This window comes from Macaca fascicularis, chromosome 11, assembly GCF_037993035.2.
Source record: "Macaca fascicularis isolate 582-1 chromosome 11, T2T-MFA8v1.1".
Classification (NCBI taxonomy): Eukaryota; Metazoa; Chordata; class Mammalia; order Primates; family Cercopithecidae; genus Macaca; species Macaca fascicularis.
Window position 1 is genome coordinate 130,594,852 of NC_088385.1, and position 127,269 is coordinate 130,722,120.

The following is a 127,269-nucleotide window of genomic DNA, read 5'->3' on the forward strand; positions in this document are numbered from 1 at the left end:
CCACCACGCCGGGGTTTCACCGTTTTAGCCAGGATGGTCTCGGTCTCCTGACCTCATGATCCGCCCGACTTGGCCTCCCAAAGTGCTGGAATTATAGGCGTGAGCCACCGCGCCTGGCCTTTTTTTTTTTTTTTTGAGACGGAGTCTCACTCAGTCGCCCAGGCTGGAATGCCGTGGCCGGATCTCAGCTCACTGCAAGCTCCGCCTCCCGGGTTTACACCATTCTCCTGCCTCAGCCTCCCGAGTAGCTGGGACTACAGGCGCCCGCCACGTCGCCCGGCTCGTTTTTTGTATTTTTTAGTAGAGACGGGGTTTCACTGTGTTAGCCAGGATGGTCTCGATCTCCTGACCTCGTGATCCGCCCGTCTCGGCCTCCCAAAGTGCTGAGATTACAGGCTTGAGCCACGGCGCCCGGCCTTTTTTTTTTTTTTTTTTTTTTTTTTTTTTTTTTTTAAGAAATTGGGGCCGGGCGCGATGGCTCACACCTGTAATTCCAGCACTTTGGGAGGCTGAGGCAGGCGGATCACTTGAGGTCAGGAGTTCGAGACCAGTTTGGCCAACATGGCGAAACCCCGTCTCTACTAAAAATACAAAAAATAGCCGGGCGTGGTGGCGGGCGCCTGTAATCCCAGCTACTCGGGAGGCTGAGGCAGGAAAATCGCTTGAACCCGGGAGGCGGAAGTTGCAGGGAGTCTAGTTCGCACCACTGCACTCTAGCCTGGGCGACAGAGGGAGTCTCCGTCTCAAGAAAAAATAATAAATAAAAATAAATAAATAATAAAGTAAAATGTCCCAGGTAACTGCATATTCGATAGTCTTTCTTTCAACTTAGTTGTTGAATTAGCAATTTTTCTCTTAAAAATTTTTTTTAAAAAATAAAGCTTATTGTCTTTGGAGATAACACCCTCGACGCACGTGAATAAAACTTTAAAGGTAAAACAAACAGGAAACGGGCGTTGGCGGCGAATCTGCTGCTACCAATGTAAAGGTCGGGCCGAGGCCGGCGCGGGGAATCTGCCGTCACCTGCAGCCACTCGTCTGTCTCCGCAGGAAGGGAGCCCGAGCTTTGCTGAGGTGAGTGGAAGCGGCTAGGAGGGAGCGGGCCCCAAGCTGGAGAGAAGGAAGAGAGAGTGCAGCCCAGACGCTGTGCTCGCGCTTGTGTGGGGCGCCATGTTGGAACCTGGCAAAGGGGACGACATTCTGGGTTGCGTTGCGGGGAGTGGGCACGAGAGCTGGGTCGGAAGGATGGCCCCTTACTCCCTGCGACCCCCACAGAAGGAGAGGGGCGGGGGAGCGGCCTCAGGGCCGGCGGCCAAGCTGGAGGCTGCATGGGAAGGATAGGCTTTTCCACAGAAACACGTGTTTGCCTCCGAGGCCCACTGCGCATGTCCTGGAGGGCTCTGTGGGTCCCGCCTTCAGTTTTGCTTTCCACAGGACAGGAGGGGCAAAGTTTTTTTGAGACAGTCGTGCTCTGCCGCCCAGGCTGGAGTGCAGTGCCGCTATCTGTGCTCACTGCAACCTCCGCTTCCTGGGTTCAAGCGATTCCACTGCCTCAGCCTTCCGAGTAGCTGGGACTACAGGCGTGCACCACCACGCCCGGCTAATTTTTTGTATTTTAGTGGAGACGGGGTTTTACCACGTTGGGCAGGATGGTCTCGATCTCCTGACCTCGTGATCCGCCCGCCTCGGCCTCCCTAAGTGCTGGGATTATAGGCGTGAACCACTGCACCTGGCCAGGAGGGGCAGGGTCTTACCCCGAAGACCCAGGAAGAGGCTTAATTTGTTTTTTGTTTTTCCCCAGAGACAGGGAGTCGTCCAGGCTGGAGCGTGGTGGCGCGATCTTGGCTCACTGCAGCGTCAACATCTCGGGTCAAGCGGTCCTCCCGCCTCAGCCTCCCAAGTATCTGGGACCACAGGCGCGACCCCACGCCCGGAGAATTGATTGATTGATTGACTGATTGAAACGGAGTCTCACTTTGTTGCCCAGACTGGTCTCGAATTTCTGGGCTCAAGCGATCCTCCAGCCTCGGCCTCTCAAAGTGCTGGTATTACAGGCGTGAGCCACCGCGTGCCTGGCCAAAATTTTTCTAAATTTGTATAATAATTTATAATTGTAAAGCATTTTTGTGGACACCATATGACCTAATCTTCACAAAAACCTAGTGAAATGACATTTAGCTACATTTCACAATAAGAAACCTGAAGCTTAAAATTTACTGACCTCAAATGATCCACCCGCCTCAGCCTTCCAAAGTGCTGGGATTACAGGCATGAGCCACCGCGCCTGGCCCCCACCATTCATTTCTGATCTCCTCCCGTGTATGAATAAAATGAGAGAATGAGGCCGGGCTTCGTGCTTCACACCTGTAATCCCAGCACTTTGGGAGGCTGAGGCAGGCTGGTCATCTGAGGTCAGGAGTTTGAGATCAGCGTGGCCAACATGGTGAAATCCTATCTCTACTAAAAATACAAAAATTAGCTGGGTGTGGTGGCGGGCACCTGTAATGCCAGCTACTGGGAAGGCTGAGGCAGGAGAATCACTTGAACCCAGGAGGCAGAAGTTGCAGTGAGCCGAGATTGGCCATTGCACTCCAGCCTGGGTGACAGAGCGAGACTTTGTCTCTAAATAAATAAATAAATAAAGTAAAAAAGAGAATGTAAAAATCGAAAGAGACTGTTGTAGGAAATCTCAACCTAATGCTGCCCGGGAGGAAGTGCACCTAGAAAGATTAATGAGAAACAGTGAAACCAGCTATTAATATCTATAGAAGCATGCAGATGAGAGAGAGAACAAAATCCATGCTTATCCCTTTGTAATTCTCTTCCATTTTAATTTGAAGAAGTCTTAAAGCTTTGAATAGGAGCTTTGTGTACAGTAATATCAGTTTTATTTGGTAGATCTTTGTGACTCCTGACTTCAAATGATCCGCCCATCTTGGCCTCCGAAAGTGCTAGGATTACTGGCATGAGCCACCACACCAGGCCCCTTGTGACTTTTTTTTTTTTTTTTTTGAGACGGAGTCTGGCTCTGTCACCCAGGCTGGAGTGCAGTGGTCGGATCTCGGCTCACTGCAAACTCCGCCTCCCGGGTTTATGCCATTCTCCTGCCTCAGCCTCCCGAGTAGCTGGGACTACAGGCAACCGCCACCACGCCCCGCTAGTTTTTTTGTATTTTTAGTAGAGACGGGGTTTCACCGTGTTTGCCAGGATGGTCTGGATCTCCTGACCTCGTGATTCACCCGCCTCGGCCTCCCAAAGTGCTGGGATTACAGGCGTGAACCACCGCGCCCGGCCCCCTTGTGACTTTTTAAGGTTGAATGGGGAGGGGTTCTTTTCCTTCAGGAGAGGAGGGGTGGGTCTCAGCCTCAGACACCCAGAATACTGGTTTGTGTGTTTTCTTTTTCCCATCTTTATCTCCAAAACCTTATATTTTATGAAAAGCATCAGAGGAAATTGATTAAGAGCTTTAGCTCTGGAGTCCACACTGCCCATGGTTCTAACTCCTCCACTGGGCTACTTCTTAGCTTTAGGATTTCGGGCAAAGGCTGCCTTTTTGTGTCTGACCTTTCACATCTGAAAAGGCAATAATAATATAGTACCTAAGTCCTGTTATTGTTGAGAAGTGAGAGGAGGTAAGAGGTTAGTACAGGCTGGGTTCGGCGGCTCACACCTGTAATCCCAGCACTTTGGGAGGCTGAGGCGGGAGGATAGCTTGAGCCCAGGAGTTCAAGACCAGCTTATGCAATATAGTGAGACCCCATCTCTTAAAAAAAAAAAAAAAAAGTTAGCTGGGTATGGTGGCGCATAGTGAGTAATTCCAGGTACTCACGAGGCTGGGGTGGGAAGATTGCTTGAGCTCAGGAGGTTGAGGCTGCAGTGAGCCATGACTGTGCCACTGTACTCCAGTTTGGGCAACAGCAAGACCCTGTCTCAAAAAAAAATTCAAGCGATTCTCCTGCCTCAGCCTCCCGAGTAGCTGGGATTACAGGCATGCACCACCACGCCTGGCTAATTTTGTATTTTTAGTAGAGACGGGGTTACTCCATATTGGTCAGGCGGGTCTCGAACTCCCGACCTCGGACAGTCTGACCACCTCTGCTTCCCAAAGTGCTGGGATTACAGGTGTGAGCTGCTGCACCCGGCCTTTTTTGTTTGTTTGTTTTTTAAATAGAGACAGGGTCTCACCATGTTTCCCGTGTTGCCCAGGTTAGTCTTGAACTCCTGGGCTCAAGGGATCCTCCTGTTTTGGCCTCCCAAAGTGATGGGATTACAGGCATGAGCCACCACGCCCAGCCTCTTCTTTTTTTCACATGGAGAAATTCCAGCCATGAGAGAAGACACAAATTGAGTTAGAGCCAGAGCCGAGACCAGGACTGAAATTGTCTCCCTCTCATCCTGTGCTCCTTCTGTCACTCCATCTGTTTTTCATTCTTTTACTGACAGCAGAGAGGCAGCCTCTGCACAGTTGCTTCTTGATGATGACAGACATATTGCCCTCCTTTTACCACGTGGTGGTAAACAGTGTCATGTCCTGCTTCTCATTTCTCAACGATCAGGTTTGCCTGATTTCAACTGAAAAAAGTTCTTTTTTTTTTTTTTTTTTTTTTTGAGACGGAGTATTGCTGTGTTGCCCAGGCTGGAGTGTAGTGGCATAATCTCAGCTCTCTGCAACCTCTGACTCCCAGTTTCAGGTGATTCTCCTGCCTCAGCCTCCCAAGTAGCTGGGATTACAGGCACCCGCCACTACACCCAGCTAATTTTTGTAGTTTTAGTAGAGATGGGGTTTTGCTATGTTGCCGAGGCTGGTCTTGAGCTCCTGACCTCGTGATCCCGCCCGCCTTGGCCTCCCAAGGTGCTGGGATTATAGGCAAGAGCCACCGCGCTGGGTCAGTTCTATGAATTTTTTTTTTTTTTTTTTTTAGAGAGAGTCTTGCTTTGTTGCCAGGCTGGAGCGCGGTGGCGCCATCCCTGTTCACCACAACCTCCGTCTCCTGGGTTCAAGCAATCCTCATGCCTCAGCCTCCAGAGTAGCTGGGATAACAGGTGCATGCCACTACCGCCTGGCTAATTTTTTTTTTTTTTTTTTTTTTTTTTTTTTTTTTTTTGAGACGGAGTCTCGCTCTGTCGCCCAGGCTGGAGTGCAGTGGCCAGATCTCAGCTCACTGCAAGCTCCGCCTCCCGGGTTCCCGCCATTCTCTTGCCTCAGCCTCCCGAGTAGCTGGGACCACAGGCGCCGCCACCTCGCCCGGCTAATTTTTTGTGTTTTTAGTAGAGACGGGGTTTCGCCGTGTTAGCCAGGATGATCTCGATCTCCTGACCTTGTGATCCGCCCGTCTCGGCCTCCCAAAGTGCTGAGATTACAGGCTTGAGCCACCGCGCCCGGCCCGCCCGGCTAATTTTTGTATTTTTTGTAGAGATAGGGTTTCACCATGTTGACCAGGCTGGTCTCGAACTCCTGATGTCTGGTGATCCACCCACCTTGGCCTCCCAAAGTGCTGGGATTACAGGCGTGAGCCACCGCGCTGGGCCAGTTCTATGATTTTTGATTGGAGTTGGTTCAGTTCCCCAGCATTTATCAGAAAGCATCCTAGGATCTGGAGCCACCAGCCTGAAGAGTGTTTACTGTGTGTTGGGCAAAGCATGATCAGGACTTTAAAAGGTTCAGTGAGCTGTGGGAGAGAGACAATTGCTTCATGATGGAGGGAGCTAAAGCTGGACTTGACAGGCCCAGGAGAATTCCTGCAAGTGCGTATGGGGGAGATAGGCAGGGAGAGGATATTCCCAGGAGAGGAAATCATCCTGAGATGTTTGCACTAACGGTTTAGGCCAAAAAAAAAGAAAAAATGTACTGGGAAGGTCATGGGGCTGGGGAATTAGGGCACATTCAAGGAAGGAGGAGCAAGCCTGGGTAGTTTACAAACAGGCTTTGTTCCTGTTGAAGGGATCAGGAAAAAAGTAGAATACGTTTTATGATGGGACATGGTGAGAGGCTAAGTGAGGGTCAGAGATCTTTTTTTTTGTTTCTTCTGAGACGGGAGTCTCACTCTGTTGCCCAGGCTGGAGTGCAGTGGCATGATCTCGGCTCACTGCAACCTTCGCCTCCTGGGTTCAAGTGATTCTCCTACCTCAGCCTCTCAAGTAGCTGGGACTACAGGTGTGCACCACCATGCCAGCTAATTTTTTGTATTTTTAGTAGATAGGGGTTTCACCATGTTGGCCAGGCTAGTCTTGAACTCCTGACCTCAAGTGATCCTCCCATCTTGGCCTCCTAAAGTGCTGGGATTACAGGCGTGAGCCACCCTGCCTGGTCTAGGGTCAGAGGTCTTGAGTGCAGTGCCATTGATTTTGGATTTTATTCTGTAGATGTTTGGCTTTTTTACTGAGGAAAAAAACCTCACAGTGCACCTGTAAGTAATCACTCCCCTATATAACCCATCAACTGAGGAAGAAATAAAGCAGAAAGATCCTTGAGGAAAATTTGAGTAAGAGGAAAAATGTTATAGATATTTTAATAAATATTACAGAAAAATGCTGTTAGGGATGAGAACTACTGCACATATTTCACAGAAACCTGGTTTTTTGTTTTTGTTTTTTTTTGAGACAGGGTCTCACTCTGTTACCCACACTGGAGTACAGTGGCATGATCAAGGCTCACTGCCGCCTCAAGTTCCAAGGCTCAAGCCATCCTCCTGTCTCAGCCCCACTAGTAGCTGGGACTACAGGCGTGCATCACCATGCCTGGCTGATATTTTTGAATTTTAGTAGAGATGAGGTCTTGATATGTTGCCTAGTCTGGTGTCCAACTCCTGACCTCAAGTGATCCTCCCACCTTGGCCTCCTAAAGTATTGGGATTACAGTTGCGAGCCACTGCGCCAGGCCTTCTTCTTCTTCTTTTTTTTTTTTGAGACAGACTCTCACTCTGTCGTCCAGTCTCAAGTGCGATTATGTGACCTTGGCTCACTGCAACCTCCACCTCCTGGGTTTACGCCATTCTCCTGCCTCAACCTCCTAAGTAGCTGGGACTGCAGGCGCATGTCACCGTGCCTGGCTAATTTTTGTATTTTTAGTAGAGACAGGGTTTCACCATGTTGTCCAGACTGGTCTCAAACTCCTTGACCAGAATGGTCTCAAACTCCTGACCTCGTGATCTGCCCTCCTTGGCCTCCCAAATTGCTGGGATTACAGGTGTGAGCTACTGTGCCCGCCATTTTTTTTTCTCTCTCTTTTTTTTTTTTTTGATACGGAGTCTCGCTCTGTCGCCCAGGCTGGAGTGCAGTGGCACGATCTCAGCTCACTGCAACCTCCGCCTCCCGGGTTTACACCATTCTCCTGCCTCAGCCTCCTGAGTAGCTGGGACTACAGGCGCCCGCCACCTCGCGCGGCTAGTTTTTTTGTATTTTTTAGTAGAGATGGGGTTTCACCGTGTTAGCTAGGATGGTCTCGATCTTCTGACCTCGTGATCCGCCCGTCTCGGCCTCCCAAAGTGCTGGGATTACAGGCTTGAGCCACCGCGCCCGGCCTTTTTTTTCTCTTAACTTTTGGAACTTCTTCCAGGAAGGAGCTGGTTTGTTTTTTTTTTTTTTGAGACGGAGTCTCACTCTGTCGCCCAGGCTGGAGTGCAGTGGTGCGATCTCGGCTCACTGCAAGCCCCGCCTCCCACGTTCACGCCATTCTCCTGCCTCAGCCTCCCAAATACCTGGGACTACAGGTGCCCACCACCACGCCCGGCTAATTTTTTTGTATTTTTAGTAGAGACGGGGTTTTTCCGTGTTAGCCAGGATGGTCTCGGTCTCCTGACCTCGTGATCCTCCCGCCTCGGCCTCTCAAAGTGCTGGAATTACAGGCGTGAGCCACTGTGCCTGGCCGGAAAGACCTGGTTTTTAGTGGTTGTTTTTTGATTTTGTTTTTGTTTTGTTTTTGTTTTTTGAGACAGAGCCTTGCTTTGTTGCCCAGGCTGGAGTGCAGTGGTGCAATCTCGGCTCACTGCAACCTCCGTCTCCGTCTTTTGGGTTCAAGCCATTCTCCTGCCTCAACCTCCTGAGTAGTTGGGACTACAGGCGCCCACCACCTCGCCTGGCTGTTTTTGTTTTTATTTTTATTTTATTTTATTTTATTTTATTTTATTATTATTATTTTTTTTTGAGACGGAGTCTTGCTCTGTCGCCCAGGCTGGAGTGCAGTGGCCGGATCTCAGCTCACTGCAAGCCCCGCCTCCCGGGTTCACGCCATTCTCCTGCCTCAGCCTCCCGAGTAGCTGGGACTACAGGCGCCCGCCACCTCGTCCGGCTAGTTTTTTGTATTTTTTAGTAGAGACGGGGTTTCACCGTGTTAGCCAGGATGGTCTCGATCTTCTGACCTCGTGATCCACCCGTCTCGGCCTCCCAAAGTGCTGGGATTACAGGCTTGAGCCACCGCGCCCGGCCTATTTTTATTTTTTGAGATGGAATTTTGCTCTTGTTGCCCAGGCTGGAGTGCAATGGTGCAATCTTGGCTCACCACAACCTCCACCAACCCGGTTCAAGCAATTCTGCCTCAGCCTCCCGAGTAGCTGGGATTACAGGCGCCTGCAACCATGCCCAGCTAATTTTGTAGTTTTAGTTGAGATGGGGTTTCTCCATGTTGGTCAGGCTGGTCTTGAACTCCTGACCTCAGGTGATCCACCCGCCTCAGCCTCCCCAAGTGCTGGGATTATAGGCCTGAGCCACTGTGCCCCGCCAGCCAAGGTTTTTAAGTAATATATTTCAGCATTGGCTCTACAGCTTTGCAGGTTGGTCACATAAGCATTAGCTGGGTCTGAAATGTTAGTAAGCATTTTATTATTCCAGCAAAGATTCACATGAATTAATTATGTATCAGAAGGCATGACAACTGCAGTGCGCTTCCTGGGCAAAAAATTACCATTGCAGTAAATTCTCATGCTCCCAGGCGAAACGGATTATCAGCCAGGGAGCTGAGAAGAAATCCTGTGTTCCTTTTGAACCAAATAACTCGCTGCTGGTCACTGTAGCCTTAGTTTTGTTGTCTGTTTACTGCAAAATGGTGCATCCAAATCCCCATTTTCTCTTGTAGTTTTTAAAAGGTCTGTATCTTTTAATGATGCGTAGTAAAAAATTTCCACATGAATGATGCGATATCTAGAATTTGTTTCAGAATTATCTGGGGGCAGCTTATTCTGGCCACATGTGCATGGTGGTTCTAGTTGAGCCAGGTGAGTTTGTGGAGGGTTATTATATGATTCTCTATGTTGGCATTTGTTTGAAATTCTTGGTAGTAGAGTTTTTAAAATGCCATTTTCCACCAGCAGTTCCTGGGCTAGTTTTCCTATGATCATTTTTAAGGTTCTGAAAGGGAAGTCTGGTTTTGATCCACGCGGCCACATTGTAATGTATTCATAGTTGGTAAGTGCCCTCCCGTGGCTGAGCCAGATGATGCATATGTGGATGAAACCCAAGCACGCCTCCCTCTGCTTCCCAAGAGGGCATTTGCAGGAGTGGGTAAGGGCTTCTCTGGAGCACAACTGCCTGGCTTTGATGCTGTCTCCCCCACTTACTAGCGGGGAGGACTTAGCCTCTGTGGGTGTTCCCTTCCTTTCCTGTCTTCAAGAAGGGTTGAATGATAGTATCCATTTCATGGGGTTGTAAGGGTTGAATGAGTGGCTTGGAGTAGATGCTCCATCCATGCTTGCTCTTATTCTTAGAACATGAATGATTGGATGCCCATCGCCAAGGAGTATGATCCACTCAAAGCGGGTAGCATCGATGGCACTGATGAAGACCCACATGACCGCGCGGTCTGGAGGGCAATGCTGGCACGATATGTCCCCAACAAAGGTGTCATAGGAGATCCCCTCCTCACCCTGTTTGTGGCCAGACTAAACTTGCAGACCAAGGAGGACAAATTAAAGGAAGTCTTTTCCCGCTATGGTGACATCCGGCGGCTTCGGCTGGTCAGGGACTTGGTCACAGGCTTTTCAAAGGGCTACGCCTTCATCGAATACAAGGAGGAGCGTGCTGTGATCAAAGCTTACCGAGATGCCGATGGCCTGGTTATTGACCAGCATGAGATATTTGTGGACTACGAGCTGGAAAGGACTCTCAAAGGGTGGATCCCTCGGCGACTTGGAGGCGGTCTGGGGGGAAAAAAGGAGTCTGGACAACTGAGATTTGGGGGACGGGACCGGCCTTTTCGAAAACCTATTAACTTGCCAGTTGTTAAAAACGACCTCTATAGAGAGGCAAAACGGGAAAGGCGGGAGCGATCTCGATCCCGAGAAAGACACTGGGACTCAAGGACAAGGGATCGAGACCATGACAGGGGCCGGGAGAAGAGATGGCAAGAAAGAGAGCCCACAAGGTTGTGGCCCGACAATGACTGGGAGAGAGAGAGGGACTTCAGAGATGACAGGGTCAAAGGGAGGGAGAAGAAGGAAAGAGGCAAGTAGAGGCCCAACAGCAGACCCCAAAGTGAAGATACACTGGAAATGAGTGGAGGGGGATTGTCTTTCAATGCAGCTTGAGTCTAATGGTTGAATAAAACTTCTTGATGATCATGGGGTTTGGAATAGTTTTCTTTCCAGTCTGGAACTTTGGTTCAAGCTGATATGAATTTGTCATCTTCCTCACATAGTTCTAAGGACATGTTATTTAACAGGATCAAGAAGCAATTTTGTTGTTACTGGCATCTGTACAATTTCTTCTCTTTTTTTTTCTTTTTTTTTTTTTGAGACGGAGTCTCGCTCTGTCCCCCAGGTTGGAGTGCAGTGGGGTGATCTCGGCTCACTCCAAGCTCCGCCTCCCGGGTTCATGCCATTCTCCTGCCTCAGCCTCCTGAGTAGCTGGGACTACAGGCGCCCGCCACCGCGCCCGGCTAATTTTTTGTATTTTTAGTAGAGACGGGGTTTCATTGTGGTCTTGATCTCCTGACCTTGTGATCCGCCCGCCTCGGCCTCCCAAAGTGCTGGGATTACAGGCGTGAGCCACCGCGCCCAGCCTTCTTTTTTTTTTCTTTTCTTTTTTTTTTTTTTGAGACAGAGTCGCACTCTGTTGCCAGAGCTGGAGTGCAGTGGCGTGATCTTGGCTCACTGCAACCTCCACTTCCTGGGTTCAAGTGATCCTCCTGCCTCAGCCTCCCCAGTAGTTGGGATTACAGGCATGTGCTGCCATGCCCGGCTGATTTTTGTATTTTTAGTAGAGACAGGGTTTCACCATGTTGGTCAGGCTGATCTCCAACTCTTTTTTTTTTTTTTTTTTGAGACAGTTTCACTCTAGTTCCCCAGGCTGGAGTGCAATGGCGTGATCTTGGCTCACTGCAACTTCTGCCTCCCAGTTCAAGTGATTCTTCTGCCTCAGCCTCCCAAGTAGCTGGGATTACAGGCGCATGCCACCATGCCTAGCTAATTTTTGTATTTTTAGTAGAGATGACGTTTCACCATGTTAGTCAGACTGTTCTCGAACTCCTGACCTCAGGTGATCCACCTGCTTCGGCCTCCCAAAGTGCTGGGATTACAGGTGTGAGCCACCGCGCCTGGCCTGGTCTCCAACTCTTGACCTCAAATGATCTACCTGCCTCAGCCTCTCAAAGTGCTAGGACTACAGGCATAAGCCACTGCACCCGGCCAGAAGGGCATTTGTAAGGCGCTAGTATTCACATTTAATTTGGCAGTAGAGAATTTGATTTTCTCCCATCTATTTGAAATGATCATCTTGAGTACGTGGCAAAAAGAGGTTATGACGTAATCACACTCCTCTGAGACTCCTGAGAGGAGGAACACTAAACTGGTCAGAATAAATTGGATCCTTTTTATCTTTATATCCATAGCCCAAGGGTTTGCTGAATTGAAATAAAAATGGGATAGAAAAGTGAATCCAAGGAGAATGTCCAGAGCCCTAATACCAGAAGGCAGTCTGCACAGCCAGGTCAGTATTCTTGAACAAATGTACCTCCACTCTCACTTAAAATGCCGACTGCCTTTCTTCTTTTTCTGGCTGACATTTAAAATTAAAAACCAAAGTTGCTGGGCTGTGATCTATGGCAGCCTTCCAGCCCTTGGAAAAGATAAAGTTCGACAGAAGTGGTGGTGAAATGAAAATGAAGAATAAGGAGTGGTCGGGATCAATGAAAGAATTACAACCAGTTCTGATGGATTGATTTTTCCTTTCTCTCTTGATTATGTAGTCTCTGGTATGCTTGAGAGCTGCATCTGCTGACCTTAACTTCTGAGGACTTTGAGCAAGTACCATACTGTTCAGATGATTTTCAAAAAAGTAACATTTAGCATTTTGATACATGGCTGTCTTTGAAAGTTCATATTGTGAAAATTCAAGATACTTAATGCAAAATAAATGATTTAGTACCATTGCTAGGTCTTCGCATAGGAGTATGAATCTCTCATGATATTACGCAGGCACTGGACCAACCTGCTGTGGCTTAAAATTGTTGTCAGCTGTTAGAACAGTTTTAGAAAAATAGGCCCTTCGTGAATTTCCGGTACAGACTTTTATTATTTCCCAAGTCTCAGAAAACAACCTTGCAGGAAACCTTTCTGATTTCACTCACATTTCATTTACAAAGTGTTCCCTTATTATGGCCCCAGAAGTGTGTTGTGGACGAGGGTTGGTAGGTTGTCTAGAAAGTAAGACTGCCTGCATCAGGGAACCCTTGTGAGATACTATCAGGACAAAAAGCAAAGCCAGTTGCAGTGTTTGTGTAGTTGTCAACTCTGAGCATCAGAACAGGGAGAGATTGAAAACATGCACACTCGGCTGGGCATGATGGCTCACAGCTGTAATCCCAGCACTTTGGGAGGCTGAGGCAGGTGGATCACCTGAGGCCATGAGTTAGAGACCATCCTGGCCAACATGGTAAAATCCCATCTACTAAAAATACAAAACTTAGCCGGGTGTGGTGGCGGGAGCCTGTAATCCCAGCTACTCAGGAGGCTGAGGCAGGAGAATGGCTTGAACCCGGGAGGCGGAGGTTGCAGTGAGCCAAGGCCATGCCACTGCACTCCAGCCTGGTGACAGAGCAAAACTCTGTCTCAAAAAAAAAAAAAAAAAGAAAAAACAAAACATGCACACTCAGGCTGGGCGTGATGGCTCATGGCTGTAATCCCAGCACTTTGGGAGGCCATGGCAGGTGTATCGCTTGGAGCTCAGCACTTCAAGACCAGTCTGGGCAATGTAGTGAAAACCTGTCTTTATGAAAAACAAAAATTGGGCCGGGCACGGTGGCTCAAGCCTGTAATCCCAGCACTTTGGGAGGCCGAGACGGGTGGATCACGAGGTTAGGAGATCGAGACCATCCTGGCTAACACGGTGAAACCCCGTCTCTACTAAAAAATAGAAAAAACTAGCCGGGCGCGGTGGCGGGCGCCTGTAGTCCCAGCTACTTGGGAGGCTGAGGCAGCAGAATGGCGTGAACCCAGGAGGCGGAGCTTGCAGTGAGCTGAGATCCAGCCACTGCACTCCAGCCTGGGCCACTGAGGGAGACTCCGTCTCAAAAAAAAAAAAAAAAAAAAAGAAAAACAAAAATTGGCCAGGTGCGGTGGCTCAAGCCTGTAATCCCAGCACTTTGGGAGGCCGAGACGGGCAGATCACGAGGTCAGGAGATCGAGACCATCCTGGCTAACACGGTGAAACCCCATCTCTACTAAAAATACAAAAAACTAGCCAGGCGAGGTGGCAGGTGCCTGTAGTCCCAGCTACTCGGGAGGCTGACACAGGAGAATGGCATAAACCCGGGAGGCGGAGCTTGCAGTGAGCTGAGATCCGGCCACTGCACTCCAGCCTGGGCAACAGAGCCAGACTCCATCTCAAAAAAAAAAAAAAGAAAAACAAAAATTAGCCGGGTGTTGGTGGTGCGTGCCCATAGTCCCACCTACTCAGGAGGCTGAGGCTGGAGAATTGCTTGAGCCCAGGAAGTGGAGGTTGCAGTGAGCTGAGATTGTGCCACTGCACTCCAACCCGGGTGACAGAGTGAGACCCTGTCTCAAAACAAAAAACATGCACACTCAGACTCCAACACTGTACATTTGGGCTTAGTGTTCTATGGGCTGTGGTGACTTTGAAAGAAAAACAATGGTACAGCTTCCATGGTAGGGGCTTTGGCAGTCTCCATGAACATGACAGAAGCAAGTACTCTTTGACCTAGCAATTCTGCTTCTAGTTTATTCTGTAGACCTTTGTGTGTGTGACAGTGTGCGACACTTTTTGAGAGTAAAGATTGGAAGGAAGCTACCTGTCCATCAGTGGGGCCTAGATAAACATTAATAAATATCACCTCCATATGGTAGACCAGGGCATTGCAGGATGTTCATTAGCACCTTCCTTGGTGTTCACCCACAGATGACAGTATCCTCTCCCCCTCCAGTTGTGACAACCAAAAATGTCTCCAGACTGCCAAATGTCCCCTGGGGGGCTCAGTCATCCGTGGTTGAGAGCCACTGTCTTTTTTATTTTTTTTTTGAGATGGAGTCTCGCTCTGTCGCCCAGGCTGGAGTGCAGTGGCGCAATCTCGGCTCACTGCAAGCTCCGCCTCCCGGGTTCAAGCAATTCTGCCTCAGCCTCCCTAGTAGCTGGGACTACAGGTGCCCGCTACCTCGCCTGGCTAATTTTTTTGTGTGTATGTGTGTAATTTTGGTAGAGACGGGGTTTCACTGTGTTAGCCAGGATGGTCTCGATCTCCTGACCTTGTGATCCGCCAGCCTCAGCCTCCCAAAGTGCTGGGATTACAGGCGTGAGCCACCGCGCCTGGCCTTTTTTTTTTTTTTTTTTTTGTGAGATGAAGTCTCACTCTGTTGCCCAGGCTGGAGTGCAATGGCGCGATCTCAGCTCACTGCACCCTCCGCCTCCTGGGTTCAAGCGATTCTCCTGCCTCAGCTTCCTGAGTAGCTGGGACAACAGGCACATGCCCCCATGCCCAGCTAATTTTTGTATTTTTAGTAGAGATGGGATTTCTCTATGTTGGCCAGGCTGGTCTCAAACTCCTGACCTCATGATCCACCCGCCTCAGCCTCCCAAAGTGCTAGGATTATAGTATGAACCACCACTCCTGGCCATGAGAGCCACTGTCTTATGTACTTATATGGAGTTATTGCTAGAAATTTTTTCTTTTTTGAGGCAGGGTCTCACTCTGTCTCCCAGGCTGGAGTGCAGTGGTGTCATTACAGCTCACTGCAGCCTTGAACTCCTGGGCTGAAGGGATCCTCCTGTCTTAGCCTCCCAAGTAGCTGAGATCACAGGTGTGTACCACCACACCCACCTATTTTTTTAATTAATGTTTTGTAGAGATGGGTTATTGCTATGTCACCTAGGTTAGTCTTAAACTCCTGGGCTCAATTGATCCTCCCTACTTGACCTCCCAAAATGCGGGGATTATAGGTGTGACCCACTCACCTGGCCCTCTCTAGGATATTTCAAGTGGAAAAAAGAAAAGCACAGAACAGCATGTATATATTATGCTACCATTTAAATAAAAAGAAGGTCCAGGTATGGTGGCTCATGTCTGTGGTCCCATCTACTCGGGAGGCTGAGGCAGGAGGATTGCTTGAGGCCAGGAGTTTGGGACCAGCCTTGGTGACATAATAAGACCCTGTCCCTTAAGAGAAAAGGAAAGAAGGTATACACACATATACATATATATGTGCTTTTTGTTCTTATTTTTTACATAATTGCATGTATAAACTTTCTGATGGATTGATTTTTCCTTTGTCTCGATTATCTAACCTCTGATTTGCTCAAGAGCTGGATCTGCTGACTTACCAAAAAAGTGACATTTGGCTGGGCGCGGTGGCTCACACCTGAATTCCCAGCACTTTGGGAGTCTGGGGTGTGAGGATCACTTGAGCCCAGGAGTTTGAGACCAGCTTGGGCAACAAAGTTAAGACTTTGTCTCTAAAAAAATAATTAGCTGGGCATGGTGGTGCACATCAGTAGTACCAGCTACTTGGGAGGCCGAGGTGGGAGGATTGCTTAGCTGCAATGAGCTATGATAGTGCCACTGTACTCCAGCCTGGGTGATAGAGCAAGACCCTGTGTCCAAAAAAAAAAAGGCCAGCCACAGTGGCTCACACCTGTAATCCCAGCACTTCGAGAGGCCAAGGCAGGTGGATCACTTGAGGTCAGGAGTTTGAGACCGCGAGACCAGCCTAGCCAACATGGTGAAACCCCGTCTCTACTAAAAATAGAAAAATTAGTCGGGTATGGTGGCACACACATGTAGTCCCAGCTACTTGGGAGGCTGAGGCATGAGAATTGCTTGAACTCAAGAGGCGCAGATTGCAGCGAGCGGAGATGGTGCCACTGTACTCTGTCTTGGGTGACAGAGCAAGACTCTATATCAAAAAAAAAAAAAAAAGGGGGACATTTAGTGTTTAGGAAAGATAACCAAGAAACTGGCAATTTTGGTTACCTGTGGAAAGGCAACAAAGGTGGCCAGGGGTGGGAGAAAAATTTATCAGTATACCTACTTCTATATTCTTTGAGAATAAATTCTAATAATTCTAATGGGCACTCAGATTTGAAAACTACTGCTCTAACGCAGCAATAATTACCCTGTCTGATCTGTTTTTTTGTTTTTTTCAGCAATCTGGAAGCAGAGTCCATTCTAGATTCTGCAGATTCACCTGATGGTTTCTTTTTTTTTTTTTTTTAGATGAAGTCTCGCTGTCGCCCAGGCTGGAGTGCAATGGCACGATCTAAGCTCACTGCAACCTCTGACTCCTAGGTTCAAGGGATTCTCCTGTCTCAGCCTCCTGAGTAAGCTGGGATTATAGGCGTGCGCCACCACACCTGGCTAAGTTTTTTGTATTTTTGTAGAGATGGGGTTTCACCATGTTGGCCAGGCTGGTCTTGAACTCCAGACCTCAAGTGACCCACCCACCTTGGCCTCCCAAAGTGTTGGGATTACAGGCGTGAGCCACTGTGCCCGGCCTCACTGATGGTTTCTTAGCAAACTTCAGTAGAATATTTAGAATGTGGCCCTGATCAACTTGAGTGCTGGTAGGAGATGCTACCTCGCTCAATCTATGAGCACCCAGCCCTGTGCCCTGGATGCTTGGCAGGTGGAGAGAAAGACAGTGTTATGTGGGCAAGCCTCCAACTCACCAGTTGCAGCAGAGCATCTGGCTCTCCGTCTGCTGCTGTAGCCCTGTGAGTCAGTCAGACGTGTGGTCCCCAAGTCAGCTTCCCACCTAGCACCCTTGTTCTGCTACAGCTCCCCCACCTGCCCTCCTGCATTGCCTAGGATCCCACGCTCCACTTTCAATCTGCTCTGGGACGTTTGTCTTCTTTGCAGGGGACTAAGTATATGACTTAATGAATCCTAAAAGGAAAAAAAAGATGTCAGGAAAAAAAAGGCACACAAGAAATGTTGCAACATCTCATCCTTAGCAACTTTGTTTGGTTAGTACTGCATAACTCACAGCAGATTCCAAGGCACCTGCCTTGAACATTGCTACATGCTCTAGGCATTATCAGGAATGCAGCCAGGGCGCCTGCAAAGTTGTCTCCAGTTTCTGCGTAGGAGGACCATCATCCATATTGTCTGTGGCTTTGTGTCTGAGTTGGGCGACTGAGCCTGTGACTTCAGACCCCTTGTCTGCCTGATGGATACATTCTGTTTAAGACGTTGCCATCACAATTTCATGAATGTAACTAATGAAGATCTAGCCCTTCCATGCCTCCTGCTGAACTATGTCACCTGTGATAATAACACCTCTACACATAGCATTTTATACAAAGCAAGTCAAACAGCAGTGATAGTGGCAAGTGATGTATTTGGCTTAAAGAAGCTTGTGTTACTGAAATTAACGCAGAAGTCTGGCCTCTGTCTGTGGGATTATTAAATATATATCCTATGGAATCAGAGTCATCTATTAGAAACAGTGATAGCCCTGGGTATAAATAAACATTTCTTTAGAGTTTGGCGTCAGTTTTTCAATGTCCATCCTCAAATCAGACAGTCTGTTTGAGGGGTCAGTTTTCCGGGTGCATCTGCACCGAGAGGCTTGAGGCAGCAGCGACCCTGGGCTGCAGTTCGGTTGCAGGCGCTGGTGGCGGGCAGTCCAGGTTGGAGGGTGGAGATGGGCCAAGGTCACAGGTGCTGCAGGGCTTCCTGTCCTTGCTCTGTGTAACCGTCATCACGGTGGGTGTTTGCCCACTGTCCAAAGGACTCCTGGATGTGCACGTTTCTCTGCGTGTTGGCCAGGCGCTTCTTATCTCGGGAGAAGAAGCTAAACCTTTGGAAGGGAAAGCAAACACAGAAATGAGAACTGACCCTTTGCTGTGCACGTCACAGTTTTTGCAGTGCCGGAGACAAACAGCAGCAAACTCAGAAGAGAGCAAATCAATTCAAGGTGTGAAAGACACAGTCGGGGGTGCAGGTCAAAGTTATTCTAAGAAAGCAGCGGGGTATTCTGCGTGTCATTTGGACACGGTACCTTGGAGGTCACGCAGTATGGTCAAGGCATGCATGTTGATGTGATGTGTGAGGTGTCTTCCACCTTAGCCGCTACGGAGGATTTATCCCGTTACCAGTGGAAATCAAAAGCTACTGAAACAAATCATGGGTTTCTTTAATTACCGTAATGACGCAGAGAAAAGAAAACTTGAAAGCCATGTGGAATATAAGATGATTCTGTTGTAAACAGATGAGTATTTCTTTTTTTTTTTTTTTGAGACGGAGTCTGGCTCTGTCACCCAGGCTGGAGTGCAGTGGCGCAATCTCGGCTCACTGCAAGCTCCGCCTCCTGGGTTTACGCCATTCTCCTGCCTCAGCCTCCCGAGTAGCTGGGACTACAGGCGCCCGCCACCTCACCCGGCTAGTTTTTTTGTATTTTTTAGTAGAGACGGGGTTTCACCGTGTTAGCCAGGATGGTCTCGATCTCCTGACCTCGTGATCCGCCCGTCTCGGCCTCCCAAAGTGCTGGGATTACAGGCTTGAGCCACCGCGCCCGGCCACAGATGAGTATTTCTAATTTAAATAGTTCTGTATTTGTTTAATGTCAGGAAACTGTGGCCCAGATTTCATGGACATTACCGCTCAGGATGAGGCTAAAGGAGGTATTTAAGAAAAATGAGACAATAAAAAATATATTATGGGCTGGGCGCAGTGGCTCACGCCTGTAATCCCAGCACTTTGGGAGGTTGAGGCAGGCAGATCACTTGAGGTCAGGAGTTCGAGACCAGCCTGGCCAACATGGTAAAACCCTGTCTCTACTAAAAATACAAAAATTATTCAGGCGTGGTGGCTCATGCCTGTAATTCTAGCTACCTGGGAGGCTGAGGCAGGAGAATCACTTGAATCTGGGAGGCGGAGGTTCCAGTGAGACAAGATCACGCCACTGCACTCCAGCCTGGGCAACAGAACGAGACTCTGTCTAAAAAAAAAAAAAAAAATATATATATATATATATATATGTATGTGTGTGTGTGTGTGTATATATATATGTAAAACATGGTATGCATGGTTCTCTGATACAAAATTTGGGAAACATCAATTTGCACTTTCAAAAATGGATTTAATGGTAAAAGCCTTTAGACTGTATCACTGTAACCAGCTACAGAGCCACAGTGAGTCTGGCCTCAGACTTTAACTGAGGTAGACCAATAGGTCTTTTTAAAAGAGCTGTGACTGTTGCATTTTGATCAGAGAGAGCCATCAGGAACTTTCAGATGCCTGAAAGATAAAGGCAGAAGTCACAAGCGCACTTGAGTTTGTTAATGTAGAAGAAATAAAGAAAGAAAAACAAAAGACAAAAAAGTCACAAGCAAAAACCTTGCAAGGTAGTCCATTTATTTTATTTTATTTTTTTTGAGATGGGGTTTCGCTCTCTTTGCCCAGGCTGGAGTGCAATGGTGCGATCTCGGCTCACTGCCACCTCCGCCTCCCCGGTTCAAGCGATTCTCCTGCCTCAGCATCCTGAGTAGCTGGGATTACAAGCACCCGCCACCACACCTGGCTAAGTTTTTATATTTTTAGTAGAGATGGGGTTTCGCCATGCTGGCCAGGGTCGTCTCAAACTCCTGACCTCAGGTGATCCACCTGCCTTGGCCTCCCAAAGTGCTGGGATTACAGGCGTGAGCCACTGTGCGTGGCCAAAGTAGTCCATTTAAAACAAGGTCTGGTTTGAGGTCATGTAAACGAACTAGGACCCTGGTCAGTGAACCTGAAACTGGCCTACCTTGAGGAATTCCCAAAAGCTCTTCCTAAAAGTGTCCTTTGTACTACCAGGCTCTACTAAGATTCCTTCTGTTGTCACCAAGTTCTACTCTTTTTTTTTTTTTTTTGAGATAGAGTCTCGCTTTGTCGTCCAGGCTGCGGTGCAGTGGCTTGATCTCAGTTCACTGTAACCATTGCCTCCCGAGTTCAAGCGATTCTCCTGCCACAGCCTCCCAAGCAGCTGGGATTACAGGTGCACACCACCGCCCCAGCTAATTTTTTTGTATTTTTAGTAGAGATGAGTTTCACCATGTTGGTCAGGCTGGTGTCAAACTCTGACCTCAAATGATCCACCTGCCTCGGCCTCCCAAACTGCTCTGATTACAGGCATGAGCTGTTGAGCCCGGCCGTCACCAACGCCTGGGATTACAGGCATTTGCCACTATGTGAATGATGGCTCTGAACTTGGTAAGAGATAATAGCTATGTTATGTTTCCTGGGAGGCAAGAATAGGAACAAAGCCACTGTGAAATCAAAGCTTCGGATAAACTATTTTTGATTCCCTCTGTTTGCTGGTTGCTAATGTTGCAGCCTGTAGAGTTTAGTTTTAATCACATCTGGGTGAAAATGATTTCACTCTTCTGTGGTTACTGGATCCTACAATCACTTTCTACCAGAAATAAACAGATCTTTCATTGCAAAGCTACGGCAAGCCAAGTGTATCTGATGAAACTCTCCCTAGCAACTAAGATGCCTTTTCTCTATGACAGGTGAGTGTGCTGGTGAATGAAGGCACGATTCTCACACCGGGTTATTTGTGAGCTCTTTCCATAGGGTCATCCAGGCAATTAGCTGGCCAAAAATACAGCAGCAACACATCACGATTATGCTTCACCTCTCCCTGACTCAGGTAAGCAGGAAGGCCACTTAGCACTTCCGACAGACAGAATCAAAACACTGGTCCCCTCCTCTGCATTTCTTTTTAAAACAAGATCAAATGGCTGACTTCAAGATGGCTTGGAAAACAAAGCAGTTTAGAAAGCTACAGGGTGAACATCAAAAACACAGGGTTAGTGTCACTCGGGGACCGCAGTGGGCGTTGATTACTGACCCGTCACTTAAAGGACCTTCTTTACTGGATCATGGGCAAGGTGGTTTTAGAACAGAAACAGAAGAGACAAAAAGAATTATCGGTGACAGAGCCGAGAATTCTGAGGCTTCGCTCGAGTAGACCGAGCACAGCCATGGCACAGCTGAAATCACACTCAACATCCACTTCAAATGGGGCACACAGGTGGTGGCCATGCAGCTTAAGTGGCCAGGGGAGACAGGTCAGCCCCAGCAGTAGCCGAAGCAGACATTCCAAGGGCATAGCTCAAACAAAACCCAAACACACACACAGTGCCTACAAGGGAAACAAGTCGTCGGACAGGCTGCAGTGTGGGGTCATCTATTATCAGTCCAGCTGCTACCATGGGCATTATGGCTGTAAAGATCCTGGTTAGAGAAGTACAGATAGACACAGAGAAGATAAAAATAGGGGAGGCATGAAAAAGAAACACTCCACAGACACCAGTGGAAGGGTTTGATTAGGGTCTAAGATACGGGTTGAATTGTGTCCCCTGTCTCTAAATTCACTTAAATTTTCTTTTTTTTTTTTATTTTTTTTTTTATGAGATGGAATCTCACTGCCTCATCCAGGCTGGAGTGTGGTGGCGCAATCTCAGCTCACTGCAACCTCCTCCTCCCGGGTTCAAGCGATTCTCCTGCCTTAGCCTCCCAAGTGGCTGGGATTACAGGCGTTTGCCACCAGGCCCAGCTAATTTTTGTATTTTTAGTAGAGACAGGGTGTTACCATGTTGGCCAGGCTGGTCTTGAACTCCTGACCTCAGGTGATCTGCCTGTCTCAGCCTCCCAAAGTCTGGGATTACAGGTGTGAGCCATCGTACCTGGCTATTTCTAAAAAAAATTTTTTCGAGGCTGGGCGTGGTGGCTCACGCCTGTAATCCCAGCACTTTGGGAGGCTGAGGGGGGTGGATCACCTGAGGTTGGGAGTGCAAGACCAACCAGATCAACATGGAGAAACCCCGTCTCTACTAAAAATACAAAATTAGCCGGGTATGGTGGCACACGCCTGTAATCCCTGCTACTCAGGAGGCTGAGGCAGAAGAACTGCTTGAGCCTGGGAGGTGGAAGTTGTGGTGAGCTGAGATCACACCATTGCACTCCAGCCTGGGCAACAAGAGCAAAACTCCATCTAAAAAAAAAAAAAAAATTAGAAATAGAGCCCTTACAAATGTAACTAGTTAAGATGAGGTTATCCTGGAGTAGGGTGGGTTCTAATCCAATATGACTGGTATTCTTATAAAAGGGGGACATCTGGACAGAGATAGCACGTGAGGAAGGTGGAAGTGGATATTGAAGTGAGGCTTCTGCAGGCCGAGGACCGCCAATGACGGCCAGCAGCCACCAGAAATGGAGAGAGGTGTGGGGCAGATTCTCCCTTACAGTCTGCAGAAGGAGCTAGCCCTGCTGACGCCTTCATCATGGCCTTCTGGCCTCCGGAAGTGGGAGGCAATACCTGACTGTCGTTGAGCCCCCGAGTCTGCAGTACTTTGTTACAGCAGCTCTAGAAACTGATGCAGTATATGACAGCCAGCAAGGGACGACAGAGTGGCTCCCCATGGCTAAAATGCAGGACTGTGTGTGGGGAACGAAGAAGGCAAAACACGCTTTGGGAGGTGGTGGTGATGCTCTGGCAAGGGGGCCTTTCAGTGTCCTCCTGAACTGCGATGAGCTGCAGGCACCATGACCCTAAGTGCCAGGCGAGAACCAGGAGAGACCGTGAGGCAGAGAGGGGCCAGGCAGGACAAGGGCTCAGGCAGAGCCTGCAGAATCATCAGATATTCTGGTCCAAGCCCACAGTAAATAAATGCTCATCTGTTCCTCAGCTGGGCAGAGGAAATGAAGACGAAACTCCAACCATGCCACTAAAGCTTGTTTTGAAAAGCTATACTTTTTTTTTTTTTTTTTTTTTTTAGACGGAGTCTCGCTCTGTCGCCCAGGCTGGAGTGCAGTGGCCGGATCTCAGCTCACTGCAAGCTCTGCCCCCCGGGTTTACGCCATTCTCCTGCCTCAGCCTCCCGAGTAGCTGGGACTACAGGCGCCCGCCACCTCGCCCGGCTAGTTTTTTGTATTTTTAGTAGAGACGGGGTTTCACCGTGTTAGCCAGGATGTTCTCGATCTCCTGACCTCGTGATCCGCTCGACTCGGCCTCCCAAAGTGCTGGGATTACAGGCTTGAGCCACCGCGCCCGGCCGAAAAGCTATACTTTTTAAAAAAAAGTTGGTTGGGGCCGGGCACGGTGGCTCAAGCCTGTAATCCCAGCACTTTGGGAGGCCGAGACGGGCGGATCACGAGGTCAGGAGATCGAGACCATCCTGGCTAACACAGTGAAACCCCGTCTCTACTAAAAAATACAAAAAAACCAGCCGGGCGAGGTGGTGGGCGCCTGTAGTCCCAGCTACTCGGGAGGCTGAGGCAGGAGAATGGTGTGAACCCGGGAGGCGGAGCTTGCAGTGAGCCGAGATCATGCCACAGCACTCCAGCCTGGGCGACGAAGCGAGACTCCATCTCAAAAAAAAAAAAAAAAAAAAAAAAGGTTGGTTGGATAAAGATAAAATAATTATCTCAAATGAGGTTTGGAGATGCTCTAGGTGTTTGGATCACCTTTGATGTGCTTCACAGGGTAGCTGGGAATTGGTGTCTTTTCTTTTCTTTCTTTTTTTTTTTTTTTTTGAGACAGAGTCTCGCTTTGTCACCCAGGCTGGAGTGCAGTGGCACAATCTCTGCTCACTGCAACCTCCACCTCCTGGGTTCAAGTGATTCTCCTGCCTCAGCCTCCCGAGTGGCTGGGACTACAGGCATGTGCCACCCTGCTGGGCTAATTTTTGTATTTTTAGTAGAGACGGGGTTTCCCCCTGTTGGCCAGGCTGGTCTTGAACTCCTGGCATCAAGTCATCCACCCGCCTTGGCCTCCCAAAGCGCTGGGGTGAGCCACCGCGCCTGGCCAGGAGTTGGTGTCTTTGCAGAACCTCCTGGATGGTTTCTCAGGATGACATGGAGAAGATGAGATGCCTTCTGCTAAGTGAATGGGCCCCAGAGGCCAGGCTACTGGGCACAGTTAGCTTTCCAGGGGCTCCAAACCACACCATTTTGTAACCACCTTTGCCACGACACCCAAAGAGAGTGCCCACAAAGATACAGTCATTGTGTGGGAAGTGGCCTCAAATACGGGGGACATTTTGCCTTGACAGATGTTTACCACCAGGAATGATGGACTTCGTTTAGGGCCCTGTCAGGGGGTGACCGATGCTTGGGGGCCTGGGACACCTGGAGTGTTCGGACGGAGTTACTCCATCTGTGTGTCTTTTTTTTTTTTTTTTATTTTAGAGACAGGTCTCGCTTTGTTGCTCAGCTGGAGTGCAGTGGCGCAATCTGGGCTCACTGCAGCCTCGACCTCCTGGGCTCAAGTGATCTTCCTGCTTCAGCTTCCTTAGTAGCTGGGACTACAAGTGTGTGTCACTGCACCCAGCCAATTAAAAAATTTTTTTTTGTAGAGATAGGGTCTTGCTATGTTGCCCAGGCTCATCTCAAACTCCTGGCCTCAAGCAATCCCCCCACCTCGGCCTCCCAAAGTGTTGGGATTACAGGCATGAGCCACCACGCCCAGCCCTGTCTGTGTCTTGCTGGACTCACTGAGTGGGCAGCCCCTTCCCTTACTATTCCAGGGGCTGCCCTGCAGAAGCCACCTCCTCTAGAGGTACAGCAATTTCCATAAAAAGATTGACTTGTTTTGGCCCGAAGTTTGTCTTGAATACCCTGTAGCTGGTTTTAACTCCCCACTCCCCGCCAAATATTTTTGGAAGACTCAAACCAAATGAAGTTCTACCAGTGGCATTTCAGGCAGTGTAATGGGCGGCTGTGAAGAAGCTATTCCTGGGCTGGAGCGAGGGGGGTGGTGGGTGGGAGGACAGGGATAGAATGCACTGTCATTGCTACCCTTGGACACCTGGGTGGCCACCCACTCCAAAGCCAACCTTTCCGGTCCTCGAGGCCAGTTCTCATCCCTTGCTTCTCCGGCCCCCTCTACCCCCACCTGTCGTCTTATCTCCCAATCAGCCCCTGGCCCCTGCCCTGCAAAAGGCAGCTGTGTGTGCGTCGATGGGACCATGACTGAGAGACAGGGACCACACAAAGGGGGGCACTGGTGCCTGGTGTTCACTGGGGACGAGGCTGAAGTCACTCCAGCACTCCCTCGTGACCTTCCTGGGCAGTGCCAGCCTGGCCTCTCTGGCCAGCAGCTGCTCAATCACAAACTATTCTTAGAACATCTTCGGGGCACACTGTTTTGACTGGCAACAGGAGTTTCTGGTTCCCTTGTCCGGTTCAGTCTAGAAATGTGAAGTCTGACGCCTGTGACTCATGGTGCACTGTGCAGACAAGGGGCCACCACCCGGGACTCGGGGAGGAGAGCGGGAAAACGGTGGGGGGTGGTGTGGGAGCAGAAAACGCATGAGTTCAAATCTGAAGACAGCCTTCCCAACAGTTTGATCTAAATGAGGTCAGTGGGCTTCTCTGGGCCTCAGTTCCCTCATCTGAGAAATAGGGGTAATTATCTCAGCTCTGGGTCCCCAACAGGATGGAAGATACCTTAGTTCAAGTGCTGTAAGCTGCCGAGGCCCCTGAACCCTCCTTGGCTGCTATGAATTGCTGCAGGAGGAGGGGTGGGATAAGTAAGTTACCAGTGTGGAGCAGAGCTGAAGAGCCGCCCTGAGCGACCGCGTGGCTCATACTCCCTGGAGGAAGGGCAGAAGAGACCCGGCAGACCAGGTGGGTGCAGGAGGAATGAAGGATGGGAGGATGCTCAGAACCGCCTCGGAAACTGTCATTCCCCGCCCCAGCCCAGGGAAGATCTGTCCCTGCCCAGGCTCCTCCCAGCCTCTGGGCTCACAGGCCACACTGGTATAGCTTCCAGCCAGCAGTAGAGGTGGACAAAGGCGACCAGTGTCCGGCCTGCACTGGTCAAAAGCCCTTTGTGCCAGATTGCTCTCCCAGTTATCCCCCAGCAAGTGGGGCTGCCACGGGACTGGTCACCCGCACCCTGTGGCTGGGAGGTTCTGGTCTCATTCTCTTGTCTTTCTCTCGGGCTCCCTGATTCCAGCTGCTGTCCATGCCAGGCTCAGAGCCCCACATTTTCCTGAGCAACCAGAAGCCAACCTAAGTGGGGAAGAGTTCTGAAAACAGGGCCCCAGGGTCCTTTCTGGAACAATCTGGAAAAGAAGGACAGACACCACAGCCTATTCAGTTGTGGGCAGAAGAACTAGTGGAAAGATTCGCTGGCTAATTCTGATGACTTTCCTCTGGATTTCACCCAATACAAAATTTGCAAAGCCAACTGAATTGTCTGTTTAGAGAAAGAGGCCCAGAGTAGAAAATTACAGTTAGAAAAACTCAGCTCTGGAAGGAATTTTTAGAATTACATCTGACCGTGGGTGCTGGAGGCTCTGAATCCTGCACATTGGAAGTGAAAGTGAAGGTGCTAGAAAGGCTGAGTCTTTTTTTTTTTTTGAGATGGGGTCTCGCTCTGTTGTCCAGGCTCGAATGCAGTGGTGTGATCTCGGCTCACTGCAACCTCCTCCTCTGGAGTTCAAGCAATTTTCCTGCCTCAGTCTCCTGAGTAGCTGGGATTACAGGCACCCGCCACCACACCTGGCTAATTTTTTTGTACTTTTAGTAGAGATGGGGGTTTCACCATGTTGGCCACACTGGTCTCAAACTCCTGACCTTGTGATCCACCTGCCTCAGCCTCCCACAGTGCTGGGATTACAGGTGTGAGCCACCAGGCCCGACCTGAAAGGCTAATTCTTAACGACCTGGGAACAAATGGCTGAACCATGCAGAACAGAAGCCTCTTGGTCTCCCCCTCCCTCAGCCCATGCAGAGACTATCTGGGCTCATGAAGCTTCTTGCAGTTTCTCCAGGCCTGAAACTCAAAGTTGTAGCTATCAAAGCCTACAAGATAGAGTCTGCTCCTTCTCACATAGGAGTGGGGCTGGCGAGTGAGTCAGAGTTTAAGCAAAGCCAGTCCCATTTCCTAACAAGCACTAGATGAGAAACTTTTCCTGGCACTAAGTACTGCACAGAATCAAGACTGAAGGGGCTTCCTCCTCCCAAGGTGAGGCTACCTCCGCCCAAGGAGTGTCTATCTAGCACTCTGATCTTACTTGGGGACCTGTCCCTTCCCCTACTTTCAGGCCACATGAACTGGATGGAGGAAAAGTGCTCTGAGCCTCAGGGGTGAGAAGGAGTCACAGACCTGGACAATCAACGTGCTGTCCTGTGATTGGGTTAGGGACAGTCATGTGACCCAGCTGGAGCCAATGGGACTCATTTCTGTGACCGATAGAACTCTTGGAAACAGAGAATCTGCACTGGAGTTTCAGACGGAAGAAAATGAAACCTGGCTGGGCATGGTGGCTCGTTCCTGTAATCCCAGCACTCAGGGAGGCCGAGGCGGGTGGATCACCTGAGGTCAGGAGTTCGAGAGACCAGCCTGGCCAACATGCAGAAACCCCGTCTCTACTAAAATTACAAAAATTAGCCGGACGTAGAGGGAGATGCCTGTAGTCCCAGCTACTTGGGAGGCTGAGGCAGAAGAGAACTGCTTGAACCCGGGAGGCAGAGGCTGCAGTGAGCTGAGATTGTGCCACTGCACTCCAGCCTCAGCAATGGAGTGAGACTCCGTCTCAAAAAAAAGAAAAAAAAAAAAATTGAAACTTGAGCCAAGGGCTGCCATGCTGCCATCCTCAGGCTGGAAAGGACACCCAAGAATGGTGCCCACAGAGGAAAACCAAGTCAGGGGTAGAGGAAACAAGGCCTGGATCCAGCTGAGCCCCACGCTGTGGCAAGTTGGAACTTTTAGTTCCTTAGTCAAATTTTTTTTTTTTTTCTTTTTTCTTTTTTCTTTTGAGACGGAGTTTCACTCTTGTTGCCCAAGCTGGAGTGCAGTGGCACGATCTTGGCTCACTGCAACCTCCGTCTCCCAGGTTCAAGTGATTCTCCTGCCTCAGCCTCCCAAGTAGCTGGGATTACAGGCGCATGCCACCATGCCTGGGTAATTTTTGTATTTTTAGTGGAGATGGGGTTTCTCCATATTGGTCAGGCTGGTCTCGAACTCCCGACCTCAGTTGATCCACTCGCCTCAGCCTCCCAAATTGCTGGGATTACAGGCGTGAGCCACCGAGCCTGGCCCCCAATTTGTTTTGTTTTCTGTTTTTGAGACGGAGTCTCGCTCTGTCGCTCAGGCTGGAGTGCAATGGCACAATCTCAGCTTACTGCAACCTCCGCCTCCCGGGTTCAAGCAATTTTCCTGCCTCAGCCTCCTGAGTAGCTGGGACTACAGGCGTGCGACCACCACGCCCAACCACGCCCAGCTAATTTTTGTAGTTTTAGTAGAAATGGGGTTTCACCATGTTGGTCAGGTTGGTCTTGAACTCCTGACTTCGTGATCCACTTACCTAGGCCTCCCAAAGTGCTGGGATTACAGGCGTGAGCCACCGCGCCTGGCCTCCAAATTCGTTTTCTTAGGTTACTTTGAGTTGAGTTTCAATTGCAAATGGAAGGTTACTACTGAATCCATGAGCTAAATGGTGTTGGGATCTAGAGGAAGCTTTTCTGGCGCCATGCTTCTTCCCTAGGAAATGTTTATCTCTAACCAGAACTGCGGCCACATTCCCTCCCCAACGCATCAGGGACCTGGGGCCAAACTCCTAAGCAGCCTGAATGAAGCTGGAAGGGAGTCATGCACCAGCCTGTACTCTCTAGGAATATTGGGCCAATTTAAAATTTTTTTGTAGAGACAGGGTCTCACTATGTGGCCCAGGTTGGTCTCAAACTCCTGGCCTCAAGTGATCCTCCTGCCTTGGCCTCTCAGAGTGCTGGGATTACAGATGTGAGCTGCCATGCCCAAGGGCAAGGCATCATTTTCTTTCTTTCTTTTTTATCACTCTCTCTTTTCTTATCCTTTTTTTTTTTTTTTTTTTGTGACTCTGTCACCCTAGTTGGAGTGTAGTAGTACAATCTTGGCTCACTGAAGCCTCGACCTCCTGGGATCAAGCAATCCTCCCACTTCAGTCTCCTGAGTAGCTGCGACCACAAGTGCATGCCACCATACCCAGCTAATTTTTGTACTTCTTGTAGAGAGGTAGTTTCACTGTGTTGCCCAGGTTGGTCTTGAACTCCTGAACTCAAGTGATCCTCCCACCTCTGCCTCCCAAAGTGCTGAGATTACAGGTGTGAGCCACTGCACCCAGCCCCAAGGGCACCAATTTCTGAGAGGAGAGGGCCCAGCAGTGACAAACCTGCACGGTTCTGCATTGTCAACTCACAGGGCAAGAACTAACCAAAAATTTCCAAACATAACTGGATTTGGGGCATATGGGTAACACTCCGCTGCCTCTCCCTACACAATCCATCTGGCTTTCCAACCCACACGCCCTGTTTTCACAAAGTTTCTTCTGGGTTTTGGAGGAAAGAACTGAAGCCTCTTCTGTACTAAGCCTTGGATAGAAGAACTGGAAGGCAGGCCCAGAGCCTGGAAGACCCTCTCAGGGGAGAGAAGGCAGCTCCAACACCGCGGGCACAAGGCTGTCTTGCAAAGAGCTCACAGCGTGGGCTCTGGAGCCAGGCTACCTGGGTTTGAGCCCTGGCTCTGCCTCTTCTTAGCTGAATGACCCTAGGCCGGCGCCTCCATTTCCTTAACTATAAAATGGGAATGATGATGGCCACAACAGCATGCTGAGGGCTCAGGGAGATACTCTGTGGGAACAGGACCCAGCGCGTGTTAGCTTCTTAGTGGATACTGTCTAACGAGACCAGAGGTGTTAACCCTGTATCTGAAGAGCTTTGGGGGTCCATGAACCTCCTGAAATTGACACAAATTTTACAGATTTCTCTGGGGGAAATTTCAGGAGGTTTTATCAGAACCTCAAAGGAATCAGTTGATGCCAAGAACCACTGAAGTAGCTTAAAGTCTAGTTGAGGGCAGGGACGAGGTCACTCTTTTGGGGGGTTCTCCTGAAGGCCTGACTCTGCATGCATTATGCAGTAACCCATGCTTATTGGACAGAGGGCTACATAGATGAGTCATCAGAGAACTGCACAGACTGGGTGGACCCAGGGCCACTCGACATCTCAAGAGCTGAGGTCTCAAGCTTAAGATGCACAAACCACCCTCTACCTCCCTACCCTTATTTCCTGTCCTCAAAGGCCCAGAGATGCACCCCACCCCCCGAAACACACTCAAGCAAGCTCCTGAGTATCAGCCACTGGCCCAAGCCTCTCTCCTCTCACCTCCCGCCCTCCCCAAACCTCTCTGCCCAGAGACCCCCAGGAGGAACTCAGCATTCGGGAAGGGAGATGAACTCAAAGTCGGAGGCCAGGCCAGACGTCTCAGCAGGATGTGGTTAGTGACAAGCCTGGCCCTGGGAGCAGGTGCCAAGGAGGAAAAGTCAAAGGACACGTGAACCGCCAGGTCAGCCGAGCGCAGAAGCCAGCAGCGCATCACTTACAGTCGCTTGATGCCCGACTCCGGCTGGGGGGACGTCCTCGGGTGGGCGATGGGTGGGGGTTGGGGTATTCGATTTTCCTCTTCCATTTCTTCACTGGAAGGAGATGAGAGGCATGAGATAAAAGAGTCAAAAGTTCCTTGAGAACTGGAACATTCCAAAAGAGAACTGTCTGATGGTCTGAGAGGGTGCACGTTTTTTAGGGGACCTGCATCTGTATTTCCAGTTTATTCTGAAGAGTCCAGCCAAATAGAACCACTCCCCGTTTCCTGTCTTTACACAGGCTTCCCTGTCTCTACACTTCTGTGGTTTCTTCTACCCAGAATATACCCGTCACCCCTCAACATCTCCCGTATCTAAATACTACCCTATCCCTCCAGGAAGGCCCAGTTCAAATGCTGCCTCCTCCAGGAGGCCTTCCGATTTCCACCCCATCTACAAACCAGATCTCTCCCACTCTCCCATCTTTTTTTTTTTTGAGACAGGGTCTCATTCTGTTGCCCAGGCTGGAGTGCAGTGGTACAAACATAGCTCACTGCAGCTTTGACCCTGGACTGAAATGATCCTCCTGCTTCAGCCTCCCAAGTGGCTGGGACTACAGGGTGAGCCACCACACCTGGCTAATTTTTCAAAATTTTTGCGTACAGATGGGGGTCCCACTATGTTGCCCAGGCTGGTTTTGAGCTCCTGGGTTCAAGTGATCCACCTGCCTCGGCCTTGCAAAGTGCTGGGATGACAGGCGTGAGCCACCACGCCCAGCCTCTCCCATCTTTGAACATCCAGTGTACAGTCAGTAAACCTTTCAATAAAAATGTGTGGTATTATATTTTTTATGCATCTCTGATCTTCCCCACTGGAGCAGGGACCACCTCTGGTGCATGGGTCCTTCCTTCCAGCTTTCTATTCAACAGATATTTGTTGTGCACCTACTATGTGCCAAGCTCCATTCTAAGTACTGGGAACTTAGCCATGGACAAGATAAGTAAGACTTCTGGTCTCATGTTGCTTGTGGTCTCATGTGGAAACCAACAATAAAGCAAGCATGAGAGTGAACAGGATAATGTAGGAGGTGAAAAGGGTCACAAAGACAGTCACACCGGGGCCAGGTTTCATTCATTCATTCATCTAAAAAAGAGATGAGGTCTCGCTTTGTTGCCCAGGCTCGTCTCGAATACCTGGGCTCAAGCAATCTTTCCGCCTCGGCCTCCCAAAATACTGGAATTAAAGGTGTGAGCCCCAGTGCCTGGCCTGGGCCCAAGAGTTTCAGAAAGGGGTCGTGAGCTTGTATGTAAGTTCTTTAGGCCAGAGAGGGTACCCAAAAAAGACACTGATGAAATGCTTATCTTCCAGGGGGTAAGAAGGTAACTGTACAGAAACTCTGGCTAACCTCAGTCAGGAGCCAGCTTGGGCCATCCAGCCCCAGGGACACTTGCCTCTTGTAGTAAGCCAGCTCCTCCTGCAGCAAGAACAGCTTGGACTTGAGCTCGTTCCTCTCGTGCAGCACATCCCGCAGCTCCTGCAGGGTGAACCGGGGGCGGTTGGGGTCCTTGAGCTCTAGAGCCACCTTCTCTGCGTCGGAGATGCTCTCCTCTCCAACCGGCTCTGTCTGGAGGAGGCAGAGATGCTGCTAATGAATTCTTGGCAGCCACTGCCGACACCCACTCTCTATCCTGAAGGAGCCCGAATTCTCCCCCTCCCCGGGCGCCAGCAGCCTGCGGAGGGCGCTATTTTCAGCACTCGCGGGCGGCCCCTGCTCACGTTCTGTACAGTTTCCCTCTGGAGGCGGAAACCAGCGGCCACCTGTTCATTGTTCGCCTTCCCAATAGCCGAACCCACGGACCCCGCACCTCCCAACTTGACTTGGGGTTTCATTACAAACATGACAAGGCATCCAGGGAGGAGCTGTCACACCTCCCCTGCCCCCACCCTCGTACATCTGCTGCTTCCCCTTCCAGGCCTCCTTTCATTTCCTTACTAAGACCATTGCTAATTTGGCCAGAGTGGCTGGAATCTCAGCCCACACACAATTCTCCATTCCTTTTTCATTTGACAGTAAGTCATATCCAGTTTCCCTGTTGTTACGGGCCTTCTGGTTAAGTCCTTTCCTCCCCAGTGGCTTTGGGTATCTGGAGTTCAGTGGAAGCCCGACGGGGGTGCACACTCGGCCATTTCTCTGTGACGCGGGTGACAGGCGGATCCCAGCATCATGCCAAGTCACCTGCCCCAGGTCACACCCACACCCACCCTCTCACCACCTTGCACAGCAAGGGAGCCTTTTTAAAAAAATGTGGTAAAATATACATAATCTACAATTTACCATTTGAACCTTTTAAAGTGAACAATTTGGAGGTGGCATTTAGTATACTCACATGTCACACGACCACCACCTCTGTCCAGTTCTAGGACATTTTCTTCACACCAAAAGGAAAACCAGTACTTATTATTATTTTATTTTATTTTTTTCTGAAATGGAGTTTCACTCTGTCACCCAGGCTGGAGTGCAGTGGCATGATCTCAGCTCACTGCAACCTCCACCTCTTGGGTTCAAGCGATTCTTGTGCCTCAGCCTCCCAAGTAGCTGGGATTACAGGTGTGCACGCCACACCAGGCAAATTTTTTTTTTTGAGGTGGAATCTCACTCTGTCACCCAGGCTGGAGTGCAGAGGCACGATCTCAGCTCGGCAAACTCCACCTCCCGGGTTCAAGCCATCCTCCTACCTCAGCCTCCCGAGTAGCTGGGTTTACAGGCGCCTGCCATTATGCCTGGCTAATTTTTGTATTTTTAGTAGAGACAGGGTTTCACCATGTTAGCCAGACTAGTCTTGAACTCCTGACCTTGTGATCCGCCCGCCTTGGCCTCCCAAAGTGCTGGGGTTACAGGTGTGAGCCGCCGCGCCCGGCTGAAAGCCTGTACTTATGAAGCAGTCACTCTCTACGCCCCTATCCTGAGCCCCTGGCAGATGCCAGTGTGCTTTCTATGGACTGCCTACCGTGGACACTTCCCAGAAACAGAATCATACACTAAGTGGCCTTTTGTGCCTGGTTCCTTTCACTTAGCGTGGTGTTTCCAAGGTTCATTCATGTTGCAGCACACACCAGCACTTCACTCTTTTTTTTTTTTCTGTGAGATGGCATCTCACTCTGTCACCCAGGCTGGAGTGCAATGGCACGATCTCAGCTCACTCCAACCTGTGCCTCCCGGGTTCAAGCGATTCTTCCGCCTCAGCCTCCTGAGTAGCTGGGATTACAAGCACCTGCCACCACGCCTGGGCTAATTTTTGTATTTTTGTAGAGACAGGGTTTCACCATGTTGGTCAGGCTAGTCTTGAACTCCCAACCTCAGGGAATCCACCCGCCTCAGCCTCCCAAAGTGCTGGGATTACAGGGGTGAGCCACCGCGCTGGCTCACTTCACGCCTTTTTTTTTTTTTGAGACGGAGTCTCGCTCTGTTCCACAGGCTGGATGGAGTGCAGTGGCCGGATCTCAGCTCACTGCAAGATCCGCCTCCCAGGTTCACGCCATTCTCCTGCCTCAGCCTCCCGAGTAGCTGGGACTACAGGCACCTGCCACCACGCCCAGCTAATTTTTTGTATTTTTAGTAGAGACGGGGTTTCACCGTGTTAGCCAGGATGGTCTCAATCTCCTGACCTCGTGATTCGCCCGCCTCGGCCTCCCAAAGTCTGGGATTACAGGCGTGAGCCACCGCGCCCGGCTCACTTCACTCCTTTTGATGGCTGAACCACATTCCACTGTACAGACGTGCCAGTGTGTTTATCCGTTCTGCAGCTGATGGACATCTGGGCGGTTTCCACTCTTTGGCTAATGTGAAGAGCAATGCTCAGAACTGTATCAGTGTGGACACCTCTTTTGAGTTCTTCTGGGTGTTTACCTAGGAGTGGGACTGCTGGGTCATAGGCTAAGTCTGTGTGTAACTGGCTGAGGAACTGTCAACCGTTTCCCACAGCAGCTGCTCTATTTTACAGCAATGCACAAGGGTTCCAATTTCTCTACCTTCTTGCCAACAGTTATTTTCCTTTTTTTTTTTTTTAATCACAAGGAAGCTTTTGCAAGTCAGCCAGTCAATCTACAGGTGGCCCACACTTTCAAGGTAATGGAGCGTCCCCAACACTCCTGAGCCACCAATGTCCCGTGACCAACCAGGAGTGGACAGAGGTCAGGACAGCAGTGAAAAAGCTCCAGAACGGGGAAAGGGAGAGGGAAATAGACGTCCCTCCCCACCTCAAGAAAAACTCCACAGGCCTGGCACCACGGCTCACACTTGTTAATTCTAGCACTTTGGGAGGCTGAGGCAGGAGGATCACTAGAGCCCAGGAGTTTCAGACCAGCCTGGGCAACATAGCAAGACCTCATGTCTACAAAAAAGAAAAGAAAGAAAATTAGCTGGGCATGGTGGCTTGCCCCTGTAGTCCCAGTTACATAGGAGGCTGAGGCATGAGGATCACCTGAGCCCAGGAAGTGGAGGCTGCAGTGAGCCGAGATTGTGCCACTGCACTTAAGGCAGTGTCTCCAACGAAGTGAGACCCTGTCTCAAAACAAAACAAAACAAAACAAAACAAAAAAAACCCATAGCAGCACAGGGAGAAGGGGACTAACTCCAGCCTGGATGTGCCCTGGACAGGAGGCTGAGGGATTCCAGAAGGCAGAGCCGAGAAGCTTCACACCCTGGGGGAGGCTGGAACCGGCTGTTCTGGGAAAGGACGCGTGAAAGGAGACACCACCCACTGCTGGGGCACTTCAGGTGACAGCAGAGCCACGCAGCAGGCCCAGGTTGGGGCAGCAGGCTGACGCTGCCCAGCCTTGGGGTCGGAGTCAGCACGGGGCAGCAGAAGAGGGGCCTCCACGCAGCGGGAAGCTGAAATCTGGCCCACGCCGCCGTTGCAAGCTGTGGGCAGCTGAGGGGCCTCTTCCCACCCAAGAACAAGGGGAGGAAATGTTGGAGGATTTAATTTCCAAAGAAAGTATTCTAGGCGTCTGCTGATACCACAATTTAGGCGGGCTGTGTCCTCAGAGGACATCTTCAACGTCCGATCTCCTCTGCAGCGCCTCCAGGGATGCTCTGGAACCACCCGGCAGCCATACACTCCATGTCTCCACCCAAGACCACATAGAGCAGGCGACGGATACGCGGCCGGCATTCAACCGCACCAGTTCTCCTCTTTCCCTGGCCCAGCTTCACCAAGGAGCAACCCTGGACATCTAGTTAGCCAACACTTACTGAGCGCTAACTTTGTGCCTTGCCAGCCACAAAGCTCAGCCCTGGGAACAGAGTCAGACAGATGGGGCTGAACTGAAGAAACACATAAATAGAAACTTATGGCCAGGTGCGGTGGCTCAACACCTGCAATCCCAGTACTTTGGGAGGCTGAGGCGGGCGGATCACCTGAAGTCAGGAGTTCGAGACCAGCCTGGACAACATGGTGAAACACTGTCCCAACTGAAAATACAAAAATTAGCTGGGCAGCCGGGCGCGGTGACTCATGCCTGTAATCTCAGCACTTTGGGAGGCCGAGGCAGGCAGATCACGAGGTCAGGAGTTCAAGACCAGCCTGGCCAATATGGTGAAACCCCATCTTTACTAAATAAATACAAAAATTAGCCGGGCGTGGTGGTGCAAGCCTGTAGTCCCAGCTACTCTGGAGGTTGAGGCAGGAGAATCACTTGAACCTGGGAGGCTGAAGTTGCAGTGAGCCAAGATCGTGCCACTGCACTCCAGCGTTGGCGACAGAGTGAGACTTTGTCTCAAAAAAAAAAAAAAAAAAAAAAAAGAGCCAGGTGTGCTAGTGGGCATCTGTAATGCCAGCTACTTGGGAAGCTGAGGCAGCAGAATCGCTTGAACCCAGGAGGTGGAGGTTGCAGTGAGCCAAGGTCATGCCATTGCACTCCAGCCTGGGCGACAAGAGCAAAACTGTCTCAAGAAAAAAAAAAGAAGAAAGAAAGAAAGAAACAAACTTACAAAGTGGCCTAATAAAAGAGGTGCACCACCAGGTGTGGTGGCTCACGCCTGTAATCCCAGCACTTTGGGAAGCTGAGGTGGGTGAATCACAAAGTCAAGAGATCGAGACCAGTCTGCCCAACATGATGAAACCCCGTTTCTACTAAAAAATACAAAAATTAGTCAGGTGTGGTGGCGGGCACCTGTAATCCCAGCTACTCGGGAGGCTGAGTCAGGAGAATTGCTTGAACCCAGGAGACGGAGGTTGCAGTGAGCTGACATGGTGCCATTGCACTCCAGCCTGGGCGACAGAGTTAGACTCTGTCTCAAAAAAAAAGAAAAAAAAAAAAGGTGCACAGACACCAAATCTAACTGGAGAGGATCAGGGAAGATGTTAATCAGATGTGGTCTCTATGCATGGAGTCTTGAAGAATGTGTAGGAGTTCACCAGGAACTCTAGGCATTAGTGGTATAGACCAGAGGTTGCAAACTAAGTCCTTAGAACATCCCAGTGCTGCTGGCCCACATTTTGTTTGGCCCTCAGAGTGTTCTAAAACTCTGTTGAATTAGCTGCCAACTCTTTCAGATCAGATTTCATCTTGAAGTTTGTGTTTTGGGCTTCCTGTGGAAAGTGCACTGGAAGATCGGGCCCCACTGGCAACGGCCAGGCTGTTTCTGAGCAGCAGCTGCTCCCTTTTCCATCCCCTTTCTCCTTCTCCTGCCTGGACCCCACAGGCAGCAGTGGCCCCCGCTGTGGACCTGAACCCTAAGTTTCCTCCAGCCCCTTCCTCCCTAGACAGCTTGGATCCTGCCTTTCATAGCAGGCCAGGGCCTTGCCTCTCCTGTGTCTCTGGGAGGGACCATCTGACAGCCGTCCCCACACCCTGGGGAAAGAGCAAAGCCCTTCAAGGGAACTCCCAAACCCTCACCTCTCGAGAGGCCTCTGGGCAAAGCCACCCGCCCCTCTGTCTGGGCTTTCATCTCCCCATCTAGCCCTTGATAGCCCAGAAATATTTCCAAGGGCCCTTCCCACCCAGGTACCCAGGGATTTCTGTGAACACACACTTTCAAAGCCACTGGAATTTCCTGCTCACTCCTATTAGGTTTTCCTTAGAAAACCTACTAGGGCTTCCTTAGAACCTGAGTTCTTTTTTTCTGGAGAAGGGACAGTTCATTTCTGGGGAGGAATGGCCTGATTCTTTTAGAGTTTGGGGAAATCCCAGCAAGGTATGCAAAGTCCTTGCTCCCTTTTTTCTTATTTATTTTATTTTTATTTCATTAGAGATGGGGTCTCACTTTGTTGCCCAGGCTGGTTTCGGACTCCTGGGCTCAACCAATCCTCCTGGCTCAGCCTCCTGAAGTGCTGGGATTATAGGCGTGAGCCATTGTGTCTGGCCCCAAAGTCCTGACTCTGTTTTTTTGTTTTTTGGTTTTTTTTGAGATGGAGTTTCGCTCGTTGTCCAGGCTGGAGTGCAGTGGCGCGATCTCAGCTCACCGCAACCTCTGCCTCCCAGTTCAAGCGATTCTTCTGCCTCAGTCTCCCAAGTAGCTGGGATGACAGGCATGCGCCACCATGCCTGGCTAATTTTGTATTTTTAGTAGAGACGGGGTTTCGCCATGTTGGCCAGGCTGGTCTCAAACTCCTGACCTCAGGTGATCCACCCGCTTCGGTCTCCCAAAGTGCTGGGATTACAGGCATGAGCCACCGTGCCTGGCCTGACTTCTAATACTATCACCTGAAAGCGCAGGCAGAAGGACAGCCCTGGGCTCCAGCTTCTCCAGAGGCCACCAGGCAGTGACCGCAGTGCCGCGGGCAGCCCAGGACTATCCGGTTCAGACCGAGAGAGACCAAGGAGGCTCTTTCCAAGATGGCAATCGAGCCCCATCGGCCCTGGTCCTCCTAGGCTTACTCCATGAGGGACCGGGAGTCGGCTCAAGTTAGCTGAGATAAGCCGGGGCCTGTTCTGTGGGGTGTCTGCTGATCCCTGGAGGCACTTTGGGCACACCTTCAGGGAGATACCCTGAGGCCTCAGCTGCTTCCCAGGAAGGCCCAAGAGACCAATTAACAAGTCATAGGACTGCCCAGAGGCCTTAGGGAGGCAGCATCCTGGGCAGGGCCTCCATCCCGAGGCCTTGGGAATGCTCCTCGCTGCCTGCGTGCCTCAAAGCACCCTGCCCTCCCACGGCAGCCCCTTCACGGTACTTCTGAGCAGCCCCTGGCCCAGCCCCTGGCCCAGCAATGGGGAACGACTGTGCTCTGGTCACACTTGGCACCTCCAGGCCTAGCATAAATTCAATACATAAATTCTGCCTGCCTTTCAGCCAGCATACGCCTGTCTGCTTTCCCAATGCAGGCAGCCCGCACTTAACAAAACAAACACAAAACCTGTTACGAAATCAAAACATGTGGCCAGGCACGGTGGCTCACGCCTGTAATCCCAGCACATTGAGAAGCTGAAGTGGGCGGATCATTAGAGGTCAGGAGTTCGAGACCAGCCCGGGCAACATGGTAAAACCCTGTATCTACTAAAAATACACAAAAATGAGCTGGGTGTGGTGGCGCACACCTGTAATCCCAGCTACTCGGGAGGCTGAGGCACAAGAATTGCTTGAACCTAGGAGGCAGAGGTTGCGGTGAGCCGAGATCACGCCATTGCACTCCAGCCTGGGTGATGGAGTGAGACCCTGTCTCAAAAAAGAAAAAAAAAAAGAAAAAAATTGATGGCTGGGCGCAGTGGCTCATGCCTATAGTCCCAATACTTTGGCAGGCCGAGGCAGGCAGATCATTTGGGGTCAGCAGTTCAAGAGCAGCCTGGGCAACATGGGGGAAACCCTGTCTCTATTAAAAATACAAAACTTAGCCTGTCATGGTGGTGGGCGCCTATAGTACCAGCTATTCGGGAGGCTGAGGAAGGAGAATGGCTTGAACCCGGGAGGTGGAGGCTGCAGTGAGCCGAGATTGTGCCACTGTACTCCAGCCTGGGTGATAGAGTGAGCCCCTGTCACAAAAAAAAAAAAAAAAAAAAAAAAAAATATATATATATATATATATATATATATATATATATAGTCTGTGAAAGGCAGGAAACCTTGAGTTGAGATATGAGGACCTCGATTAATGAGAAAACATGCTAAGTGAAAGAAGCCAGGCAGGACCACATGTTGTAGGATCCCACTGATGCCATGTCCTGAACAGGTGAATACACAGAGGGAAACAGCCTGATGGTGGCCAGGGGCTGGGGGAGAGGAGGAGGCCGCTACCGCAGGAGCAGGGGTTTCTGATGGGGGTGAAGGGAATGTTCTAGACAGTGGTGATGAGCACACAAGAGCTAAAGTGCGTGGCATATGAATTACATCTCAATAAGGAAGTTATAAAAATAGAAAGAGCCTTGTCTCCTGGTGATCACACGGCAATGACAGTGCCACAGCTCAGAAAGAATTGCGTGGCAATGATGAGAGAGATTCCTTTCTAGCTCTGCAACCCTCTATAGCTCTCACGTCCTCCAAATCCTGCCCTGGGACAAACCCCGACCCCAGCCACGTGCTGCACGTTCTCCAGCCTGGCTCACTGTTCCCCCTGCCCGGAATGGCCTGTCCACAGTCCACCCTGGGACACGCTACCCAGCCACAGGATCCGGCCTGATGCCTTCGAGATCTGTCCTGACCTGGCCTCTTTTTTTTTTTTTTTTTTTGAGATGAAGTCTTTCTCTGTCGTCCAGGCTGAAGTGCAGTGGCTTGATCTTGGCTCAATGCAACCTCCACCTCCCGGGTTCAAGCGATTCTCCTGCCTCTGCCTCCCCGAGTAGCTGGGATTACAGGCACCCACCACCACGCCCGGATTTTTTTGTATATTTAGTAGAGACAGGGGTTTCATCATGTTGCTCAGGCTGGTCTTGAACTCCTGACCTCAGGTGATCCAACTGCCTCGGCCTTCCCAAGTGCTGGGATTACAGGTGTGAGCCACTGCGCCCAGCCCTGTCTCTGCCTCTTGACTTCGCCAAGCCCTCCTCTGATCTTATAGTCCTCTCTCCCAGCTGCGCGAAACAGCGAACCTATGAGTCAAGCTCATTCCCCTCCTTTGTCAGATGGTGAAACTGACCACCAAAGAGATGGACAGGCCCAGGTCACATAGCAGCAAGTGGTGAAGCCACTCACTGCAACCTGCAGCCTCCTGTGTGACTGACAAGCATCCTGAACTCACACAGCTGCAAGGGATGGATGTGAACCCAGCAAAGCTGCCCCGAGCCTGCGAAAGCGCACTGCAAAGCAGCCCTGTGGGTTCACATTACCGCAGCCTGATTTTACTCCCTCATTTCTCCCCTACCCCGTTGGCTGCCAGACAGGGAAGCTGAAACTGACAGGCAGTCAGGCCAAGGTGTGAAACGTCCCTTGTTGCTAAAGAGTCCTGGAACAGGGCTGGGAGTCCTGATGTTCTTGAGACCTGGGTTTGGCCCAGGGCCTGCCTGGCCAGGAGACTGGCCTGAGCTCTTGTGGGGCCTGAAGGTTGGAAGGGGCACATTAGGAGCAGGGGGCAGGGCAGAGGTGGTGACCGCCCCACGCTGGGCCTGGAGGTTATGTCTTTGGCACCAGCCTCCTTCCTACTGCCACAGATTGAGTTCAGCCCTCACCTTCTCACCTGGGTTACTGCAAAGGGCTCCTGACAACCATCCACAAGCTCCTTCCCTGTCCTCCAGTGTAACAGCTGAGTGTGTCGCCAGCCTGCTGAACCCCTGCGAAGGACCCGCACCCCCGCTGCTCAGAGCTCTGTGTGGTCCCTGGGTGCTGACTCCCCAGCACTGCAGACCACAGCTGTTGTCTCTGCCTGGCCTTTATCCTTCCCTCAGGTCTTTGCGCTAAGTCACCGCCGTTTTCTTCTGGAGAAAGACTTCCCTCCCACATTTAGTCCATGTGGCTTGGGTCGCAGCCATGTGACTCAGGAATAAACATGCATATTCTAGGTCTCTGGCCACAACAGTTGCTTCAGTGATGGGCCAATGAGGATTCCCTGAGGCTTTTGCTGGGACTCCAGGGCAAGAGGCCATTTCTTTTGACTGGGGTTGCTATGCTGGTCAAATACTAGTGGCGACTGTAAGGCAAAGAGCCTGGCTGAGAATGACAACAGCACAGAGGAAAGCAGGGCCTGAGAAGGTCAGAGCCACATTCCCAAGAGCAGCTCGTGAGCACCTGGAGCCAGCCATACCTGAAGGCACCTCTAACTCAGAGCTTTTAGTTACGCGGTCAATAAATTCCTTTTTTCCCTCTTAAACCTTTTCTTTAAAAAAAAAAAAAATGGAGTCTCACTCTGTTGCCCAGGCTGGAGTGCAGTGGGGCTATCTCAGCTCACTGCAAACTCCGCCTCCTGGGTTCACGCCATTCTCCTGCCTCAGCCTACCGAGAAGCTGGGACTACAGGTGCCCGCCACCACGCCCGGATAATTTTTTTGCATTTTTAGTAGAGACAGGGTTTCACCATGTTAGCCAGGATGGTCTCGATCTCCTGACCTCGTGATCCGCCTGCCTCCCAAAGTGCTGGGATTACAGGTGTGAGCCACTGCACCTGGCCCCATTTTTTTTTTTTTTTTTTGAGACAGAGTATCGCTCTCTTTCCCAGGCTGGAGAGCAGTGGCACAATCTCAGCTCACAGCAACCTCCACCTCCCGAGTTCAAGCGATCCTCCTGCCTCAGCCCCCTGCAGTAGCTGAGATTACAGGCACGCACCACCATGCCCAGCTAACTTTTGTATTTTTAGTAGAGACGGGGTTTTGCCATGTTGGCCAGGCTGGTCTTGAACTCTTGACCTCAGGTTATCCACCTGCCTTGGCCTCCCAAAGTGCTGGGATTACAGGCGTGAGCCACCACGCCCAGCCTTTTTTTTTTTTTTGAGACAGAATCTCGCTCTGTCGCCCAGGCTGGAGTGCAGTGGCGCGATCTCAGCTAACAGCAACATCTGCCTCCTGGGTTCAAGCAATTCTTCTGCCTCAGCCTCCCGAGTAGCTGGGACTACAGGTGCGCACCACCACGCCTGGCTAATTTTTTGTATTTTAGTAGAGATGGGGTTTTGGCATGTTAGCCAGGCTTGTCTTGAACTCCTGAGCTCAGGAAATCTGCCTGCCTTGGCCTCCCAACTCTTAAAACCATTTTAACTTAGGCTTATGTCATTTTTAGACAAAAGCAGTCCTTAACCGCTCCTTTTTTATTTTTATTTTTTTGAGACAGAGTCTCACCCGTCGCCCAGGCTGGAGTGCAGTGGCTTGATCTCAGCTCACCACAACCTCCACATCCCAGGTTCAAGCAATTCTCTTGTCCCAGCTCCCCAAAGTAGTTGGGACTACAGACACGCACCACCACACCCGGCTAATTTTTGTATTTTTAGTAGAGATGGGGTTTCACCACGTTGGCCAGGCTGGTCTCGAACTCCAGGGCTCAAGTGATCCACCCACCTCAGCCTCTCCAAGTGCTGGGATTACAGGTGTGAGCCATCGTGCCTGGCAACTACTCCCTTTTAAGGCTTCTCTCCCTGACCTTCCTCATGTGTATCCCAGATGCCTGTCCTATCCTACAGCAAACCTGGCAGGATACGTAATGACTGTACTGGGACTTGAACCCACCTGACTGTGAGCTTGTCTGTCCTACCTCCCCTACCTATCACTCAGGTTACTAGTGCAGGGTCTGCAAACTTTCTTTTTTTTTCTTTTTTCTTTTTTTTTTTTTTTTGAGATGGAGTTTTGCTCTGTCGCCCAGGCTGGAGTGCTGTGGCGTGATCTCGGCTCACTGCAAGCTCCGCCTCCCGGGTTCACGCCATTCTCCTGCCTCAGTCTCCCGAGTAACTGGGACTACAGGCGCCCGCCACCTCGCCCGGCTAAGTTTTTTGTATTTTTTAGTACAGACGGGGTTTCACTGTGTTAGTCAGGATGGTCTCTATCACCTGACCTCATGATTCGCCTGCCTCAGCCTCCCAAAGTGCTGGGATTACAGGCGTGAGCCACCGCGCCCGGCCTACGTCTGCAAACTTTCAACAGCTCATAAATATCTTCTGGGAGAAACCACAAGCCTCAGTGTGTCCCTAAAGTTCACTCTACTTTTGTGAAACAGCATCTCCATTTTCCACATTTCTACCTGTCAAAGTCTTAGCATTGTTAACACTGACGCCCAGCTTCAGGAACAGCTCTTCCCTGAAACCCCGCCTCCCCACCTCTGCTACGATGAAGGATCTCACCCTCTGTGTTCCTGGCACAGTCTGGGGGCACATTTAAGGATCACACACCCCTAGTGCCCACCTCGCAGCCCTGGGCCTACCTGGATGTTAGCTGTGGCTGTGATGGACAGCTCTGGCCACGCGGACAGTAACGTGCAGTGTTGTGCAACCATCACCAATCTCTAATTCCAGATCATTTCCATCACCTCCAAAGGGAACCCCATGCCCATCAGTGTCGCTCCCCATTCCTCCCTCCCCCAGCCCCATTCGGATACCCATCTACTTTCTGGCTCTATGGATTTGCCTGTTCTGGGACATTTCATGCAAATTGAGTAGCACACTCGCCTTTTGGGCCTGGTTTCTTTCACTCCGCATGATGTTTTCATGGCTCATCCACACTACCGCGTGGCCCGGGCTGCATTCCTCCTTAGGGCTGAATCGTATCCCCCCGTATGGACAGACTGTTCACCCATTCATCCGCTGATGGACGTGTGGGTTTTTTCCACCTTTTGGCGACTGTGAATAGTGCTGCTACAGGGTCTTACTGTGTTGCCCAGGCTGGAGTACAGTGGCTCAATCATGGCTCACTGCAGCCTCCAACTCCTGGGATCAAGTGATCCTCCTGCCTCATCTTCCCAAGTAACTGGAACTACAGGTGCCACCACACTTAAGTTTTTCTTTTTTTTGAGATGGAGTCTGACTCACTCTGTTGCCCAGGCTGGAGTGCAGTGGCACAATCTCAGCTCACTGCAACCTCTGCCTCCCAGGTTCAAGGGATTCTCCTGTCTCAGCCTCCCAGGTAGCTGGGATTACAGATGCCCACCACCATACCCAGCTAATTTTTGTATTTTTAGTAGATATGGGGTTTCACCACGTTGGCCACGCTGGTCTCAAACTCCTGACCTCAAGTGATCTGCCCGTCTTGGCCTCCCAAAGTGCTGGGATTACAGGTGTAAGCCACCACACCCGGCCCAAGTTTTTTTTTTTTTTTTTTTTTTTGAGACAGAGTCTTGCTCTGTCACCCAGGCTGGAGTGCAGTGGCGCGATCTTGGCTCACTGCAACCTCCGCCTCCCAGATTCAAGCAATTCTCCTGCCTCAGCCTCCCGAGTAGCTGGGACTACAGGCATGGGCCACCACGCCTGGCTAATTTTTTTGTATTTTTAGTAGAGATGGGGTTTCACCATATTGGCCAGGCTGGTCTCGAACTGCTGACCTTTGTGATCTACCCACCTCGACCTCCCAAAGTGCTGGAATTACAGGCATGAGCCACCGTGTCCAGCCAAGTTTTTAATTTTTAAAGAATTTTTTGTAGAGATGGGGTCTCACTATGTTGCCCAGGCCGGTCTTCAGCTCCTGGCCTCAAGTGATCTTCTTGATCCCTTTGCCTCAGCCGCTCAAAGGGCTGGGATTACAAGTGCAGGCGACTGCACCTGGCCTTCATGTAAAAGTTTGAACACCTGTTCTCAATTCTTTTGGATATGTGCCTAGGAGTGGAATTGCTGGGTCATATGGTACTGTGTGGTACTGACTAAGGTCTGGACTAACTAATGTCTGCCTCCCACACTAAACTGTAAGCTCCATGTGGACAGGGATCATGTCTGTATTTTGCTCGCTATTTTATCCTCTGGGCAGGCTACATGGTCAATAATCATTGGTATGAATAAATAAATAAATGGCAGGTGCCTAATAACCACCACTGAGGTGGGAGAATGCAGAGTCTGGGGTTCCAGCCCCTCAGCTGTGTGTCTTCAGGCCAGTAGCTTGACTCTCTGAGCCTCTTGTTTTCTCTCTCTCTTTCTCTCTTTTTTCTTTTTTTGAGACAGGTCTGGCTCTTTTACCCAGGCTGGAGTGCAGTGGTGCAATCATGGCTCACTGCAGCCTTGAACTCCTGCCTAAGCCTCTCAGGCAGCTGGTACTACAGGTGTGCACCACCACGCATGGGCTAATTTAAAAAAAATGTTTGTAGAGAACTGGGGTCTTCCTATGTTGCCCAGGCTGGCCATTTTCTTTTTTTTTTTTTTGAGACGGAGTCTCGCTCTGTCACCCAGGCTGGAGTGCAGTGGCCGGATCTCAGCTCACTGCAAGCTCCGCCTCCCGGGTTCACGCCATTCTCCTGCCTCAGCCTCCCGAGTAGTTGGGACTACAGGCGCCCGCCACCTCGCCCGGCTAAGTTTTTGTATTTTTAGTAGAGACGGGGTTTCACTGTGTTACCCAGGATGGTCTCGATCTCCTGACCTCGTGATCCGCCCGTCTCGGCCTCCCAAAGTGCTGGGATTCCAGGCTTGAGCCACCGCGCCCGGCCAGGCTGGCCATTTTCTTAAGTATAAAGGGGAAAACAAGGCAACCCTGCCTGCCTTGAGCCAACCCCCAGACTTACCCTCCACTACCACCTCTGCACCCAGCTTCCTGCTCACCTCAGGCTCCTCCTCCCCATTCTGGCTGTGCTCCCCCTGCAGCCTCTCTCGCAACTTCCCCAGCTCTGCTCGCAGACTGCCCATCTCTTGCTCCTTGGTCTGCAGGTCTGCCTCCAGCTCCACCTTCTGTTCGATCAGGGCTTTCCCCTGGGCCTCCACCACCGTGACCCGGTGCCGAAGGTCATGGTTGATCTTCATCAGCCGTGTCTGCTGCTGCTGTAACTGTACAAAAAGGGAGACCATTGTGCAGGGCTGCTACCTGCAGTAGCTCAGGTTGTGCACTGCACAATGGCAAACCATCCTTAGGTGTGCCATTTATATTGCAGACATCTTTCTTTGAAAGTTGTTCATATTCTTATAACTGATGATGCTAGAGATGGGCAATTTGTGTATTTACTATGACAATTTTATGGCAAATGGAAGCGTGTCTTGCTAGAATTAATACATTACGAACATTTCCCAACAGATGGAAGTAACATGACTTCAGAAAGGGGCATTTTTCTCTGATTTACACAGAAACACTGTGTGGGTTCCTGGAGCATGCTGGACCCTGCTAAGTCTGCTCCCAGAGAGGCATGAAGTTGGGGGGCTGGAGGAGGCCTTGGGGTCACAGCTAAGGCTGCCAAGGCCTCGGGACCTTCCCAGGAGGCAGGAAGAGCCTGCTCACTGGGCAGTGCCACGTTCCCTCCTGCTCTGCCAGTGAAGTCTTGCTGTTTCCAGGCTGGGCCCGCCAAGCCATGAGCAGGATCCACACCCCACGGAGCCCTAAGAATGATAGCAAGGGAGAGAAGGGACCTGCTGAGTGGAGGGTCTGGTCTCTGGCTGGCACCTACTGGCTGGGAGGGTGGACACAGGTCAGGGGTATGTCACTCACAGCCTCGACGTCCTCATTTTTCAGGCCCAGCTCCCTGTCCTTGGCACGGATCTCATCGCGTTGTTTGTCCACCACCTCCTTCAGCTTCTTCATCACCTGCCGCTCCCGCTCTGACATGCCTGGGTGGGCAAATGAGACTGGCAGGTGAGCCCACCTTAGTCCTCTGTGGAAATCATCCACCGCTTCTGCTGAGGATGAAACTGAGATCTCAGTGGGCCCCAGCCTCATCCCCAGCCTCATCCTCTACGCCCTCCACTCACTCCCTTCACCCTCCCCGGTGCCTGCTTGATATTCCTTGATTCCCCCTGAGCTCACTCCCACCTTGAAGCCTCTTCCTTACCCATTAGTCCCTTCCTTCTCACCTCCCCATGGCTGGTGCACCTCATTTTTCAGGCCTCAGCCCAAACGTCACCTCTTCACAGAGGCCTCCCTTTCTCTGACCACCCAGTGACAGCCTCCACCTCCCACCCACCCGATACGTGCATTTCCCTGCATGCCTGACCCACCATGTATTACCTTTATGGCACTTTTTTACAATTCCTATGTGTGTCTTACATTCTTTTTCTTTTTTTGATTTGGACTCTCACTTCGTTGCCCAGGCTGCAGCGTAGTGGTGCAGTCTTGGCCTTCTGCAACCTCTGCCTCCTAGGCTCAAGTGATCTTCCCACCTCAGCTTCCCAAGTAGCTTGAGGCAACAGAAATGTGCTATCGCGCCTGGCTAATTTTTGTGTTTTTAGTAGAGATGGGGTTTCACTATGTTGACCAGGCTAGTCTCAAACTCCTGACCTCAAGTGATCTACCCACCTCGGCCTCCCCAAGTGCTGGGATTACAGGGGTGAGCCACCGCGCCCGGCCTCTTACATGCTTTTATCTGACGAAAGATGACACAGCACAGTGATTCACAGGGTAAGCTCCAGCTCAGACACTGGCTCTCCTATTTATCAGCGGTTTGGTTTGGAGCTAGTGTCTTGTGCCTCAGTTTCCACCTCTATAAAGTAGTGATAACAGTCCCCACGACTCTGTTGTGAGGATTGATTATGTCAACCTAAATAATAAACAGAGAAAGTTCTCGAAAATAAGAGATGGGCCGGGCACCATGGCTCACGCCTGTAATCCCAGCACTTTGGGAGGCTGAGGCGGGAGGATCACCTGAGGTCAGGAGCTTGAGACCAGCCTGGCTGACAAGGTGAAACCCTGTCTCTACTAAAAATACAAAAAAAATCAGCCAGGTGTGGTGGTGCACGCCTGTAATCCCAGCTACTCGGGAGGCTGAGGCAGGAAAATTGCTTGAACCTGGGAGATGGAGGCTGCAGCGAGCCGAGATCGTGCCATTGGACTCCAGCCTGGGTGACAAGAGCAAGACTCTGTCTCAAAAATAAAAAGTAAATAAAATTTAAAAATAAAATAAAATAAAAGATGGCCATACATGTTGGCTCACGCCTGTAATCCCAGTGCTTTGGGAGGCTGAGGCAGGAGGATCACTGAGGCCAGGAGGATCACTGAGGCCAGGAGTCTGAGAGCAGCTTGGGCAACATAACGAGACCCTGTTTCTATAAAAAGATTTTTTTTTTTTTAACTAGCCAAGCATAGTGGTGTCCACTTGTAGTCTCAGCTACTTAGGAGGCTGATGAGGATCACTTGAACCCAGGAGTTTGAGGATGCAGTGGGCTCTGACTGCACCACTGTACTCCAGGCCTGGGTGACAGAACAAGACCCTGTCTCAAAAACAAAACAAAACAAAACAAAACAAAAAAAACCAACCCAGAAAACAAAATAAAAACTGTAATCCCAGCACTTTGGGTGGCCCAGGCAGGCAGATCACCTAGGTCGGGAGTTCTAGACCAGCCTGACCAACATGGAGAAACCCCGTCCTTACTAAAACTACAAAATTAGCCAGGCGTGGTGGCACATGCCTGTAATCCCAGCTACTCGGGAGGCTGAGGCAGGAGAATAGCTTGAGCCCGGGAGGTGGAGGTTGCAGTGAGCCGAGATCGCACCAGTGCACTCCAGCCTGGGCAACGAGAGTGAAACTCTATCTCAAACAAAAAAAAAAAAGGAAAAGCTATTTATTTGGGAGTAGAGTGTTGCAATGGGAATCCGCCTGCCATAGTAAACTATGTGTATTCAGGGAGGTAAAGGAAGACAAAGATTTTTAAAGGAAAAAATAAGGAGGGTTATATAATTGTTTAAAGTATTAATAATTATCCTTGGCTATAAAGATAGATCAATAACAAGGGTGACTGTAGTCTGAGGCTGGACCGGCTACTGCCAGGCAGACGTCCTGGCACAAGTCTTTTTGTGTAAGGTTACAAAGGCCTTTGTGCAAAGCTGTCGTTTTTCCACAGTCTTTTTTGTTATCGGGCATGCAAGCGTGAAAACCCTCTCTTCATGGCCTTCCCGGGTTCCATTTTCAGGGTTTTGGGTAACACTGGTGACCCCATTTTGATTCAGACAACTTTCACAGTTAATACACACAGAGCCCTGAAGATGGTGTCCGGCACACTGCAGGCGGGCGAGGTCCACCCTCATCCCTACCCCCAACTAGACTGTCAGCCACAGGAGGGCAAGGCCCTGTCTGCCCGAGTCACTGTTACATTCCCTGGGCCCCACATGGTGCCTAGCACACCGCAGGTGCCTATTAAGTTATTGTTGAATTAATGACCTGTGAGGATGGGTGCTGTGTCAGTTTCCTGCACCTGCTGTAACAAATGACCAATAATTTTGGTATCTCAACACATCAGAAATTTATTTTCTCATAGCTCTAGAAGCCAGAAGGTCCAAATGAGCCTAAAATCAAGGTGTTACCAGGGCCATGCTTCCTCTGGAGGCTCTAAGGGAGATTTCTTTTTTTCCTTTTTGAGACAGAGTCTTGCTGTGTCACCCAGGCTGGAGTGCAGTGGCGTGATCTTGGCTCACTGCAGCCTCTGCCTCTTGGGTTCCAGTGATTCTCCTGCCTCAGCCTCACAAGTAGCTGGGATTATAGGCATGTGCCATCATGACTGGCTAATTTTTTCTTTTCTTTTTTTTTGAGACGGAGTCTCACTCTGTGGCCCAGGCTGGAGTGCAGTGGCATGATCTTGACCCACTGCAAGCTCTGCCTCCCAGGTTCACGCCATTCTTCTGCCTCAGCCTCCTGAGTAGCTGGGACTACAGGCGCCTGCTACCACACCTGGCTAATTTTTTGTATTTTCAGTAGAGACAGAGTTTCACCATGTTAGCTAGGATGATCTCAATCTCCTGACCTCGTGATCCGCCTGCCTTAGCCTCCCAAAGTGCTGGGGTTTACAGGCGTGAGTCACTGACTGTGCCCAGCCGTTTTTTTTTTTTTTTTTTTGAGATAGAGTCTCACTCTGTAGCCCAGACTGGAGTGCAGTGGCATGATCTCAGTTCACTGCAACCTCTGTCTCCAGGGTTCAAGTGATTCTCCTGCCTCAGCCTCCCAAGTATCTGGGATTACAGGCACCCGCCACAACCCAGCTACTTTTTTTGTATTTTTAGAAGAGACAGGGTTTCCCATGTTGGCCAGGCTGGTCTCGAACTCCTGACCTCAAGCGATCCACCCGCCTCAGCCTCCCAAAGCGATGGGATTATAGGCATGAGCCACTGTGCCCGGCCCAGGGAGATTTCGTTCCTCCCCTCTTCCAGCTTCTGGTGGCCACCAGCACTCCTTGGCTTGTGGTGGCATCACTCCAGTCTCTGCCTCTGTGGTCCCGTGGCCTTCTCCTCTTCTGTCAGTGCCAAATCTCTCCCTGCCTCCATCTTACAAGGACACCTGTGATTACATTCAGGGCTCATCCAAAGTAAGCCAAGATAACATCCCCATCTCAAGATCTGGAATGAAATAACACACCTGCAAGACATTACCATATCAGGTGACATCCACAGGTTCTAGGAACTAGGACCTGATATTTTGGGGCCATTATTCAGCCTTCCATAGGTGCTGGCACTGCCAGTGCGCCCCTTCTCCCTGAAGCCTGGACTGGCCTGCAATGGCCAGGCTCAGTCCCAGGTGAACGAGGGGGAAACGTCCCTCCATAGCCCCCGGGACTCAGGATATGCAGCCAGATCTGATCCCATGAGGAGAAAACACAGAGGTGACCCCTCAGCTATTGCCTTGGCCTGACTGTCCCCCCAGGCTGCTCCACTGCATCAGAGTCCTTGCCGCAGACCTCCTGTCTCTTGCCTGGTGGTCACCACCATGAACAAGCATCCCTGGTGTGTTTCCAGAACAGCGGGTGACGCTGCCAGGGCCGCAAACCCACGTAAGGCCTGGGTCGTGAGCTTGAAGAGCTTAGGATTTTATATGATCGTCCTGGAGGCATCGGCCTGTCTCATTTGTCTCTGTATTCCAGGGCCCCACACATGGCAGACGCCTGAGGCTGGCCAATGAACGAGGACTGGTTCTTCTTCCGTGCTCCCAAAGTGCAATGTACTCCTGACAAGCCCAGGAAGGATAAACTGATTTACACCCTGGACCCTATTTCGTTCTCATTCCCAACCACTGGAAATGGGTCTTATTATCATTAATGTTGTCTCTAACATCAGTCCCATTTTACATATATGAAAAACTGAAGCCCAGAGATATTTTTTTTTTTTCTCAAAGTCTTACAGCCAAGAACTCAAGCCCAGGTTTTCTGACTCCAGATCCCACATCTTCTCCGTGATACTAGGCTGCCTTGCCACCAGGGCACGAGACGCAGAAGGCTCCCTTAAGGTCACCAGAATGTGTCACTATGGGGCAGACTCTGATCTCCACTTTCTCCCAGACAGAGCCACCTTCTGGGGGTGCCCTCACATATTTTTGCATACGTGCACACATGTGTACCCTCACAAGAATATTCACCCATCAAGTTTTTTGTTGTATTTTTTTTTTTTTGAGACGGAGTCTCGCTCTGTCACCCAGGCTGGAGTGCAGTGGCATGATCTCAGCTCACTGCAACCTCTACCTCCTCGGTTCAAGCAATTCTCCTGCCTCAGCCTCCCAAGTAGCTGGGACTACAGGCATACGCCACCATGCCTGGCAATTTTTGTATTTTTAGTACAAAAATTATTTGGGCGTGGTGGCGCACACCTGTAATCCCAGCTATTTGGGAGGCTGAGGCATGAGAATTGCCTCAGCCTGGGAGATGGAGGTTGCAGTGAGCCAAGATCTCACCACTGCACTCTAGCCTGAGCAACAGAGCAAGACTCTGTCTCAAAAAATAAAATAAAATAGTACAGCTGCTGTGGAAGACAGTGTTAAGGTTAAACACAGAGTTACCATTTAACCCAGCAATTCTAATCTAGGTAGAGACCCCAAAGAACTGAAATCACATGTCCAAATAAACACCTGTACACAAACATTCATCACAGCCTAATTCATAATAGCCAAAATGGGAAACAAGCCAAATGTCCCTCAACAGATGAATATGAATCAACAAAAAGGGATACATCTTTTTTTTTTTTTTTTCCCCTCTTGAGACAGAGTCTCACTCTGTGCCCCAGGCTGGAGTGCAGTGGCGTGATCTTGACTCACTGCAACCTCTACCTCCTGGGTTCAAGCGATTCTCTTGCCTCAGCCTCTTGAGTGCTGGGATTACAGGTGTGCGCCACCAGACCCGATTAGTTTTTGTGTTTTTGGTAGAGATGGGGTTTCACCATGTTGGCCAGGCTAGTCTCGAACACCTCACCTCAAGTGATCTGCCCACCTTGGCCTCCCAAAGTGCTGGGATTACAAGCATGAGCCACCGCGCCCGGCCATGATGCATTTTTTTTTTTTTTGAGACGGAGTCTCGTTCAGTCGCCCAGGCTGGAGTGCAGTGGCGTGATCTCGGCTCACTGCAAGCTCTTCCTCCTGGGTTCATGACATTCTCCTGCCTCAGCCTCCTGAGTAGCTGGGACTACAGGTGCCCACCACCACGCCCGGCTAATTTTTTGTATTTTTAGTAGAGATGGGGTTTCACCATGTTAGCCAGGATGGTCTCGATCTCCTGACCTCGTGATCTGCCCACCTCGGCCTCCCAAAGTGCTGTGATTACAGGCATGAGCCACCACGCCCCATGATACATTTTTACAACGGAATATCATTTAGCCATAAAAAGGAACGAAGCACTAATTCATGCTACAACATGAATAAAGCTTGAAAACATGATGCTGAGTGAAAGAAGCCAGGCACAAAGTTGTACGACTCCAGCTACTTGGAAGGCTGAGGTAGGAGGATCACCTGAGCTGGGGGGTTCGAGGCTGCAGGGAGCTATGATTGTGCCACTGCTCTTCAGCCTGGGTGACAGAGTGGGACCCTATGTCAAAAAAACAAAAACGAAAACAAAAAACCCACTGAGTTGTCCACATTTAAAAGGGTGAATCTTATGATTTCTCAAATTCCAAAAAGCATACACTGTATGATTCCATGTATATGAAGTTCAGAACAAGGCTGAATTAATCTCTGGAGACAAAGGTCAGAGTCAGGGTGACCTTGTGAAGTTTTGTCTGGAAAGGGACGAGAAGGTGCATTCTGGGGTGTTGAACTATTCTCTATCCTGATCTGAACATACATGCAAAAATCCATAGAGCCGTACACTTAAAATGTGTTCACTTCACTCTACGTTATACCTCAATTTAAAATGTTAAGGCAGGGCACAGTGGCTCATGCCTGTAATCCCAGCACTTTGGGAGGACAAGGTGGGAGAATCGCTTGAGCCCAGGAGTTAGAGGCTGCAGTGAGCTATGATCGCATCATTGCACTCTACCTGGGTGACAAACTGAGACCTCATCTCAAAAAAAAAAAAAAACAATAGCCAAAGCTGCACGCGGTGACTCACACCTGTAATCCCAGCACTTTGGGAAGTGAAGGAGGGCGGATCACTTGAGGTCAGGAGTTGGAGACCATCCTGGCCAACATGGTGAAACCTCATCTCTACTAATAATATAAAAATGAGCTGGAAATTGCTTGAACCCGGGAGGCAGAGGTTGCAGTGAGCCGAGATCACACCACTGCACTCCAGCCTGGGCAAGAGAGTGAGACTTCGAGACTCTGAGACTCGTCTCAAAACAACAAATAAACAAAAAAACAATAGCCAAGAGGTGGAAGCAAGCTAAATGTCCATCAACGGATGAATGGAATAAAGAAAATGTGGTCTGTCCATACAATGGAATGTTACTCAGCCTTAAAAAAGGAAGGAAATCGGTTGGGCACAGTGGCTCATGCCTATAATCCCTGTACTTTGGGAGGCCGAGGCAGGTGGATCACCTGAAGTCTGGAGTTTGAGACCAGCCTGACCAACATGGAGAAACCCTATCTCTACTAAAATACAAAATTAGCCAGGCGTGGTGGCGTAGCTACTTGGGAGGCTGAGGCTGGAGAATCGCTTGAACCTGAAAGGTGGAGGCTGCAGTGAGCTGAGATCGCGCCATTACACTCCAGCCCGGGCAACAAGAGCAAAACTCCATATAAAAAAAAAAAAAAAAAAAAAGAAGGAAATCCTGTCACATGCTGCCACATGGATGAACTCTGAAGACCTTAGGCTCAGTGAAAAGGCCAGGCACAAGGGACAAACGCCGTATGATTCCACTTACAGGAGGAGCTCCCTAGAGAAGTCAAACCCACAGACACGGACGTGGAGCTTTCGTCGGCAAGATGAAAGCGGCCCAGCGCTCTGCTCTCCACCCTCGTGCACACAGTAAACACCGCTGCCCTGTGCACTTACACAGGCTGCAGAGAGGCAATTCTGTGATGTGCTTTCCACCAGAATGTTTAAAAGGAAAAGATAAGAAACACTAGCTGGCCAAGGGCCCTTCTGGTACAATTCCTCTCCGCCTGATGGGGGGAGATGAGGACCGCCGGTCCCTGGAGCCAAGGCCTGGCAGGCGTGGGGCAGGGGCTCCCGATGAGGAAGATGGGGGAAGACAGAGGAAGCCCCCCGGACCCCTAGGGAGCCCAGCAGCAGGGCCGGGTGTCAGGAGGTGGCCGCGGGAGTTTCTCTGTGTCCACTTTCTCTAAGTGCAGAGCCGGCGACCAAGCCGGGCCCCCCGCTTGCAGTTGTGAAGTGGGCCCTCTCCCCGTCAGTCCTGCTCTCCTGCCTCCGGCCATGGGTCCTGTGAGGGATCCCCGGGCCACCTGGGGGGCCCACCTGTGCCCTCTCTTCTCTCTATGCCCCAGGGCCACTGCTGCAGAGCACTGCTAGGTTGAGCTGGTGGGACCCAGGGACACGGCTAACGCTTCCCAGAAAGGCGACCCTTGGGCACGTGGGGTGTGTGTGAGGTGTGTGTGTGTTATATGTGTGTGTGGGGGGGGTGTGTGAGGTCTGTGTGTGTGGTATATGTGTGTGATGTGTGTGTGGTGTGAGTGTGAGGTCTGTGTGTGGTGTGTGAGGTCTGTGTGTGTGAATGTGGGGTCTGTGTGTGTGTGGTATCTGTGTGTGATGTGTGTGTGGTGTGTGTGTGAGGTCTGTGTGTGTGAATGTGGGGTCTGTGTGTGTGTGGTATCTGTGTGTGATGTGTGTGTAGTGTGAGTGTGAGGTCTGTGTGTGTGTGTGGTGCGTGAGGTCTGTGTCTGTGTGTGGTGTATGTAAGGTTTGTGTGTATGTGGTGTGTGAGGTCTGTGTGTGTGGTATATGTGAGGTCTGTGTGTGTGGTGTGTGCAATGTGAGTGTGTATGTCTGTGTGGTGGTGTCTGTGTGGTGTGTGTGAGGTCTGTGTGTGTGTGGTATGTGCAGTGTGAATATATGTGTGGTGACGTCTGTGTGCGTGTGGTGTGTGAGGTCTGTGTGTATCTGGTATGTGCAGTGTGAGTGTGTATGTCTGTGTGGTGGCATCTGTGTGGTGTGTGAGGTCTGTGTGTGTGGTGTGTGTGGGTGGGTGTGGGTGTATATGCGTGTCTGTGTGTGTGGCGTATGTATGTGACATGTGTGTTTGGGGGTTGAGTTCCCACGTAGACAGAAGTCAGTGCCAAAGCCACAACCCCTCACCCCCCGCCTGCTGTTTGAATACTTGTCCCGACATGCCGTGTGCTGGGGCGCCAGGACCTACTCATTGACTCCTTGCTGGGGCTGCCTTGGCTCTCCAGAGAAAGAGGTGGGCAGGAGAGGAGCATGCGGAGAGAGGGGCGGCTGGGTCCATGTGGAAGCCCAGCAGCCTCATCACCTTCCTGGGCGGCGCCGTAGGAGCTGTGAGACCCAGGCAGGAGGCTGGCGCCTGACTCCGATCCCGGCTTCGCCTCTTAGTTGCTTTCCCCTCAGGCCTCGGTGCTCTCTTGAGAGGCCTGTGCATGGTTCTCCCATGTGAAGTGCTCACAACAGAGGGGCCCAGGGCCAGAGTGTCTAAGTGTCTCTTAAGTGTCGGCTGTCATTTTATCCTGCTCGCCGCTAAGAGAAAGTACAAGAGTGCTTTGGAAAACTAAAAGAAGGCCAAGTATTCTTTTTTTTTTTTTTTTTTTTTTTTTTGAGACAGAGTCTCGCTCTGTCGCCCAGGCTGGAGTGCAGTGGCCGGATCTCAGCTCACTGCAAGCTCCGCCTCCCGGGTTCCCGCCATTCTCCTGCCTCAGCCTCCCGAGTAGCTGGGACTACAGGCGCCCGCCACCTCGCCCGGCTAGTTTTTCGTATTTTTAGTAGAGACGGGGTTTCACCGTGTTAGCCAGGATGGTCTCGATCTCCTGACCTCGTGATCCGCCCGTCTCGGCCTCCCAAAGTGCTGGGATTACAGGCTTGAGCCACCACGCCCGGCCAAGGCCAAGTATTCTTAACAGACACTGTTAAAAGCTGAAAGGGTTGTGAGCCGTCACAGACACCCAGCGATTCAGGATCTGGGAACCTAGATTTTAAGAGACACCTGGGCACGGGGACCATGGAGAAGCTCGCTTGTGGCCGGCCACGGCAGCCACGTGTGGCAGTGAGCTAACGTCCACCTGCAAGGCACTGTCCAGGCAGTGGGACACCATGAAACACGACGTGTGATTGAAAACACTGAGATGGACAGTTAAGTGACAAAGTTCACAGCAGCACTATTTGCAACAGATGAAAGATGGAAGCCACCCAAATGTCCCCCCACTGAGAATGGATAAACACAATGTGCTCAGTCCACACAGTGGAGGACGATTCAGCCACAACGAGGAAAGCAACTCTGACACGCCACAGCACGGCAGCACAGATGAACCTCGAAAATGACGTGGGGTCTAAGACCAGACCCCAAGGTTGCATACGGTGTGATTCCATCGACAGGAAACGTCCAGAACTGGCAAATCCACAGAGGCAGAAAGCAGATTAGAGGTTACCAGTGGCTCTACCTGCAGGGAGGGAGGGCAGAGACAAGAGGCTGGGGAGAGACCTGACAGGTGCAGGGTCACCTTAGGAAGGTGGTGGAAATGTTTTGGAACAAAACAGGTGATGGTTGTACAGCACTATGATAATTTAAAAACAAAATTTTTTTTTTTTTTTGAGAAATAGTCTCACTCTGTCACCCAGGCTGGAGTACAGTGGCGCAATCTCAGCTCACTGCAACCTCTGCCTCCTGGGTTCAAGCAATTCTCCTGCCTCAGCCTCCTGAGTAGCTGGGATCACAGGCATGTGCCACCACGCCTGGCTAATTTTTGTATTTTTAGTAGAGACGGGGTTTCACCATGTTGGCCAGGCTGGTCTCCAACTCCTGACCTCAAGTGATTCACCCGCCTCAGATTCCCAAACTGCTGGGATTACAGGTGTTAGCCACCGCCCCCAGCCCATTGTGAGTAAATTAAATGATATAGTACATGCTACTGAATTAAATGATATACTACATGCTACTGAATTGTGTGCACTTTAAAATTGTTAATTGTATATTACATGAATTCACCCCAATTAAAAAAATAGACAACCCAAACAATAAATACATAAATACTTTTTTTTAAGAGACAGGGTGTTGCTCTGTTGCCCAGGCTGGAGTGCAGTGGTGTAATCGAGGCTCACTGCAGCCTTGACCTCCTGGGCTCAAGAGATTCTCCCACCTTAGCCTCCTGAGTAGCTGGGACTACAGGTGTGCACCACCATGCCTGGCTAATTTAAAAATTTTTTTGTAGAGACAGGGTCTCACTATGTTGCCCAGACTGGTCTCAAATTCCTGGTTTCAAGCAATCCTCCTGCTTCAGACTCCCAAAGTGTTTAATTTCATAAATTAAAATACACAATTTTAATTAAAATACATTATTATTAAAATACACAATTTTAATTTATAAAAAAGGACAAGTAACAATTCATAGCACAATCTCTTTTATTTTGAAAACAAAATAAACAGAGAATTTGTGTGTAGATGGATAGAAAGGGAAGGTTTTCCTTCCGGCAGTGCAGTGGGGATGAAGCAAAGGGGAGTGTCACGTCTTGTGCATAGTTTTATTTGAGTCTTACACAATAAGAGTAATATATATACTACTTTTTTTTTTTGTTTTTTTGTTTGTTTGTTTGTTTTTGAGACAGAGTCTTACTCTGTCGCCAGGCTGGAGTACAGTAGTGCGATCTCGGCTCACTAAAACCTCTGCCTCCCGGGTTCAAGAGATTCTCCTGCCTCAGTCTCCCGAGTAGCTGGGATTACAGGTGCATGCCACTATGCCCAGCTAATTTTTTTGTATTTTTAGTAGAGACGGGGTTTCACCAGGTTGGCCAGGATGGTCTCGATCTCTTCACCTCGTGATCCGCCTGCCTCGGCCTCCCAAAGTATTGGGATCACAGGTGTGAGCCACCGATCCAAACACCAGGCTGGGCATGGTGGCTCACGCCTATAATCCCAGCACTTTGGGAGGGTGAGGCGGGCGGATCACCTGAGGTCGGGAGTTCGAGACCAGCCTGATCAACATGGAGAAACCCTGTCTCTACTAAAAATACAAAATTACCCGCGCGCAGTGGCACAGGCTGTAATCCCAGCGACCCAGAACCTCAGGATGCGGTCTTATTTGAAAACAGGGTATGTGCAGATGTAATTAGTTAAGATGAAGTCATGGTGGATGAGGGGTAGCCCCTAAATCAATGCCTGGTGTCCTTATAAGACAAAGCAGGTTGGACACCATGCCTCATACCTGTAATCTCAGCACTTTGGGAGACCGAGGCAGGCAGATCGCTTGAGCCCGGGAGCTCGAGACAAGCTTGGGCAACATGGTGAAACCCTGTCTCTACAAAAAGTATAAAAATTAGCTGGGCATGGTAGCACATGCCTGTAGTCCCAGCTACTTGGGAGGCTGAGGCAGGAGGATTACCTGAGCAGGAGATGAAGGAGGCAGAGGTTGCAGTGAGCTGAGATCGTACCACTGCACTCCAGCCTGCGGGAAAAAACCCCATTAAACAACAAAAGATAAAGGAGAGGGAGATGAGACACATAGACACGGAGGAGAACGTTTGGCTGCAGAGGCAGAGACTGGGATGGTGTAGCCACAGGTGAGGATGCCGGCAGCCCCCAGAGGCAAGGAAGGACTCCTGCTGAGAGGCGCTGGAGGGAGTATGGCCTTGCTGACACGCGACTATGAATCTCTGGACTCCAGAACTATGAGAATAAACTGTTTTCGGCCATCCAGTTTGTGGTCATTTATTATGACAGCCCCAAGAAGCCAATATGGCAAATATATGGAGAAAGGCCCAGACAGAGGGCACAGCAATTTTGGTTTTTTGTTTTTTTTTTTGAGAGAGTCTCGCTGTGTTGTCCAGGCTGGAGGGCAGTGGTGGCAATCTCAGCTCACTGCAACCTCCGCCTTCCGGGTTCAAGCAGTTCTCATGCCTCAGCCTCCCGAGTAGCTGGGATTACAGGTGCACGCCACCACACCTGGCTACTTTTTGTATTTTTTGTAGAGATGGAGCTTCGCCATATTGCCCAGGCTGGTCTCAAACTCCTGGCCCCCAGTGATCCACCGGCCTCAGCCTCCCAAAGTGCTGGGATGACAGGCATGAGCCACCATGCTTCTGACAGCACAGTTGAGCCCCATGTGTCCAATTCGGCAGCCACCCAGCAGCCACTGAGCACTTGAAATGGGGCCCATCCAAATGGACATATGCTGCAAGCATAAAATACACATTGCCATTGTCAGCTGATGGATAAACAAACGTAGGGCCTGCACACAATGGAATGTACTCAGTCTTAGAATGGAAGGAGATTCCGACATGGGCTACAACATGGATAAACCTCGAAAACATTCTTAGGTGAAATAAGCCAGACACAAAAGGAAAAATATGATATGACTCCACTTATAGGAGACGCCTAGAGTAGTTACATCCATAGAGACAGTAAGTAGAATGGTGGGTGCCAGGGGCGAGTGGGAAATTAGTATTTAATGGGACAGTGTTTCAGTTTTGTGAGATGACAAGAGTTCTAGAGATGGATGGTGGTGGTGGCTGTACAACACTGTGAATGTACTTAATGCCCCTGAACTGTACACTTAAAAATGACTAAGACAGGGCCGGGTGTGGTGGCTCACGCCTGTAATCCCAGCACTTTGGGACTCCAAGGCAGGAGGACTGCTTGACGTCAGGAGTTTCAGCCAAGCCTGGGCAACACAGTGAGACCCCCATCTCTACCGAAAAAATTAAAAAATTAGCCAGGCGTGGTGGTGCACACCTGTCATCCCAGTTACTTAGAAGACTGAGGTAGGAGACTCTTTTGAGCCCAGGAGGTTGAGACTATGGTGAACTATAATTGCGCCACTGCACTCCAGCCTTGAAGACAGTGCCTCGTCTCAAAAAAAAAAAAAAAAAAAAGGGAGAGCAGGGGTTAAGATGGTAAATTTTATGTAAAATGTACGTTACGTATTTTTCACAATAGAATATGAATATATACACATATACACACATACATACGTATGTATGTATCCTACCAGATTTCAAAGACTTAATATGAAAAATTGCAAAATATCTCATTGATAATCTCAATGGTAATTTTTATATTGATTACATGTTACAAGGAAACTTACTGCTTTGGATCTATTGGGTTCAATAAAATATATTATAGAAATTACTTTCATCTGGCCAGGCACCATGGCCCACGCCTATAATCCAGCACTCTGGGAGGCCAAGGCAGGCGGATCATGAGGTCACCATCCTGGCTAGCACGGTGAAACCCCGTCTCTACTAAAAATACATAAATTAGCTGAGCGTGGTGGCACGTGCCTGTGGTCCAGGCTACTCAGGGAGGCTGAGGAAGGAGAATCACTTGAACCCGGGAGGCGGAGGTTGCAGTGAGCCGAGATCGCACCACTACACTCTAGCCTGGGTGACAGAGCGAGACTTCATCTCAAAAAAAAAAAAAGAAAAAAGAAAAATTACTTCATCTGTTTCTTTTTTTTTTTTTTTTTTTTTTTTTTTTTTTTTGTTGAGACGGAGTCTCACTCTGTCGCCCGGGCTGGAGTGCAGTGGCCGGATCTCAGCTCACTGCAAGCTCCGCCTCCCGGGTTTACGCCATTCTCCTGCCTCAGCCTCCCGTGTAGCTGGGACTACAGGCGCCCGCCACCTCGCCCGGCTAATTTTTTGTATTTTTAGTAGAGACGGGGTTTCACCGTGTTAGCCAGGATGGTCTTGATCTCCTGACCTCGTGATCCGCCCGTCTCGGCCTCCCAAAGTGCTAGGATTACAGGCTTGAGCCACCGCGCCCGGCCTTTTTTTGTTTTTTGAGACAGAGTTTCGCTCTTGTCACCCAAGCTGGAGTGCAGTGGCACGATCTCGGCTCACTGCAACCTCTGCCTCCCAGGTTCAAGCAATTCTCCTTGCCTCAGCCTCCCAAGTAGCTGGGATTACAGGCACCAGCCAACATGCCTGGCTAATTTTTTTTTTTTTTTTTTAAGTAGAGACGTGGTTTCACTATGTTGGCCAGGCTAGTCTCGAACTCCTGACCTAGTGATTCACCCGCCTCGGCCTCCCAAAGTGCTGGGATTACAGGAATGAGCCACTGTGCCTGGCCTCTTCTTACTTTTTCGAATGTGCCAAGTAGAAGAATGACAATGACTTCTCTTTTACTGAGCAGTGTTGTTCTGCAGTGCCCTTCAGAAAATGACAACGTGGTCAGTTTTCCTCTTCCCCTGGTGACTAAGCTGTTCCTTTAGAGCCCAAAGATTTTTTTTCCAGACCCATGAGCAAATCTTCACAACCCATCCCCTGGCACGATGGCTTGCATACCTGTCATTCATTTCTGCATGTGCTAACAAGTTTCTGTGTGCTGCCCTCCAGCTGACAAGCTGGATTTCCACAAACAGCTGGGAGTGAAGTGCTTTTTAATCTGGAGACTTCCGGGGGTAGAGGAGCCTGCCAGGTGCCTCTGAGCACAATGCCCCAGTTGAACTGCTGGGAAGGCCACACTCTTCCGTGCAGAGCTGGCTCCTCTCAGCACCCCCTCACCCCCGACACAGGAACCCGGAGACTGCACCCCCAAGTCCTCAGTCTACCCCTGCCTCTGCCCGGCACATTCTCGGCCCTCACTTCCCGGCCTCCACCTTCTTCCAAGGACCTTGTTTGTCCCAGGTCTGTTCTCCTAGCAGGTGGAAGACATGCTTTATCCGTGCTGTGTTCCCATGGTTTCCCATGCAAAATAAAAATAACCACGAAAGGCACGCCTGGCATCTGCCCGGTCTTTCCACTCATGCGGGAGGGCTGCTGCCATGTGCCTCCTGAGCTAACCCTTTGGGAGCTAACCCTTTGGGAGCCGGACCCACGCTAGATGCCATTTAAGTGTGTCTCACATCGCTCACATGTGGGCTGATTCATGACAAGCCCAGCAGGGATCTGGAAGGCTGTGGAAGCAAAGCAAAGCTTCCCAGGTGGAGGGTGCTGCGAGCGTGTGTGCACTGATGCACAGGGAAGCGGCTCAGAGCCCTCAGGTCCAGGCCCTGTGGGTCCCTGAGGCCTCTGGGCGCCCTGCAGAAGTGTCAGAAGTTTAACATAGTTTCCCTATGGCCCAGCAATTCCACTCCTAGGTATATACCTCAAAGAACTGAAAACAGAGGTCCACACAAAAACTTGAGCGCAATGTTCACAGCAGCACAATTCACAACAGCCAAAAGGTGGTGACGTCTCACAGGTCCATCCACAGATGAATGGGCAAATGACATGCGGTATGGCCATAGAACGGAATATAATTCAGACATGAAAAGGAAGGGCCAGGCACAGTGGCTCACGCCTGTAATCCCAGCACTTTGGGAGGCCAAGGTGGTCAGATCACCTGAGGTCAGAAATTCAAGGCCAGCATGGCCAATATGGTGAAATCCTGTCTCTATTAAAAATACAAATATTAGATGGACGTGCTGGTGCACACCTGTAGTCCCAGCTACTCAGGAGGCTGAGGCAGGAGGATCACTTGAACCTGGGAGATGGAGGTTGCAGTGAGCCAAGATTGCACTACTGCACTCCAGCCTGGGCGACGGAGTGAGACTCCATCTCAAAAACAAAAACAAAAACAAAAACAAAAAAGTCCTCCTTCTTGGGCTAAAGGAAATCGGGATAGGGTGTCCGGGATCCTCCAGGCCCAGGCTTACTTTGCTGCTAGAAAACTTTCTAATGTGCAAGTCACTGCAGCAGGGAGCCCCCAGCCCCAGCATGTGCCTCCCTGCCCTGCCTCCAACCTGGCAAAGTCCAGAACAGGCACAGAGCGGGCACTCCATCCGAGATAAGGGAGACAAAGGAATGCATGGCAGGCCTCTGTCTGGAATCGTAAGCTCTTGGGCAATGGAACGCCACGGCGGACCAATCCATGGCGGGCGTGATTTCAGTCTCCCCCGCAGCCTTAACCACAGGGTCTCCAGCAGCCCTGGGTCAAAGGGTCCTAGAGAGACATAAGTCTTCCTTCAGGGAGCTGATTTCAGCTGATCTGGGTTCCACTTCTGACTCTGCTAACTTGCTATGTGACCTTGAACAAATCACTCTCCCTCTCTCAGTCTAAACTTTTCTCATCTGTTCAATCAGTAGGTTGGACTGGATAATGATAACCTGTAGTAATAATGGCTAATACTCGCTGAGTGTTTTCTGTGTACCAGGTAAGATTCTAACGGGTCTATACAGATTCACTGATTTTACCCTCATGACAAGCTTCTGAGGGAGGTATGGTCATTTCTCCCATTTTTACATGGGGGGCAACTTAGGCACATGAAGGTCATGTGACTTGATCAAAGTCACATAGCAGGGAGGTTTCAGGGTCAGGACTCAAACCTGGGCTGCCTGGCTCCAGAGACAGTGCTTAGAATCATGAGAACTTTTGTTTTCATTGTTACTAATCACATCTCAACAAAGGAAATCCAAGGAAAAGAGAATCCAGACCGGAATCAAACTTTTCATTTTTCCTTGGTTCCCATAGTCCTTTTCAGTGCCATGTATGTTTTTATATATAAATTTATACATACACACACACACACACACACTTTTTTTTTTTTTGAGACAGAGTCTTGCTCTGTTGCCCAGGCTGGAGTGCAGTGGTGCAATCTCAGCTCACTGCAACCTCCACCTCCCGGGTTCAAGTGAAATCTCCTGCCTCAGCATCCCGAGTAGCTGGGATTATAGGCGCACGCCACCACGCCTGGCTAATTTTTGTATTTTTAGTAGAGATGGGGTTTCATCACGTTGACCAGGCCTCAAACTCCTGACCTCAAATGATCCACCTGCCTCCGCCTCCCAAAGTGCTGGGATTACAGGCGTGAGCCACCACGCCTGGCCTTCAGTGCCATACTTGATTCTGCAGAGTGGTCACCACACATTCTGAAGTTGGGCACCCACCCAAGGTCCGTCCTCATCCCATCAAACATGAGGAGGAGGCTCATGTGGGGAGCCATGGAGTTTCTCAGAAGTGATGACTCTGATATTCCTTGGGGTGAGCTGCAGGAGGCACCCCTGCTTTAGTGGGCAGGAAGCTGCAGGGCTGAGCAGAGCAGGTACTGCCCACAGCCCCGCCTGGCCCGAATCTTATGGCCCGTCTGTCCTTTTCCCAGCACCAGAAGAGGCCCTGTATGAAGGTTCTAGACAAGTGCTTATTGGATGAGTGACAGTTCGGGGGATCCAGCGCCATTCAGGTCTGGGATGCCATCCCGGGCTGCTCACTGGTAAGTGTGTGTCTGTGATAAGAGCCTCTAATCTCCTCCCAGCACACTTAGAATAAAATCCAAACTTTAGCCTCTAAGGAGCTATATGATCAGATCCCTGTGACCTCATCTCCAACCTCCCGAGGCCTCAATCATCTTCTGATACCCTAGCCTTCTTTTTTTCATCTTACTGTCGCTCAGGCTGGAGTGCAGTGGTATAATCTCAGCTCACTGCGGCCTCAACCTCCTGGGCTCAAGTGATCCTCCCGTTTCAGCCTTCAAGTAGCTCAGACTACAAGTGTGCACCACTGCACCTGGCTAATTTTTTAAAAAAATTTTTAGTAGAGATGGGGTCTATGTTGCCCAGGCTGGTCTCGAACTCCTGGCCCCAAGTGATCTTCCTGCTTCAGCCTCCCAAAGTGCTGGGATCACAGGTGTGAGCCACCATGCCTGGCCTACACTAGCCTTCTTGGTTTCCCTCAAATGCTCATGTCCCAGGGCCTTTGCACGACTGCCCCTGCAACCCCGACCCAACACACGCAGATATTTGTGTGGTTCACTCTGTTACTTCATGAGGGTTCAAATGGGACCTCCTCGGAGGCCTTCCCTGACGGCTGTATCCAAAGATTTCTCTACCAAATCACTCTATCACATGCCCCGCTGCAGCTCTCCCAGAGCACGGCCGCCCCCCGGACCTATGGCATCTGTGTGTTGACATGTAAAGCCCCTTTCTCCTCTGTACAGCACACAAGCTTCCCAAGGGCAGGGTCGCTGTCACGTTTCACACGTACCCCAGGGCCAAGAGAGGAGCCTGACAAACAGAGGGGAACCTGTGGCAGTTTGCTGAAAGGACCTCTGTGTTACCATCTGTAGACTGAGGCTACAGTATGTCTCTCTGGAAGGGTTACGGTGTGAATCAACATGACACAGAAGGCAAAGGGCTTTGGAATCAGCCAGCACCGCACCAACGTCCAGGGGCGGTGGCGACCATCGCTGATGTGGGCGATGAGAAAAGGAACGGCCGGCCCCCTTGCATTGGCGCCGGCCTCCGCTTACCTTCATGCTTCTGGAACTCCTCCTCTGAGAAGCTGACATCCTTGTGGGAGAGGTTGGTCATGAGCTGCTTGTTCTCCTCCTGCAGCTGGGCGATCTGGGAGAGGAGGTCCTGCGCCTCCCCTCGCCACACATCCTCCACCAGCTCCAGCTCCTGCCATGGCGAGGGGACAGTGTGGGTCACTGCCCACCCAGGGCGGCGGCCCCACCCACCCCAATCCTCAGGGGCAGCTAGGGTTGCTGGGACTTCAGAAGTGGGCATCAGGCAGCTGGGCCAGCAAGGCCACCACGAGCCCCATATAGCACCTTTGCAAGAAACAGAAGGCACCCTTCTTTGGGGCAGATGCCTATGTTTATGCTGTTAGGACCAGGCCCAGTGAGAACTGCCCCAAGGATAACCACAAAGCTGGTGCCGCATCTTGGAGCTCTCTTCAGAGCAGACAGAGCTGCCCCAGGAGACGGGGGTTCTAACATTCCCAACCTCTGGGGGGCACACCCCCGGTCTCTGGACAGTTGGGACAAATCTCTCTCCAAGACAGCCAGAGGCCTTGAGAATCCTGGGGATGCCGAGGCAGGCAGGGGCCCCGGCCCCAGCGTTCCTTAGGTGTCTGATCCAGGTGTCTCTCCATGGGGTCTTTAACCACTGACGTGACCACCCTGAGCCTCAGTTTCCCTCAGTGGGGGAACCAGAACAAAGGCTCACAAAGTGAATGTGAGGATAAATAAAATCGGTCTATTAAAGTTATTTTGTGGGTGGCTGTAGTCAAAGAAATAGCCAATAACAAGTGCTGACAAGTACAGGAAGAAACTGGAACCCTCCTACACTGCTGGTGGGAATGGAAAACGGTGCGGACATTTTGGAAAACACTCTGGCAGTTTTGCAAAATATTAACACAGAGTTACCGTAGGACCCAGAGATTCCAGTCCTTGGATCAGCTCAAGAGGTATGAACACAATGTCCACATGAAAACGTATGCAGGTGAATGTTCCTCACAGCATTACTGCTAGTAGCCAAAAGGCAGAAACCCCAGTGTCCATCAACTGATGAATGGGTAAATAAACGTGGCACATCCAAACAATGGAACATTATTCGGCCATGAAAAGGAATGAAAGTCTGACATACGCTGCAACATAGGTGGACCCTGAAAACATTATGGAAAGAAGCCAGACACAAAAGGTCACATGTTATATGATCAGTTTTAGAAAATGTCTAATATCGGCAAATCCATAGACATAGGAAGCAGACTGGAGGTTGTCTAGAGCCAGAGTGCTAGAGGGGAGACGAGGAATGACTGTGAATGGGATGGATTTTCTTTTGGGGGGTGATGAAAATGTTCTAAAATTGATAGTGGCCGGGCGCGGTGGCTCACACCTGGAACCCCAGCACTTTGGGAGGCCAAGACAGGTGGATCACTTGAGGTCAGCAGTCCAGGACCAGCCTGGCCAACATGGCAAAACCCCGTCTCTACTAAAAATACAAATATTAGCTGGGCGTGGTGGTGGGCACCTGTAATCCCAGCTACTCTGAGCCAGGAGAACTGCTTGAACCTGGGAGGCAGAGGCTGCAGTAAGCTGAGATAAAGCCACTGCACTCCAGCCTAGGGCACACAGTGAGACTCCATGTCAAAAAATAAAATATAAATAAAATAATAAAATAAAAAATAAAATAAAATAGTGGTTCAAGACATGGACACTGGAGCCTGCTGACCCAAGTTTGAATCCTGTTTCTGCTGCTTACTAGCTGACCTTGGCTAGTTATTCAACCTTCTGGTGCCCCAGAAATAGGGAAACTAGTGTAGTATCTGCCGGGGAGGGTGGGTGTGAGGATTAAATGGTTACTATAAGTAAAGTGCCTGGAACATGCCTGGCACCCAGAAAGCACTAACAATGTGTATGCTGATCTCTGTCCCATCCCTACAATCCATCACAAGTGGCCAGGTGGCCGGATGCTAGGCATGGACTCTGTCCATCTTCTAAATAAGTTCTCAGAACCACCTCCTTTGTCACAAGCCTGCCGCACTGGGGAAGAGAGGAGTAAGAGCCTAGTGTTTGCACAGAGGGCACAAGGTCACCAGGGGAGGTGAAGGGCAGGGCCGGGGTGGAAGTGGTGGTGAAGGGATGGAGAGGGCATGTTGACCTCCCACAAGCAGGTGTGGCCTGGAAGCAGAAAGAGGCTCATCCAGCTCTGTTCCTCTCTGTTCCCAACTGGCACAGGCCAGGCTCACACAGGGCTCAGAGAATATTAGTCAAGTGTAACTGGCTGGGGCAGGCAGAATAACGGCTCTAAAGTCATCCAAGTCCTAATCCCTGAGAATATGTTAACTTATGTGGCAAAAGGGACTGTGCAGAGCTGATTAAGTTAAGGATCTCAGACATGGCACGGTGGCTCATACCTATAATCCCTGTAATTTAGGAGGCTGAGGTGGGAGCACTGATTTAGGCAAGGGTTTGAGAACAGCCTGGACAACATGGCAAAGCCCTGTCTCTACAAAAAATACAAAAATTAGCTGGGCATGGTAGTGCACGCCTGTAGTACCAGCTACTTGGGAGGCTGAGGTGGAAGGATCACTTGAGCCCAGGAGGTTGAGGCTGCCGTGAGCTGTGACTGTACCATAGCACTCCAGCCTGGGCGACACAGCAAGATCCCACCTTTTTTTTTTTTTAGAAAAGGCTCTCGAGGCTGGGCATGATGGCTCATGCCTATAATCCCAGCAATTTGGGAGGCCAAGGCAGGAAGATCACTTGAGGTCAGGAGTTCGAGACCAGCCTGGCCAACACGGCGAAACTCCATCCACTAAAAATACAAAAATTAGCTGGGCGTGGTGGCATGCGCCTGAAATTCCAGCTACTCAGGAGGCTGAAGCATGAGAATCACTTGAACCTGGGAGGTGGAGGTTGCAGTGAGCCAAGATTGTGCCACTGCACTCCAGCCTGGGCGACAGAGTGAAACTGTGTCTCACAAAAAAAAAAAAAAAAAAAAAAAAAAAATGCTCATGAGATGGGGAGATGATTCTGGATTATCTGGCTGGATTATCTGGTGGTCTGGTGGGCCGATGTCATGTCAGGGTCTTCATAAGAGGAGGGCAGGTCAGCATTAGAGAAATATGAGGGAGATGGGAAGAAGCTACACTGCTGGCTTTGAAGATAGAGGAAGGGGCCACAAGCCAGGGAATGCAGAGTCCATAAGTTGGGGAAGGCAAAGAAACGGATCCTCCTTCACAGCCCCACAAAGGAGTGGAGCCTTCCCAACACCTTGATTTGAATTCAGTGAGAGCCATTTCTGACTTCTGACGTCCAGAAATTTTTCAGTATTATTCATATTGCTATTACCCATATGCCTCCATAATACTGTATGACATTGTATCCATAATATTGAATTATCCAGTTCAATGAGACAGTACGTTTCTGGCCAGGCGTGGTGGGTCACGCCTGTAATCCTAGTACTTTGGGAGGCTGAGGCAGGAGAATCACTTGAGCCTAGGAATCTGTGGCCAGCCGGGGCAACATGGCAAGACCCCATCTCTGCTGAAAATTAAAAAAATTAGCTGGGTGTGGTGGCACACACCTGCAGTACAGCTACTTGGGAAGCTGAGGCGGGAGGATCACTTGAGCCCATGGGGCTGAGGCTGCAGTGAGCCATGGTCACGGCACGGCACTCCACCCTGGGCAAGAGAGTGAGATGCTATCTCAGAAAAAAAAAAAAAAAAAGATAACACATTTCTGCTGTTTTGAGCCACTAAGTTTGTGTTCATTTGTTATAGCAGCCACAGGGGATGAACACAGACTTTAACTCTCAGTTCTCTTTTTTGCTTCTCTCAACGAACTGAAGTTGATGCTGGGGTTGCTGATTCTTGCCTCTGAGGTGACCACTCAGAATCTCAAGCTGCCTCCATACCAGCTCAGTGGCTCTCCCGAGAAGTCAGCCCTGATCAGTTATCTCCTTCACGTTCCTCCCTCAGCACCGAGTCCTCAAATTCCTCATCCAAGCCTACGAGCCCCAGCACCTTCCTGATTCATCTCCCAGTTCTCTTCCTTACTCGCTCTGCTCCAGCCACACTGACTCTGTGTTCCTTGAACACACTAAGTGCATTCCTACCTCAGGACCTTTGCACTTCTCACGTCTTCTGCCTAGAATGCCTCTCCCCCAGATCAAAATGTGGCTGGATCCTATCCTTCATTCAGATCTCAGCTCAGATGTCACCTCCTCAGGGAAGCCTTCCTGACTACCCCATCTGTTAGACCACCACCCTAGTGAGTCTCTTTCATGTCTCCCAGTTTTATTTTCTTTATGGCACTTATCACAGGCTGATTTTTTTTCCGAGACAAAGTCTCGCTCTGTTGCTCAGGCTAGAGTGCAGTAACATGATCTCGGCTCAATGCAACCTTCACCTCCCAGGTTCAAGCGATTCTCCTGCCTCAGCCTCCTTAGTAGCTGGGATTACAGGCACACACCACCATACCCAGCTAACTTTTGTATTTTTAGTAGAGATGAGGTTTCGCCATATTGGCCAGGATGGTCTCAAACTCCCGACCTCAAGTGATCCAGCTGCCTTGGCCTCCCAAAGTGCTGGAATTACAGGTGTGAACCACCGCGCCCAGCCTGAATTTTTTTTTTGTTTTTTTTAATCTATCTTGGCTAGGCACAGTGGCTCACACCCATAGTCCCAGCACTTTGGGAGAACAAGACAGGACGACTGCTTGAGCCCAAGAGTTCAAGACTAGCCTGGGCAACATAGTGAGACCTTGTCTCTAAAGGATAAAAAAAAATTATAGTGTGCCTGTAGTCTTAGCTGCTCAGGAGGCTGAGGCAGGAGGATCATTTGAACCCAGGTGTTCAAGGCTGCAGTGAGCCATGATGCCATCATTGCTCTCTAGCCTGGATGACAGAGTAAGTCCCTGACTCAAAAAAAAAAAAGGGGGAAAAAATCTCTGTCTCCCCCTCATGCTATGGCTGTTGAGCATTTGACATGTGGCTGGTCTGAGTGGAAATGTGCAGCAGGGGTTAAAGATACACCAGATTTCAAAGGATTTCAAAGATGTAGTAGGAAAAAAAGAGTGCAGAATATCAAATGATAAGTTTTTATATTGATTATATGTTGAAATGAAAATATTTTGGATATACTGGGTCCCATAAGACATATTAAGATTAACCTCACTGGTTTGTTATTTTGTTGTTTTTAAGACAGAGTCTCACTCTGTCACCCAGGCTGGAGTGCAGTGGTGCGATCTCGGCTCACTGCAATCTCTGCCTACTGGGTTCAAGCGATTCTCCTGCCTCAGCCTCCTGAATAGCTGGGATTACAGGCACCCACCATCATGCCCGGCTAATTTTTGTATTTTTAGTAGAAATGGGGTTTCGCCATGTTGGCCAAGCTGGTCTTGAATTCCTGACCTCAAGTGATCCACCCGCCTTGGCCTCCCAAAGTGCTGGGATTACAGGTGTGAGCCACCGCGCCCAGCCAACCTCACTGTTTTTTTATTAACATGGCAAAGCTGCATAATATTTCTTTTTTTTTTTTGAGACGGAGTCTCGCTCTGTCGCCCAGGCTGGAGTGCAGTGGCTGGATCTCAGCTCACTGCAAGCTCCGCCTCCCGGGTTCACGCCATTCTCCTGCCTCAGCCTGCCGAGTAGCTGGGACTACAGGCGCCCGCCACCTCGCCCGGCTAAGTTTTTGTATTTTTTAGTAGAGACGGGGTTTCACTGGGTTAGCCAGGATGGCCTCGATCTCCTGACCTCGTGATCCGCCCGTCTCGGCCTCCCAAAGTGCTGGGATTACAGGCTTGAGCTACCGCGCCCGGCCGTGCAAAGCTGCATAATATTTCTATAGTATAGCACTGCACTAAAAAGTCAGGCTCATCAGGGCCAAGGCCTCATCTGTCATGGTCATTACTGTCTCTCCAGTGTCCAGAACAACATCTGGCACACAGTAGGTTCTCAGTAAATATATTTGCTGAATGGGTGAATGAATAGCACAGTCTGGTATGTTACATGCAAGTGTATCAGCCCAGCCATTGCTTTCTAGAATTTATTTGTGTTTTCCCTTTCTTCCCCGTGACCCGCCTGCTGCCTGACATGAGAATTTGCTTTTCTCTGCAGAGCCATGGCACCGAGACGGGCACTGTGTTCACTATGGCCTGTCAACAGGTTTGCAGACTGAGTGATGAGACAGAACATGACCCAACTGTGGCCTGCATCTGAGTGATGAGTGGAAGTGAGTGAGTGGGTCTACTGGGAGGAGGAGTGGGGGGAAGAAAGTGTATGTGCTTTACTGGAGCCATAATTGCTGAAAGAGAGAGCGGAAAGGAAGAGGGGGGAGGGGAAGAAGAAGGGGAAAAGGAAGAGGAATGGAGGCGGACAGACTAAACCAGGATATGCCAAAAAGATTTTTGTGGAAATATCATCTTGAAGAGCCTTTGAGACTTCAGGGAAAAAAAAAAATCACACAAGTCTCTCTCCATCCCAAGAATGTGAAGTCAAGGGGTCTGGGGCTGGGGTAGGAAAGGAATTGCATCCTTGATTTAGAGAGGTCATCCTCAATGTAAGTCAACAAGCCCTGGCCCTGAGCGCAGGGTGTTCACTTCCCAGCTGAACGTGTTCCAGAGGCAACAAGTGCAGCTGCTGAGAATTCCATGTGACTTCAGACCTGGTGGCCTCCGATGGCTTCCAAGGATTTCTCTCAGCCCCTCTGCCACGGAACTAAACAGCCCCAGTTTGGGGACAGTATAGATGCCAGGACTTCTGTGTGATCTGGTCAAAGCCCCTTGGTCCCTGTTAATAAGAGGCGCCACACAAGAGGATTTCCAAGGTCCCTTGCCTCCTTGACCCTCTATGAGAGATGGAAGCCTCTAGGGTAGGAGTAGAGGTGCTTGGGGTGGCGACGGTTTCCTAATGTGAGCCTGTGAGCACCTCAATGAATGTCTCTCCAGGCCCAAAAAGAATTTTAACACTTGTAAAGCCCTTGCTATGGGCAGGTTCTGTCCTGGACACTTTGTATGTATTTATATTAACTCCTTTAAACCTCATCACGTTCTATTGGGGGGTGCTATTACTATCCCATTTTAGAACTGAGGAAACTGAAGCACAGAGATGCTGGGGGATTTGCCCAAGATCGCACAGCCTGCACGTGGTAGGGTTTGAAACCAGGCTGTCTAGCTCCAAAGTCCCAGCTTCTAGGAGTCTTGAAATTAATCACAGGTCAAAGCATTTTCAGGCTCCCAGATACCCTGGAAATGCTGCTCGACTCTTGGGAGCCTGAGTTTCCTTCCTGCCCCTAGGGCATAGGGACGCATGAGGACGAGCACAGTCAAACATGGCAACAGAGCTGCCAGCTACCTGTGGGTCTGCCCTCAGGTTAAGGGTTCAGATCCAGCTTTGGCTATTTTCCTCCAAAACACAGAGATCCATCCAAGTATACAACAGGGGATGGCCTGCCCCTGAGGTTCAGAGAGGCCAGTTGTATTTCCTGAGGCTGAACAGCAAGCTGGAGACTGCTCAGACACCCTGATCCCTCAAGGAAAGGTGTTTCCTCCCATTCTCAGTCTGAAGGGGCTGCCAAGAGCATCCCTGGCTGAGGTTAGGGCAGGAAACCACATGTCTTTCACTTCCTTTTCTCCAGGAACCTCGTCTGGACTCCAGGCCCAGTGGGGAGGCCCTGATTCAGAGAGACTCCTGATCACAGGGCAGAGGCTTAGCCTAAAAGCCACCCCAAATGATCCCTTCCCCCCAATTCAAACAGGGTGGGGAGGAGACACGGGACTGGGACTCTCTCATCACTAATTCGGGACAAATCCCTCCTCCCATTGTGACCCTTGGTTTCTTCATCTGTAAAATGAAGATAATCTTTATAGAGTCCTGTGAGGATTAAGGATAAAATCAAAGAGGAGAGAACACTGGTTGCCACAGGTTCATAAGCTAGGAGAGTCCGTCCCGGGAAGAAAGTTGTAAATATGAACCTGGAGACTGGGGGTCAGAAAGCTCAGTGGCTGGAGGTCACATTCCCTTTGCTCTGGGGAGACTGGGGGTGGGGGATGAAGAAAGGGTCCTGGACCTGATGTCACATCTTCTTGGGAAACACGGGAGGGCAAGAGGCTTATTTCATGTCTGGAAAAGAATAATACTGTCTAAGCACTTAGCTTACATGGCCCCATTTAATTCTTCTAAGGTGGGTCCTATTATGATCACCATTTGACAGGTGAGGAAATAAAGCACAGAGAGGTTAAGTAACTTACCCAAAGTCACACAGCTATTAAACTGTGTGTAAAGGTGGGATTGGAACTCCAGAGAACAGCTCTTAATCTCTCGGGTGGTATCTGCCAGCCACCCCTGGTCGGGCAAAGGAAGGTCAGGGCCTCCCTCCCTCCCCACGTAGGGTCTCCTCTGGTCCGGTCCCCGAACACACACACGTGTGCACCCACAGCTGCCCAATCCGGAAGAGCCCTTGGGTCCCCGCGGTCCCACTGCCCAGACGGACAGACCAAGGCCGCCGCCCACCTTCTGGTGCTTGCGCTCCTTCTCGATGCGGTCCATCCTCTCTAGGCGCAGGCGGTCCAGCTCCAGGCGCAGCTCGTCCAGCTCGGGCGCGACGTGGTGGCGGCTGACCAGCACCTCCAGGATCTCCAGGACGCGCACGACCTTGGGCATGAGGCGCGCGATGGCCTCGCAGCCGTGCTGGTCGATGACCCGCTCGAACTCGTGGCCCACAAGCGACGCGATGTCGTACACGTCCATGACGGTCAGCTCGGCCACGTTCTTCTCCAGCGCCGACTCGGCCGCCAGCGCCGACCCCCGCTCCTCCTCCATGGCCGCCCTCCCGGCCTGTCCCCCGCCCCGCAAACTCGTGCAACTCCCAAACTTGCCGCGGTAGAGGGCCGGGCCGGCCGGGCCCAGCCTGGGCCGCGGGCGGGCGCGCTCAGCGGGCGCGGGGGCGAGGGCGCAGCGGGCAGCGGGTGGAGGGCGGCGGACGGCGGGCGCGGGCACGGGCGGCGGCGCGGGGTGCGCGGGGCCGCGGTCTGGGCGCACGGCTCGGCCCGGAGCTGCTCCCGAGTGGGCGGCGGCGGCGGCGGCGGCGGCGGCGGTGGCGGCGGGGAGGGCGCGCGCGTGCGCAGGCCCGCGGCGCCTCCCAAGTTGAGATCAGAGTTGCGCTCAATGGAGCCGGGCCGGGCGCCCCGGGGCGGTGCTGGCCTGAGGGGCGGCAGCGCGCCGGACCCGAGAGGAAGGGCGGCCCGCGACTCCTCCGGGAAACTTTGGTGGCGGCGGCGGAGAGGCTGGGTGACCGCTCCCCCGCAGGGAGGCCGCGCGCCCCGCCCCGATCCCGGCCTGGCCAGGGGCGCGCCCACTTTCCGCCTCCCGGGGGCGCCCCGGAGTCCCCCCCCAGCGCTGACTGCGCGGCCTGCACACTGGGCCCCGTCTCCAGCCGCCAGACCCGCAGCGCCCCTCGCCCGTGCTCCGGCCGCCCCTTCCCCGCCCGGCGCTGGCTCCTCCCACCACCCGGCCGTCGGGAAGGGTCCAGGCCGCCCCGGGAGAGGGGGCCGGGGGGCGCTGGTCTCGCGGGACGATTCGCTGCTCTGGGGAGCCGCCCCGGCCTTGGAGAGGGATGGAGGGGTCACGAGGAGGTCCCCGGGCTGGGGCTCATCCCGGAAAGAAAGCGGGGACGCTCCGGCCCGCAGACCCTCCCCGCAGACCCGGCCCCCTGCAGAGGCGCCCGGAGCCCCAGGGCGCTCCTCCCCAAGCCACATCCATCACTGGCTCCGTGTGACATAAACGCCACTTCACAGTAGGGCGAAGCCCGCTTGGCATCCGAGCACCACGAGTTTTCTTGTCCCAAGGCCCCCTGTCCATTTGGGCTGTCCAAATCCACTTGTCCATCAGACCCCCTCCCACTCCTGGGAGAACCTTTCCTGAACCCAGAACCCCATCCGCCCCCCACGCAGGAGTTAAGGACCCCCTTGCAAACTCACAGTCCCCTGCTTGCCCCACCAGAATTGCTCTTAGCATCTTGAGTTTTCACAGTGTGGTAGCAGATAGGTTTCCACCGTCTGACTGTTAGCTCCTTGAGGGAGGAAATCTTAATGCCCTTGTAGCCATAAAGTGCACCCCAACCTGGCACGTATTGATTAAAAATCTAAAAGTTGGCCGGGCGCCGTGGCTCACGCCTGTAATCCCAGCACTTTGGGAGGCCGAGGCGGGCAGATCACCTGAGGTCGGGAGTTCAAGACCAGCCTGACCAATATGAAGAAACACTGTCTCTACTAAAAATACAAAATTAGCCGGGCTTGGTGGCACATGCCTGTAATCCCAGCTACTCAGGAGGCTGAAGCAGGAGAATCGCTTGAACCCGGGAGGCGAGGGTTGCAGTGAGCCGAGATTGCACCACTGCACTCCAGCCTGGGCAACAAGAGCAAAACTTCACCTCAAAAAAAAAAAAAAGGTTTTTTTATTAATTTTTTCATAGAGACAGGGGTCTCACTATGTTGCCGAGGCTGGCCTTAAACCCCTAGACTCGAGCGATCCTCCTGCCTCGACCTCCCCAAAGTGTTGGGATTACAGGCGTGAGCCACCGTGCCTGGCCCCAAATTCTAAAAGTTTAAAATATATTGAGTATTTGCTTTACGTGTAGTTAAAAAATATGCAGTGTTTACTATGTGCCAAGCATTATTCTAAGTGCTTTACTAATATTACCTCATTTAATCCTGACTACATGGCTTCCTAAAGAGTGGCCTAAGGACAGCGGGGATCCCCAGTACCCAAAGGGTCTCTGGGAGGTTCTCCCTTTCTCCAGCTGCAAGTCAGTGTCAGGCTGGGTGTTCCTCATATTCTCAACACGAAACGGCGGAGTGCAGCGGACAGTGCAGAAGCGGTGTTGAGGCACCAGCTCCTTTCTAATGAGCAAGACGCTAGAGACTTGCAAAAGCATAAACCAATACCATCGCTGACAAGATTGCTTCAAATTTATTTTGGAGCATAGCATTATTCTTATTTTAAAAAGTACATATGGGTTGGGTGCAATGGCTCATGCCTGTGATCCTAGTACTTTGGGAGGCCGAGATGGGAGGATTTCTTGAGCTCAGGAGTTCGAGACCAGCCTGGGCAATATAGTGAGAACACCCCCCTCCCCCGTCCCTATAAAAAAAAATTAAAAATTAAAAAATTGGCCGGGTGCAGTAGCTCATGCCTGTAATCCCAGCACTTTGGAAGGCTGAGGCAGACGAGGTCAGGAGTTCAAGACCAACCTGGCCAAGATGGTGAAACCCTGTCTCTACTAAAAATACAAAAATTAGCCGGGTGTGATGGTGCATGCCTGTAATCCCAGCAACTCGGGAGGCTGAGGCAGAGAATTGCTTAAACCCGGAAGGCAGAGGTTGCAGCGAGCCGAAATCGCGCCACTGCACTCCAGACTGGGCGACAGAGTGAGACTCCATCTCAAAATAATAATAGTAATGATAATATAATAAAATAAATAAGTAATAAAAAGATAAAAAAATTAAGGCCAGGCGCGGTGGCTCACGCCTTTAATCCTAGCGCTTTGGGAGGCCAAGGTGGGAAAATTTCTTGAGCTCAGGAGTTTGAGACCAGCCTGGCCAACATGGCAAAACCCCGCCTCTACTAAAAACACGAAAATTAACTAGACATGGTGGCATGTGCCTGTAATCTCAGCTACTCAAGAGTCTGAAGCACAAGAATCATTAGAGCCTGGGAGTCAGAGGTTGCAGTGAGCTGAGATCGTGCCACTGCACCCCATCCAGCTTAGGCAACCAGAGTGAAACTCCGTCTCAAAAAAAAAAAAAAAGTAAAATAAAAAATTCGTCAGATGTGCTGGTGAGAGCCTGTAGTCCCAGGTATTCGGGAGGCTGAGGTGGGAAGATCCCTTGAGCCCAGGAGGCAGAGGTTGCAGTGAGTTGAGATCACACCACTATGCTCCAAACTGGGCGACAGAGTAAAACTCTGTCTCAGAAAAATAAAAATAAATAAAAAAATATATAGACCTGGCCACAGTGGCTCATGCTTATAATCCTAGCACTTTGGGAGGCCAGAGCTGGAGGATCACTTGAGCCCAGGATTTCAAGTCCAGCCTGGGCAGCATGGCAAAACCCCGTCTCTACTTAAAAAAAAAAAAAAAAAAAAGAGCCAGTTGCAGTGATTTATGCCTGTAATCCCAGCACTTTGGGAGGCCAAGGGGGGCGGATCGCTTGAGGTTAGGAGTTCAAGATCAGCCTGGCCAATATGGTGAAACCTCATCTCTACAAAAATACAAAAAAAAAAAAAAAAGAAAAATTAGCCAGGCATGGTGGCAGGCGCCCGTAATCCCAGCTATGCAGGAGGCTGAGGCAGGAGGATCACTTGAACCTGGGAGGCAGAGGTTGCAGTGAGCTGAGATCGTGCCAGTGCACTCCAGCCTGGGTGACAAAGTGAGACTCTGTTTCCAAAAAAAAAAAAAAAAAAAAAATTACCTGACTGTGGTGGCATGTGCCTGTAGTCCCAGCTACTCAGGAGGCTGAGGTGGAAGGATGACTTGAGTCCCAGTGGGCAGAAGTTGCAGTGAGCTGTGATTGTGCCACTGCACTCCAGCCTGAGTGACACAGGAAAACCCTGTCTCAAAAACAACAAAAAAACTCATGTTACCTAGCACTTTGGTGTGAGCCTGTAGTTCCAGCTACTCCAGTGGGAGGATCCCTTGAGTTCAAGAGTTCGAGTCTATCCTGGGCAATGTAGGTAGACTGTCTCTAAAAAAATAAAAAGTTAAAAAAATTTAGGTTAACATGTAATGTGTTTACTACCTTTTTTTTTTTTTTGAGACGGAGTCTCGCTGTGTCGCCAGGCTAGAGTGCAGTGGTGCGATCTCGGCTCACTGCAACCTCCATCTCCCTGGGTCAAGCAGTTCCCCTGCCTCAGCCCCCCAAGCAGCTGGGATTACAGGTGCACATGGTGTACATGGTGAAACCCTGTCTCTACTAAAAATATAAAAGTTAACTGGTGTGTGGCGCGTGCCTGTAATCCCAGCTACTAGGGAGGCTGAGGCATGATAATCTCTTGAACTCAGGAGGCGGAGGTTGCAGTGAGCCAAGAGCGCACCACTTCACTCCAGCCTGGGCAGCAGAGTGAGACACTGTCTCAAAAAAAAAAAAAAAAGTCTTTCAATATTGTTTTAGTGTAAAGAGTTTCTGAGGCCAAAAAGTTTGAGAACTTCTGCCTTATAACGTCCTAAGAGGTAAATTTTATTATCTTATTTTACAAATGAGGAAACTGAGGCACAGAGAGGTTAAAAAGCTCACCCAAGGCCAGGCAGCTGGTGAAGGTAAATTCAGGGTCAGACCTGCTCAGTCTGGCCTCGAGTCTGTGCCATAACTTTCTCATCCTTGTTCCTTACACATGCTAAGCACTCTAAACCTTCTGGATCCTTCCAACAACCCAAATGAAACTGACATATTATTGCTGTCCCCTTTCCTTTCTTTTCTTTTCTTTTTTGAGGTGGAGTCTCGATCTGTCACCCAGACTGGAGTGCAGTGGCACAATCTCAGCTCACTTCAATCTCCACCTCCTAGGTTCAAGCATTCTCCTGCCTCAGCCTCCATAGTAGCTGGGACTACAGGCGCCCGACACCATGCCCAGCTAATTTTTGTATTTTTAGTAGAGACGAAGTTTCACCATATTGGCCAGGCTGGTCTTGAACTCCTGACCTCAGATGATCCACTTATGTTGGCCTCCCAAAGTGCTGGGATTACAGGTGTGAGCCACTGTGCCTGGCCAGTGCTGTCCCCTTTCCTTTTCTTCTTGTTCTTTTTTTTTTTTTGAGACGGAGTCTAGCTCCGTTGTCAGGGTGGAGTGCAGTGGTGTGAAAGGGATGGGAGGGTGGGAGAGATGGAAATTACTTTAAGGAGGGAAAGGGGAGGCAGGAGTCCATCTCCTTAGGAGAATGGTGACAGAGTAGGGTGGGAGGGCAGTTGAGTCTAGTGGGTAAGCTTCCAGAGCCACCCCTTTGTGTTTTTTTTTTCGTTTCTTTTACTTTTCTTTTTTTTTCTGGACAAAGTCTCGCTCTTTTGCTCAGGCTGCAGTGCAGTGGCGCGATCTTGGCTCACTGCAACCTTCGCCTCCCGGGTTCAAGCAATTCTCCTGCCTCAGCCTCCCGAGTAGCTGGGACTACAGGTGCGTGCCACCACCTGTAGCACGGCCTCGGCCTCCCAAAGTGCTGGGATTACAGGCGTGAGCCACTGCGCCCGGCCTTATTTTCTTTTTAGAGACAGCGTCTCGCTCTGTCTTCCAGGCTGGAGTGCAGTGGCGCAATCATAGCTCACTGCAGCCTCGACCTCCTGGGCTCCAGGAATCCTCCTACTTCAGCCTCTCCAGCAGGTGGAACTATAGTTGTGCACCATCACGCCCAGCTAATTTTCTTTTCGTAGAGATGTGGTCTCACTACGTTGCTCAGGCTGGTCTCAAACTTCTGCGCTCAAGCCATTTTCCCGCCTTGGCCTCACGAAGTGTGGGCATTACAGACATGAGCCACTCACAGGGTCTATTACTGCCAAAACCTAGAGGATGTATCCTTGCTGGGTGTAGATATAAATGTCCAGCTGACAGCTGGAAATGTGGAACTTGAGTTCGGAACTAAAGAAGCTGTGATTTGACCTACATTGACTTCATTCGAAGAGTAAATATTTAGCTCTTTTTTTTTTATCTTAAACAGGGTCTTGCTCTGTCACCCAGGCTGGAGTGCAGTAGTGTCATCTCGGCTCACTGCAACTTCCACCTCCCGTGCTCAGATGATCCTCCCATCCCAGCCTCTCAAGTTGCTGTGATCACAGGCACGCGCCACCACACCTGGCAAATGTTTTTGTATTTTTAGTAGAGATGGGGCTTCACTATGTTGGCCAGGTTGGTCTTGAACTTCTGGGTCAAGCGATCCACCTGACTCTTGGCCTCCCAAAGTGCTGGGATTACAGGCATGTGCCACCACACCTGGCTGACAAATACCACATATCTTTTTTTTTTTTTTTTTTTTTTTGAGATGGAGTCTCGCTCTGTCACCCAGGCTGGAGTGCAGTGGCACGATCTCGGCTCACTGCAAGCTCCGCCTCCCAGGTTCCCGCCATTCTCCTGCCTCAGCCTCCCGAGTAGCTGGGACTACAGGCGCCCGCCACCTCGCCTGGCTATTTTTTTTTTTTTTGTATTTTTAGTAGAGACGGGGTTTCACCGTATTAGTCAGGATGGTCTTGATCCTTTGACATAGTGATCCGCCTGTCTCAGCCTCCCAAAGTGCTGGGATTACATGCGTGAGTCACCGCGCCCAGCTGACAAATACAGTATTTTTATATGCGTAGACCAAAGCACTATAAAACAATGCTGGGCATCTGCCGTTTGCCCCTCCACTCTCCCTCCTCCACCCCCTGCTCTGTGCCCCAGGAAGCTGACTTATGTGCTCAGGTCAGCAGCCTTCCTTCCTGGCCAGCTTCAGCTGACATTGTCCACTGGAGAGTCTCATTAGGAGACTGGAGAGTGAGAGGAGAGTGCGATGGGAGTCTTAATTCCCCAGATTTCTGCTGCAGGGTCACTGCGGGCTGGTTGCCTTCATCCTCCAATCCAGTGAGGATCTCCACTCTTCTCTCTGTCTCAGGCTCTGTCTCTTCAGTCTCAGGTGCAGGGATTATAGGCCTGAGCCACCAAGTAACAGCTCCTTGCTGTTGCTACCTCCAAGGTATTGCACCACCCCTTTTGACTCCCCTACACTGTCCCACACCTCTGTACAGAGTCCCAGTGGTGTGTTGGAGCTGGCTTGTGCCAAGTTGTGAGAGCCTCTTGTTTGCAACCCTACCCAACTCTGCACTGAAAGAGTTGGAAAGTGCTGGAGGTTGGTAAATCATGGCAATTGACAAGTGCTACAAATCACAGACCCCCCTCTCCACTTTACTAGTAGGTAAGCATACTTCTAAAACAGTCTCCTTCTTAAATTCTTTGCAAATAATCTTATTTCGAATATGCTTTCTTATTCCTGCATGGACACTGACTAATGCAAGAACACAATTCCTTTTTTTGGTGGGGAGTGCAGTGGTGTGATCATGGCTAACTGCATTCTCAAACTCCTGAGCTCAAGTGATCCTCCTGCCTCAGCCTCATGAGTAGCTAGGACTACTAGTGTATGCCACTAAATTAAGCAAATTTTTTTTAATTAAAAATTCTTTTTGTAGAGATGGGATCTCCCTGTGTTCCCCAGGGTGGTCTTGAACTCCTGGCCTCAAGCGATCCTTCCACTTTGGCCTCCCAAAGTGCTGGGATTACAGGCATGAAGCACTGCACCCGGCCTACAATTCATTGTGTTTTTTTTTGAAAGGGAGTCTTGCTGTGTTGCCCAGGCTGGAGTACAGTGGCGTGATCTTGGCTCACTGCAACCTCCACCTCCCGGGTTCTAGCAATTCTCCTGTCTCAGCCTCCCAAGTAGCTGGGACTATAGGCTCATGCCACCACACCCAACTAGTTTTTGTATTTTTAGTGGAGATGTGTTGGCCTGACTGGTCTTGAACTGTTGACCTCAAGTGATGCGCCTGCCTTGGCTTCCTAAGGTGCTGGGATTATAGATGTGAGCCACTTTGCCCGACCCCAAAATTCTTTTTGAAGAATTTATAGTATAGGGATAATAATTATAACTATTTATTGAATGTTTATTTCAGGTTTATTTCAAGGACTGTGCTAGGCACTTTATAAATAAACCTGATGCTTTAGGTTTTATTATCCCACTTACAGAAAAGGAAACCGCAGACGCCTGGAGAAGTTAAGTAACTTGCCCAAGTCGATGAACATCTTTTAGCTACTACATTAGCACAATCTGGTTTCCTATTTATTTATTTTTTAATTTTTTTGTAGAGATGGGGGTCTTACTATGCTGTCAAGGCTGGTCTCGAACTCCTGGGCTCAAGGGACCCTCTCACCTTGGCCTCCCAAAGTGGTGGGTTTACAGGCGTGAGCCCTCCCACCTGGCTAATTTCCAAATCCCTGCTTAGATAGTTCTTACATGTTCTAAGCATTTGTCCATTTAAACTTATTTAGTCCTCATAAAATCCTGGAAGACCCTCTGACTTCAAAACTATCTTTAAAAAATGTTTCAGCAGGGCACGGTGGCTCACGCCTGTAATCCCAGCACTTTGGGAGGCCGAGGCAGGCGGATCACCTGAGATCAGGAGTTTGAGACCAGCCTGGCCAGCACGGTGAAACCCCGTCTCTACTAAAAACTATAAAAATTACCCGGGTGTGATGGCGGGCTCCTGTAATCCCAGCTACTAGGGAGGCTGAGGCAGGAGAATTGCTTGAACCCAGAAGGTGGAGGTTGCAGTGAGCTGAGACGGCACCACTGCTCTCCAGCCTGGGCAACAGAGGGAAATTCTGTCTCGGGGAAAAAAAAAAAAGTTTTAAGGTAAAACGTACACACTAAGTCCTCAAATAGCGTTGTTTCATTCAACATTGTTTTCTTATAACATTGGTGAGAAAAAAAATCGATCCCTAGCTGGGATCATTGTCGTGTGGAGTTTGCACGTTCTCCCCATGTCTCTGTGGGTTTTCTCTGGGTACTCTGTTTTTGTTTGTTTGTTTTGTTTGTTTGTTTGTTTTTGAGACAGGGTCTTGCTCTGTCACCCAGGCTGCAATGCAGTGATATGATTATAGCTTACTGCAGCCTGCAACTCCTGGGCTCAAGCAATGCTCCCAAGTAGCTGGAACCACAGGTATGTGCCACCATACCTGGCTAATTTTTTTTATTTTCTGTAGAGGCAGGATCTTCTTATGTTTCCCAGGCTGGTCTTAAACTCCTGGCCTCAAGTGATCCTCCTGCTTTGGCCTCCCAGCGTGTTGGGATTACAGGTGTCAGCCACCACACCTAATCTATTTTAATGTTTAATATTGTAAGTGTTTTGTTTCTTCATTTAGAAATTTTTTTTTTTTTTTTTGAGACAGAGTCTCGGTCTGCCGCTGGGGCTGGAGTGCAGTGGCCGGATCTCAGCTCACTGCAAGCTCTGCCTCCCGGGTTTACGCCATTCTCCTGCCTCAGCCTCCTGAGTAGCTGGGACTACAGGCGCCCGCCACCTCGCCCGGCTAGTTTTTTGTATTTTTAGTAGAGACGGGGTTTCACTGTGTTAGCCAGGATGGTCTCGATCTCCTGACCTCGTGATCCGCCCGTCTCGGCCTCCCAAAGTGCTGGGATTACAGGCTTGAGCCACCGCGCCCGGCCCATTTAGAAATTAAGTGATGATTTTGTGACCAGAAATATGCCTAGGAACTTAACCCTTGTTTATGTCAATTAGCCTATGGTAAAATTTGTTTTGTTACACATAGTTTTACTTAAAATTGCAGTTTCCAAAAACCTATCAATGATGTTAATGATGACTTACTGTCCCTGCTTAAAAAAGCAAATATCATAGAAGGATATACAATGATATGCAGTGAACATAAGTTGTTGCCAGGCAAAACCCATCTTTTTATTCTCCCCAAAGGTGACACATAAACAATAGTCATACATGTGAATACTGTATCCAACTTTATTGGTTTTTTATTTTTATTTTATTTGTATCCAACTTTAAACCAAACTATGTGGCATAATCAGGAATGGCTTCCTGGAGGCTGCTAACTCTGTGGGTGAGGACTGGGGGCAGAATAGGCTGTGTGTGTGTGTGAGTCAGCAGGCTAGGGCTGGACTGGACGGGGCAGGCTGGGGAACCAAGTTCCCTTGGTTCCAAGGGAAAGGAATTTGAAGACAGAATCAGAAATTGTGGGGACAAGTTCATATTTGCTATAGTACGAATGTTGTGTGACTTCAGGCAAGTCACTGAATTTTTCTTTTTTTTTTTTTATTGTACATCAGTCTGTAATTTTTAATTAGAATTAGCTAAAAAGACATTGTACCTTTCAAATGTATGACTGAGCACAACAATGCTTAACAGCGGCTTTATTAAGTGAATGCTTGAAAGTATTCAACATTAAATTCAATTTACTTCACATTAATGTTGCAAACACATCATCAATTCTTACATATTTCAAATCAACTTCAGGTACAGAAGGCTTGCTCTCAAATAAGTCTTCTAAGGTGACGTAAAGACTGAAAGAAGCCTATGACTTGAGTCCAAGTCTCTAACCAACAACCACCATATCATCACTGGTGAACTCATATGGGGGGACTTCAAGGTTGAGAGGAGCAGGGCCCAATCTGATCCTGCCAGATGCATCATAATGTGACCCATGGCAAGGGCAGTAAAAACCACCAAAATCTCCTGCATTTGCAATGGGTACACAACCAAGATGAGTGCAAACACCTATCAGGATAACCCATTCAGGCTTCTTTACTCGATCTAGATCATGCTGTGGGTCCCTCAACTGGGACAATTCAACTGCAGCTTCCTGCTCAATTTCCTTCTGGGTTCTATGACGCACAAACAGGGGTTTGCCTCTCCATTTGAAAGTCATGTTCTTGCCTTCTGGAATATCCGATAACTTGATTTCGATTTTCGCCATAGCCAACACATCAGCAGAAGCACTCATGGTGGAAATGAACTGGGTGACGACATTCTTGGCAGCATATGCAACACCCACAGTAGTTACTGCAGTTACCAAATAGGAGAAACCTTTCCTAGCCTCGCTGCTCTCTCTGGAAGACTTCGTACTATCTAAAACTTCAAGGCGGCGGTAGTCATAGAAGTCAGGCACCTTGACGTCTGTGTGGGAATAACAAACAGAAGCAGGGACATTGAGGCCCACGGAGGCGACCAAAGGCCGGCGCACGGCCTGGCCGCTCAGCGACTCCCGGCTGAGGAAGGGCCGCTTCAGGTCCAGCACAGGCGGCTTCGGGGTGGCGGGCACCGTGGCCTGCACCAAGGGCCGCAGCGCGCCCGCCACCCCGCGGGACGTGGCCGACAGGACAGGCGAGAACGGTCCCGAGCGGGCTGCGACCGACAACATGGCGACTCACTGAATTTTTCTTTGTTTCTTTTTTTTCATTTGTAAAATGGGAGTAATCTCAATGGTACCTCCCTCCAGGATTTTTGTGAAAATTAAATGAGTTAAGATGTGTAAAGTGCTTAGAACACAGGCTAGCACACAGTAAGAGCTACGTTAATGTTAGCAATTGCCATGATGGTCAATATTGTCATTACTATTACATTTGCTGTTATTGCTACCACTGAAGCATTTCCTTCAGAACAACATCATGGAACCAACACGGATGTGTGATTGTGGTATGAGGGACTGCTAGAGAAATTAGAACATTAGGGAAACCAGTCTTATCAAGTTTACCTCCAAAATATCTCTCAAATCCATCCACTATTCTCCACCGCTTTGCCACTTCGCTGTCCCAGTTTACTATTATTTCACTTCCTGAAAGGCTACAGTAGGCTTCTGACTGATGATCTGCTTCATCTCTTTGTCTTCATCATCTGTTTTCTTTTTTCTTTTTCTTTTTCCTTTTCCTTTTTTTTTTTTTTTTTGAGACAGGATCTCACTCTATCACCCAGGCTAGAGTGCAGTGGCGTGATCTTGGCTCACTGGTTACTCCACCTCCCAGGTTCAAGTGATGCTCCTGCCTCAGCCTCCCGAGTAGTTGGAATTACAGGTGTATGTCACCACGCCTAGCTAATTTTTGTATTTTTTGTAGAGATGCGGTCTCATTATGTTGCCCAGGCTGGCCTTAAACTCTTGAGCTAAAGCAATCCGCCAGCTTCAGCCTCCCAAAGTGCTGGGATTACAGGCGTGAGCCACCATGCCTGGCCTCTCATCATCTGTTTTCTACACAGAACTAGTAATCTTGATTTTAAAAAACATAAATTTCATCACACAAGGTGTCCATGCCAATTTACAATGAAACCCCAGGTCCTTACCATGGTCAACATGAACTTCCTGTGTCTACTTCACCATCTTCATATCACACCTATCTCCACACTCTCTAAGCACCAGCCATCATCTGTGATTCATGATTTATCTTTTCTCTTTGTCTTTTTTTTTTTTTTTTTTTTTTTTTTTGAGACAGGGTCTCACTCTGTTGCCCAGGCTGGAGTGCGGTGGCTTGATCTCAGCTCACTGCAATCTCTGCCTCCCTGCTCAAGTGATCCTCCAGCCTCAGCCTCCTGAGTAGCTGGGACCCCAGGCAAGCGCCCCTTACCTAGCTATTTTTTTTTTTTTGGTATTTTTGGTAGAAATGGGGTTTGCCATGTTACCCAGGCTGGTCTCAAGCTCCAGAGTTCAAACAATCCACCTGCCTCAGCCTCCCAAAATGCTGGCATTACAGGTGTGAGCCATCATGCTCAGATTTTTTTCTTTTTTTAGATAGAGTCTTGCTCTGTTACCTAGGCTGGAGTGCAGTGGTGTGATCATAGCTCTCTGCAGCCTCAACCTGGGCTCAAATGATCCTCCTGCCTCAGCCTCCTGAGTAGCTGGAACTATAGGCATGTATCACCATGCCCAGCTGAACCATGATTTGTCTGTTCCAAAATTGGAATTTTGGTAAAGCGTCCAAATGGCTGAGCTTGGGTCGTAAGCTGTGCACTGGGCATGAGGATAAGGGAAAGCAAAAATTTAACCTTCTGATCACCTGTAGAAGGAACAGAACCCTGTTTTCACCAAGACACACACCACTCCCAATTAGGAAGGGTATTCAGGTGCTGAGCAGGAAACAACATGTGACTTGTTGAGGACAGCATGCAAGTTTGGGCCAGAGCAGAATTGCTGGGGACAATAGAAAGGAGATTCAAGGTTGCTCCACAGGAGAACAACTTTATCCATTAATTCCACACAGATTACTAGTGAGAGACAGGACTAGCTGGATTTCCTAGGCCAACTAAGAATTCCTAAACCTAGCTGTGAAAGGTGACCACACCCACCTTTAAACATGGGGCTTGTAACTCAACTCACACCCAACCAATCAGGTAGTAAAGAGAGCTCACTAAAATATCAATTAGGCTAAAAGCAGGAGGTAAAGAAATAGTCAATCATCTATTGCCTGAGAGCGTAGTGGGAGGGACAATGATCGGGACATAAACCAGACATTCAAGCTGGCAGTGGCAACCTCCTTTGGGTCCCCTCCCATTGTATGGGAGCTCTGTTTTCACTCTATTAAATCTTGCAACTGCACACTCTTCTGGTCCGTGTTTGTTCTGGCTCAAACTGAGCTTTTGCTTGCCATCCACCACTGCTGATCGCCACCATCATAGACCTGCCGCTGACTTCCACCCCTCTGGATCCGGGGTGTCTGCTGCACTTCTGATCCAGTGAGGCACCCATTGCTGTGCCTGATTGGGCTAGAGGCTCGCCATTGTTCCTGCGTGGCTAAGTGCCTGGGTTTATGCTAATTGAGCTGAACACTAGTTGCTGGGTTCCACGGTTCTCTTCCATGACCCATGGCTTCTAATAGAGCTATAACACTCACTGTGTGGTCCAAGGTTCCATTCCTTGGAATCCATGAGGCCAAGAACCCCAGGTCAGAGAACAAAAGGCTTGCTGCCATCTTGGGAGTGGCCCGCCACCATCTTGGGAGCTCTAAGAATGAAGACCTGCTGCTAGCATTTGGTGGCCCATACGGGGATTCTCCAAAGTGATGAGTAATACTGGACCATTTTTGCTTGCTATTCTGTCCTATCCTTCCTTAGAATCAGAGGAAAATACAGGGCACCTGTTGGCTGGTTAAAAATGATTAGTGTGGCCGCCAGACTTAAGACTCAGGTATGAGGCTTTCTGGGAAAAGGGTTTCTAACAACCCCCAACCCTTCTGTGTTGGGAGCATTGGTCTGCCTGGAACCAGCTTCCACTTTCACAGTATTCCTAAGGGAAGCTGAGGGCTGACTAGAGGCAGAAAGCTGTCATCCTGAACTCCTGGCATTGGCCAGTTGAGATCATGGTGCAGCCAGAAGACTCTACTCGACAGTCGCCCAGGTATGCGCCCCCACCTCTCCTTCTGACCCATACCTCCTGGGTCCCAACCATGACTTTCTTGAAAGTGTAGCCCCAACATTCTCATTACCTTTGAATCTACTTCCTCCAGTCCGTGTCTCCTAGGTACTAATACTTCAGACTTTCACTTCCTCTCCCAAGTATTAGAGCAAGTTGTATCTCCAAAGGGATCTAAGGAAGCTCTACACTACATCCTTAGGCACCTAGGCTATGAACACAGGGAATCTTGCCCCTGGTGTCTCTCCCAATTTAGGTATACAACTCTCAACATGGGGAGTTATGGGGACCCGTTCCCCACCACATTAGCCAGGGCCCCAGGTTCTATTATGAGCTGTGGCCCATAGTTTGTAAATGGCTAGGAGGATTGATCTTCCATTGTGTAAGATGCTCTTCTCCCCCAATTTCTACTCAGCTTAGCCCCCTGCAATACAATCTCCAAGCCTTGGCTCCTTGGCCAGGGCCTTAGAACTGATGACCTAGGACTTGAATAACTGGAACTGGGTCTAAGACAACATAATAGATCAGGATGAAAGCGAATTGAGTAAATTAAAGGGAGGCACATATTCCTATAAGTGGCAAATGAGGGCAACGAGCGAATGTCCTTCCGCTGTGTTCCCAAAATCCCTCTACCAAGAGAGGAATTATCTCTCTCACAGCTTTGCCTGGTGATCCTATGTAAGTCAATACTACTGGCAGGACAACATAATATCCAGAAGTTTATTAACTGGACTTTAGCACATAAAAACCAGGAAGCCCATCGTTTTCTCCTCACTGTCCTTCTCATAGGAAAAAGGCACATAGGATAAACAGGATCCATCGCTCATATTTCTTTTTTTTTTTTTTTTTTTTTTTTTTTTGAGACGGAGTCTTGCTCTGTCACCCAGGCTGGAGCGCAGTGGCCGGATCTCAGCTCACTGCAAGCTCCGCCTCCCGGGTTTACACCATTCTCCTGCCTCAGCCTCCCAAGTAGCTGGGACTACAGGTGCCCGCCACCTTGCCCAGCTAGTTTTTTGTATTTTTTAGTAGAGACGGGGTTTCAGTGTGTTAGCCAGGATGGTCTCGATCTCCTGACCTTGTGATCCGCCCGTTTCAACCTCCCAAAGTGCTGGGATTACAGGCGTGAGCCACCACGCCTGGCCCATCTCTCATATTTCATATCCAAAATGACTTAATCTGGGGCAACAAGAAGTTTAAGACCGATAATTAGGGCATATTCCTACAAAGGAAAAGAAGGACAAAGGCCTTAGTGGGGGAAAACTCTATCTAAATCCTGACTCGAAAAGGTCCCTACACCCTCTCTGAAATGAATTTGCATAGGAACTGTTGCTTATGGGAATGCACCTTGAGTGGGCGACTGGGTTGTTATGAAATACTCAGGAACCCAGCCCAGCTCTAGAAGTCACCCCTGAGCACAAAGGCAATGTTGGGCGTGCTGGTAAAGGACCACTAGAATCCAGCAGCCCGGACCCCTTTCTTTGTGGTCAAGAAAAGCAGGAAAACAGGTGCAGGACTGCTACATCGGTGAGCATAACTAATCCGATAAGCAGAGGTCCATGGGTGGTTACGCACCCTGGAAAGGAATAAGCATTAGGACCATAGAGGACACTCTAGGACTACTGCTCATCGGAAAATGACTAGGGGTGCTGGCATCCCTACATTCTTATTTCAGATGGGAAACATTTCCCTGGCTCCTTCCCCAACTAATAAGGACCCCCCTTCAACCTAAATGGTCCAAAAGGAGATAGACAAAGGGGTAAACAATGAACCAGAGTGCCAATATTCCCCAGTTATGCCCCCTCCAAGCGGTGGGAGGAGGAGAATTCAGCCCAGTCAGAGTGCATGTACCTTTTTCCCTCTCACACTTGAAACAAACTAAAACAGACCTAGGTAAATTCTCAGATAACCCTGATGGCTATATTGATGCTTTACATGGGTTAGGACAATCCTTTGACCTGACATGGAGAGATACAATGTTACTGCTAGATCAGACACTAACCCCAAATGAGAGAAGTGCCGCCATAACTGCAGCCCAAGAGTTTGGCGATCTCTGGTATCTCTGTCAGGTCAATGATAGGATGACAACAGAGGAAAGAGAACGATTCCCCCAGGCCAGCAGGCAGTTCCCAGTGTAGACCCTCACTGGGACACAGAATCAGAACGTGGAGATTGGTGCCGCAGACATTTACTAACTTGTGTGCTAGAAGGACTAAGGGAAACTAGGAAGAAGCCTGTGAATTATTCAATGGTGTCCACTATAACACAGGGAAAGGAAGAAAATCCTACTGGCTTTCTGGAGAGACTAAGGGAGGCACTGGGGAAGCACACCTCTCTGTCACCTGACTCTCTTGAAGGCCAACTAATCTTAAAGGATGGGTTTATCGCTCAGTCAGCTGCAGACATTAGGAAAAAACTTCAAAAGTCCGCCTGAGGCCTGGAGCAAAACTTAGAAAACCTATTGAACTTGGCAGCCTTGGTTTTTTATAATAGAGATCAGGAGGAGCAGGTGGAACGGGACAAACGGGATTAAAAAAAAAAGCCACCACTTTAGTCATGGCTGTCGGGCAAGCGGACTTTGGAGGCTCTGGAAAAAGGAAAGCCTGGGCAAATCGAATGCCTATTAGGGCTTGCTTCCAGTGCGATCTACAAGGACACTTTAAAAACGATTGTCTGAATAGAAATAAGCCGCCCCCTCATCCATGCCCCTTAAGTCAAGAGAATCACTGGAAGGCCCACTGCCCCAGGGGACGAAGGTCCTGTGAGTCAGAAGCCACTAACCAGATGATCCAACAGCAGGACTGAGGGTGCCCCGGGCAAGCGCCAGCCCATGCCATCACCCTCACAGAGCCCTGGGTATGCCTGACCATCGAGGGCCAGGAGGTTAACTGTCTCCTGGACACTGGTGCAGCCTTCTCAGTCTTACTCTCCTGTCCCGGACAACTGTCCTCCAGATGTGTCACTATCCAAGGGTCCTAGGACAGGCAGTCACTAGATACTTTTCCCAGTCACTAAGCTGTGACTGGGGAACTTTTTTCACATGCCTTTCTGATTATGCCTGAAAGCCGCACTCCTTTGTTGGGGAGAGACATTCTAGCAAAAGTAGGGGCCATTATACACCCGAACACAGGAGAAGGAACACCCGTTTTTTGTCTCCTGCTTGAGGAAGGAATTAATCCTGAAGTCTGGGCAACAGAAGGACAATATGGATGAGTGAAGAATGCCTGTCCCGTTCAAGTTAAACTAAAGGATTCCACCTCCTTTCCCTACCAAAGGCAGTACCCCCTTAGACCCGAGGCCCAACAAGGACTCCAAAGGATTGTTAAGGACCTAAAAGCCCAAGGCCTAGTAAAACCATGCCCACGCAACAATATGGAGAGAAAGAGAATTCCTAACTTCTGAGGGAGCACCTATCAAACATCAGGAAGCCATTAGGAGATTACTACTGGCTGCACAGAAACCTAAAGAGGCAGAGCCTTACACTGCCGGGGTCATCAGAAAGGAAAGGAAAGGGAAACAGAAGGGAATCGCTAGCGGATATTGAAGCCAAAAGATCCACAAGGCAGGACCCTCCATTAGAAATGCTTATACAAGGACCCCTAGAATGGAGTAATCCCCTCCAGGAAACCAAGCCCCAGTACTCAGCAGGAGAAATAGAATGGGGAATCTCACAAGGACATAGTTTCCTCCCTTCAGGACAGCTAGCCACAGAAGAAGGAAGAATACTTCTGTGTGCAGCTAACCAATGGAAATTATTTAAAACCCTTCGCCAGACCTTTCACTTAAACATTGATAGCACCCATCAGATGGCCAAATCATTATTTACTGGACCAGGCCTTTTCAAAACTATCAATCAGATAGTCAGGGCCTGTGAAGTGTGCCAAAGGAATAATCCCCTGCATTATCACCAAGCTCCTTCAGGAGAACAAAGAACAGGCCATTACCCAGGAGAAGACTGGCAACTAGATTTTACCCACATGCCCAAATCTCAGGGATTTCAGTATTTACTAGTTTGGGAGGATACTTTCACTGGTTGGGCGGGGGCCTTCCCCTGTAGGATAGAAAAGGCCCAAGAGGTAATAAAGGCACTAATTCATGAAATAATTCTCAGATTCAGACTTCCGTAAGGTTTACAGAGTGACAATGGCCCACTTTCAAGGCTGTAGTAACCCAGGGAGTATCCCAGGCGTTAGGCATACAATATCACTTACGCAGCGCCTGGAGGTCAAAATCCTCAGGAAAAGTCGAGAAAATGAACGAAGCACTCAAAGGACAGCTAAAAAAGCTAACCCAGGAAACCCACCTCACATGGCCTGCTCTGTTGCCTGTAGCTACACTAAGAATCCAAAGCCCTCCTCAAAAAGCAGGACTTAGCCCATTCGAAGTGCTATATGGACGGCCCTTCCTAACCAATGACCTTGTGCTTGGCCAAGAGACGGCCAACTTAGTTGCAGACATTACCTCCTTAGCCAAATATCAACAAGGTCTTAAAGCATTACAGGGAGCCTGTCCCCAAGAGGAGGGAAAGGAACTATTCCACCCTGGAGACATGGGATTAGTCAAGTCCCTTCCCTCTAAGTCCCCGTCCCTAGACACATCCTGGGAAGGACCCTACCCAGTCATTTTATCTACCCCAACCACAGTTAAACAGGCTGGAGTAGAGTCTTGGATACATTACACTCGAGTCAAACTGTGGATACTGCTAAAGGAACCCGAAAATCCAGGAGACAACGCTAGCTATTCCTGTGAACCTCTAGAGGATCTAGGCCTTCTCTTCAAGTGACAATCGTGAGGAAAGTAACTGAATCGTAGATCCCCATGGCCCTCCCTTGTCATATTTTTCTCTTTACCATTCTCTTACCCTCTTTCACTCTCACTGCACCTCGTCCATGCCGCTGTACTACCAGTAGCTCCCCTTACCAAGAGCTTCTATGGAGAATGCGGCTTCCCGGACATATTGATGCCCCATCATACAGGACTTTTTTCTAAAGGAAACCCCACTTTCACCGCCCACACCCATATGCCCCGCAACTGCTATAACTCTGCCACTCTTTGCATGCATGCAAATACTCATTATTGGACAGGGAAAATAATTAATCCTAGTTGTCCTGGAGGGCTTGGAGCCACCGTCTGTTGGACTTACTTCACCCATACGTGTATGTCTGATGGGGGTGGAGTTCAAGATCAGGCAAGAGAAAAACAAATAAAGGAAGTAATCTCCCAACTGATGTGAGTACAGAGCTATATAGATTTGATGCCACCAACAGATTTGGAGAAAAAAAATGAGCTCTAAGAGACCTCACTGGGGTTCTCAGGGTTGGATGCAGGGGACCACCATGGTTAGGGGCAGGAGGAAGAGCTGTGGGCAGAGGACAGATGGTTCCTCCCTCTGTGAGGCACTGGGGCAGGGCATGTGGCAGAGAGAAGCAGTGATTCTGTGGAAGGAGAAGTCACTGCTTCCTGGAAAATCAGACCACAGGGGCCTGAGAAACCACATTAGGAATAGAAAGACGATGGCGGGTACTTGAGTGCTTGCCTGTGCTGTGGCCAGTGGCCTCTTTCTTCCTGTTGTTTTATTTTTATTTTTTTGAGATGGAGTCTTGCTCTGTTGCCCTGGTTGGAGTGCAGTGACACGATCTCGACTCACTGTAGCCTCCACCACCCGGGTTCAAGTGATTCTCCTGCCTCAGCCTCCTGAGTAGCTGGGACTACAGGTATGTGGCACCATGCCTGCCTAATTTTTGTGTTTTTGGTAGAGATGGGTTCGCACCATGTTGGCCGGACTGATCTCGAACTCCTGGTCTTAAGTGATCTGCCCGCCTCGGCCTCCCAAAGTGCTGGAATTACAGGCATGAGCCACTGCGCCTAGCCTCTTTTTTTGTTTAAAATTTATTTATTTATTTATTTAAGACAGGGTCTTGCTCTGTCTTCCAGGCTGGAGTGTGGTGGCAATCATGACTCTGCAGCTTCAAAGTCCTGGGTTCAAACGATCCTCCCACTTCAGCCTCCTGAGTAGCTGGGACTATAGGCATGTGCTCCACACACTACTAATTTTTAGATTTTTTGTAGAGATAGGGTCTTGCTTTGTTGCCCAGGTTGGTTTCAAGCTCCTGGGCTCAAGCAATCCTCCCGCTTCAGCCTCCCAAAGTGCTGGGATTACCGGCGGAAGCCACCGTGCCCGGCCAGGGGACTCTCATGAGCGCCAACATTTCTCAGGAGTCTGAGCAGTCATCAGGCCACCTGCCTTACCTGTCCTTTCCCAGGGCTAGATTACAAGGCCTGGCAATCTGAAATAGCTGCTCACCCACACACTTCTTCATGACTTTCCACAGTTGCTGCTGTGGCTCTTCATTTATTCTCTTCCATCTCCTCCTCCTCTTCCTCCTTCACTTTGACAGTCTTGGCGGTGGTGGGGGGGTGGGGAGGTCATGGATAATTTTGATGTCCTCATTGCATTGTGTTTTTTTTGTGTTTTTTTCAGACTCTGTCACCTAGGCTGGAGTGCAGTGGCACAATCTCAGCTCACTGCAACCTCCACTTCCCAGGTTCAAGTGCTTCTTCTGCCTCAGCCTCCCAAGTAGCTGGGATTATAGGCGCTCACCACCACACCCGGCTAATTTTGTATTTTCAGTAGAGATGGGGTTTCACCATATTGGCCAGGCTGGTCTCGAACTCCTAACTTCAAGTGATCTGCCCACCTCGGCCTCCCAAGTTGCTGGGATTCAGGTGTGAGACACCATACCTTACTGCATTGTTTTTTAATTTTTAAAAATTTTTCACAGGGACAGGGTCTCACTATGTGTGCCTTAGCCTCCCAAAGTGCTGGGATTACAGGCATGAGCAACGACGCCCGGCCATCACGTCATCTTTAAGCACCAGAAATGTCATTTAGCACTCACGGTCTGTTCTGCACTGCCTTCTGCTTAGTTGCCAGAGCCCATCCCCAAGGACACTGTGTGAGAGATATGATCAGACTCCCCAAAATCCATCTTGGGAAACAAGAACCTTAGCAACCAGATTTTACCTGCATTGGGCACACTTTCTGAATTTCAATGTCTGCTTCTTTCTGAAGAGAGGTTACCAGTAAATGCTATGTTTGTGTAGATTTTTCCATCAGAGTTGCATTAACCTGGTACCACATCTGTGCTTCTGTGCTTTAAGAATCTCATTGGTTAATGGTTGAGCGCTTTTTTTTTTTTTTTTTGAGACGGAGTCTCGCTCTGTCACTCAGGCTGGAGTGCAGTGATGTGATTTTTGCTCACTGCAACCACTTCTTGGGCTCAATCCATCCTCCTCACCTCAGCCTCCCAAGCAGCTGGGACTACAGGCGCCTGCCACCACACCCAGATAAATTTTGTATTTCTAGTAGAGACGGGGTTTCACCATGTTGTCCAGGCTGGTCTCAAACTTTTGAGTTCAAGTGAGCCATCGCCTCAACCTCCCAAACTGCGGGGATTACAGGTGTGAGCCACTGTGGCAGGCCAGTAGTTGAGCTCTTAATTTAAACAAATATTGGCCAGGGGCAGTGACTCGCACCTGTAATCCCAACATTTTGGGAGGCCAAGATGGGCAGATCACTTGAGGTCAGGAGTTCAAGACCAGCCTGGCCAACATGGTGAAACCCCATCTCTACTAAAGATACAAAAGTTAGCCGGGCGTGGTAGAGGGCACTTGTAATCCCAGCTACTCGGGAAGGCTAAAGCAGGAGAATTGCTTGAACCCTGAAGGCAGAGGATGCAGTGAGTCGAGTTTGAGTCACTGCACTCTAGCCTATACAACAGAGCAAGACTCCGTCTCAAAAAAAGAAAAAAGATTATTTATTTATTTACTTACTTATTTTTTGAGACAGAGTCTTACTCTGTTGCCCAGGCTGGAGTGCAGTGGTACAATCTCGGCTCACTACAACCTCTGCCTCCCAGGTTCAACTGATATTCCTGCCTCAGCCTCCCGATTAGCTGGGATTACAGGCACCCACCATCATGCCTGGTTAATTTTTGTATTTTTCGTAGAAATGGGGTTTCACCATGTTGGCCAGGCTGGTCTCGACCTCCAGACCTCAAGTGATTTGCCTGTTTCGGCCTCCCAAAGTGTTGGGATTACAGGTGTGAACCATTGCACCCAGCCAAGAAAAACATTTAAAGAGAAATATTTAAAAAGTAGAAATCACCCATGTCTTCATTTTGTTTTCCTAGAAAACAGGGCCTGAGGTGAACATTAGGAGCTAATGCTTTATTGAAGAGGAGAATACCAGGGAGGTGAGGGTGAGGGAGAAAGGGAAGGAGGCACAAAAGGAGGGAGAGCAGGCCGGGTGCAGTGGCTCATGCCTGTAAATCCAGCACTTTGGGAGGCTGAGGCAGGTGGATCACGAGGTCAGGAGATCGAGACCATCCTGACCAACATGGTGAAACCCCTTCTCTACTAAAAATACAAACAATTAGCCGGTATGGTGGCACACGCCTGTAGTCCCAGTTACTTAGGAGGCTGAGGCAGGAGAATCGCTTGAACCTGGGATACAGAGTTTGCAGTGAGTTGAGATCTCACCACTGCGCTCCAGCCTGACCAACAGAGTGAGACTCTGTCTCAAAAAAAAAAAAAAAAAAAAAAGAAAGAAAAGAAAAGGAGATAGAGCAAGTTCATGACAGAGCATCCCGGAGGCGGCCCCAACTTCACACCAGCACTCAGCCAGCTGCTGGTCTTCTGGGGTGTCTCTGGAGAGGATGTAGGAAAGCAGTGAATCTCAGAATGTTCTGTTAGTGCAGACCGTGGCATGGGAAATGTGTGGTGGGTATGGGGAGGGAGGTGAACAATTTATCCACCAGCTCCTTCATGTCCTCATTTGTCCTCTCCCTGGGACATTAGCCTTCCCCCATTTGTAGGTGGAGCCCCTCTTGGAGGGTGTTGGTCTTGGGTGCAGAGTGCCCCGACCTTCAGAAATAACTGGAAATGTTAGGAGCTGAAATGACTGTGGCACTGGGCAGAGCTTTACAGCCATGGAACAGTGTGAGCCATTGCTGATGCTGTCTGTGCCAGAGAGAAAGGTAAGTATGTGATTTCTGGGGGTGGGGGCGCAGGTGGGATGAATGGATTCGGGTTTGCCATTTCCATAATCCAACATGAGAAAAATTATGTATTTAAGCTGGGCATGGTGGTGCACACCAGTAGTCCCAGCTACTCTAGAGGCTAAGGTGAGAGGAACACTTGAACCCAGGAGTCTGAGGCTGCAGTGGGCTGTGATCAGACCACTGCACTCCAGCCTGGGAGACAGAGGGAGACCCTGTCTAAAAACAAACAAATAAAAAAAAGCAGAAAGTAGGCATGGTAGCTCATGCCTGTAATTCCAGCACTTTGGGAGGCCAAGGTGGGAGAATCACTTGAGCCCAGGGGTTTGAGACCAGCCTGAGCAACACTGTGAGACCCCGTCTCTACAAAAGATACAAAAATTAGCTGGGCATGGTGGTGTGCACCTGTCATCCCAGCTACTTGGGAGGCTGAGGCAGGTGGATCGCTTGAGCCCAGGAAGTCGAGACTGCAGTGAGCCGTGATTGTGCTATTGCACTCCAGCTTGGAAGACACAGGCTGGAGAGAAAATAGAGAAAAAATAATGTATTTAAAAGAAATCCCTCCCATCTAATTTCTGTTCCCAGGTAACTGCTGTTGACAGTTTGGTCCATGCTTTTCCTGATAATATAAATATTTACCTACCTGTACATACTGTATGTCTAAACATATACTTAGTTTTAAAATGGAAACATGACATACAAACATACAAAAAAAGCTATTTGCTTTTTTCACTTCATAATAGCCTATAATCATTTTTCCAGCTCAGTACATATAGACCTACCTTGTTTTTTAAAAATAGATAATTCTTGTCTCATTCTTTTATTTATTTAATTATTTGTTTGTTTTGAGCCGGAGTTTCACTCTTGTTGTCCAGGCTGGAGTGCAGTGGTGCAATCTCGGCTCACTGCAACCTCTGCTTCACAGGTTCAAGTGATTCTCGTGCCTGAGCCTCCTGAGTAGCTGGCCTGAGTAGCTGGGATTACAGGCAGGTGCCACCACATACAGTATATACATATAAATAAATATATATATATAATATATACACACATATTTATATATTTATATATGTGTATATATATATTTTTTGAGATGGAGTCTTGCTCTGTCACCCAGGCTGGAGTGCAGTGGCGCGATCTTGGCTCACTGCAATCTCTGTCTCCCGGGTTCAAGTGATTCTCCTGCCTCAGCCTCCCGAGTAGCTGGGATTACAGGCTCCTGCCACCACACCAGCTAACGGGGTTTCACCACGTTGTCTAGGCTGGTCTCGAACTCCCAGTCTCAGGTGATCCACCCGCCTCGGCCTCCCAAAGTGCTGGAATTACAGGCATGAGCTACCATGCCCAGCCTAATTTTGCATTTTATTAGAGACGGGGTTTCACCGTGTTGTCCAGGCTGGTCTCAAACTCTTGACCTCGGGTTATCTGCCCACCTCATCATTCTTTTAAATGATTGTGCAGTCTTTCATTTTATGGTGTACTGCAATTTGCTTGATCATTGTTCCCTTGGTGGTCATTCACTCTGTTTTCTGGTTTGCACTATTTTAAACGATGTTGAAATGCAAGTTTACACTAAATTTTTGGTCCTCTCAACTTCATGAAAAGTGGCCAAAACATGTTACATACTCATCTGCCCAGGGCCTTGGTTCCTGCCTATAAATTGGCCACAGAGGAGAAAGGCTAAAGGCAACAGCTCACCACTGCTGAAAGCCCAGAGCATGCTGGGGGCCCCACCCTGCAGCCATGCATCTTTGTTTAAAAAAAATTTTTTTTTTGAGATGGACTCTTGCTCTGTCTCCCATGCTGGAGTGCAGTGGTGTGATCTCTGCTTGCTGCAACCTCCACCTCTCAGGTTCAAGTGATTCTCCTGCCTCAGCCTCCCGAGTAGCTGTGATTACAGGCATGTGCCACCACACCCGGCCAATTTTTGTATTTTTAGTAGAGACGGGGTTTCGCCATGTTGGCCAGGCTGGTCTTGAACTCCTGACCTCAGGTGATTAGCCCACCTTGGCCTCCCAAGATGCTGGGATTATAGGCGTGAGCCACCGCGCCCAGCCTCACACTAGCCCTTTTTCAGTTTTCCAACTTGTCAATGTCAGTACCCTCATACAGTGCTAGTAGGAGTGCAATTGGTAAAACCACTTTGGAAAACTGGTGTGAAAGTTGTCAGAATCAAAATGGAGTCATCTGTGTTACAAAACAAAAAACAAAAACACCTTGACAAGTAGAGCCAGGGAAGCCGATCAATGGAGGATTCTCATGCATGAATGCCGGATAACAAAAACTATCACAAAAGACTGCAAAACCCACAACCTTGCACAAAAGCCATCACAATCTTTCTTTAAAAATGCTTGTCCGAAGACATCTGCCCAGCAACTGCCTATCTAAACTTGGACTGGTGCCGCTTTTGTTATTGAGCTCTGTAGCCAAAGATAATTATCTCAAAACAATTATGTACTTCTCATTTTCCCTTTAAAAACCTTTGTCTTCCTTTATTTCCTTGAATACACATACACTTTAGTATGACATACGTATTCCCACTGCAACGCCCTATTCCTGAATAAACATCATCTTCTTTTAGAAAGACTCTCTGTTACTTAGGCTGACACTGGCAGTATCTACTAAGTTTAAGCATACACCTCCCCTATCACCCTGCAATTCTATTGCTAGGCTTAAACCCAGCAGAAATCAGAAAATAATGCCCACAACAACTTTGCTCAAAATCATCCAAAACAGGAAATAAGGGGAATGTCCATCAGCAATAGAATGGATAAATAAATTCATACAGCGAAATGTCATGCAGCAATGAAAAGTAACAAGCGATTCCTGGATGCAACAGTAGCAAGGACTCTCACAGCTATAATGTTGTGAGAAATTAATCAGGCACAAAGGAGTCCACACTGTATGGCTCCTTCTGTATGAAATTTCTGAACAGGCAAAACTAAGTTCAAGGGATTGAAAGCACAGTAGTGGTTGCCTGGTGCAGAAGTGGGAGTGGGGACTGACTGCAAGGAGGCACAAGGAAGCTTTTCTAGAGTGAAGGAAATGATTATATCTTGATTGAAATTGTGGTTACACATCTGTATTTTTTGTTTTTGTTGTTGTTTTGAGATGGAGTCTCGCTCTGTCTCCTAGGCTGGAGTGCAGTGGTGCGATCTCAGCTCACTGCAGCCTCCACCTCCCGGGTTCAAGTGATTCTCCTGCCTCAGCCTCCCGAGTGGCTGGGATTACAGGTGCCTGCCACCACACCCGGTTAATTTTTGTATTTTTAGTAGAAACAGAGTTTCTCCATGTTGGCCAGGCTGGTCTCCAACTCCTGATCCCAAGTGATCCACCCGCCTTGGCCTCCCAAAGCTAACACTGTTAGCTCAATGGTGGGCTCTTTGTCTCGTTTGCTGCTGTATCTTTCCCCATCTAGAACAGGGTCTGGTGAAGAATTGTATTACTTTAAATATTTCTTCCAGCAGATGCATATCACTCATTGAGTCAGCTAATTCAAGTTGTATTTGGCTTACTGGTAAATACATCATGGGGAACTGTATATTAATACTCTTAGAATTACCCTCAGGATCCCTAAGTTTGAGTAGTCTTGCAGACTTAGCTATAATAAGTAGCTGTGATTCTAGCAGAAACTACTAACAGTTAACAAGTCGAGGTCATGGAGAATACTGCTAATAGGAGTTGAGAAAGAGGTAGGGGAGTGACTGAACTCAACCGCAACCTGTGGAATTTGGAGCTAGACTCTGGATTCAAATTGCCCTCACCTCACTGAATTCTCTATGCCTCATTTCCTCATCTGTAAAATGGGGACTGTGATAGTACTAGTGTCACGGGCTATTGTGCAGTTTAAATCAATGAATATGGCTGGGCTCAGTGGCTCACGCCTGTAATCCCAGCACTTTGGGAGGCGGAGGCAGCGGATCACCTGAAGTCAGGAGTTTGAGAACAACCTGGCCAACATGGTGAAACCCTGTCTCTACTAAAAAAAACAAAAAATGAGTTGGGTGTGTTGGCGTGCGCCTGTAATCCCAGCTACTCAGAAGGCTGAGGCAGGTGAATCGTTTGAACCTGGGAGGCAGAGGTTGCAGTGAGCCGAGATCAGCCATTGCATGCCAACCTGGGAGACAAGAGTAAAAAGCCGTCTCAAAAATAAAAATAAAAATTAATGAATATATGTAGCACCTGCATTCATAGTACCTAGCATATATTAAGTACTACAAGACAGTTAGTTAGTATCAGCTAACATTTACTAGGCAGTTATTATGGGGCTGGGCCTGGTGGCTCATGCCTATAATCCCAACACTTTGGGAGGCCGAGGTAGGCTGATCACCTGAGATCAGGAGATCGAGACCAGCCTGGGCAACATGGCGAAACTCTACCTCTACTAAAAATACAAAGATTAGCCAGGCCTGGTGGTGCAGGCCTGTAATTCCAGCTATTTGGGAGGCTGAGGTATGAGAATTGCTTGAATCCAGGAGGCAAAGGTTGCAATGAGCTGAGATCACGCCATTACACTCCAGCCTGGGCAACAGAGCAAAACTCCATCTCAAAAATAAATAAATAAATAAACAAATAAATAAATAAACAAACCGTTACTATGGTCCGGGCACTATGCTAAATGCTTTTCATTTGTGAGAACTGATAGCTTTTCATGAGCTATCAATTCTCACAACAACCCTGAAAGGTGGGTACCAGTCATTCATTAAACAAATATTTACTGATGACCTCTCAAATGTCAGACATTGTTCTGGGTACTGGAAATATAGTCTCTGTCCTTGAATAATTTTTATTCAGGAGGGTTGAAACTAGACTCGTTCGCTCTTGTGTAATGTCTCCCTCTATGTGGTGTGTGTGTGTGTATACACACACATATATGTGAGGGTCTATCTTAATTATTTGTAGTAGTTATGTTTTAAAAGACACTGTAAACATTGAATTATCAAATATGGAACCATGGCTTCTAGGGAATATACAGGGAGCCTGGGAGCCTCTGGTCACAATATTCTTATCAACTGATCAATACATAACCTTGTTTTATGTGTGTCTCTGTTTAAAGACACCTTGTTTAATATATGTTGTTGATTCATTAACATTGAGCATGTACACACCTGTGAAACTATCACCACAATCAAGATAGCAAACATTTCCATCATGCCCCAAAATTTCCTCGTGCCTCCCTCCAACCCCTCCCTGCCATAGCACACCCGGGCAACCACTGATCTCCTTTCTGTCACTATAGATTAGTCGTGTTTTCTAGAATTTTTTTTTTTTTTTTTTTTGAGACGGAGTCTCGCTCTGCCGCCCAGGCTGGAGTGCAGTGGCCAGATCTCGGCTCACTGCAAGCTCCACATCCCGGGTTCACGCCATTCTCCTGCCTCAGCCTCCCGAGTATCTAATAAATGGAGTCAATCAGAAAAAGGTTGTACTTTTTCTGGTCCTGCTTCTTTCACTCAGCATAATGATTTTTTCTTTTCTTTTCTTTTCTTTTTTCTTTTTTGAGATGGAGTCTCGCTCTATTGCCCAGGCTGGAGTGCAGTGGTGTGAATGCTGCTCACTGCAACCTCTGCCTCCCGGGTTCAAGCGACTCTCCTGCCTCAGCCTCCTGAGTAGCTCGGATTACAGGCACTTGCCACCATGCCTGGCTAATTAATTTTTGTATTTTAAGTAAAACAGGGTTTCCCCATGTTGGCCAGGCTGGTCTCGAATGCCTAACCTCAAGTGATCCGCTCGCCTCAGCCTCCCAAAGTGCTGGGATTACAAGTGTGGGCCACCACACTCGGTCTCAGCATAATAATTTTAAAATTTATTCAAATTGTTATGTGTATAAATAGCTCTTTTTTTTTGTTTTTTGAGACAGTGTCTCGCTCTGTCACCTAACTTGGAGTACACTGGCCTGGTCATGGCTCACTGCAGCCTCAACCTCCTGGGCTCAAGTGATCCTCCTGCCTTGGCCTCCTGAGTAGCTGGGACTGCAGGCACCGTGCCACCATGCCCAGCTAATTTTTTTATGTTTTTGTAAAGAGAGGGTCTCGCCATGTTGCCCAGGCTGATCTCCAGCTCCTGGGCTCAAGTGATCCTCCCTCCCTGGCCTGCCAGAGTGTTGGGATTATAGACATGAGCCACCGTGCCCGGCCACTCATTCTTTTTTATTGCTGAGCAGTATTCCGTTGTATGGATATATCACAATTGTTTCATCTATTCACCTGTTGTTGAACATTTGGGTCATTTCCAGTTTTTGTCTGGTCTCCCCAAGTGCTGTGAATATTCACATATACGTCTTTGTATGGGCTTGTGCTCTCCCTTCTTTTGGGTAAATACCTAGGAGTGGAATGTCTGGGTTACACAGTAATTGTATGTTTAACTTCTTTTTGAGATGGAGTCTCCTTCTGTTGCCCAGGCTGGAGTGCAATGGCGCCATCTTGGCTCATGGCAACCTCTGCCTCCCGTGTTCAAGTGATTCTCCCGCCTCAACCTCCCGAGTAGCTGGGACTACAGGCGCCTGCCACCATGCCCGGCTAATTTTTGTATTTTTAGTAGAAACAGGGTTTCACCATATTGGCCAGGCAGGTCTCGAACCCCTGACCTTGTGATCTGCCCGCCTCGGCCTCCCAAAGTGCTAGGATTATGTATGTTTAACTTTTTAAGATGGAGTTTTGCTCTTGTTGCCCAGGCTGGAGTGTAATGATGTGATCTCAGCCCACCGCAACCTCTGCCTCCTGGGTTCAAGTGATTCTCCTGCCTCGGCCTCCTGAGTAGCTGGGATTACAGGCATGTGCCACCATACCTGACAGATTTTGTGTTTTTTTAGTAGAGACAGGGTTTCTTCATGTTGGTCAGGCTGGTCTCAAACTCCTGACCTCAGGGGATCCGTCTGCCTCAGCCTCCCCATGTGCTGGGATTACAGGCATGAGCCACTATACCTGGCCACATGTTTAACTTTATAAGAAGTTGCCAGGCCTGGCTCGGTAACTACAGCCGGGTGCAGTGGGTCATGCCCGTAATCCCAGCACTTTGGAAGGCTGAGGTGGGTAGATCGCCTGAGCTCAAGAGTTCAAGACCAGTCTGGGCAACATGGTGAAACTCCGTCTGAACTAAAACACAAAAAATTAGCCAGGCATGGCAGCATGTTCCTGTAATGCCAGTTGGGAGGCTGAGACAGGAGAATCGCTTGAACCTGGGAGGTGGAGGTTGCAGTGAGCCGAGATCGGGCTACTGCACTCCAGCCTGGGGGACAGAGTAAGACTGCATCTCAAAAAAAAAAAAAAAAAAAAAAAAGAAGAAGAAGAAGCTGCCGAACTGTTTTCCAAAGTGATTGTGCCGTTTGCCATTTTACATTCCTCTAGCAGTGATGAAGTAGAATAGGCCCAGGCCTTTGTATTTGTATTTTCAGCAATGTCTCCGGGTGATTCCGCTGCTTACCCAAGTTTGAGAAACATTGGCATAGAGGGGGATAGAATTGGGGAACTTGCCATACAGGAGGTAACATCTGAGCAGAAATCTGCTTAAAGCATGAGAATAGGGTTTTCTTTTGTTTTTTGTTTTTTGTTTTTTGTTTTTTTGAGACGGAGTCTCGCTCTGCCGCCCAGGCTGGAGTGCAGTGGCTGGATCTCGGCTCACTGCAAGCTCCGCCTCCCAGGTTTACGCCATTCTCCTGCCTCAGCCTCCCGAGTAGCTGGGACTACAGGCGCCCGCCACCTCGCCCGGCTAGTTTTTTGTATTTTTTAGTAGAGACGGGGTTTCACCGGGTTAGCCAGGATGGTCTCAATCTCCTGACCTCGTGATCCGCCCGTCTCGGCCTCCCAATTTTTTTTTTTTTTTTGCTTTAGAGAGACAGGGTCTTGCTTTGTTGCCCAGGTTGGAGGGCAGGGATCATGACTTACTGCAGCCCCAATCTCCTGGGCTTAAGGGATCCTCCCATTTCAGCCACTGGAGTAGTTGGGACTACAGGCACACACCACCACACCTGGCTAATTAAAAAATGTTTTTGTAGAGATGGGATCTCATTATGTTTCCCAGGCTGGTCTCGAACTCCTAGGCTCAATCAGTCCTCCTGTTTTGGCCTCCCAAAGTGCTGGGATTACAGACATGAGCCACCATGCCCAGCAGTGACTGGTACTTTCTAGCCAAGATCTAGTCTTTGAAAACACAGTCGCTCATGCCCTGTGAACATGTCTAAACCACGCCACCAATTAATTGATCTAAATTATTTTAAAGCATATATAGCATGAACCCTGCTTATCTCCTTGCCTGGCCGAGCTTCTGTAGTCATGAGCATCTCCAGACACGGGGAACATCTCTGTAGTTGTAACACCTTTTGTTTTGGATTTCCATACTTTTTTGGTAATATTTATTTATTTATTTATTTATTTATTTATTTATTTATTTATTTTTGAGACAGAGTTTCGCTCTTTCGCCCAGGCTGGAGTGAAGTGGTATGATCTTGGCTCACTGCAACCTCTGCCCCGGGGTTCAAGCAATTCTCCTGCCTCAGCCTCCTGAGTAGCTGTGATTTATAGTCACCTGCCACCACGTCTGGCTAATTTTTGTATTTTTAGTTGAGATGGGGTTTTGCCATGTTGGCCAGACTGGTCTCGAACTCCTGACCTCAAGTGATCTACCCGTTTTGGCCTCCCAGTTCTAGGATGACAGGCATGAGCCACGGAGCCCAACCTGGATTTCCACAATTTACCAAAACTCCTCCACACTCAAACTGACTTCAGCAAAAAAGCTACATACATTAAAAAAAAAAAAAAAAAAAAAAAGTAAAAGAAAAAGAAAAGAAAATCCAGGTTATGGACTTCAGGCACAGCTGGATCCAGGAGCTCAGTGACATCATCTGACTTTTGTTATTCTATGCCCCTCAGCTCCCAGTTTTCACAATGTTTATGTCAGTCTCAAGCAGGCTGTCTTGATATAGTGGCAAAGGTGGCCTTCAGGACCTCTAGGGTTATATTTTACTAGTTCAATAACTTGAGAAAATTCAGTGAACTTAATTTTTTTTTTTTTTTTGAGACAGAGTTTTGGTCTTGTTGCCCAGACTGGAGTGCAACGGCACAATCTCGGCTTACCTCAACCTCCGCCTCCTGGGTTCAAGCGATTCTCCTGCCTCAGCCTTGTGAATAGTTGGGATTATAGGCATGTGCCACCATGCCCAGCTAATTTTGTATTTTTCATAGAGATGATGTTTCTCCATGTTGGTCAGGCTGGTCTCAAACTCCTGACATCAGGTGATCTGCCTGCCTCGGCCTCCCAAAGTACTGGGATTACAGGCGTGAACCACCATGTCTGGCCAAATTCAGTGAACTTTCATTGCATGCCATTTGCTCAGCTGGGGACATGTGCACACCCCTGGATCAGTCATGGGGCTTGGGGAGATGGAAGTTACTGATTGGCCAGGCTTTGAGTCAGTTGATAGGGGCCATCCACCTGAATGACACAGGATAAGGTAGAAGGGAGGTGGATTCTCAACAGGAAATCAGAGTGCTCTCCCAGAGGGGAGAATGGATGTTGATCAGATACAAAATAAATAAGTTAATTAAATCAATATTTAGTTTTAGACCAGGAAGTTTGTAGTGTTTGCTCACATTGAAGAAAAGTGGACATGTAATCAACCCAACATTAAAAACTTTTCTTAGATGCTGGGTGCAGTGGCTCACACCTACAATCACAGTACTTTAGGAGGCCAAGGTGGGTGGATCACTTGAGGTCAGGAGTTTGAGACCAGACTGGTCAACATGGTGAAACCCTATCTCTACTAAAAATACAAAAAAATTAGCTGGACATGTTGTCGCATGCCTATAATCTCAGCTACTGGGGAGGCTGAGGCAGGAGAATTGCTTGAACCTGGGAGGCGGAGGTTGCAGGGAGCTGAGATGGTGCCACTGCACTCCAGTCTCGGTGACAGACTCTGTCTTAGAAAAAGAAAGAAAAAGAAAAAGAAACCTTTTCTTATTATACTTCAATTTTATCTTCGTGTTCTGGACTATCCTCTTTTCACTTCAATTTCCTAAATCTTTCTTTATGTATTCTTTCTCCCTCTTCACTAATATTCTCTCCCACGGGTCCAATAATCAAGAATGCCCCCTTTCAGAGGTTGCAGTGAGCCAAGATCGCGCCACTGCACTTCAGCCTGGACAACAGAGGGAGACTGTCTCAAAAAACAAGCAAACAAGCAAACAAACAAACAAAACAGTCTGGGTGTGGTGGCTCAGACCTGTAATCCCAGCACTTTGGGAGGCCAAGGCAGGTGGATCACAAGGTCAGGAGTTCGGGACCAGCCTGGCCAATATCATGAAACCCCATCTCTACTAAAAATACAAAAATTAGCCGGGCGTGGTGGCACATGCCTGTAATTCCAGCTCCTCAGGAGGCTGAGGCAGGAGAATTGCTTGAACCCAGGAGGCGGAGGTTGTGGTGAGCCGAGATCACTGGAGCCCTTGCATGCCAGCCTCGGTGACAGAGCGAGATTCCGTCTCAAAAAAAAAAAAAAAAAAAAAAGAGAATGCCCCCCTTGGCTGGGCGAAGTGGCTTGCACCTGTAATCTTAACACTTTGGGAGATGGAGGCAGGAGGATCACTTGATCCCAGGAGGTCAAGACCAGCTTAGGCAACACAGGGAGATCCTATCTCCACACATAAAAATAGAAAATTATCCAGGCATGATGGCTTGCACCCATAATCCCAGCTACTTAGGAGGCTGAGGTGGGAGGATAGCTTGAGCCTGGGAGGTTGAAGCTGTAGTGAGCTGTGATCATGGCACTGAACTCCAGCCTGGACAGCATAGTGAGACGCTGTCTCCAAAAAATAAAAAATATATAATAATAATAAAGAATGTCTTCCCTTCAATATTCCTGTAGCATTTTCTCTCTCTCTCTCTCTCTCTCTCTCTCTCTCTCTTTTTTTTTCTGAGACGCTCTTGCTCTGTAGCCTAGGCTGCAGTGCAGTGGCGCGATCTCGGCTCACTGCAAGCTCTGTCTCCTGAGTTCAAGTGATTCTCGTGCCTCAGCCTCCCGAGTAGCTGGGATGACAGGCATACGCACCATGCCTGGCTACCAGGCTGGTCTTGAACTCCCGACCTCAGGTGATTCGCCTGCCTTGGCCTCCCAAAGTGCCGGGATTACAGGCGTGAGCCGCCGGGCCCCACCCACCTGTAGCATTTCTATCTGGATTACACCATTCAATCTGTGTTCATTACTTCCTGGCTCAGAGTCCATCCCAGGGGCCTGGGGATCCTGCGAACCTGCCTTCATCTTCAGTAAATGCCTCACATTTATACCTTTCAACTGTTACAGATAGTAACAGACTCCCCACTGTTGATATTGAAAGAAAATGGTGATGTCATCTTTAAATCTGTGTTCCCTCACCAGACCATACTGCCCATGAATTAACATTTTCCAGAAATCCCATAATTATCTTGTGACCAGCACAGTTACACTGTATTGCATTTTAGTGTTAAAAATGTTGGGTCGGGTGCGGTGGCTCACATCTGTAATCCCAGCACTTTGGGAGGCCGAGGTGGGCAGATCACGTCAGGAGATTGAGACCATCCCGGCTAACACGGTGAAACCCCGTCTCCACTAAAAATACAAAAAACTAGCTGGGCGTGGTGGCGGGCGCCTGTAGTCCCAGCTACCCGGGAGGATGAGGCAGGAGAATGGCGTGAGCCTGGGAGGCGGAGCTTGCAGTGAGCAGAGATGGTGCCACTGCACTCCAGCCTGGGTGACAGAGCGACACTCTGTCTCAAAAAAAAAAAAAAAAAAAAAAAAAAACCAAAAAAAACAACAAAAAAAGTGGTAATTTAGGCTGAGTATGGCTCATACCTGTAGTCCTAGCACTTTGGGAGGCTGAAGTAGGTGGTTTGCTTGAACTCAGGAGTTCAAGTCTGGGCAACATGGCAAAACCTTGTCTCAGTAAAATAAAATAAAATAAAATAAAAAAAGTTAATTTAATCAGACCCCAATAGATGGTAATTTAATTGTTTCCATTTTTTAGTTGTCATAAAAAATACTGCTATGGACCAAGCATAAGTAGCTCATGCCTGTAATACTAGCACTTTGGGAAGCCAGGGTGGAGGATTGTTTGAGCCCAGGATTTCGAGGTTGCAGTGGACTATGACTTCACCACTGCACTCCAGCCGGGGTAACAGAGTGAAACTCTGTCTCTTAAAGTAAAAAAAAAAAAAAAAAAAAAAAAAGTCGGGCGCGGTGGCTCAAGCCTGTAATCCCAGCACTTTGGGAGGCCGAGACGGGCGGATCACGAGGTCAGGAGTTCGAGACCATCCTGGCTAACACGGTGAAACCCCGTCTCTACTAAAAAATACAAAAAATTAGCCGGGCGAGGTGGCGGGCACCTGTAGTCCCAGCTACTCGGGAGGCTGAGGCAGGAGAATGGCGTAAACCCGGGAGGCAGAGCTTGCAGTGAGCCGAGATCCGGCCACTGCACTCCAGCCTGGGCGACAGAGTGAGACTCCGTCTCAAAAAAAACAAAAACAAAAACAAAAACAAAAACCACATTAGCCGGGCGTGGTGGCAGGCGCCTGTGGCCCCAGCTACTCGGGAGGCTGAGGCAGGAGAATGGCGTGAACCTTGGAGGCGGAGCTTGCAGTGAGCCGAGATCGCGCCACTGCACTCCAGCCTGGGCGACAGAGCCAGACTCAGTCTCAAAAAAAAAAAAAAAAAATGCTGTCGGGGCCAGTGGCTCACGCCTGTAATCCCAACACTTTGGGATGCCAAGGGCCAAGGCAGGTGGATCACCTGAGGTCAGGAGTTGGAGACCGGCCTGACCAACGTGGTAAAACCCCATCTCTACTAATAATACAAAAATTAGCTGGGCATGGTGGTGCACGCCTGTAATCCCAGCTACTCTGGAGGCTGAGGCAGGAGAATCGCTTGAACCCGGGAGGCAGACGTTGTGGTGAACTGAGATCACGCCATTGCACTCCAGTCTGGGTGACAAGAGTGAAACTCAGTCTCGGAAAAAAAAAAAAAAAGTGCTACTATGAACCTTCCTGCCCATATACCTTTGGGCACATTTTACTGTATTTCTTTGTAATAAATTCCTAGAATAATGGAATTTGCTGGTTAAAATCTTGATAGATATTACCTAAAAGCTTTCAAAACGATTTCTAATGCATTCCCCCACTGATTGGGTATGAAAGTACCTGTTTCCCCTGCTCCCATCACTGGATATTATTAGAGGTTTAAGTTCCTGCCAGTTACATGGGTGAAGAAATGTGATTTCTTTTCCTTCTTCTTCTCCTCCTCCTCCCCCTTCTTCTTTTCTTTTTTTCTTTTTTCTTCTTTTCATAGAGACAGGGTTTCACTGTGTTGTCGAGGCTGATCACGAACTCTGGGACTCAAGCAATCTGCCTGCCTTGGCCTCCCAAAGTGCCAGGATTACAGGCAGGAGTTACTGCTCCCAGCCAATGCTGATGTTTCCTGTCACCTGCATAGTTTTAACAGAAAGTCATTTCTTTGATGTGTCGCACATTCACACATCTTAATTTCACGTTATATGTATCTATAACTGGATCTAATTTTTTTCTTTCTTTTTTCTTTTCTTTTTTTTTTTTTTTTTGAGACAGAGTCTTGCTCTGTCGCCCAGGCTGGAGCGCAGTGGCCGGATCTCGGCTCACTGCAAGCTCCGCCTCCCGGATTTACGCCATTCTCCTGCCTCAGCCTCCCGAGTAGCTGGGACTACAGGCACCCGCCACCTCGCCCGGCTAGTTTTTTGTATTTTTTAGTAGAGACGGGGTTTCACTGTGTTAGCCAGGATGGTCTCGATCTCCTGACCTCGTGATCCGCCCGTCTCGGCCTCCCAAAGTGCTGGGATTACAGGCTTGAGCCACCGCGCCCGGCCTCTTTTTTCTTTTCTTTCTTTTTCTTTTTTTTTTTTTTTGAGACAGGGTCTCATTCTGTCACCCAGGCTGGAGTGCAGTGGTACAATCACGGGTCACTGCAGCCTCGAGCTCCCCAGCTCAAGCGATCCTCCCTCCTCAGCCTCCCTGGTAGCTGGGAATATAGACACATGCCACTACATCTCGCCAATCTGTGTTTTTCCAGAGACAAAGACTCATCATGTTGCCCAGGCTGGTCTCAAACTCCTGTGCTCAAGCAATCCACCTGTCTTGGCCTCCCAAAGTGCTGGGATTACAGGTGTGAGCCACTATGCCTGTACTTTTTTTTTTCTCCTTTTTTTTTTTTTTTTTTTTTTTTGAGACAGAGTCTCGCTGTGTCGCCCAGGCTGGAGTGCAGTGGCCGGATCTCAGCTCACTGCAAGCTCTGCCTCCCGGGTTTTTACGCCATTCTCCTGCCTCAGCCTCCCGAGTAGCCGGGACTACAGGTGCCCGCCACCTCTCCCGGCTAGTTTTTTGTATTTTTTAGTAGAGACGGGGTTTCACCGTGTTAGCCAGGATGGTCTCGAACTCCTGACCTCGTGATCCGCCCGTCTCGGCCTCCCAAAGTGCTGGGATTACAGGCTTGAGCCACCGCGCCCGGCCTTTTCTCCTTTTTTTGAGACAGGGTCTCATTCTGTGGCCCAGGCTGGAGTGCAGTGGCAAAAACACAGCTCACTGCAGCCTCAACCTCCTGGGCTCAAGCGATTCCCCTACCTCAGTGGCTCAGAGGCCCCCACACTCAGCCTCCTGAGTAGCTGGGATCACAGACACTCGCCACCACGCCCAGCTAATTTTTGTATTTTTTGTAGAGACGGGGTTTCACTATGTTGCCCAGGCTTGTTTCAGACTCCTGGGCTCAATTGATTCTCCCACCTTAGCTTCCCAAAGCACTGGGATTATAGGCATGAGCCACTGCTCCCAGCTACCATCTTCCATTTTAAGAGACTCTATTCCCCTTCTTATACATCTTCAGTAGTTCTGTTTCCCCAAACTATAGCTCTTTCCTTCTAAGCTCATGCTGGACTCCATTTCCCAGCCTCCTTTGCTGCTACAGACAGTCATGTGACTGAGTTCTGATCAGTGGAATGTGGGCAGATGGAATACTCACCACTTCTAGGCCTGGCCACCCAAAAAAACTCTCATATGATCTTCTTCTACTCTCTTTCATTCCTCACTTACCAGATGGATGCAATGGCTGTAGTGGGGAACACTGAAATTCTCCCTTAGGGAATGGTGGAGCTACTGAATCACTGTGAGAAAGGCTTAAGGTGGACTGTGCACGGGACTATGATGCAAGCCAGAAATGGGCTTTTACTGTGCTGAGCCATTGAAATGCTGAGGTCATGGTTATAGCAGCTCACCTAAGTGTTAGTCAGGCTAAGGCTAGAATATGCTTCAGTAACAGCCTACCCTCAAAACCTGAAAACAATAAAGATTTACTGCTCCATTTTGTCTGTGTTGTTTCCGGTCATTCAGGGACCCAGGCTGAGTGAGGCTCTATTTTGACACATGCTTCAAAGCCATCAAGTTGGGGGCTGAGTGTGGTTGCTCACGCCTGTTATCCCAGCACTTTGGGAGGCCGAAGTGGGCAGATCACTTGAGGTCAGGAGTTTGAAACCAGCCTGGGCAACATGGTGAGACCCTCATCTCCACTAAAAATACAAAAAATTAGCTGGGCATGGTGGCAGGCGCCTGTAATCCCAGCTACTCAGGAGGCTGAGGCAGGAGAATTGCTCGAATCTGGGAGGTGGAGGTTGTAGCGAGTGGAGATTGCACCACTGCACTGCAGCTTGAGTGACATAGCAACACTCTGTCTCAGTTAAAAACAAAACAAAACAGAACCCATCAAGTGTGGAAAGGAGAAAAGTTAGAGTAAAACACTGGGAATTAAATGCTTTGTCCTAGGAGTGACACATATTACTTCCATGCACAACAGACTGACAAGATCTCATCACACGGTCCTATTGAATCTGGAAGTTCTGATTCCCTTGTGTTTGGAAGGAGATGAGGAACCATTGAGAAGCTTTGACTGTCCTGATAAATGGTCCCTCAAGCAGGTGTTACTTCTACTGGGGCAGCCTCTCTTCTTCCTCCCTGCAACAGATGTTGGCTATTTTGGCCAGCCCAGCATCCATTTCCCCTTCCTCTGGGAAAAGCACCTCAGTTTTCCTTGGGAGAAATATTCCTCCCTTACCGCCTTAGTTGCTGTCAATCAATGTGCCTGCACATTGATGTCTTAGAAGTAGGCACATGACTTGCAATTGACTAATCAGATTCTCTTATGGGAGTTTGGGACTTGAGCAGGTTGATCAAGGATGGGAACGTTATTTGGAGCGGATTTGCCAAACCCAGGAGACTGAACATTACCTCGTGTCTACACCTTCCAGAGTTTCAACTCATCACCTCCTTCCTCCCCTATCCCAGGTTGGGTTGGTCAACTTTCCTTTGACCTGTGAGCAGAATTACCTTTTAGAATAGTATTTATTTTCCTTATTTAGCCAGAGTTGATTTCTGTTGCTTGCAGTCAGAGAAGCCTATCAATACCTCATAAGCATTGTTAGCAAAAATGTTCTAAGTCAGAGTTCTGATCATGTCACTTTTTTGCTAAAAATCTCTTGATGGCTTCCTGTTGTCTGTAGCTTGAGTCAGTAAACATTTTCTGTAAGGGGTCAGATAGTAAATATTTTATGTTTTGTGTGGTCTCTGATGGTTACTAACTCTGCTATTGTATCATGAAAGCAGCCACAGTCAATAGGTAGACACACGGATATGGCTGTATTGCAATAAAACTTCATTTACAAAAAAAAATTGCTGACCCGTGGTCTCCAGAATAACGTGAAACTTACTGTGGCATAGAAGATCAAATGTCGGTAGGGTGTGGTGGGTCACACCTATAATCCCAGCACTTTGGGAGGCCGAGTTGGGCGGATTACCTGAGGTCAGTAGTTCGAGACCATCCTGGCCAACATAGCAAAACCCTGTCTCTACTTAAAAACACAAAAATTGGCCGGGCGCGGTGGCTCAAGCCTGTAATCCCAGCACTTTGGGAGGCCGAGACGGGCGGATCACGAGGTCAGGAGATGGAGACCATCCTGGCTAACACGGTGAAACCCTGTCTCTACTAAAAAAATACAAAAAAACTAGCCGGGCGCGGTGGCGGGCGCCTGTAGTCCCAACTACTCGGGAGGCTGAGGCAGGAGAATGGCGTGAACCCGGGAGGCGGAGCTTGCAGTGAGCTGAGATCCGGCCACTGCACTCCAGCCTCGGCGGCAGAGCGAAGACTCCGTCTCAAAAAAAAAAAAAAAAAAAAAAAAAAACACAAAAATTATCCAGGTGTGGTGGTGTATGCCTGTAGTCCCAGCTACTCAGGAGGCTGAGGCAGGGAGGATCCCTTGAGCGTGAAGGCAGGGGTAGCAGTGAGCCGAGATTGAACCACTGCACTCCAGTCTGGGCGACGGAGTGAGATTCCATCTCAAAAAAACCAAAACAACAACAAAAAGAAGACCTTACGTCTGCCTGCAATTTTTCTTTTCTTTTCTTTTCTTTTTTTTTTTTTTTGAGACGGAGTCTTGCTCCATCACCCAGGCTGCGGTGCAATAGTGCGATCTCGGCTCACTGCAACCTCTACCTCCTGGGTTCAAGCAATTCTCCTGCTTCAGCTTCCCGAGTAGCTGAGATTATAGGCTCCAGTCACCTTGCTCGGCTATGCAATTTTTCTAATTGTACATTTTACTCTACTTCCCTCCTCCTGGGCACTCTGTGCTCCAGTACCTTGGAATGCCCTGCCTTCCCCAGTCACTCCTGAACTGCCTGTTCCCTTGCTTTTGCTTGCACTGTGCCTCCTGACTGCAAATCCCTCTCCATCATCTGTCATTGTTCGCTGAAATCCAATTATCTTTCAGCGCCAGCTCATTGCCACCTGTAGTGCACATTGTATTTTTGTTGCTTTCCAGATGTTAATTGCATCCTGACTTTGCTTTGCAGAGTCACCTCTCTCCCACTCGAGCCTTCTTCTTTGGGTACTCTTGCCATCTGCAAACCTGTCCCCAGAACTGCAGGGGTTGGCATATTTCTCCTCTGGTCACAGTGATTAGGGGTGGCATGTGACCCAAACTGGCCCAAGGAGGCCAATCCCAGGACTTTTTGTGAGAAATATTAGGAAAAATATGCTGTCTTTCAACTGGGATTACTAGGCTGCTGGGGCATAAGGCGTAAGACGTAAATCGTTGGCCGGGCGCGGTGGCTCACACCTGTAATCCCAGCACTTTGGGAGGCCGAGGTGGGTGGATCACAAGGTCAAGAGATCAAGACCATCCTGGCCAACATGGTGAAACCCCCGTCTCTACTAAAAATACAAAAATTAGCTGGGCATGGTGGTGCGCGCCTGTAGTCCCAGCTACTCAGGAGACTGAGGCAGAAGAATCTCTTGAACCTGGGAGGTGGAGGTTGCAGTGAGCCAAGATCATGCCACTGCACTCCAGCCTGGCGACAGAACAAGACTCTGCATAAAAATAAATAAATAAATAAATAAATAAATAAATAAATAAATAAGTCATTGTTATCCATCCTGCCAGTGCAGGGAAAATTGCTTCCTGAGAATGAAGTCGAGAGAGGAGGGGGAGAGAGAGAGAGAGATCATAGTATCTTTTTTTTTTTTGAGATGGAGTCTTATTCTGTCATCCATGCTGGAGTGCAGTGGTGTGATCTTGGCTCACTGCAACTTCTGCCTCCCCAGTTCAAGCGATTCTCCTGCCTCAGCCTCCTGAGTAGCTGGGATTAAAGGCAGGCCACCATGCCTGGCTAATTTTTTGTTTAGTAGAGCCAGGGTTTCACTATGTTGGCCAGGCCAGTCTCCAACTCCTGACCTCAGGTGATCCGCCCGACTTGGCCTCCCAAAGTGCTGGTATTACAGGTGTGAGCCACCGCACCGAGCCCCATAACATCCTTTAAGTCCCTGGATTCAGCCATACCTGAACATCTACCCCTTTTTAGCTGAAGCCAGGCTGAGCTCTCCTAGGATAACTCTCATGGTGTCTTCCCATGGCCTTGCTCATTCCTCCTTTGGAAGCAGAATTGGCTTAATCTCAATGCTCAGTTTGGAAGGACAAACTGGGCATGCTTTACCGAGCCACTTCTCCTCCCCTTTCTCTTGGGAACCAGCTCTTCTGCTCCCTTCTACCATAGTTTTATATGATCAGCTCTGCCCACGCAGAAGCCCACTCTCATCCTGAAGTATCTGTAAGGGTACATCACCAAACCGGCCCAGTATGTTTAATTCTGTGCTTCCGTATTCTGTGCAACCATATTTGGCTACATCTATAAGCCACATCCTCCAACATTCACTTACAAGTAATCCTTATAATACTGTCGTGCACTGCATGACAATGTTTCAGTTAATGATGGACTGCATATACAACAGTGGTCTCTTGAAATGATAACACCATATTTTTACTGTACCTTTTCCTTTTTTTTCTGAGACGGAGTCTCGCTGTGTTGCCCAGGCTGAAGTGCAGTGGCGTGACCTCGGCTCACTGCGAGCTCCGCCTCCCTGGTTTATGCCATTCTCCTGCCTCAGCCTCCCAAATAGCTGGGACTACAGGTGCCCACCACTATGCCCGGCTAATTTTTTTGTATTTTTAGTAGAGGCGGGGTTTCACTGTGTTAGCCAGGATGGTCTCGATCTCCTGACCTCGTGATCCACTCCCACACAAATGCCTGTGTGTCACAATTGCCTACAGTATTCAGTACAGTCACATGCTGTGCAGGTTTGCAGCCTAGGAGCGATAGGCTGTACCCCATAGCCTAGGTGTGCAGTAGACTATACCATCTAGTTTTGTGTAAGTAGATGCTGTGATGTTCGCACAACCACAAAATTGCCCAACCATACATTTCTCAGAATATATTGCTGTCATCAAGTAACACATGACTGTATTTAGAGACTCCATCTTCTGTACTCTTTTTTCTTATTTTTTCGCTCTTGGTTTACAGCTCAGGACAGGAGTTTGTATCAGTCAGAATCCGCCCGCCTCGGCTTCCCAAAGTGCTGGGATTATAGGTGTGACCTACCACACCCTACCAACATTTGATCTTCTATGCCACAGTAAGTTTCACGTTATTCTGGAGACCACGGGTCAGCAATGTTTTTTTTGTGATACAAACTGCAGGTCTTTCCAACAGAAACGTTTTAATGTAGGAAACTGGTTAAAATGTGTGTTAGTATCTATTGCTGTATAAGAAGTTAGCTCAAAACATAGTGACTTAAAACAACAATAATCATTTATTGTCTTTCATAGTTTCTGCAGGTCCAGAATTTGGGAGCAACATGGCTGAGCAATTCTGATACATGGTTTTTCATGATATTGCAGTCAAGATATCAGCTGGGGCTATGGTCATCTGAAGGCTCGACTGGGGCTGGGGAATCTTGCATGGCTGTTGGTGAGAATTCTCAGCTTCTTGCCATGTGGGATCTCTCCCAGAGCTACTTGAGTGTCCTCATGACATGATAGCTGGTTTCCCAGAGAAAGTGATTCAAAGGAACAAGGCAACAATGTCTTTTAAAAAAAGTGAGGCAGGCTGGGTGCAGGGGCTCATGCCTGTAATCTCAGCACTTTGAGAGGACAAGGCAGGTGGCTCACTTGAGGTCAGGAGTTTGAAACCAGCCTGGCCAACATGGTGAAACCCTGTCAGAGCAGTGGCATGATCTTGGCTCACTGCAAGCTCTGCCTCTCGGATTCAAGTGATTCTCATGCCTTAGCCTCCTGGACAGCTGAGATTACATGCACCACCATGCCCAGCTATATATATATTTTAGTAGAGATGGAATTTTGCCATCTTGGCCAGGCTGGTCTCAAACTCCTGGCCTCAACTGATCCGTCTGCCTCAGCCTCCCAAAGTGCTAGGATTACAGGCGTGAGCTACTGCACCCTGCCAAATGTGTATAGCAGCATTAATAATAGCCAAAATGTGGAAACAACTCAAATATCCATAGACAAAATGTGGTGCATGCATACCATGGAATACAATTCAGCCACAAAAAGAAATGAAATCCTGACACACACTACAATGTAGATGAACCTTGAAACATCATGCCAAGTGAAAGAAGCCAGTCACAAGAGGCCACATATTGTATGATTCCACTCCAAATCCATAGAACAGAAAGTAGATAAGTAGTGGTTGCCAGGGCTGGGCAGAGGAGGGATTGGGGAATGACCGCTAATGGGTACGGGGTTTCTTTTTCTTTTTTTTTTTTTTTTTTTTTTTTGAGACGGAGTCTCACGCTGTTGCCCAGGCTGGAGTGCAATGGCGCGATCTCGGCTCACTGCAAGCTCCGCCTCCCGGGTTCCCGCCATTCTCCTGCCTCAGCCTCCTGAGTAGCTGGGACTACAGGCGCCCGCCACCGCGCCCGGCTAATTTTTTTGTATTTTTAGTAGAGACGGGGTTTCACCGTGGTCTCGATCTCCTGACCTTGTGATCCGCCCGCCTCGGCCTCCCAAAGTGCTGGGATTACAGGCTTGAGCCACCGCGCCCGGCTCTTTTTCTTTTCTTTTCTTTTTTTTTTTTTTGAGGCAGAGTCTCGCTCTGTCGCCCAGGCTGGAGTGCAGTGGCGCGATCTCAGCTTACTGCAAGCTCTGCCTCCCGGGTTCACGCCATTCTCCTGCCTCAGCCTCCTGAGTAGCTGGGACTACAGGCGCTCGCCACCACGTCCAGCTAATTTTTTGTATTTTTAGTAGAGACGGGGTTTCACCATGTTAGCCAGGATGGTCTCCATCTCCTGACCTCGTGATCCACCCGCCTTGGCCTTGCAAAGTGCTCGGTTTAGAAGGACAAACTGGGCATGCTTTGGAAGGACAAACTGGCCTAGCTACTCAGGAAGCTGAGGCAGGAGAATCACTTGAACCCGGGAGGTGGAGGTGGTAGTGAGCTGAGACTGCACCACTGTACTCCATCCTGGGCAACAGAGCAAGACTCCGTCTCAAAATAAATAAAGTGTTATACTTCAGTGGTTTCTGGTATATTCTCAGAGTTGTTCAAACATCACCACTATCTAATTTCAAAACATCTCATTGCCCCACAAAAGAAACCCTGTACCCTTGCTGGGCGTGGTGGCTCATGCCGCACCACCCACCGTATAACACTTTAAAAGGATGAAAGGATGGATTTTATGGTATATGATTTGTATCTCAATAAGGCAGGATGAAAAGGGAGGGAAGGAGAGAGGGCCCAGTTCATGTTGCACCTCACTGACCGTTGATTACCACCTGGTCAGTTCTGGGCCAGATGGCCGTTAAGAGGTTCATTCATTATCCATCAGATACGTATGGAGTACTCACCATGTGCCAGCTGTTTGTCCTGTTGGATGTATTCATGCACCTGATGGCACATGAGCTCATGCCAATCAACCTGTGTTGATAATCTTAAAAATGCACATTTGGCCAGGTGCGGTGGCTCCCGCCTGTAATCCCAGCACTTTGGGAGGCTGAGGCGGGTGGATTGCCCGAGGTCAGGAGTTTGAGACCAGCCTGGCCAACAGAGTGAAACCACGTCTCTACTAAAAATACAAAACATTAGCCAGGTGTGGTGGTGGCCGCCTGTAATCTCAGCTACTTGCAGTGAGCCAAGGTCATGCCACCGCACTCCAGCCTGAGTGTCAGAGTAGAACTCTGTCTCAAAAAAAAAAAAAAAAAAAAAAAGGCACCTTTACTGTGGGTGACCTGTCAAGTCCTGAGAGCCTGTGATCCTCTGGGTGAATTTGACTTCAGGTCCTGAAACAGTAATGTTGAAAAACACCTGATGAGTAAATATGGCTACAACAATGCTAACCAAAAACCAACCAACAAAAAACTAGAACTATGTCAAGCAGCTGATAGTAATCATTTTACAGTACTGTGATTACAGTTACCTTTGTCTTTTTTCTGATTTCAGATAACATAGTCAATTACATTTATAATGTAAACTAGAAACATAGTGACTTCTGGTTGCATCTTTGGTTTGGTGACCTGTGTTTTCAGACACTGGAATTGAACGTATTTAGGTATGATATCCTATGATACAGTTTGCTACAATCCTCCCCTCTCCTACTGCCTATGCTAGTGCCATCTCTGATTCACATAAACTGCCTGATCCCTGAAGGCATTTGAATTTGAGTCCCCTGATTTATATAATAAAACCCTACAATATACAATTCACTATGTTCCACTGAGATCCTAAAAATGTCCACTATTTACTTATTTATTTATTGCCGACAGGGTCTTATTCTGTCACCCAGGCTGGAGTGCAGTGGCACTATCACAGCTCGGCTCACTGCAGTCTTGACCTCCCAGGCTTGGTTGATCCTCCCACCTCAGCCTCCCAAGTAGCTGAGACTACAGGCATATGCCACCACATCTGGCTAATTTTTTGGTATTTTTTGTAGAGATGGGGTCTTGCTATGCTGCCCTGGCTGGTCTCGAACTCTTGGACTCAAGCAATCTGCCCTCTTTGGTCTCCCAAAGTGCTGAGATTACAAGCATGAGGCACTGTGCCCAGCCCCACTTTTAAATTCTTTGACAGGTGGACTTAGAACTATTATTTAATCAGTTCAAAGCCGAAAATTAACATTGAATTTCTAGATAAAATCGAAATTGTTTTTGGCATTCTTCTACGGTTGGGTTGCTTGGGAAGTCAAAAAGGGTTGTATCAAAAAAAAAAAAAAACAAAAACAAACCCAGGAGTGGTGGTTGACACCTGTAATCCCAGCACTTTGGGAGGCCAAGGTGAGAGGATTACTTGAGCCCAGGAATTTGAGACCAGCCTGGGTAACATAGGGAGATTTCCATATCTACAAATAGTTAAAAAGGGTAGTTAAAAAAACAAAAAACAAAAACAAAAAACAAAAACAAAAAGCTAGCTAGGTGTGGCTGCATGTGCCTGTGGTTCCAGCTACTGGAGAGCCTGAGGTGGGAGGATCGCTTGAGCCCAGGAATGTGAAGCTGCAGTGAGCCATGTTTGTGCCACTGCACTCCAGCTTGGGTGACAGAGCCAGACCCTGTCTCAAAGGAAACAAACAAAAATAGAAAACAAAAGGGGCTGTATCTATTGGTTTAAAAGGATACCTTAATATCTCTGTAGATATCATCAGCAGAGGCCAGGCACGGTGGTTTATGCCTATAATCCCAGGACTCTGGGAGGCTGAGGTGAGCAGATCACCTGAGGGCAAGAGTTCGAGATGAGCCTGGCCAACATGGCGAAACCCCGTCTCTACTAAAAAATACAAAAACAAAATTAGCTGGGCATGGTGGCATGCGCCTGTAATCCCAGCTACTTGGGAGGCTGAGGCAGGAAATCGCTTGAACCCGGGAGGCGGAGGTTGCAGTGAGCTGAGATCGCGCCACTGCACTCTAGCCTGGGCGACAAAGCCAGACTCCATCTCAAGAAAAAAAAAAAAAAAAAGCCTGGGCATGGTGGCTCATGCCTGTAATCCCAGCACTTTGGGAGGCCAAGGCGGGTGGATCACGAGGTCAGGAGATCAAGACCATCTTGGCTAACACAGTGAAACCCCGTCTCTACTAAAAATACAAAAAATTAGCCGGGCGTGGTGGCGGCGCCTGTAGTTGCAGCTACTCGGGAGGCTGAGGCAGGAGAATGGCGTGAACCCAGGAGGCGGAGCTTGCAGTGAGTGGAGATTGCGCCACTGCACTTCAGCCTGGGCGACGGAGCGAGACTCCATCTCAAAAAAAAAAAAAAAAAAAAAAAATTTCAGTAGAAAGGGACATGTGGGAAACAGGCGTATCAATGTGTTGGTAAGCATGGAGGAAGAGGCTCTAGGCTGTCTCCCTCCAGTGACGGCACTGGAGCCACATTACAGAACTGACCTGCCAGGGAAGGCAGGATGTCTGCCAGTCTGGAAGATGGGGAGGTAGGGGATCACCAGTAGAACTCCTGAGTTCAACAACACAGTTAACCCTTGAAGAATGCAGATTTGAAATGCAGGGGTCCACTTATATATGGATTTTTTTCACCTGGCCTGGCACCGTGGCTCACGTCTATAATCCTGGCACTTTGGGAGGCTGAGGCAGGCCGATCAGTTGAGGCCAGGAGTTTGAGACCAGTCTGGCCAACATGGTGAAACCCCGTCTCTACAAAAAATTCAAAAATTAGCCAGGCGTGGTGGCCGGCGCCTGTAATCCCAGTCACTTGGGAGGCTGAGGCAGAAGAGTCTCTTGAGCCTGGCAGGCAGAAGTTGCAGTGAGTCAAGGTTGAGCCACTGTACTCCAGCCAGGGCGACAGAGCGAGACTCCATCTCAATATAAATAAATAAATAAATAAATAAACAAACAAAGGTTACACCAAGTATGCCTGCCTCTCATGCCTCTCTTCCCACCTCCACCAGTTCTTCCACTTCTGCCACCCCTGAGACAGCAAGACCAACCCCTGACTCCTCCCCTCCTCTTCGGCCTGCTCAACATAAAGATGACAAGGATGAAGAGTAAATACTTTCTCATCCTTATGTTTTTTTTTTTTTTTTGAGACGGAGTCTCACTCTGTTGCCCAGGCTGGAGTGCAGTGGCCGGATCTCAGCTCACTGCAAGCTCCGCCTCCTGGGTTTACGCCATTCTCCTGCCTCAGCCTCCCAAGTAGCTGGGACTACAGGCGCCCGCCACCTCCCCCCGGCTAGTTTTTTGTATTTTTTTAAGTAGAGACGGGGTTTCACTGTGTTAGCCAGGATGGTCTTGATCTCCTGACCTCGTGATCCGCCCGTCTCGGCCTCCCAAAGTGCTGGGATTACAGGCTTGAGCCACCGCGCCCGGCCATGGTTTTCTTAATAACAATTTCTTTTCTCTAGTTTACTTTAAGAACACGGCATGTAATATATATAACATACAAAATATGCTAATCAACTGTCATTGGCTGGGCACAGTGGCTGATGCCTGTAATCCCAGCCCTTTGGAAGGCCAGGGTGGGTGAATCACTTGAGGCCAGGAGGCAGAGGTTGCAGTGAACCGAGATCACAGCACTGCACTCCAGCCCGGGCAACAGAGCGAGATTCCATCTCAAAACAAAAACAAAAAACAAACAAACAAAATGCTAATCAACTGTCATTGCTAAGGCTTCTGGTCAGCAGTAAGCTGTTAATAGTTAAGTTTTCGGACTGGGCATGTTGGCTCACGCCTGTAATCCCAGCACTTTGGGAGGCCAAAGCGGGTAGATTACCTGAGGTCAGGAGTTGAGACTAGCCTGGCCAACATGGCAAAACCCCGTCTCTACTAAAAATACAAAAATTAGCTGGGCGGCAGGGCGCGGTGGCTCACATCTGTAATCCCAGCACTTTGGGAGGCCGAGGCGGGCAGATCACGAGGTCAGGAGTTCGAGACCATCCTGGCTAATATGGTGAAACTCCGTCTCTACTAAAAATACAAAAAATTAGCTGGGCGTGGCAGCGGGCGCCTGTAGTCCCAGCTACTCGGGAGGGTGAGGCAGGAGAATGGCGTGAACCTAGGAGGCGGAGCTTGCAGTGAGCCGAGATTGTGAGATTGTGCCACTGCACTCCAGCCTGGGTGACAGAGCGAGATTCTGTCTCAAAAAAAAAAAAAAAAAAAAAAAGCCGGGCGCGGTGGCTCAAGCCTGTAATCCCAGCACTTTGGGAGGCTGAGACGGGCAGATCACAAGGTCAGGAGATCAAGACCATCCTGGCTAACACGGTGAAACCCCGTCTCTACTAAAAAATACAAAAAAAGCTAGCCGGGCGAGGTGGCGGGCGCCTGTAGTCCCAGCTACTCGGGAGGCTGAGGCAGGAGAATGGCGTGAACCCGGGAGGCGGAGCTTGCAGTGAGCTGAGATCCGGCCACTGCACTCCAGCCCGGGTGACAGAGCGAGACTCCGTCTCAAAAAAAAAAAAAAAAAAAAAAAAAAAAAAATTAGCCGGGCATGGTGGCAGGCGCCTGTAATCCCAGCTACTCAAGAAGCTGAGGCAGGAGAACTGCTTGAACTGGGAAGTGGAGGTTGCAGTGAGCTGAGATCGTGCCATTGAATTCCAGCCTGGGCGACAAGAGCAAAACTCCATCTCAAAAAAAAAAAAAAAAGTAAAGTTTTTGGGGAGTCAAAAATGAGGCCAGGCACAGTGGCTCATGCCTGTAATCCCAGCACTTTGGGAGGCTGAGGTGGGTGGATCACCTGAGGTCAGGAGTTCAAGACCAGCTTGGCCAACCTCGTGAAACCCCGTCTCTACTAAAAATACAAAAATTAGCTGGGCGTGGTGGCGGGCGCCCGTAATCCCAGCTACTTGGGAGGCTGAGGCAGGAGAATTGCTTGGACCCGGGAGGCAGAGGTTGCAGTGAGCTGAGATTGTGCCACTGCACTCCAGTCTCGGCTACAGAGGGAGACTCCATGTTAAAAAAAAAAAAAAAAAAAGACCCCAGGATTTTGGACTGTGCAGGGGTCGGTGCCCCAACTCCCATGTTGTTTAAAGTCAACTGTACACTGTCATAGTCAGGAAGCCTTCATCACTGCAGCTGCCCCTGTTTCTTGAAACCTGAAGGGGGAAACTGGATCCTGGGACACTACTGCCCCCTATTGCCTGTTGGTCTTCAAAGAAATAATCCCTTCAATTTTGCAAGGCCTGTGCTGTCATTCCCTTTTTACAGATAAGGAAACTGAGGCCAGGACATGGTGGAAAATAATCAAGGTCACACAGCTATGTGCAAAAGTGGAGTAACAACCCAGGCTCCTCATTCTCAGGTCAGTCCTGTGACCTCAATTGACATGTAATGTGTGAGGTCCTTCTGTGGCCCTGTGGCAGGGCCTGAAGAAGACAGCGTACGTAAATCCAGTCTGGTGCCTTCATGAGTGAGGCAGAGTAGAAAATAAGTGTAATCCACTAGGAACAAATCTGCATTGTAAACACAGAGGAAGGGGCTAGTATTTGGCAGAAGGATGTCTAGGAACATTTTAGAGGTAAGAGGTGACATTTGGGTTCTGAGGGATGAGTAGGAGAATGCCAGGGTTCAAAGGATGAAAAGACCATTCCAGCAGCTGGTAAGGGCTAAGGGGCATGGAGAAGCAGCAAGACTTTGAGGAAGTGGTAGAATTCTAACTTCGGGAAATCTGAACAAGGTTAATTTTTTGTGCGTGGTTAAGGTATTACATACATACAGTAAAATAAAATGCAATAGTTGCCGGGAGCAGTGGCTCACACCTATAATCCCAGCACTTTGGGAGGCCGAGGCAGGTGGATCATCTGAAGGTCAGGAGTTCGAGACCGGCCTGACCAACATGGTGAAAACCCGTCTCTACTAAAAATACAAAAATTAGCTGGGTGTGGTGGCGGGCGCCCGTAATCCCAGCTACTTGGGAGGCTAAGGGAGGAGAATATCTTGAACCCGGGAGGCTGAGGTTGCAGGGAGCTGAGATCATGCCATTGCACTCCAGCCTGGGTGATAAGAATGAAAATCTGTCTCAAAATAAAGTAAAAATGTATAGTCTAATCGATTTTTTTAAAAAAGTAGACATTCACGTATCTACCACATAGGTAAATATACTAGAGATTCCAGCAACCCGGGAGGATCCCTTGGTGCCCCTTTCAGGTCTGTATGAGCCTCCACCGCTCCCCAGTCCCCGGGAAGGAGAGGTGGTGGGAGAGGCAACATGAAACCTAAAAACCAGTGGGGTTCGCGCCGGTAATCCCACGGTAATCCCACAGCTATTGGGCTGGCGGAGGCAGGAGGATCACTTGCCCAGGAGTTGGAGGCTGCAGTGAGCTATGATCGCGCCACTGCACTCCAGTCTGGGCGACAGATCAAGACCCCGTCTCTAAGCAAACAAACAAATAAACAGCCCTCAAAACCCATGGCTTCAGGCCTGGCGCGGTAGCTCACTCATGTAATCTCAGCACTTTGGGAGGTCGAGCAGGGCGGATCACTTGAGGTCAGGAGTTCCAGACCAGCCTGGCCAACATGGCGAAACTCCGTCTCTACTAAAAAATTAAAAAAAAAATTGGCCGGTCGCGGTGGCTCACACCTATAATTCCAGCACTTTGGGAGACCCAGGTGGGCGGATCACGAGGTCAGGACACCAAGACCAGCCTGACCAACATGGTAAAACCCCGTCTCTACTAAAAATACAAAAATTAGCCGGGCGTGGTGGCGGGCGCCTGTAATCCCAGCTACTCAGGAGGCTGAGGCAGGAGAATCACTT

At 49.4% G+C, this 127,269-nt stretch overlaps 3 protein-coding genes and 1 long non-coding RNA gene across 16 annotated transcripts; 2 read left to right on the top strand and 2 right to left on the bottom strand.

The window, feature by feature from the left end:
• Nucleotides 1–982: 982 nt before the first annotated feature.
• On the top strand, nucleotides 983–10,550 carry SNRNP35 (small nuclear ribonucleoprotein U11/U12 subunit 35). Of its 5 annotated transcripts, XM_065525000.1 has the most exons (3): nucleotides 983–1,074; nucleotides 1,802–2,045; nucleotides 9,699–10,550. In XM_065525000.1, the coding sequence occupies exon 3, from the start codon at nucleotides 9,702–9,704 to the stop codon at nucleotides 10,440–10,442; it is 741 nt and encodes a 246-aa protein (XP_065381072.1). In that variant the 5' UTR covers nucleotides 983–1,074; nucleotides 1,802–2,045; nucleotides 9,699–9,701; the 3' UTR covers nucleotides 10,443–10,550. The 5 variants fall into 5 exon arrangements, with proteins under 5 accessions (XP_065381072.1, XP_005572621.1, XP_065381073.1 ...); XM_005572564.4 differs by lacking the exon at nucleotides 1,802–2,045; XM_065525001.2 differs by lacking the exons at nucleotides 983–1,074; nucleotides 1,802–2,045 and adding an exon at nucleotides 5,364–5,745.
• A 6,816-nt stretch (nucleotides 10,551–17,366) lies between these two features.
• Nucleotides 17,367–75,297, bottom strand: RILPL1 (Rab interacting lysosomal protein like 1). 9 transcript variants are annotated; one of them, XM_074008314.1, is made up of 9 exons: nucleotides 74,744–75,297; nucleotides 66,256–66,406; nucleotides 47,223–47,341; nucleotides 46,349–46,570; nucleotides 32,220–32,302; nucleotides 30,790–30,882; nucleotides 21,568–21,655; nucleotides 21,270–21,293; nucleotides 17,367–18,236 (listed from the first exon to the last, which is right to left on the bottom strand). In XM_074008314.1, the coding sequence occupies exons 1-8, from the start codon at nucleotides 75,050–75,052 to the stop codon at nucleotides 21,291–21,293; spliced, it is 1,068 nt and encodes a 355-aa protein (XP_073864415.1). In that variant the 5' UTR covers nucleotides 75,053–75,297; the 3' UTR covers nucleotides 17,367–18,236; nucleotides 21,270–21,290. The 9 variants fall into 9 exon arrangements, with proteins under 9 accessions (XP_073864415.1, XP_073864412.1, XP_045222127.1 ...); XM_074008311.1 differs by having other exon boundaries at nucleotides 32,220–32,392; XM_045366192.3 differs by lacking the exon at nucleotides 21,568–21,655.
• Nucleotides 45,802–46,809, top strand: LOC141408122 (uncharacterized). The gene is made up of 2 exons (XR_012420813.1): nucleotides 45,802–45,928; nucleotides 46,239–46,809. It is a non-coding gene; the product is annotated as an uncharacterized lncRNA (long non-coding RNA).
• A 9,858-nt stretch (nucleotides 75,298–85,155) lies between the features above and the next one.
• On the bottom strand, nucleotides 85,156–86,185 carry LOC102132017 (cytochrome b-c1 complex subunit Rieske, mitochondrial). The gene has a single exon (XM_005572569.4). It carries the CDS (start codon nucleotides 86,177–86,179, stop codon nucleotides 85,355–85,357), a length of 825 nt encoding a protein of 274 aa, XP_005572626.3. The 5' UTR covers nucleotides 86,180–86,185; the 3' UTR covers nucleotides 85,156–85,354.
• Nucleotides 86,186–127,269: the final 41,084 nt, after the last annotated feature.

Bases quoted from the DNA above. Each gene is read 5' to 3' on its own strand.
- LOC102132017 (XM_005572569.4), bottom strand. From the start codon at position 86,179: ATGTTGTCGGTCGCAGCCCGCTCGGGACCGTTCTCGCCTGTCCTGTCG.
- RILPL1 (XM_005572558.5), bottom strand. From the start codon at position 75,052: ATGGAGGAGGAGCGGGGGTCGGCGCTGGCGGCCGAGTCGGCGCTGGAG. The intron at 46,571-47,222 runs GTGAGTGACATA...CTTTTTGTACAG, and splicing joins AAAATGAGGACGTCGAGGCT to TTACAGCAGCAGCAGACACG. The intron at 21,294-30,789 runs GTAAGTGATGCG...CCCATGATCCAG, and splicing joins GAGTCGGGCATCAAGCGACT to TAAAGAAGGTCCTTTAAGTG.
- SNRNP35 (XM_065525000.1), top strand. From the start codon at position 9,702: ATGAATGATTGGATGCCCATCGCCAAGGAGTATGATCCACTCAAAGCG.